Source organism: Haemaphysalis longicornis, unplaced genomic scaffold (assembly GCF_048455015.1).
Source record: "Haemaphysalis longicornis isolate Haplotype H1 unplaced genomic scaffold, Haemaphysalis longicornis Haplotype H1 scaffold_32, whole genome shotgun sequence".
NCBI classification, from domain to species: domain Eukaryota; kingdom Metazoa; phylum Arthropoda; class Arachnida; order Ixodida; family Ixodidae; genus Haemaphysalis; species Haemaphysalis longicornis.
In genome coordinates, this window is record NW_027526343.1 from 383528 (window position 1) to 513961 (window position 130434).

Sequence of the window (130434 nt, forward strand, 5' to 3'; positions counted from 1 at the left end):
ATTTTTAATTCATTTCAAGTAGAAATTCAATTATCCGCGTTCTCGCTCTGTGTGCGCGCTCGGTGTTCTGTACATGCATGTATTTTTTTTTTCTCCGTGCAGGTCACACTGCTACGCCAACGAGGCATTGGTTGCCTTCTCCTTGTCCTCAACATGACTATATTGTAAGCTAAGTGGAATTAGTTATTCATCATCCAGGTCATATTTGCTACTTGTTTTATTAATTACCTATGTCGGGCCTGTCATTTTGTGGTAAAGTCCAGCGTCCCCTACAGTGAAATCTCGATATAACGAACTTCAGGGGACCGAGGAAAATTGTTCGTTATTCCGAAAGGTCGTTGTAGAAAATCGCAAAATTTAAGACAAATAATATTTCAACGTCTAAAACCACTTACCTGTACAGCCGTACATCCTTGAAGTCATTTTTCATGGAAAATGCGCAAGTGATCATGAAACAATGCACATTTATTTAACGTAATTGGCAATTTTCTTCTGGTGAGTGCAGCACAAGCTTCCTAGCATAAAAGACTCCAACTCTTCCACATTTCTGTGGACTGACTCATTGGCCATGCAGTTTTTCCCCGGCAATGTGCGGAGTTTTTGTACGCTGTCCAGCACATCCGCAGTCCTCACGTTCTCGTCGCAGTCTTCGAGTACGGCCACGACACCCTCGGAAGCATCGTCGTTCATGCCGTCCTCGCTGCCTCCTTCATCCTGAACGCTCACGGTCTGGAGAATGTCCTCTGTTGTAAGCTCCGCTGATGTCCTGAAGATTCAGCAAGCCACCCGAACAGCGGCGGGACGTAGAAAAACTCGAGGTGGGGCGCGAATAGCGCACCCGCAGCTTTCTGGACGGAGGAGGCCACCCATGCTTCATTTTTTTTTTCTTCTCCTCACCTTTTTTCTATCTCTCGCATCGGTTCGCGCGTTCGCGGAGCAAGTTGCAAGACGTATCCTTCTGCACTGCGCTTTGCCGTGTCGCCTGCTAGCATACGGCTCCGTTTGCCGCGATTGTTTAGCGGAAATCTAAGAATCTCCGGCCTTGGAAATAGTATGAGTTCGTAGTACTGAGGCGTTCTTAACATGGCATGGAACTAAATAAAATGATCGTTATTTTGAAAAGTTCGCTATTCTGAAGTACGTAGTAGGGAAATAATTTTACACTGAAACTATAAGCAGTCGGCATGGGATTTCTTAAACGCTCGTTATTCTGAAAAGTTTGTTAATGTGGTGTTCGTTGTACCGAGATTTGACTGTATTACTATGCAGATTTTTTTTAAAAAGTGAGGCTTACATTGCGCCCGAGATCGCAACACCACAATGCACTGCAGGAAAGCCAACTTTACGCAATAGGTTTCACAAAACGACGATGATGATATAAGCGAAGGCACATACAGTGCCTCAATAAAAAAATGTTTCCCGCGGTCGAAATCAAATTTGGTTCCTTCGCGTTATGAAGCCGAGGTCTATCCGGTTGCGCCGCTCCGCCACGATCGAAGCAATTGGGATTTTAGACGTTGACTTTGACTCGGGTTGCTTGAGAGAAAGTTTCACGTTTTAACCGTCCTTCTCGTTAGACGAAAGGTGCTTCGGTTTTTTTTTTTTCCTTTAGTGTTGCCGCGACTGCAGCCCGTCAATATAACTGCACCGCTTGCGCAGGAGTCTTCTTTACTGAGCGTGTGCAGTCATCTCACGTAACAGTAACCTCGACAACGCGGCACCGTCAAGCTATAATAAAGGCCACGCCCCTGAACGAACGAAAAAAAAAAAAAATCCCGGGCCATCTCCACTAACGTGAAGCCTGGGGAGGGGCGAAGCATGCAGTGTATAAGTGACGCCTTGGCGTTTTTGTCAACGGAAATGAAACAGTTGGGAGGTAGAGGTATACAGTTTTGCTGTAAAAGTCTCTTTGAAGCACGAAGCTCTCTAGCGCGAGGCGTAAGCGAGTGCTTCGGTGTTTTTTTTTAGTACGCGTTACGTTCTAGCGCGAGGCGTAAACGAGTTTCCCGATGTTTTAGTACCGTGACTACATGAGACGACGATTACGACGACGGCAGAAGACGCAGAGAGCCCCAGCCCCTGAGGGGCTTCGCCTCTAAAACAAAATCAGTTGATGATACATAGCTGGATCGTCACCATGGCAACGTCAGCATCGTTGCGAAGGCCCATCTGGCAGCTGTCTGCATTCTGTCGTTACTGGTTCTTCTGTAGCGCTTTGTGTTGACGAATCGACGCGCGGCTCTGCGGAGCGAATTTCTTTTTGCATATTTCATGAATGAAATGAAGCAACTCTCTTAGAGCAAAGCAGAGTCAAATCGGTGTACTAGTCTCCCATGCTACACACGGGCTACGAGAATTAGTAGGCTGTAGGTTTGGGCGAGTTGGTAATCCATGCTGAACTCCAATTGCGCAAAAAAGTAACGAAGACTGGAGAGAGACGACACGGCGCTCTGTCTCGTGTCGTCTCTCTCCAGTCTTCGTTACTTTTTTGCGCAACTGATGTTCAGCAAGGGCTACGAGGTGCGACGTTTTGGAGCGCTACGAATTGGTTTAAGATGTATGCTCTTTAGCACCCGCCAAAATCTCGACTCGTGCGTGCTTTCCTCTAGCGTCACTAAATAAGCTATGCTTAAGAATACCGCGACTTCGAGCACCCGGAAGCGTCTAGGGGCCATTTTGTTTCTGGCTTGCAGTGTTGCCATCTTTCCCAATGAAACCGCGGCCGGTTGTGACGGGCAGAGTGCGACCGGCCGCTCAAGCGTCCGTGCAGCAGAGAGAGGGAAAGAGAAGAGGAGCCAAAAAACAAAATGGCTGCGCCCATATGTAAACAGATATCACGTGGTGCAGACCGACCAATGAAAATCCTGGCGGCACATAACAATGAGAGAAAAGAGTGCTGATACTCTAAAAGCTTTCATTTAGTGATGCTACTTTCCTCTCACGTCTGCTTAGGAACAACTACACGCCGGGATGGAACCAGTATGTTTGCGCTCAGCATCTAACTAATCCACAGTGACAACTAGGGTTACTAGACCTTATCTAGTGACACTAAATTTAACCACAACGGTTTATCCCCAGGACTTAGTGATGTGCACCAGACATTGTGCTCATCGCGCAAACTGAGAAGTTTTTTGTAACACCAGAGCTGTTTGGGCCGACGCAAATGCGTCTGGCGTAGACAGAACCGCCGAGAGCATATGAGCGCGTGTCTCGCAGCGACCGCCCGGCGTCGTTGTTGTTGTTGTTCCTCTTCTAGTAGCACATACCCATGTGGGGGATTGGCCAAGAAACGGGGTGGCTTTTTTGGGCTAAAGCGCCCACTTCATGGCCCTATATAATCAGCCTGTAGGAATTGGGGAAACGGTTACCGAATTATATAATAGATCTAAAGAAGAATCAGTGAATGATGTCATTTTTGGGAGAAAAACTCCCACCTCCCCTCGTGGGAACCCCTGTGTAGATGCGACGCCTAGGGGGTCCACGTTGCAGCGTTGGACAGCGGAGGAACGGCGCTGGAACGATGGAGCGGAGCGGCGCAGGCACCGCGTTCTATAGCGCGCATAACGTTGAGGGGACTGCGTAAGCCGGTCCCAGTCGATGACGACGTTGGCGTACTTGTAAAGCGGTGTGGACTCTAGGTGTTTGAGCCAAGCGTGGATGTTGCTTCGCCGGAGAACGGCACACCGGTTATATGCGCAGCGCGCCCGGAGGAGAGGAAACCGCGGAAGAGAGAGTACTGCCCATGCGCCGGCCCCAGCGCGTCTGCCGCGGCTATGACGCAACACAATCCACTTTAATCCAATCTAAGCCAAGCCAATCTAAGCCAATCGAATCCAATCCAATGCCCTTCGCGAGAGAGTGTTCGCTATCGGAGAGGAGAGGGGGTGAGCGGCGGAGAGCGCAGCTGGCGCGGCGAGGAGAATGGGGGAGGGGCGGACAACGCCGACAACGAATGGACAACGACGACGACGACGACGCCGGAGGGACAAGGCGAGGGAATGAGATGCTCTGCATCTAAAAGGCGAAAAAAATTTCCAGGCTTGCGCGTGGCCATACGCCACAGGAAGAGCTCCCGCCTTCGTCGTCGTGTAGCGACCGGCGCGCCACGGAACCGCCACGCCGAAAATGACGACGATGAATCTGTCAAGCCATCCCTTCACAACCCATACGTGGAGACGGCCACCGCGACCAGTTGACGGAGAAGCGGAGGTCCGCCGAGGCGAGGACGCGCTACAAGAGGATTTTCTCTACGTACGCGGTTGCGCCGTCCGAAGACGGCGACGAAAGGGCTGACGACGATTGCTACCGAAGAAACCGCTGTACATACTTTAATGGTCTTTGCTTTACAGTGCCGTTCAAAATGGCTTTGCACTGCTGGGGTCCAGCTGCTAAACCTACACCGCCAACACCACGTTGAATACCACTTATCCACTGTCCGTCTATGGATTGGATTCGATTGGATTGGATCGGGGTTTTATTTCAAAACAATTTTGCTACTCGTGTCGAAAAGTTTTCATTAGTGTTTGTTTGGTATGTTTTTTTAAAGGAGTACTGACACGAAATTTCAAAGCTGAGATAACTATGTAAAACGCTTCCTTTTTATCAGGAGATATCTCCCAGCAAGTTTCAACAGCAACCGTTCAGCGAAACATATTTAAAATCCATTTTAATCTTCGCCCGCACGAGAAAGCCCAGAGCGGGCCGACGTGACATCATCTGCTACGTGCCCCAAACTGCCGACGTCGGGGCTCCCGTGACGAAGCCGACGCGCTGGCTGTGGTTGGCGCGCGCTGCTCGGGCGTGTGTACACGTCATGGTTTTGGGACTGACGTCATGCTGCCCGGGCCTGTGGGGACGGCGAAAACCTCGGCCGGTCTGGGCGCGCGCGTGCGCTCGCTCGCGCGCGCTTCCAGAGAGGCAGCGATACGGCAAGAATGGTGACGCCATGTGATACATGCTGTCATGGTGGCCGCTCGGCGTTTTTCAGTCGAAACCGAAACTGGCACGAATAAACGATGCCGTAAATGAATGTTTACGCTGCGCTCGACCGTCCAATCTGTCATTCTATGATTAGTGGGCTGGTAGGCACGCATAGCAGCGAAAAAAACGTAACATAAAAATTTCGTGTCAGTACTCCTTTAAGAACTTTATCTTGAATTGCTGATTGTAATATCAAAATTAATTGCCTCATAAATATACATTTGTAAAGGTTGAAGTTCTGAACATTTCTGAAGGTTTCAAATTAAGGGTGAGAGAGAGAATTAAATTTCAGCCAATTGTTGTCGTAATTGAACACTATCCAAATACTATCCAAAATGGCTACCCGATTGGGTCATCATGTTGGAGCAGTATAGTATTAACTTTATAGCTGGAGCCAATGGGTCCAATTGGGCCAACTGGCCATCCTAATCGCTCCAATAGGTCCAATTGGGCCATTGGGTTTCCATTTGGACCCATTGGGATTCCATTTGGACCCATTGGGTGGCAAATTGGACCAATTGGTCGGCCAATGGTTTTTTTCGGCTGGGTTACCTCTTTCCTGGGATTTAGTCGACTCCCAGCTCCGCTGTTTCTCCAGCCTTGCGCAACTAGTGCAAGCTGCGCCATTTTTGTTTCTCAGGTGTCACAACTCGCACCAAGCAACGCATGCAACTGCCAACTAAACCTTAACCACCATTCGTGAAAAGCACAGAAAGTTTGCAGCCTATTACAAGCAACAACCGAGAACCCATGCCATTGGAAATTTCAACGGCGAACAAAATAAAACAAATAACAGAAGCAACTACTTGAGAGAGAGAGAGAGAGGGGGAGAGAGAGAGAGAGAGAGAGGGGGAGAGAGAGAGACTGCTACCACTTGCAGTTTAACTTTCAGTTGGTAGCCTTGAAGACCACGTGGCCCTGTCGTCATGTTGATGCCTGTAATTGAGTAGCAGAGGAGGTTTCATTATCAACGTATGCTATCACTCAGACCATACCGTACCCACCGAGATATCCACGGAGCGCGGCCGTCAGGGGTTTATCCAGAATTTAATTTTTTTTTTTTGGGGGGGGGGGGGGGGGGCTCCCGAATTTCTCCTGGGGGGGGGGGGGGGTGTTGGGGGTTGGTTGGGGAGGTGGGTATAAATCCCTGGGTAGGGTGCTCGTACGCTGTGGAAGCTCGATTCTTTTCCGCTGAGGCTAGACTCAGCAGGCATTTCTAGCCCCTCAAAGTTGTCTGTACTGCGCCCTCACCTAGTGTGGGAATTTTAATCGCTTTTTTTCTTCTTGAGATTTCCGATTTCGCGACTCTCGCTGGTGGCAGGAATCCCTCACAAAAAGTCATTATTTTTTTATATAAAATGCGCTCTGGTTTCAATCTACAAATGTCCGTCCCTTTTGCAACAAACCAGAAACATTTCAACACTTTCTTTTGACCACGCCGCAGCTTTTTTTCAAGGTGACGCGAGTATCTAGTACATGGCTTCACTTCTTAATCTTCCGTTATCCTCTCCCTTATTTGTTTTTCAACGGGTTTTGGTCCGCGCCAATTTTTGTATTGCAGCGAATGGCCGGTTGATAATTACAATGAAGATAGTGCCCTCATCAGCAAGTGTGCTAGAAAGAGGGGGGGGGGGGTGGCCAGCGATAAAACGTTAACTGTGGTCTAGTTGGAGGTGATAAAGTAAGTTTAACGAAAATAAAAGAGAAAATTGATATTAAAGAGGTTACGGCCTAGTTATTGGTGACCAGTATTACCTTCTAAATACGAGCTCCCTCACTTTCAAGTAACCCGTTGCTTATGATAATTACAAATAAATGTAACACAATAACACCCAGCATGTAAACATTTACTATGGGACTGCGAAAGGATACAGTGGGAATTAATAACCCACAGTAGGCGACAGCGCGACAAGGAGCTACACCGCACTTCAAGAATATCAGGCAAACACAAGGCGAGCGCGGCTTCGTCGGTTAAAAAAAAAAAGTTCCGTGAAAAAATGCGTTATTGCATTGTCATTTGTGTAGTTGACCAGCGTAACCTTCGCTGTACATTTTGTAAAACATAGATACAACAGTTTGAGACACAACAAACCTCGCATAGCGCAAGGCAGCTCATCCCGAACTTTTCGAGAGCGCAACCACAGACTCTACGCGCGCAACATTCGAAACCGAAACTGAAAACACGAACTTTTTTCTGACGCGGATGTCGTGCGATGCGCGCCGTGCGCGGTTTGTTTTCTTTTCATTCCAGCCTCCAGCTTCCGTAGCTTCCGACCTCGTGTAAAAGGAGTCCGGAGTCGTCATGGTGCCTCCGGATCAACGCATGTACGACCCTCAAATTGCGCTGGCGCACCACATTCGGGCTTAATTGACCGCCATGATCGCTACTTTAATCGCCGGTGCTCGTCGAGCGGCGTGTCGGCGCCGTAGTAACCCGACGTTGGCAACTACTTGTCGCAGGTCGACGGGTACTGTCTCTAATGGGTCCATGTCGAGCAGCTTCTTCTGCCTGGCCGACTACGACGCCGTGGGCTTCGACCTGGACAACACGCTGGCCCGCTACCGCCTGCCCGAGCTGTTCGACCTCATCCACGCCAGCGTGGCCGACCATCCGGCCGTGCGAAGGCACCGGCCTGAAGGAAGCGCCTTGCCGGGCGCCCGGGGCTTCTCGCAGAAGGGTCTTCTCCTCGACAAAAAGCGCGGCTTGCTCGTCAAGTTCGACGCCGAGGGGAAGGTGGACCGCGCATTCCGGGGTTTCACCCGCTTGTCTGAGGCCGAGGTGAGGTTCTGTACCTGTACTTGTGTTGCCAATGAAAACGGCACGATCGTTCTTTGCAGTTGACTTACTAGTACAGTCGGGCACGAATTACTTCTCCCAGTCGAACGTGCACGTGTGTGAAAACCGGGCGTACTCGAGTCAGAGTTTTGACCGGTTAGGTTGGGAAAAACGCATGACGAGCTGCTCTCACCGCGACTTGCGAAGCGGACATTGTGGCTCGAAAAGTTGCGAGGGTGGGCGCAGATTTTTTTACACCTACAGGATCCTCAGAGTTTTGGCCGGTTAGGTTGGGAGAAACGCATGACGAGCTGCTCTAACCGCGACTTGCGAAGCGGACATTGTGGCTCGTGAAGTTGCGAGGGTGGGCGCAGATTTTTGACACCTACAGGATCCTCAGAGCTTTGGCCGGTTAGGTTGGGAGAAACGCATGACGAGCTGCTCTCACCGCGACTTGCGAAGCGGACATTGTGGCTCGAAAAGTTGCCATGGTGGGCGCAGATTTTTGACGCCTACAGGATCCCTACCGTAAAAATACTTCAACGTACTATTGCCTAAATGTTTTCAAGTACTAAAATCATGATACAATCAGTGGAGTTGCAGCTGTTTCAATTTTTGTAGGACTCGCATTTCTTGCAAACTTCCCAAATTAACGCAACGCTGTTGACCGACTTCGATGTTGTGAGTGCGTGTCCGCAGCATCCGCAAAAGTTAAAGCACGTACTACTTGGTTGGTGCCACGTACCTCTTTGAACGCATTTTTCAGCACTTATACGGGCATGCGTATTGTTATACCCCTGCTACACTGGGGTCTAAATGTCATTTGAACCAAATGTCATTTGGCTCAAATGCCAAGTTGTGCTGCTACACTAGGCTTTTAAACACCATTTGGCTCAAATGACATTTGAGCCAAATGAGCACCGAGAGAGACATTTCAGATTTCAAATGCCATTTCCAGCACTCTCGGACGCAGCGTCTTCGATCGGCAATAAAAAATATAATACTTCCGTACGTAAAACAAACAAAATATTGTTGTTTGTGAAACTTTGTTCACAGTTTATTTACTTAAAATACGAAATCAACATATTTAATTTTCATACTCTCAAAACCAGTGGGTCAGTTGCAAAAAACACAAACAAAAACAACGCAAGACAGCCATATTTAGAGTCAAAATTGGTGTCTCTTCTGATTTGATATCATTTTACTGCCTCGGACTGCTCCTAAGTTTGATTGTTGTATTTGCGTACGAAAACGGAACGGGGCAACAACAGCGCCACTACAGCACAGCGAACAGTTATGAAAGCTTTCAAATGCCATCTAAATTATAGTGTAGCACGGTGGATTCTGAATGGCATTTGAAGCAACCCATTTGAGTCAAATGACATTTGGTTCAAATGACATTTGGACCCCAGTGTAGCAGGGGTATTAATTAGGAGGGAATCGTGCCCTGCCGGCTTTGAAAATGGAGTGACTGCATATTCACCTGTTTAACGCACTGCTTGAATGCAGTTGGCATGATGATGGCTGTAGGTTTGGTGTCTCCTCGCGGCAATAGACCTTATCCACTACCTCTATTACTACTCTATTACTACCATTACTTTTGGTTGGTCATTCTTATTGTAGATACCGCTTCTGACGTATGCAGTAGGGATGCCAGGCTTAATGCCAACTAGATACTGGTTGTCATTCGGGGATCGCTGAAGAAGCGCCAAGTCATAGCTCGGTCGGTCGTAGGTATATGTAACTCTGTGAACGTTGCCGCACACGTATTTGGGTCAAGGTATTTGATACAGTTTCTGGCGTTAGCTGAAGTTGTCAACTTCTGTGCCATTAGTCAGCAGAGACGAGTATTGCTGCTTCCATCCGATCGCGCTTAGAAACCTCAATCACGCTTGGGAAAGCGGGATTGAGTTTGAGCAGGATCGGGCTCGATCGTAATTAAAAGTGGCGTGTAGCACCGCTCGATCCGGATCAGCTCAATTGCAATTGAATTATCGCAATTGAATTATTTCAACCTTGCAGTATTACGGATTTTGTACTTTTCACTCGTCCATTGTCATTTATCCTACTGCATAGATTCGTGGGGTTGGACTTGCACTACACACCTTGAACCTTTACGAAAATTACAGAAGCGCTCATTAAGAATAATAATGCACTCAAGCCATGATCACCCCAGTGCACCCCTGTTTAGCAAACTACAAATCTTACCAATGGACAGTTTACGTCAACAGAAAACAGCCATTGCCATTAATCATGTAAGGTGTAACCACCCTGTTCATTCGTCCATTCTGTGCTCCTCATCCCACCCTACCAGGAATTCTGTTTCTCGTAACTTCAACCTACTTTCCACCAATAATGTATATGGAGAACGACGACTAGAGTTCGTCAGTACCGAAATCTGGAGCAGTTTGCTCCAGGATATAAAAACAGCTGTTAACTTTCCCCTTAAAATCCGGAAACGTTTCCTTGCCCTCTTTAACGAGTCTCCGTGACCAGCAGTGGCTCCCCAAAAAGTAACAGAATCGTTAAACTCTTGACTACCCCGCACGGGGCACCTTGAGCAATCTTGGTGACGGTACTGGCGATACCGCGGACCCCGAGCCCCCAAACATAAGCTGGATCCAACCGTGGTGATGTGTTTTTAAGGTGAAGGGTAGAAACCTCTAACGGTGGCCGTCGGAGCCCAGGTCAAGCTCCGGCGGATGGGCTCCCTGTCTGTTTACCAGGCAGGGAGCTCCGGGACCTCCTCAGCTATCAGGGTAAGGTTGTGGAAGAAAGTACCCCCGTCTCCCTGCTTTTATACTATGCTTTATGGTATTGTCTAAAACCCCCCCCAACCGTGATCGGTCCCTGAAAAGGGGCCGCACCGAAGTATCCTTTCCTCCGTTGCCGTCGTTAACCTTTCCTGAACCGGACCATTTTTCTCGATTTCTTGTGATGGAATCCCTCAATCCAACCCACCCTCTTGCATCTCAGTCAGTCTTCTTGATTGCCAAGTATCTTGAAGCCATAGTAGGAAAATCGTATAAATGCAAAAAACAAAGGTCTGGTGAACTCTTAATTGAAATAAATGACAAGCAGCAGTCTGCAAAGCTTCTAGCTCAGACTAGACTGGCTGATCTTGACATCCGGGTCACACCCCATCGGAGCCTCAACAGCTCGCAGGGTGTGATATCCGAGACAGACCTCCTGAACGAAACCGATGCGGATCTCCTTGCCGGCTTGAAGGATCAGGGCGTCACTGCCGTGAGACGCATCACCATCCGCAGAGACGACAAGGAGATTCCCACCAAACACATTATCTTGACTTTCGACCGCGCAATTCTTCCACAATACATCAATGCAGGTTTCATCCGTTGCTCCATCCGTCCGTACATCCCGAATCCGCGGCGCTGTTTTAAGTGCCAGCGGTTCGGGCACGGTACAACCTCTTGCCGTGGCCGAACGACGTGTGCGAAATGCGCGGCGCACGATCATCCGACTGACAACTGTCCATCCGAAACCCTCACTTGTGTGAACTGCGGCGGTCCGCATGCAGCGTACTCCCGCAAGTGTGAAAAATTCCAAATGGAAAAAAAGATAATTAACATCAAGGTCACGGAGAACATCACCTTCCCAGAGGCGCGAAAGAGGTTCGCCTCCTTTCCTCTGGGGAGGTACGCAGACGCGGCTCGCCGGGGGGCGGAGCGGCGTCTGGTTTCCACAGGGACCCAGTTCAGCGAGTCTGACCTGGTCCCGCCCCCCGCTGGGTTGCCTCACGCAGCCCAACCCGGCGCCACGCCGCTTGCTGAGGCAGCAGCGGTTGTGGTGCAAACCACTTCTGTCGGGACCGGTGCCGCTCCCGCCTCTGTCTCCCCGTCCTCCAGTCCGTTGGAGGGTACCGAGGTGATGGACACCACAGGCCCCGCACCGGCTCCCACCGTCACCGCACCGCCCGTGCCACCTCTGGTGCCCCGGACGCCCTCGGCGGTGGCGGCTCAAACGAAGGGCTCCCGAGGGGGGGCCAAGTCCGGGGGGCCCGGTCCGTCGGGCACCCCTCGGACATCCGACGACGAGATGGATGTCGGGCCGTTCCTGCCTGCAACGCAGCGCAAGGAGCGGCCACCGACTTCCAAGCCTACAGACAGGCCTAAAAAGCCTAACCCCAGAGTAACAGCCCCGAAAGACGACACATGAACACATACACACACTCCATTCATTCTTAAACCTAAATAATGGGAACAGAAAACATCATTCAATGGAACTGCAGAGGCCTCCTTAAAAATCTTGATGATGTGTATGATATCCTGCATGCCAATCAGCTAAGTCTCATGTGTCTCCAAGAGACTCACCTCAATTCCAAACAGACAAATTTCTTAAATAGATACATGGTATTCAGAAAGGACAGGGTTGGCTGCACACACTCTTCAGGAGGTGTGGCAATTGTCGCCCGGAAATCCTTAGCCTGCCACCCTGTCACTCTGAACACTGTCCTCGAGGCTGTAGCAATTCGAACAATAATATTTAATAGGTTGGTAACGGTGTGCTCCATTTACATTCCTCCTGATCATGCACTTTCGAGCTCTGATTTCGAGGCGCTGGTCGACCAGCTGCCCGAACCATACATACTAACAGGCGACCTTAATGCGCACAACTCTCTTTGGGGCTCCTCCAGAACGGATGCCCGAGGTCGCCTGATAGAGAAATTTCTTACATCTTCAGGAGCATGCCTTTTCAACAAAAAACAGCCTACCTACCATAACTTAGGACATAATACGTACTCACATCTCGACTTGGCTATTGGTTCTGCAATTCTCTTTCCATGTCTTGAGTGGGGCGTGGGCACGGACCCATATGGTAGTGACCACTTCCCCACATCCCTAACATACAGAGGTAAAGGCCCATGCAGTCCATCTGCCCATAAAAGGTTTAAGGAATCAAAAGCAAACTGGAGTACATTTACAGAAACATCTAAACTACACCACACAACCATAAAACACCTACACGTGGAGGAAGCAGCCCAACTCGTCACGGCGCACATAGTCGACGCCGCCGAAAAGTCCATGCCCCAGGCCTCCAGTGCGTCCCGCAACCCAAGGAGGCCCTGGTGGAACGAGGACTGCAGGCGGGCGCGAGAGGCCCAGAACAAGGCGTGGGGTGTCCTTCGCCGGTACCCCACGTCAGATAACCTCATTTCGTTTAAACGGGCAAAGGCTTTGGGGAAGCGAGTGCGTCGTGAGGCAAAAAGGGAGAGTTGGCGCGCCTTCCTCACTTCCATAAACTCATACACCGACACTCACAAAGTCTGGACACGAATACGAAAACTAAAAGGACAACAGACACACAGCCGGCCCCTGGTTAGTACAACAGGGGACACACTGGAAGACCAGGCTAACACACTCGCACAACACTTCCAACACGTGTCCAGCTCAGCACACTACACTAATACTTTCATGCAACACAAAACTAATGCAGAAAAGAAGCCCTTACGAGACAAGAACAAGTCGAATTCTGCTTACAACTCTGAATTCACACTTCATGAGCTGAAGGTTGCTCTTTCCACCTGTAAGCCCTCAGCTCCAGGGGCAGACAGCATTACATACACCATGATACAACACCTACACACAGACACTCTTGAGACACTCCTACACCTCTACAACAGAATATGGCTTTCGGGGCAGCTTCCAAGGTCTTGGAAGGAGGCTATAGTTGTGGCCTTTCTGAAGGAGGGGAAGGACCCTTCCTCTCCCGCAAGTTATCGTCCCATCGCCCTCACAAGCTGCCTGTGTAAGCTCCTCGAGAAGATGATAAACCGTAGGCTAGTGTACTTTCTGGAGTACAATGGTCTTCTCGAGGGCTGCCAGGCAGGCTTCAGGGTGGGGCGATCTACCAATGATCAACTTCTTGCACTGGAATCCTACATAAAAGATGCATTTGTCCATAACCAGTTCTGCCTTACTGTATTTTTCGATATTGAAAAAGCTTATGATACAGCCTGGCGCTACGGCATCCTCAGGGACCTTAAGTCATTTGGTGTCTCTGGCAACATGATGAACACTCTTTGTAGTTATTTGGCCGAACGAACCTTTCGAGTGAGGGTTGGTGGTGCACTCTCCACTGTATATTTGCAGGAAAATGGTGTGCCGCAAGGTGGAGTTCTAAGCTGCACCTTGTTTATAGTTAAGATGAACTCCCTCCGAAAGTCATTGCCGCCGACCATTTCCTGTTCCATCTATGTAGACGATGTGCAAATATCTTTTAAATCCTGTAACCTGTCAATATGCGAACGTCAAGTACAACTCGGTGTTAAGAAACTAGCTGGCTGGGCGGACCTTAACGGGTTTAAACTGAACCCGGCCAAGAGTACTTGTGTTGTATTTTCCCGCAAGCGCGGGATTAACGCCGACCCTGAGATTACGCTTAACCGTGCACCTATTCCTGTTAAACGGGAGCACAAGTTTTTAGGTGTCATATTTGATAACAAGCTCACGTTCATACCTCACGTCAAAACACTTAAACATAAATGCCTCAAAACACTAAACATTCTCAAGGTCCTCTCCCACCAATCCTATGGTGCAGACAAAGAACTGCTTCTCCGGGTCTTCACCGCGTTAGTCGGGTCTCGATTAGACTACGGCAGTGTCGTGTATGGGTCGGCATCGAAAACAACGCTAAAAAGTCTTGATCCAGTACTGCACTTGGGTCTGCGCCTTGCGTCGGGTGCGTTCCGCACTAGCCCGGCCCAGAGTCTATATGTTGAATGTAATAAGTGGTGCCTTGAGTACCAACGGACGTATGTGGACTTTCTCTACGCTTTTAAAATTTCGTCTTTGAAGGACCATCCTTTTAAACGTGTTTTTAATGATACATCCACATCGCCACTGTTTGTAAATCGCCCGTCTGTTCCTTTGCCGTTCTCACTTAGAGTGAGACAGGAAGCTTCAAATTTCGACATCTCCTTTTTAGACATTCACACATCTTCTTTTACTGACGTCTTACCACCCTGGGAGCTTCAACCTGTGTGTTGTGACTTGTCCTTCGTGAAAATTGATAAAACCAGGGTACCACAAACTGCTATTTTGCAGCACTTCTTGTCCCTGCAGTTCAAGTATGAATGTGCAGAGTTTTACAGTGACGCATCAAAAACTGCCCTTACTGTGTCCTGTTCGGCGCACGGACCCGATTTTAGAGTCTCTAAGACCTTGAACTCGAAGACCAGCATTTTTACGGCAGAAGCCCATGGCGTTTTGCTTGTTTTAAATCACATAGTGCAACATGAAATACCCAAGTCTATCATTTTCACAGATTCACTGAGTGTTGTACATGCATTGTCATCCAACAAGTCTTCTAAAAACCATGTTCTTAATGTAGTCTATAAAACCATTATGTCCGCGTATGCATGAAATCTCGAGGTGATCATGTGTTGGGTTCCAGGCCACTCTGGGATTGCGGGAAATGAGACCGCTGATCAGATGGCCGCTGCTGCTGCACATACAAATACACCGGACATAGCAACAGTACCCTACACAGACCTCAAGCCACACATAAGACAACACCTGCGAAGAACATGGCAAACACACTGGGACGAACAGACAGACAACAAACTACATGTAATAAAGCCACACTTGGGACGGTACATATCTGACTCACACAACAGACACTCGGAAGTCGCCTTGGGTAGGCTACGGATAGGGCACACGCATGCAACTCACTCGTATCTGCTGACGGGATCTCCTAGACCCCAGTGCAGCAGGTGCGGAGAGGCCCTATCCGTAGTGCACATACTAATAACATGCAAGGCACTTCACACAACACGACACAAACACTTCAGAGAACTCTACAGACAACATATTCCCCTACATCCATTGTTTTTTCTAGGTGACGATGCCATTGTTTCAGTGAAACGTGTGTTTGAGTATTTGTCAGAAGTCAAGTTTTTAAACCTCATTTCCTATCATGCATAATGAAATCTGGCCCTATACACCAGCCATGCCCATTGCCGTTTTCTGATTTTACTTTTGTTTTTGCTGACTTTACATAGTGGTTAAGGTCTCACCCTCATATGACTATTGTTTTGGCGCTCTTTGCCCTAGTTGGCCTTGCGCCATAAACATCCAACCATCATCATCATAAACTCTTGACTACAAATCACTACGTCCAGCGAAAGTTGACTGCGTAGTCGTTATTAGTCATTGCCTTTCTTTTGTTTGTGTATAAAAATTACATGTTTCTGTTATCCTACCAAAGTTTGAGTGTGTGAATATATATGTTTGTAGAATTCCCTATTCTTCTTGTCTGTATTCGCAACGTTTTCGCATCTTGTATTCTGTACCCTGTTACAATGCCTTGTATCACAACATTGGACCCCGTACTAGCCTTTGACTATAGGTCCAAGCAGTTTTTGTGAGCTATCATGTTGGAATTCGAAATAAAGTGAAATTCGAAATAGAATGAAATGAAACGAAATTAAAGTGCCCGTGTGACAGGGTTATAATAGCTGAGCTAGAGTGAGAATGAAAGACATGATGCACACAAGAGTTGAAGTGACAGTTTAATTAGCCAGAATACTAGACACATGCAAGAAGAGCAGCATGCACAGAACAAAATCTACGAGTCAAGTTTTAGTGCCATATCATCTGCATCAAAGCAGCCATGAAGACGAAATAATATGTTGTTCAGTTTGAAAGGACTAGCCTTCGGTAAGTGTTTCACCCCAAGCACGAAAGATGTTTGTGTTAACTAAAAAATGCAAGGAATATTGGTAAACTTCCAGATCTTCCGCCCCAGTCACGTAGTATGGGCCACCAGTACAAACACAGCCATGAGTGTGTTAACTGCTCGCTAGCATTCCAGTGAGACAATGAAATGAAACTAGAGGCCTCCTCCCTACAATTGCCCAGTGATGTGTTTTGCTGGTGACTTGGGTTGGCAGCTTCAGTTACCTCTCATGTGACATGGTCAGCACATTTCCTGACAACAGCTATTCTTTTTCAAAGAAGACTTGCGCATTTACACGTGAAGCCATAGACAGTTGACAGGCCATTCCAGATGTTCCGTTGCATTTGGTACATTGCGAGATCGTCGGGTTGAAAGTATTTCTTTCACGGAATTGTTGATCAGATGAAAACAAAAAGTGGGAAAGCAATTCGAATGTGGACAGATGTCTCGCTTTCAGTGAGTGCGGCTTTCCTGGACTGTTTTTAAAAGGCCCATGAAGCCAAAATAAAGGTTTGGTTCGCTCGAAACACCATGTTGGCCCAGTAACATTGACGTCAACTACATAATATATGATTGTCCTACAACTAAGCTAGATATGAAGGTATACAAATGTGGCAACTCCCCCAGCCACTTTGCGGTAATTTTTTTTTTTGAAGACACAGAATCTTTTTCTGCTATTGGCAAGAAATATAACTGTGCAATTGTAGTGGTCCGTCTCACTCCATTCGATTGTATCACTTGAATGGTAGCGCTAAGTTATGTTTTAAAGGAGTTTCCTGTATTGCATCACTGTTGACATGCAGCGCTACATTTGAAAGTCTGAGTTTCTCAGTGTGTGTTGCATTTTCGCGGGTTACGAAAACGTTTTTTTAGATTAAACGAGGTTGTAGGTCACTTCATAGCCCTCTTTAAAATGAAAAAACAAAATGTAGAAACAAAGTTAGTATTTGAGCAAGTTCTTGAATAGGTTATGAACATCTCACTTTAATGAGTAAACAGTGGTTTTGCTTCATCGTTTTTAAGCTTAGGTACAAAGAGAGATACGAAGAAAGGTGCACGGCTGGAGCAACATCCACAGGAAAAATTGTGGACTGGGCTGAGTAGAAATGCGACACGTTGTCTGCCTTATAACGTACAGTTGAAGGGGAACGGACAGCTGTGCCTGCGAGCCTGTGCGTTGAGGATTGTTCTCTGAAGCCATGCCACATGCACAGCCCCTGTTTTTTAGCGACAGTGACAGAAGTTGTTTTTCAGTTCTGCTGTCGTGAGGTCAAGGGAACCGTTTGCATGCTTTGGATTGTGACACGGGATGAAATAGGCACACGGGACAAAGGCTAGGTGTCCGGTGTTTCTTTGCTGCACACGAAATCGAACATAGCGAGAGCCTAACAGTGGGACGTAAAAGAGAGAGAGAAAGAGAGAGAGAGAGCATAATAAATTTCCTTGTTACACTCTAAATTCGAAGAACTAAAAAAAAGAACACTGCATGTTCTTCTTGTGACCTTATGCAAGCTAACAATACCCCACCTCTTCAGCTACAAAGAAAGAGATTCCGCCATGATTTTCTCATGGATCTCGTTAATAACCAGCTAGCCATTGACATCACCCGGTATTGTAACCCTTTAATGACTTGGCGAACGCACCATTGGCACACTTAGTCCCTAACAGCCTGTTTCACTAGAACTGATTCATTTAAGTTCTCTTTTTTCACTAGCACGATAGCTGATTGCGATTCCCTAACAGGACCCATATGTCATCTGCAATGATGTTTGCCGTTTGGATTTCAGTGTGTTTGCGTTCTCATTGTATTCCTTGCTTTGATCGCTATGTAAATACCGACCCTGCATGGACAGTCAGTGGTCTGCAGTTTGTAATAAATAAAACAAAATAAATAAATTCTTTCTAATAATGTCTCGTGGAAAGTGATGAATAAAAATGGAAGCTGAAAGACTGCAGGGGTATTGCCCTGAATGGCGATGGCATAAACGTATCTAATATGATCGCTTCAGGCAGGAATGGCCATGGAGACGGGTGCTATGTCACCACGCCCTTTGAAACATGGCCGCCCACTGAATTTTTAATCACATCGTCAGCTGTAATCATTTATTCAACCCTTAAGGGCCCCAATAGGGTATTACATAAGGTGGAGGGGAGGTGAAGGCCTAGATTCATCGTATTACATAGTGGCACAAAAAGAAATACAGTTTGATAGCTATACAGTTCATCAGGTAATTTACACAACAGAATTGATAAGAAAAGAGAAAAAAAACTGTTTCCGGCCAACATGCAAATATGTGACAACAAACAGAAAGCAGGTTGATGAAATAGTGTGAAAAAAAGCAACCAGATGAGGAGGGACTAGAACTGTGTGGGGTAATTTTTTCACGGTAACTTTACTTGTGTATGAACAGACCAGCGCTACAGCAGGTCTTGCTTGATTAAGATACCTGTAAAAAAAAAAAGGAACCAAGATCTTACTTTAAAGGGACCCTGCAACACTTCTCAAAATTTATTTTGGGGTAAAGGCTATTGTCCCAGCAATCTGCTCCTGCAAGAATTATGAAAATCCGTTCACTATCACTGAAACTACACGCGATGAGAAATCGCGCATAAATGTTTTCTCTCAACTCAACCGCAAACAACGCGACGAAAGCTGTGCGCTCTCTCCCGGAGGGGGGGGCGGCGTGCGGCGTTCTGTTCGGTGGCCTTCGATATGTCACAGGCCGGGGAGTTTCGTCCTTTTCCTCACAACGTGGACGGGTCTATTTCCAGTCTGGTGCCACAAAAAAGCAGGCATGGCGGCCTGCTCGCAACAAGCGCTCACGCTGGTAGGGCGTTTTTGAAGCAATAAGCGTTTGTTGTCAAGTGGGCTTGTTGAAAGTGGAATATTTAGTCACTCAAACTCCGCGCGCACTCAAAACAAAACAAAAAAACACCAAAAGCATGCGGACAAGTTCAGACATAGAAGAGGTTCATACACAGCGCCGACGACAGCTGACCGTCACAGGAAATGCCAGAATTTAGCCGCGAAGTTGACCAGCGACAGCCAATAGGACAGCCATGGCCCGGTTGACGTCGCGGAGGCCATGCCAGGGGTGCATAATGAGGAGAATTGAAGAGAGTTGGTTTTTCCGAGTCTTTCACGGCGATTTGCGCGCTTACCGCTTCACGTGCACGTGTAATATTTGGCTCGGGTGTTCCTGGCAGTGTAATCTAAACGTCGCGCAGGTTTACTTGCACTGCACGAAGAGTGTTGCAGGGTCCCTTTAAGGTGTAACGGGGAAATAACGCATGCCCAGTGTTGTATACTTGAGGTGTACGCACACACGAAATAAGAACTTGGTGAGTGAAACACAAGTGTTAAGAGTTGCTACACATCATCAGTGGTGATGGTTAATGTCCGCCTTTGCTGAGCCTAAAGAACACGGGTAGCATTCCTGGCAGCAGCTTTTCAGATTTCTGATGGAGGTGAAAAGCGAAAACGCCCGCGTGTTCGAGATTTTCGCTCACGTTAAGGGTCTCCCGGTGGTCTGAGTTAATCTGGAGCCCTCCACTACGGTGGGCCTAGGGGCAGCCTTGGCATGTTGAGCCCCATAACTGCAGAGCTCGTTTCAACTGGTGGTGTCATATGTACACATAGCATATACCAAACCAAATGAATTTTGTTTGTTCTATGGCACGTGGCCGCATTGGCGTGGAGGGTCAATAGACTAGCTATAAACAATATATTTATACTGTATTATATAATTATAACAGATAGAAACAAATAAGGAAAGAAGAAATGTAAGCCTCGGTGTAGCGAACTTTGTGAGATGCCTGTTTGAGTGAAGTTTTTACCTGTCGCTAGAATGCCGCATGCACATCTTTTTAACATGAAAGTGTTTTATTCCGGGGTACACAAACATTTGAGTGATGTCATATCCGCAAGGTTCGCACAGGTCCTTGAAAACCTTGAAAACCCTTGAATTTAGACGTGTCAATTTCAAGGCCTGGAAAGTCCTGGAATTTTTAAAGGGTCCTTGAAAACCCTTGATTTTTCTGGGGAGAACCAATGGCCCTATCTTTTCAGAAGAATTTAAAGTGTTTGTCATGAATTTTAGGTGTTAATAATGTAAATAAACATTGTAACAATCAAGTTTCAGTGTATTGCGTGAAATTGCGAGTTGTGGATTCTCATTACGAGGCAACATTGGGAGCAGCACTCAATAGAATTCATGTCACGATACAATCCCGTGAAAGCCGGCTTCTGTTCTCTATCTTGCATGTTCCATCTAGTCTGTAGACGGCCTTTCATTGCATGTTTGCTGTGCCTCATACGCTCCATCTGCGTTTGCTTTTACGTGCAAATGGTGGACGTGTACATAGTTCATCGTGCCTTGAAGCAGCTCTTGCTCGATTTAATTTCAGCTGATACTCTTGCTGACAAAGCAGGAGATGCAGGCAATATTAACGAAGTTTTGAAATCAAACAGCCTCAGCAAAACACCAAGAAAAAAGAAAAACCTCTAATTAGAAACTATAAAAAAAAATAAAGCTGGGGGAGCATTCATGAACCCATAGTGCCTACCTAAATGTGCATTAATGTTCTTAGGTATTGGGCAATATCAAAATTTTGCATTGTGTGGAAAAAGTTATCAATAATCCCAGATAAAACTTAAGATGGGAACCTTGAAAATGTGTTTTCTGGTCCTTGAAAGTCCTTGAAAACCCTTGAATTTTTGCTTTTGAAGCCCGTACGAACCCTGTATGTCACGGAAGTGACGCCAGTACAACGAAGCAAGCGGCCTGTAAAGGGTGCACCCCTGCACAGATTGTCTTTTTGCGGGCAAGCAACCTTTAGAACCAATGGGTGTATACGGTATACTTAGCGTTGTTTGTTTTCTGGTTTTATATTTTAACACGAACGTGTTTTATGCCAGGATTTCACTGTCGTCATATCCGTCGCTGAAATTACGCCAGTACACCTTTGCCGAAGCGCCCCGCCAGCAGGACATCGCTCACCAAGCACACCCATAAGACAGCCGCCGACCTGCAAATCATGCTTAGCTGCAGATTTCGCTGCACATTTCACTTTCCGTGTTTTACCGATTCCTATGACAGAGGAATCAACCACATCTTTTTTTACAACTACTACTATGCGCACACAACCTGCCGTCTGTTGCCCCCAGGTGAAGGCGTTGGACGGGGAGTATGGCAGGCTGACCTTCCAGAGCGACCTACGACCCTCCAAGGAGTGGTTCAACTTTGCCGACTACTTCACCGCCCCCACGCAGGTCATCTACGCTGACATGGTGGCAAGGGCAGACCCCAAGGTGAGCATCCGAGAATCGGTTGATTGATTTGATTGGCTGATTCGCGAGATCACTATCGATGCTTGATACTGCCAGCTTCGACACATTGTAGTTGTTCCTTGCACACCTAATGCACCCCAGTGGTTTGTGTAGGCACTGAACTTTAGGGGAATTGCCCAAGGTGGAGTAAGATTACTCGAAGGAAAGTTTGATATCCACCTAAATGCAGCCACAAAGAAAGCTGTAGAGCTTTCCTTTGTAGCCGTATGGCTGCATTTAGGTGGGTGTCAAACTTTCCTTCGGAACATGGATTTCAACGGGATGGAAACACCCCACCCCATGTTTTTCCGGTAAACTGAATCCTAGACCTCTGAGGTTTCATTGAAATAAACTTGAAAATCGGCCTAAACTTTCCCGCTCCGGCGACACTGAGATTTTCGGCGGGGTTTTTTTGCGAGCTGAGGTGGTGTGTTATTGGAAAAGGGGGCATCGTGGCTGCTGTGTTTGACAAAAACGCGTGCCACTCGTGGCCATGCTGCATTAGCAGCAATTCCTTTTTCTTTTTTAGAGGCTCCTAGAAAATCAAATAACAAATTATGTTGTCATTTGTGTAATTCGACAGCTTTGAGACATGATAATTACCTGAAAATGACACCAGCTATTCTTTTTGGTTTGGAGAAAGGGTAGCTTTATTTCGCCAAAGCTTTTTTCTGAGGGTTCCTTAGCATGTGTAACAAGTGGACCTGTCATTTTAAGCAAGTTTCCAGCAATTTCGGTTTCATTTTTGCATTGCAAAATTTATATTTGGCGCTGCTACGCAGTTACCCAACTGCAAGCCGACTTTGCATGGCTACTGTTCCTTGAAAAAAAAAGCATGCCACTCGTGATTTCACTTCACTCACGCCTTACTGCTGCGATAACAGCTTCAGCTGAAAGCGAAACATCACACCAAGTCACCGAATATCAGTTCAAGCCGGGAGAGCGCTTCCGATTGGCCTTGAACACTGCTAGCTGTTCACCGGCCAGGTTCTCTTCTGTACGAAGGTATTTCCGGAAGTCTGGTGTCGATTCTTACTAGAACACTCCGTCCTGACAGTCTCCAACAGGCTTGATATTGTTCCTTTTCGGAAATTTTAGGTGTCGCTGCAGTGTAGGAGGCTCGTAGTGCTGAAATCTCTTCATTGCGCGGCAGATGCTTGGTGAAAGCTCGCTGGGCACGATTTCAGCACATTTCAGCACGATTTCAGCGCATGCAAGCAAGGCTACGATAGCAGAAATGATAACAAACTGCAAGTGAAAGTTCGAGCAGATAAGTGATAATCAGAATGTCAACAAGCATCTATGTTTGTGCCAAAAACATCCAACAATCATCAACAAGCATCTACCACCAAGTTTGGTTTTCAACTCCGAGCAGATTTTTTCGCATCACTTGCTTACCCTGAATTTTGGGCTGACCGTAATCATTGACGAGGTGTTTTTATGTTACATGGGGACTAATTGGTGCCTCTAGTGATGCAAACCACGCGCTTTATTCCATTGAACCATCCATAATTTGCACATTTTGAAATGGAGGTTGGGCTTCACCACAAGGCACGGGAACCACGCGTGCTAACGTTTTCTTTTATATCTGACAAATTGTTCCGCGCAACTCAGTTTTTTTCCTAGGGCTGATTTTTGAAATGCTTGCCTACAAAACGTATATTTTAAATTTTTTTTCTACTAGTACTGGTGGTTTGTTATACGCAACTTTCTTGTTTTCGTTTTCTCTGACGCGTGGACAAAAATTTTGAATTTGATCATTTTTTTTTGCAATTATTGTTTGTGAAAACGTTATTAAAACTGGTGTTGTTGGAAAGGGTGTTGAATGCTTCCATTTTATGTCACTGCAATATGTGCCTAACCAATGTGTATTGCACACAAAAAATGTTTCCTTAGGGCCCTAAAGTCGGTCAATTTACTGTGGTAATGAAAGAGTTAACATGCAGTTGGGTCATTGCTAAAGGTTGAAATTTCGGACGTTGGTGAATTGGGTGCAGATAAGGTACTCGTTTTTGGGCTTTATAACTTTACTAAAACCTAGTGCTGCATTGTAGGGAACAAATAGAGTTTAATGCTGTTTTTGAGACATTCTGGTTTTATTTCTGTTGTTTGGTTGATTGAAGGGTTTAACGTGCCGAAGCAACGCAGGCGATGAGGCGCGCCGTAGTGAAGGGCTCCGGATTAATTTTGACCAGCTGAGGGGGATCTTTAACGTGCGCCGAAATCTCGTACACGCGGGCGTTTTATTCTTTTCGCCTCCATCAGAAGAGTGGCCGCCACGGCCGGGAATCGAACCCGCGACCTCGTGCTCAGCAGCGCAACGCCTTAGCCACTGAGCCACTTTATTTCTGTTGTTGAGAAAGTAATACTTTACCTGTCAACACACGGGGGAGCTGAACACATTTCACGGTGGCAAAAACAACAACAAAAAAAAGCTTTGAAATTGAGAGTTGCATTTGTGACAACCCTGGCAAGCATCACTGAGACCACTTGTTGGCTGAGTCATGACTGAGAGCTGCTCTAGATTATAAGTAAGAGTGACGTTAGTGGGTTATTTTCTCCTGCCTGGTGTGAAGGTGCTTTCTCATCAGATTTGAAACATGCAGTTGTGTTTCGAAAATTCCCCACAAGCACATACACAGTCAAAACTCGTTTCGAAAAAACTTTTCATGGCCATTCAGTGGCACGAAAAGAAGTTTTAAAATTGCAAAACAATTTCCGGCGATGTTTTTATTGCTGTGCGTTCAGGATCGCTTCCGCGATTTGTGCATTCAGGACACTTTTGTTCTTCCTACTGATAGTGCTGTCGTATTTCAACAGCACGGTTCTGTGGCAAAAAAATGTTGCTGTTTGGGGCAATCTTTTATGGAGGGTTGCCACCTGCCCGGTTTTTGACCGGCCCGACCGGTTTTTGACCGGCCCGACCGGTTTTTTTTTAGACAGTGGACCGGTTGCCGGTCCGTACCTGAAGCCGGCCATCATTGGCCGGTTTCTTAGCCATTGTGCCGCGATTATTATTGTTTTGGCGTTTTGTAAGCGTCAATTCAGCTACTACGAGGGTAAGGACATGTTGACAAGCTGCGTAAAGACACGTGAGCGAAGAAAATACTTCTTTTAGTACGTATTTCCAGAAAATCGCGTTAAGATTTCCTTTTCAGAAAATCTCAGTCATTTTCTGCACAAACTTGGTTGATTTCTCTCTAGGAAAGTGCTACAATAACCGAAATTGCACGTAAAAAAAAAAAAAAAAAAAAGACATGTCGTCTGTGTGTTTCTCAACACAAATACAACCTTCCATATACAACCACCCCCCCTCCCCCCCCAAACCAGAGGACAGTTTTTTTTCCTTTTCTTTCCTTTTTTCTGTTTTTTTTTTCCGGTAAAGGTGGGAGCCTTAATTTTCATGGCTTAAGCTGGATTGTATAGACGTCACTGAAAGTGTAAACATGAGTTGCTATCGGGATTTAAAATGGAAACAGAAAATTCTAGTTGTAAGATGTATTGATATTTCCTTGATTAAAGCTACAGTGCTGTCTATAAAATCCAGTTGCTCTCTGTTCAAAGAAGCTGAGAGACACACTTTGAACGGCTAGCTCAGAGCGAGCCAATTTTTTGTCTTTGATTTAAAAAAATTTTTACTAGCAGTTAGCGCAGGTTTCAAGATGGGTGAAAATTTTTACTAGCAGTTAGCAGAGGTTTCAAGATGGGTAAAAATTTTTACTAGCAGTTAGCGCAGGTTTCAAGATGGGTGAAAATTTTTACTAGCAGTTAGCGGAGGTTTCAAGATGGGTAAAAATTTTTACTAGCAGTTAGCGCAGGTTTCAAGATTGGTGAATTTTTTGTCTTTTATCAGTCGAAAGTGAGGCAAAAGCTAAAGGCTATGGCCTCCCATAGGCTCTTGCTTGTTGTTAAAATGCCAAGTGAAGCCCCCCTAAAATAGTATCGGTGTAACGGGGTAATTAAGTGGTGAACGGCAATTCTTTGGGCAGTACTTTTGCATCCCTGGCGGGGGGGTCTTGAGTTTTTTTTTTTTTTTACTTATTAGAATACAAGGGCTGTGACGACGCAGATTCCACCAATTGCAGGCGTTGTTCAAAGGAGCGCCTTTTGGACAAGTTTGAATAATAGTACAAATTCTTTTTTGGGGTCATTTTTGCACCAGTTGCAGCGTCAGTTTGTTGAACAGCCAAAATTTCGAAATTTTGTGTTGTTTTCAACCAGCTGTGGGCTGGAGGGGTGTTTTCACTGAGATGTGGCTTGGCTGAATTTCCACTTCAAGCCAGTGATCCCCTTTGTCAGTTTCGTAGAGGAGCCTACTTTTTTAGCGTGGGTGCGAGTGGTTTTTGAATGTGCACTAGTGCGAGGCAGGGACAAAAACAGTGAAGACGGGAGAGAGACCAGTGTGGCAGCGTTGTGTGTGCTGTCTGTGTTTCTCCTGTGTTCTTTTCTTGGCTTGTGGTGCGTGTAATACCACTTTTACCTGCACGTGGGGCATGCACTCTGTGAGAGTAAGTTGTGTGTTAGCTGTGCTTTGTTTCTGTAGGTGGCTGTATAACGACGAGTAGTGAAACAGATGAGGAGGTTATTTTCCAATCAATTCTCGTCCCGTTTTTTTTACGGGCGAGTTTCACGTGTGGTGGAGGATGTGTTCTATGGAATAGACTGTGGTGGTGCACTGCTCATGCGTTGGCCTCCTGCTGGTGGCTGGAGGGTGCGGACTGTCACACGTACACACGCATTGCCGGGAAGAAGTTGAGGAGGATAAGGGGGGAGGGAGGGAAGGAGAGAGAGAGAGAGAGAGAGAGAGAGAGAGAGAGAGATTAACGCTTAAAGGAGCCATGAAGACAAAATACAAGTTGGGTTTATTAGAAAGACTGCTTAGTCCCGATAACAATGATACCAATATCGTCGCAATCTTCGAACATATAATGGAGATGTTGAAGAAAACGTGTGAAGCAGTCGCGACCCCCTAGCCAATTTCCCGCAACTTTTCTATGACGTCGCGGAACCTTGTTTGTGCGATTGGCGCCGCCTAACTGAGCTGTCGCGACGACACATGACTGGACGTCTGTAATGGGGCCTCTAGTTCCATTTGACCCCATCACTCGAATGCTAACGTGCAGTTAACGCACTGAAAATTATGTTTTATTCTTGGCCCGTATATGTCATTCTTGCTCACAACACGTCACTGTGGTGCAAAATTTGAAGGTTTTTAAATACTTCTTGCTTTTCCTTCGTTAAAAAAACATCTTTTGTGGCTGTAATGGAGCTGAGTGAGATACTGAATCCTAGTTCTTTCGAATTAAACGAAGTTGTATTTTCTCTTCATGGCTCCTTTCACGTCCAAGTAGGGCAACTTGGGCATATGGCGATGAAGGTGCCATCTGCCCAACACAAAAGTTGTCCACTTTAAGAGTTTGGATTATAACGTCGCACAGAGGTTCACAGAGACTCTCCCAGGAGGGAGTACGGCATGGATAGTGTGGCAAGACACATTCCTGGCTGTAGACATCACACAGACTAGTGGCCTGTGTTGGCATCGGCACACAGTGTCATGGAGGGTTGGGAGATGCGCATAGTTTTGATAGGCTTCTCGCGAGTTGGATATATCGTTGAACGCAAACACTAATATAGCAAATTATTGGCTGTGGTGAACTAAATACAAACTTTGGTTGTTTGTGCACCATTTCAGTGACACGTGTTCTTTTTATAATCAAACTAAAAACTGTGAGAGCTGTGTAATATTGGCTGCAACAAAGAAATATTTTGCTGATGCGAGACTCAAAACGCAAAAGTTGGCCTTAAAGAAAGCAATATGAAAAATAATGAAATGTCACTAATGGGTTGGTTTCAATCATGTGAAAAAATTACAGAAAGTCTCGTCGTTCAGCCACATTTGGTTGGTTTCATTTCATGTTCATGTGTTCCGGTCCATTTGGTTCGAAATGTCCCACTGAGGTAGGTACGGATTACCGTGTTTATAGTGCATTCAAAGGCTAAAATAATGTGCTTTTTAATCTACGATTTTTGCTCAAGCAAGATTGCAGATTTCTAAGAGCTGGTTTTTACCTTACTGTTACAACGAATATTGCATATAAGAAACTAATATACTGCAGTGATACTGCTTTGGTATAACGAGGTCAACTGTAGTATCTATTCTGTTGTCGAAGGCTGAGTGCTGATGACACCAGTTATACTAGCACAATTTTCCACTTTTGCCGGTGTCTACTCATGTGGGGCAAATTCTGATGTCTGGTACTACCCTCATGGCCTGTCAAAGTGCATTTGAGTCGTTACATTTGGGGGACTTTTTTCATCTTTGATTAATTCAGACATAAAGATGCTTTGTATCGTAGGGACTTCCTGATTAATTTGTTTTTCGAGTAGCACCAAAGTGACGGGACCTTTGCATTTGTTTGTGCGTGGAAACTCAGCAATGGTAGCCCGTTTACCATGTAGACAAAATACAGCTTTTTTCAGTTTGAATGAACTAGCGTTTCTAAGCTCACACAGCTCCATTGCAGCTACAAAAACACGTTTTCAGCCGAAAAAGTACACGAAATATTGAAAAACTTCGAAATTTCGCGGCACAGTGACGCAGTGTGGGCAGGTGTGGTGTAATTTGGCAGCACTACAAAACGTTGTTATAACATTGTTATAACCGAACTGCATGTTTTTTGTTTGCGTGGTATGATCAAATGTCATGTTTCTTTGTGGTGGCCTGGGTTGGCAGCTGCCAATCACGGAAACAAGATTCCGTGACATCATACAGAAATCGGTGAAAAACAGGCTAAGGAGTTGCCACTGCTTCATCTTTTTTCCCTTATATATCCGTAGTTCGCGATAAAACTGAGGTCATTGTTGTTGGGACAGAGCAGTACTTTCAGTGAATGAAACCCGTGTTTTATCTTTCATCATCATCATCATCAGCTTATCTACGCCCACTGCAGGGCAAAGGCCTCTCCCATTATTCTCCAATTACCTCGGTCCTGTGCCAACTGTGACCAATTTATCCCCGCAAACTTGTTGATCTCATCTGCCCATCTAACTTTCTGCCGCCCCTGCCACGCTTGCCTTCTCTAGGGATCCACTCTGTTACCATTAATGACCAGCGGTTATCTTGCCTTCGCATTACATGCCCTGGCCACGTCCATTTCTTCTTAATTTCTACTAATATGTCCTTAACACGTGTTTGTTCTCTGACCCGCTCCGCTCTCTTCTTGTCCCTCAATGTTACACCTATCATCTTCCGCTCCATTGCCCACTGAGTCGTTCTCAATTTAACATGAACCCTCTTAGTGAGCCCCCAAGTTTCTGCCCCGTAGGTGAGTACCGGTAAGATGCGGCTGTCACACACTTTCTTCTTAAGGGACAATGGTAGGCTGCCATTCATTATCTGAGAATGTCTGCCGTATGCACTGCACCCCATTCTTATCCTTCTAATTATCTCAGCCTCATGGTTGGGATCCGGGGTCACTACTTCTACCTTTATCATTATCTGTATGGCCCCTTTAATGGGCTGGCCCAACAGTGACCTTGATGTGTGGTGGCAGGTTGGTTTTTCGTTGGCATTTTGCGGCCGCAATGGGCAGTTCTGATTTTTGTACAGTGCACGTCACTCTCTGTGCCCTTGCGTATTGTTGAGGGACAGGCAGAGCTGCTTGCAGCACATCTTGTATTCATAAGTCTCGCTCTCAATCTCAATTCTTTGCTCAGTCCCCTGAACATTCACTGGAGGGTCGACCTACATTCTGGTTTATGGCCGCTTGTTGCTAATTCGTGCCCATCATGCCTGGTTGGTTTTGTGCGGGTGGAGCTTTGTGACCTGGACCTGTCTCCTCTGTTTGGAAGTCGTCGGAGTGGTGGACCCCATTCTGCCTTGGTTGGTGTGGTGGCCAGCAGTGCCATTGGCTTCTGAGGTTGCGGGTTGTTTGTGGTGGTTCCACTGGCATTGGTGCGGCTTGCATTTCAACAGCAGAACTGTTCAACCTAGAGCTTGGTCCAGTGGCGTTCGCAAAAGAAATACTAAAGCCCCAACCACATGGAGTGATTTTGCAAGCGACTTGGGGAGCGACACGACTAGCGACGAACTACTTTTCGCCGCGGACCAAGTTGCTCATCGAATCGCTCGGTTCTGGGTCGCCAGAAACAGTCGCTCGCCTCCCGGAAGTGGCCTCAGCGACCAGCCAATAGGAGAGCCCCTACGTAAGCACGCAACCTCCGGTTTTGGAAGAGAACGAGGGGGAAGATTTTGCAAATCCACGCGGATGGCGTTTGCGGTGCAGCGGCAAAGAAAGCCTTGCGTGGCAAAGCTTGTGTACTCGCTGAAGCAGAAGCAAGAAGGCTCCCGCACACACTGGGTGAGACCCGTGTGTGCGGTTGTTTCAGTTGTTGCTCCCAATAAAAAATATTGTTTCAGTTGTTGCTCCTAAACAATACCGGGCCTCAAAGGGTTAGACGGGGAAGCCCTGAGTGGTTCAGAGGCAGGCGACGTAAGCGGGCTTGGCCATTAAGTGGGCAGACTGGTCTGAGAGCTTTTTTTTTATTTACTAACCAATTTCAATGAAACTGCACAGCATTACGCAGTTTTCTGTGCTGATTTCAAACTTGCAATTAGATTTTTTGCAAGTTGATTATTTTTTGAGATAATGTACAATAAATTGTCATTATTCTGGGTCATAATTAGAAAAGAACCAGTCCATACACAATGGCTATTACCCCATGGCGAGGCAGACAAATGACTAGAAAAATGCAACGTTGGAAGAACTTTTTTGATTGAGATATTTTAGCACGAAAGTGTTTTATTCCCGGATACACGAAGATTTCTTGTGTCCGTGACATCATATCCGTCACGGAAGTGACGCCAGTGCAACGTAGCAAGCGGCCTGTAAAGGGTGCACCCCTGAACACCCAACGAGTCTTCTTGCGGGGAAGCGACCTTTAGTACTAAAGAATACGTTATACGTAAGGTTGTTCGTTTTGGGGTTTTATATTTTAACACGAAAGTGTTTTATGCCGGGATACACCCAGATTTCACTGACGTCATATCCGTCATGGAAATGACGCCAGTACACCTTTGCCGAAGCAACCTGCCAGTAGGACGTTGCTCGCCAAGCACACCCACACCCACAGCCGCTGACCCGCAAATCATGCTGAGCTGCAGATTTCGCTGCACATTTCACTTTCGTGTTTTACTGACTCCTATGACAGAGGAATCAGCCACAGTTTTTTTTTTTTTTTTTTTGTCATTTTACAACACACTGAACTTCACTTCTCTCGCGCTCTACCAGAAATGGCTCACAGGCGGTGTCAATTCAACAGAATAATAATTTTCCAAATCCTCCACTTGAAAAATTTGTTTCCAACATTGTATTCTCCGCACATTTAAGTATCCGAAGCAAAAAAAAATTACGGTTGTACCTGCTCTCGGTGCCGAGATATCCGAGGGCAAAATGCTAGCTTCGCATTGCAAGAAAAGTGTCGTTTCACCATCGAATTCTGCGCGAAGTGAGCTGTAAAGTGCACTTTAAAATGCTATTTACAATAAAATATGGTGCCTTTTGATGAGGAAATTTGCAGACTGATAGAAAAATGGCCGTGGTTGTCGCAAATGCCATTTCCCAGAAAACGATTTTTTTAGCGTTTTTTGGCCCCAAAGACCCATCTGCTCCCTTAAAAGGGCCCAAAATAGGCTTCTAAAGGTCGCCATTTCAATCGCGCAGTCGCTAGAGTACCTCTTCACGACAACGTATATCAAATATTACACCTCTGCGTAAAGCAGGGGCCGCACAAACACGAAAAAAAAGATTTCACTTTCTCTCCTGGCTCACCAACCATACCTTGACGCCACACTGCCGTGCTCTGACGCAGTTCTTTCTGGCTCTGACACGCCTCTATGACGCACGAGACACTGCCCGGTGCGGTGCCGCGAACACGAACCACAGCGACAGCGCTCACCGTGCAACCGGAATCTGGTGGGCGGAGCATGCGCGAAGAGTGCTAGAAAAAAAAGCGCGCGCAGGGCTTAGCGCAGCCAATGACTGCACGTACATCCAGGAGGGTGATGGATTGCCCTGTTTCTCTCGGTGGTCTCGCGCCGGGTCGATGACGTCGTGGCTTCCACAGTGCTTCGGAGGAGCTACTAGAGGAGGAGAGCCCCAGGCCTTACGGGTGGCCCCTTTTAATGAGCGATAACTCGGCTAATACTTAACGCATTTAAACAATTTTTGCGGGATGACGTTCCTTGGATAGTACTCCAGTGACTGCACGCAAAATCGCAACATTCGGCAGCCTATTTAGGGCCCCTTTAATGTTGCCCTAGGGTGACAGTCTTGGGTTGCCGCTCGCTGTACGAGGAACGTGCATAGCCTTGCTGTTTCTGCTCCCTCTCTCCTCTGACCTGCTGTCAGCGTGGGGAGAGGCTAGGTCGACCCCAGCTCTGCTGTTTCTCCAGCCTTGCACCAGTAGCGCAAGCTGCACCGATTTTTTTCGGAGGAGGTGGGATGCGGCTTTTGTCCTGTGGCCAGACAGTTTGAGTTGATGGCCTCGTCCGTTGGCGAGAGTGTCCCTACTGTATGATTTTATAACCACGATTCGGGTGTTCCTTTTGGCTAGGCTAGAGCTGTCTTTTCTGTGTCCCATCTTGAGACGTAAACTGCATTTCTAGCATGGCCATAAGGCTGACACCAGAGTTGTCCAAAATAGTAAATTGTTCTCGGAGCTTGTAAACTGTTGGAGGGGGCAGATGATCATAACTTGCGGGGTTGTAGGTCAGCTACTACCTCGTACAGTTCAGTTTCACTGTCGATGGTGGCGATGACTGCCATGTGCACAGAAACTCAGTACTGCTCGAGTTTAAGAAGGTTGGCCTGTCAGATGCAGGCTGCCAGCTCTTCTTGGTGTCTTCTGGCTATGCCTTGGTCGTCATTGATTTTTGGTGCCTGAAATTTCGTTCCAATGAAACTGGCCTACCTGTCGGCCGACGTGGTGGTTCCGGCACTTTCCAAAGTGGGGATTTGCTGTGGGGCTAGTTGGTGCCCAGCTGCTCACAGAATGCAGCGCTAAAACTGAACGCAGACACACGCTGCACGTTTGTCGGTCTCCCTAACTGCGTGTCTGTTCTGTTTTAGCACTATATTTTGCGAGGAACGGAGAGGTTTTCGTACGGGTGCCTAGATGCCAGCGTTGCGAAGTGGCTCCTCTTGTCGTGATTATTTCAGTTTGAACGTCGTTCTGTTGTTCTAGAGAAAATACTGGGACAATGCTATGGAGAACAGGGAAGATTAATACATAAAACAAAGTGCTCTTGGAAGTGACGGGACTTTGTGAGGTGAAAACTACCCTTTTTTCTGTGGGCCCCGCTCCTGCAGCACTAATGAAATGCAAAAATAAAGTGCCGGTGATTTTGTGTTCGTTCTCGTAGATTGGTTGACGAGTAGAAGAAAAATCTTTTGTGTTAGTCGACTAAATGGCACTGTTACACCGTGCACTAAATAACTTCACTTAAAGGAGCCATGACGAGAAAATAAAACTTTGTTTAATTTGAAAGAACTAGGATTCAGTATCTCACTCAGCTCCATTACAGCCCCAAAAGATGTTTTTTTAACGAAAAAAAAAAGCAAGAAGTATATAAGAACTTTCAAATTTTGCGCCACAGTCACGTGTTATGAGTGAGAATGACGTCATACGGGCCAACGATAAAACATAATTTTCAGTGCGTTAACTGCACGTTGGCATTCAAGTGATGCGGTCAAATGGAACTATAGTTCAATTTCAGACGTCCAGTCATGTGCCGTCGCGACAGGTCAGTTAGGCGGCCGCCAATCGCACAAACAAGGTTCCGTGACGTCATAGAAAAGTTGCGGGAAATTGGCTAGGTTGGTCACGTTTTCTTCAATATCTCCATTATTTGTTCGAAGATTGCGATGATATTGGTATCATTTTTATTGGGACTAAGCAGTCTTTCTAATGAACCCAACTCGTATTTTGTCTTCATGGCTCCTTTAATATTTTAAAAGTAAAATTTCTGCAAGTAGCCTAGCCTTTCTTCTTTTTATCCGTGATGGAGGGGAAATACGAGATTGGCTGGATGTATGGAAATTTCGGCATGCATTATTAGTGTTCCCCTAATGGTGTCACGTAATCTTTAGCTGTTCGCTTTGGCAGGTAAAGTAATTACCTTCGAGTTTGTACAGGAATCGAACTCGTGGCTCTGGAGTAGCAGTCGAGGCTGTTACCAGGACACTGCATTGATTCCTCAGTATTCGGCCTTTAACTGTGAACTATGTAATTACAAAAAGTAGCTGGAGTTAGGTGTTGTAATGTTACAGTCGGAACAGCTAATTTTTGTGTAGTTTGTTTCTGGATAGTTTTGCTAAACTTTGAGTTACAGCCGCTTGGCTGGTGGCCATGAATTGACAAGCGACGGGTTTTCTGTAATGTTTGCAGCTTCTCTGCGAACAAACTAATAATGACAAGTAAATGAAACTTGGCGTAATGATAGAGCTGTCCCAGCAGCCAATTCCAAGTTGGTTTCTTCCAGGACGCTATCATATTTATTCGAATATAAGGCAAGGTTTTTTTTTCCGAAATCTGTAGTCTCAAAGTCATGCGCCGCCTTATATTCGACGCTGCCGATTTTTTTTACTCTCCAAACTGCACCGTCGCCTTATAATCGTGAGAGCCTTACAATCGAATAAATGCGGTACATTAGATTGAGAACTACATAGCATTTGCAAGAAGCTGGCAATGATGATTTCTTCATGCGAACGCAACGTCTAGATGGACGAACATTAACCACTGCTGGAGCTGTATGTAGCTTTGCTGTACAAGCAGGAAGAAAATATTTGTGGCACTGTACCGAGTTACTTATTTTATTTTTATTTATTCACAATATGCCTAAAGGCCCCCCATGAGGAGGTATTGCATAGGAGGGTTACATAGCACATATGTTGTAGTAGCGCAATTAAAGGAAGGGTAAAAAAAAGAAAACGAAAAAGCATATGCAAAAACTGTGGTTGTTGCCTCTGTCACAGGAATCGGTAAAACACGAAAGTAAAATGGGCAGCGAAATCTGCAGCTGAGCATGATTTGCGGGTCGGCGGCTGTCTTGTGGGTGTGCTTGGCGAGCGACGTCCTGCTGGCGGGTCGCTTCGGCAAAGCTGTACTAGCATCACTTCCGTGACGGATATGGCGTCAGTGAAATCTTGGTGTATCCTGGCATAAAGCACTTTTGTGTTAAAATATAAAACCCGAGAACGAACAACTCCAACGTACGTACTCTTTGGTTCTAAAGGTTGCTTCCCTGCAAGAAGACCCTGCGTGCAGGGGTGCACCCTTTACAGGCCGCTTGCTTCGTTGTACTGGCGTCACTTCCGCGATGGACATGACGTCACTCAAATGTTTGTGTATCCCGGAATGAAACACTTTTGTGTTAACGAAAAGAAGTGGTCCGTGTGAAAAGGTCCGTTCCATGCTTGTCTGCAGGCCCCGTTGGATCATCTATGGGCGGACCTGATCGAGGGCATCATGGGCTTCTACCGGCTTGATGGACCCCGCGCCCGAACCCTTCTCAACTCGCCCGGTGAGCTGATCCATCGGTGCCCGGACTCGGTGGTCTCCTGGATCCGGAAGCTGAAGGAGTCCGGCACGCGGACTTTCCTGCTCACGGGCTGCGACCACCACCTGGCCGCGCCCCTGGCCGCTTACGTCCTCGGCACGAACTGGCGGGAGCTCTTTGACCTGGTGCTGGTGGACGCCCGCAAGCCGGCCTTCTTCACAAACTCCTCCATACCCTTCAAGGTGGGTCCCTCTGTGCACCCGCGACGCTAATTGCGGCCAGGAACGCCAAGTGAAGTCGTCAACTTCACCGTTCCTTTTGTGTTTACTGCAGGACGAAGGCCTCTGCTATGTCCCTACGGGCATTCCCCTTTTGCAATGCCCTAGAGTGCTTGAAAACAGGTGAAGGGGGGGACACTGGTCTTCTTTTAATTTTCAAGTAAATCCTGTGAAACTCACCAATCTTGCACCGTTTCCCCCACTGATTTCAAACATGCGATTATTTTTTCAGCTGGTCAATTATTTTCCAAGATAATTAGAGATAAGTAGCCATTTTTGGAGGAACAATGGACGAAACAGTGTTGGTCGCAAAACTGTAATCTTTCTATTTTTCTGATACATGAACCCCTATGAGTGCAATAATCGAAGCAGTTTTTTGATGCATCGTTTGGAACTGATTTTACTGCTCTTTAAGCTGCGGTGTTTGAAATGGGCACTTAAAATGGTTCCTTTCCACTGGTGCCAAAAAGGTTTTATGAGCTGTAACATTAGTTCCAAGCGGTGCATCAAAAAACCGCTTCTCTTATTGCACTCATAGGGGTTCATAGTATTGGAAAATATAAAGATTACAGTTTTATGCCCAACACTGTTTTGTCTATTGTTTGACCAAAAATGGCTAATTATCTCAAATTATCTTGCGAAATAATTGGCCAGCTGAAAAAATAGCCATATTTGAAATCAGTGGGGAAAAAGCTGCAAGACTGGTGAGTTTCACAGAGCTTACTTGAAAATGAAAAGAAGTTTGTTTAAGACCATTTGTTTTACCCCATTAAGGGGGACTCGCGTGATCACATTCTTACGGTGGTTACTAATTCATGACCGGCGGGCTTAAAAACTATCATGCACCAATACGAAAACCTTCACAAATGCATAAAAATGTTCCTAACAGCCTAGTTTTCTTCATTTAGAAAGATATGACTTCTCAGTAATAAACATGCAGCGAGTTTTAGTTTATCTAGTTATCACTAGATGGCGCTACCTGTCTAGCAAGCAACAGTTATATTTCTTTGTTTCAGTACAGAAGTGACCTACAGTTAAACCTCGATGTAACAAAGTTGGTAAAATTCTAATTTACTTCGTTGCATTGAAATTTTGCTACATTGAAATCCGCACTTATAATGAAGTGTTCACCCGTTTCCTGCGAAAGAAAACGTGGCGCGCATACACGGCCGGCTCACTGTTTCTGTTTCTGTGGGAGCTTAATCGTCTACGCGGGCATGAGTGTGAACCGCACGGAGCGTTTTTGTCCTGCAAAAACGCGCCCCGCAAGCCACAGGCACACTGACGCAGCCGCGGAGACCACCCTATCGATGTGGGCAGCTCCAGCGACCGCTTCTAACCACTCACTGAAACGCAACTCCAGGGAACAAACGAAGGGGACATACGAGAAAAAAAAGCGGATATTGTTGGCGAAATTTTCACTGCAAAACATCATACGTGCCGCTTACGAAAGCGCCCATCAAATATCCTCCACGGCGGTAAGCCTAATCGTCTAGCCAGCCGGCATCTCCGAGCTCTTCGAAGCTCCTGCCATATGGTGCGCGCCTCCCCATTGATGAAACTGGTCAGGCTCCTCCTTGATTGATTGATTGTAGGGTTTAACGCGCCGACGCAACGCAGGCAATGAGGTGCGCCGTAGTGGAGGGCTCCCGATTAATTTTGACCACCTGGGGTTCTTTATCGTGCGCCGAAATCTCGTACACACGGGCATTTTTGCTTTTCGCCTCCATCGGAAAAGCGACCGCCGCGGCCGGGACTCAAACCCGTGACCTCGTGCTCAGCAGCGCAACGCCTTAGCCACTGAGCCACTGTGGCGGGTCAGGCTCCTCCTACTGCTGCGCGCAGCGCGAGTCACTTCCCGCCGCCGACGCGCAATCGCAGACACCGATGTGAAAAAAAAAAAAAAAAAAAAACGCGCGTGCAAGGCTCATAAAGATTCACAAATGCATGCTGGAACGATGAAACCCAACAAGCATGAGCGAACTCGAATGAAGGGCAAAGCAGCAGCACGCGGCGATGGTAACACCAGAGGCGATTAGGCTCACTGCCGTGGAGGATATTTGATAGGCGCTAACATAAGCGGCGCGTATGACGTTTTACAGTGAAAATTTCACCCACGTTATCCGCTTTTTTTTCTCGCATGTCCCCTTCGTTTGCCCCCACGAGTTGCGTTTCAGCGAGCGGTTAGAAGCGGTCGCTAGAGCTGCCCACATCGCGAGAGTGGTCTCTGCGGCTGCGTCAGCGTGCCTGTGGCTTGCGGGGCGCGTTTTGCATTTCTGCAGGGAGAAAACGCTCCGTGCGGTTCACGCTGATGCCAATTAAGCCATAGACAATTAAGCTCTGACAGAAGCAGTGCACCAGCCGTGTATGCACGCCACGCAGTTTGTAGGCAAGGGGCTTGCTCACAGACTCCGTGGCTGGCTCCATCCGCGGCATTGGGCGGCCCGTGTTGCCGTTTGCGTTTCATTGGGACCCCATTTCGGCGCTTGCGTCTCCCAAAACCTACTTCTACAACTTAAATTTCGTGCCTAGTTCTCCATGAAACTTCGTTACATTGAAATTCCGGCGAACGGGACTTCGTTACACAGAGGGTGAAAATACATGGTGTGCATACACCTGAAGTTACAAAAAATTGCGTGGTTCGTTACGTCGAGGGTTTTGTTACATTGAAGTTCGTTACATCGAGGTTTAACTGTATCTTTAAAATAAGCAAACTAGGCTGCTAGGAACATATCTACCTATTTGTGAAACTTCTCGTATCGGTGCGCGATGCTTTTTTAAGCCCGTTGGTCGTCAATTAATAACTCTCCTAAGAATGTGATCACGCGAGTCCCCGTTAAGAACAGCAATAGCTCATGCACTGCATGACACTGCTGAAGCAACGGACACGCGACGTCAATGAATGCGCACGTTTTGAAAGGAGATTGTGCCCGATTTTGTTCTCACCTGGTTTGTCTGTCGCTGCTACAATCGTTTGTAATAAGCAGGTTAAGGGGGGACATGGCTCCTAAAACTATTTCTTTTAATTTTCAAGTAAACTCTCTCAAACTTGTCAGTCGTGCTGCTTTTCCCCCACTGATTTCAAACATGGCATTATTTTTTTAGTTTATCAATTAGTTCGAAGATAATTAGAAGTAATTAGCCATTTTTGGAGGAACAATAGACAAAACTGCATTGGTCATAAAACTGTAATCTTTACATTTTCCAACACTATGAACCCTGGTGAGTGCAATAAGAGAATCAATGTTTTGGCGCATCGCTTGGAACTAATTTTGCATCTCATTAAACCTTGGGGGCACCAGTGGCAAAGAACCATTTTGAGTGCCCATTTCAAACACCATGGTTTAATGAGCCATAGAATTAGTTCCAAGCAATGCATCAAAACACTGATTCTCTTATTGCACTCACCAGGGTTCATAGTGTTGGAAAATGTAAAGATTACAGTTTTATGACCAATGCAGTTTTGTCTATTGTTCCTCCAAAAATGGCTAATTACTTCTAATTATCTTCGAACTAATTGATAAACTAAAAAAATAATGCCATGTTTGAAATCAGTGGGGGAAAAGCAGCACGACTGACAAGTTTGAGAGAGTTTACTTGAAAATTAAAAAAGTTCTTTTCAAAGAAAGTTCAAAGAAATCATGGAAACCACTGATGTAGTCGCATCCAAAATACGTGCAGTGAAACACACTCCTTGCACCAGCTGCAGTGATGAAGCGCAGGGGCAACTTGTCAAGTTGTAGCCAAGCTGTTCCTGTTGTCCAATTTTGTGATTTCGTCCTTTGGCCAAATTAAAAGTGTTGTCCCTGTAGTAGTACAGTCGGCACAACGCTTGTCTACAACGCCCGAGCGGCGTGCTCCGGACTGTGTGGGAGACATGTAGTGATAACGCCTGGTTTGAGACCGCTGGAACGGGAGCATGCGCGACACGCATCAGTGCGATGGCTGTGTCACTCCTTGCTGTGCCTGTCGCCTTGGCTTCCGTACCTTCTTTCGCCGTAAGAAGCACTGCCTGCGCTGCCGGATCGGGAAACGATAGTGGAGATTAGTGATTGTTAGTACAGAGTCGACTACAGTGTTTAATTATGTGCAACGCTTAATTTTCGCAGCGCCCTATGCAATTTAAATTGACTGGAGTTTTTTTTTTTTTTTTTTTTTTTCCTGTAGGGAAAAAAAAAGGGAGGTAGTCCCCTACCTCCGTATATTGGGACTAACCATTCCAAAGGATGGCTCAGGTTCCCAAACGATCCTCCCCCTACAGCGGACCCTCGCACAGCTCATGCACCTCATACATCGCGTCTCCCATCGTCGCTTCGGCCTCAAAGAAACCGACACGCTTCGCCTAATACAAGCCATCCTCATCAGCCGGATAGCATATGGTGCTCCATATCTAACCCTTAAACCAGCCGAGATCCTTAAACTTAACTCAGCGATCCGCCAAGCATACAAGACAGCCCTGGGTCTCCCTCCCAAGACAGCGACTACTAAACTCCTGCAGCTTGGCGTCCACAACACATGGGAAGAAATCGAAGAGGCACACCACACTTCTCAAATACAGCGGCTTAAACTAACTCCAACGGGTAGGGCAACGCTCTTGAAACTTCAATACTCTATACCGCCCAACCACGACCCGAAAATTCGCATCCCTCTGGCTATACGACAAAACATTCGCGTTGCTCCAATCCCAAGAAATATGCACCCCACCTACAACAAAGCACGCCGAGCAGCAAGATCCCGCACCATTTATAATCAATACCACCACCTCCCCTGCACCCGATATACAGATGCATCGCCATACCCCCACAAATCTGCACAAGCCGCCAGCGTGGTTAATGCCAGAGGAACTGAGCTCGCTGCAATGTCTGTTTTTACCAACTCCACCGAAACAGCTGAAGAGGTTGCCATCGCCCTTGCCGCCACAACAGGCCAAGACTTTTTAACCATCGTTACTGACTGCCAAGCCGCTTGCAGGAACTACCTAAAAAAAGGCATATCACAACCCGCCTTGAAAATTCTGCAACAAGCGAAACTACTCCCGGAACTGCAAATAATTTGGACTCCAGGTCACGAATCCCTCGGGGGTAACGAAGCGGCACACGCCGCTGCCCGCGCTCACTCACACCGGGCCGTTTCCCACGAGGGCCACGAACCCCCATCGGAAGCAACAGTTAAGCCCACCCCGCTGCAAACATACGCCGAAATACTCGCCCACTACAGGAACGAGCGTCGCAAATACCCATTCCCCCACCCGAACCTCTCTCGCGATGAAGCTACTACCTTCCGGCGCCTACAGACAAACTCCTACCCACATAACACCCTGCTACATGCCATGTATCCCACCCAATACCCTGCCACATGCAACTCCTGCCCCCACCCAGGCACCCTGTACCACATTGTATGGGAGTACCAGCAATCCCCTTCCCTCACCCCTAACCCCAACCCTACCTGTGAGCAGTGGGTGGAGCTGCTGACCAGCTCCGACCTTCCACACCAGCGACGATTGGTGGAGAGGGCACGGATGGCCAGCATAGCCCAAGGCATCCCGGACTAAGGAAGCCTCCCACCGGGCGGGTGCCCTAACATCAGCACCTGGTCTCCAATAAAGTTTATTCATCATCATCCCTGTAGGCTAGAAAGCGAACAACAATTGCGAAAATGCGTTACTCCCGCCGTTCTACAGTGACTAGACATTGGGCCGTGATGGCTTGCACGGTGCATTAAGTATTGTGGCGTTACCGCGTCGGCCGTGACGTGCAAAGCCGAGCGCAGAAACCAGATAGCAGTGCACGCGGTACTCGTGAAGCATGTTCCCAGAAGGATGATGCAATGAACAGCTGTGCGCCAAGGCTAGTGCAGACAAAAGACCCGCACAACGCGCGCAAAGGCGGGTAATCTCCGCTTTCGTTTCCAGGCCCGGCAGCGCAGGCATGCAGCGCTTGTTACAGTTAAAGAAGGTACGGAAGCCAAGGCGATGGGTGCAGCGAGAAGGGACACAGCCATTGTGCTGATACAGGCCGCACGTGCTCGCATTCCACACACAGGGTTCGTACGGGCTTCAAAAGCAAAAATTCAAGGGTTTTCAAGGACTTTCAAGGACCAGAAAACACATTTTCAAGGCCCCCATCTAATGTTTTATCTGGGATCATTTATAACTTTTTCAGTGCAATGCAAAATTTTCTTATTGCCCAATACCTAAGCACATTAGTGCACATTTAGATAGGCGCTAACGGGTTCGTGAATGCTCCCCCAGCATTATTTTTTATTTCACAGTTGGTATTTAGGTTTTTCTTTTTTCTTGGTGCTGTGCTGAGGCTGTGTGATTTCAAAACTCCATTAATGTTGCCTGCATCTCCTGCTTTGTCAACAAGAGTATCAGTTGAAATTAAATCAGAAAGTGTTGCTGCAAGGCAGGATGAACTATGTACATGTCCACCATTTGCACGTAAAAGCAAACGCAGATGGAGCGTATGAGGCACAGCAAACATGCAATGAGTGGCCGTCCACAGAGTAGATGGAACATGCAAGGCAAAGAAGAGAAGCCGGCTTTCACTGGATTGTATCGTGTCATGGAGCCTATTGAGTGCTTCTCCCAATTTTGCCTTGTAGTAATGACAATCCACTAAACTCATAGTTTCACGCAATACGCTGAAACTTGATTGTTACAATGTATCTTTAGAATTGTTAGCACCTAAAATCCACGACAAACATTTTAAATTCTTGTGAAAAGACAGGGCCGTTGGTTCTCTCCAGAACAATCAAGGGTTTTCAAGGACCATTTAAAAATTCCAGGACTTGAAATTGACACTCTAAATTCAAGCGTTTTCAAGGTTTTCAAGGACCGGTGCGAACCCTGTACATATCTCAAACCAGGCGTTATCACTAGTGTCTCCGACAGAGTCCCTAGCATGCCGCTCGGGCGTTATACACACGCGTTTTCCTGACTGTACAGTAAAACAGCTCATAACGAGAGACACTGTTGCGAGAGACACTTGGTTATAAGAAGCATTTGAATGAAGACGGTTTCGTTGGTTTTTCTACGTTCGCCGTGTTATCAACTTCGAATACAAGAGACTGCGAAGGAAAATTCGGCATTCACCTCAATGCAGCCGTACAGCTACACAGGAAAGCTGCACAGCTTTCTCGGTAACTTTGCAGTTGAAGAAAAAATTGCACCATCTTCCCGTGGGGAACCATGAGGAGGATGCGAAGCATCATGGGGGTTCCGTGTAGGTTTCATTGTGTTGCCGTATGTTGTTTCATTTATCGGAGCACAAATGGGAACGTAGTGTGAACCCCCATGTAGGTACAGAGAAATGTAGAGACAGCGAAGCGTCCGACACCAGCGTTACCTGATCGAACATCTCCTGGTTCTCGTCTTTATTGCGTGTTCACGCTCCTACCCTGCTGCCCGCCCTCTTCGTCCTCTTCTCTGGTTGAGCTGCAAGGCACGTGGCGCTTCCCGCCACAGCTTTCCCATGGGAAATTTAACAGCCTCCTCTAAAGTTTTCAGTTCGTCGTTTCCGTTGACGTTCAGCTTCCCGTGCCTTCGTTGTATCAGTAGCTTCTTGACGTAGTTTGAATTAGTCAAGGACATAAGGCGCGTTCCTAGCACTTGCTCCTGTCTCGGTTTTGTAGCGCAGTGGGAAGAGCGCCGCGTACCTCCCGTTGCGGCCAGAGAGGCGTGGGATCGAAACCGGGCGCCGCTATTTCTTTTTTTTAGTGTAGGGGGAGAGGTGCGGACGGACGGACAACAGAGCCGAGAGCAAGAGATGCTTCGCATCTAAAATTTGTCCTGGTCTAGGATTTGAACCCGGGACCACCGTTTCAGTGGTGGTTCTTGTCACAGCTGACCAAGTGTGTACCATAGACTACGTGTGTCTGCTACTAGTAGTCGCTTCGGTGGAACTTCAGGAGTGTTGACGTCATGATGCGTCAAGAGTAGCTTCTCTTAATTAGAGAATCCTCGTTCTTAGGTATTCGTGGTGGAATCTCGATGATGCGAATCTGCAGGGTAGGGAAAAGGGCTCACGTTGTCTGGCATTCATATCATTAAAAAAACTAACCAAACAAGCACAAAAGAGAAACGTGTTTTTATTGTTCCTATTTTCTATCCTAACAGGCACCAATTTAATCACATCTTTGCTAACCACGAAAAAAGTCGGCTTTAGCTAAGTTCTGGTCGCAGCACCTGAGCTTAGTCTCATTCAGTTTGCTCAGCTGTTGCATTTTTACTAAGCTTTCGTGTAGCTTTACAAGCTGAACGTAAGCTTAGAACTCAGTCCGACTAGTATGTGAAAAAAGGCTTAGGAGATTTGTCAGAGAAGAAAAACGAATTGTGGTTTTTAACCAAATGGTGAACCAAATGAACGAAACGAATGAACCAAACAAACATAACTTTGGTTCATTGAAACGGCTGCTCTGTGTGGATAACGAGCATACTAATTCTGTTACGAATTTTGAACAAGTAGTGAAGATATTAAAGTAAACCGTATTTTCCCACATATAATCCGCCCGTGCATATCACCCGCACCCCCACTTTCTGTCGACGAATAAAAAAAATAACGCACCGCATATTGCACGCATATTTTCTACATAAGAGGATGACTCAAGCAACATTACACATTTGTTTATGGCAAAGAACTTGCCTAGCTGACTACGTAACTAGACGACTTGCCACGTAAGTTTTTTCTGGTTGGTATGTTGTTCAGCTGCGTGTGCAGAATAAGCACTGTCAATGGGATAGCAGTGGCTTAGTCGCTATCACTGCTGTAGCGGCATCACAGCTGAACGCGCATTGCGGTGGAGCTGCACCGAAGGAAATACCTCGCACATAATCCGCACCTCTACTTCGTCCCTGAAATTCTTGCATTTTTGGTGCGGGTTATAAGCATGAAAATACAGCATGTGCAGCAGTGGCCACTTTCTGGCAATTTTTCTACGACGTCAGAGAATCTGGGTTGTGTGGCTGACAGCCACTGACCAAAGCCACTGCCAAGGTACACAGGATTTGGTGATGGCAATGGGGCCTCTAGTCTTGATTGATTGTATCATCTGAATGCAAATGTACAGATAATTAACGCACTCATAACTGTGTTTTTATTAGCTTACGTTCCGTCACTGCCGCCCATATTACGTCGTGGTAACATGAAAGTTTCAGGTGCGGGGTACCTTACGACTGCACAATGTCCATCCGCGTCCGTGCGCATAGCATTTACAATCGCAAAAAATCACACAGGCACCGGCAGGATTCGAGCCTGTAGACCAGACAGAGTTAATGTCAGTCGTTCTACCCATTGGGCTGCAACTGTGAGTTAGTACACGAGAGTCAAACGGCTTACTCCCTTGCCTGTAACGGTGAGGAGTGCCTTAGGACCTCCCAAAGTCCGTCCGCGTCCATCCACCATCAAGTGAAAATCGATTTGAGCCGTGAGTTGCAGTTTCATTTAGGGAATAATCAAGGTGCAACTCACGGCTCAAATCGAATGACAGTCGGGGCGCAAATGGGATGTTGCTTGGGGTGCAACATGGACGTCGTTTCAAGTCCCCGTAATCCACACCCTCGCCATCATCCACAGAGTGGAGATGCTGCCATTTTTTCAATATTTCTTTGCTTGTTTTTTGCTTAAAAAACCATCTCGGTGGCTAAAACATCTCTGAGTGAGCTACTAAGGGCTAGTTCTCTTCAGTTGAACGAAGTTGTATTCCGTCTTTATGGCCTGAAATAATGTGTCGATGTGAGCTAGATGGTATTCCATCAATGAATTAGGTTGAAGCACGAAGAACAACTTCAGGAACAACTATCGTGTCAAAATTTTGTTTTTTTTCCCTTTGAAGTTGTGCTTGGCGCTTGAACCGAATTCATTTGATGTCTTTATAACCCCTTTAACTGTCTTGCGTAAGGAATGCAGCACAAACAGTAAATCGTCAACATCAGCGCGTGTTACAGCCCAACATTTTGAAAATTTTGAAGGGAATAGCAGATGAATTGCATATTCAGAGGAAACTGAATGTTCATGCATGCATAGTCGGAGCATGTATCATGCGACTTCGAGTTGCTTTTGTAATCTGGTTTTTGTCCGTAACTGGATTGATTGAATTGTTGTCATCATTTTCTGAAGGCTCTTAAAAAGTTGTGGATCGTTACTTTGCCCGCACACAGACTGTTAATTTACTTGGGTGATTGAAAGCGACGAGGCAACTCTGCCTATGGGACGACGCAAGTAACATCTGGACACTTTTTGAAAGCCCAGTTTCTGCAACAAGTTGCACTATTCATGCTGATAGCAGTCATTGGAGTCAAAGCTTGCCTATCTTTTGGCGGCATGGGCCCTTGTGTGGTCTGACACCAGCAAGTAGAGGCAGTGTGTTTGGTTTGCAGCAATGCCATTGATGCTGTTAATCACAATTTATTGCTTCTTGCTTGAGAAGTTGCATGTGGTGTGGTATACTTAAGGGGCAGAAATTAAGTGTCGCACGAATTCACGTCACATGCTGCGCTCAATGCATTTCATTATTGTCTCTAGCTCGTGGTGCGGTGAATGCGTGTTAATTTAAGCAGGTTCAATGAAATTGTTCACACGTTTAATTAGGTCAGACAAAGAAAAACCCACGCCCATTTGTTGGAGCCATTTTATAATAGCGTACCATTGCAGATGGTGTCCCAGATCCTAGAATAACAACTCTTACTAAAGAGTCGAATTTGACATTCTTTCTGGCTTCACCACTCTACGCGGTTTTCTCTCAAGGCTGAATTTGCACTGGCAAATCAAAAACAAAATATCTCTACTGACTAAAATGGAATTAAATTGGCTCCATAGATAATTTTATTTCCCTTCAGGCAGGTAACTTGAGATTTTTTTTTTTTTCGCCTCTGAATAAACATGTAAACTAATACGTACAATGCAGTAATGCCTTCGATTTCTTTCTTGGTTTACGAGTGCATCAAAGTGAACCACAGTAGTAATGGCAAAGCAACCAGGGCTGTGCAATTGAACTGCTTAGCTGCCATTTTCCTGTGAAGGCATGTGTATATTTCTCAATGCATCAGCTTTGTCGGGTGTGTTCAGTGTTGTGTACATATTTCTAACCCTGGTTGGGGAGCTCTGGGAAAAGACAGGCTCAAGAAAATAGACCTCACACATTACGCGTGCTTGAAGTGGAGCTTTAGTTGTTGCAGAAAGGCACTTGTTCTGCAAGCGTTTTGAGAAAGCATCCTCTCGTATTGTTTTTTGGCTGTGGCTAAATGAATGGCACCATGCAATTCTACCCGTGTGGCTATATGCATAGCTTCGTTATTTTCTAAAGTGTTTTTATGCATGCCGTGTGTGACAGCACCCCAGCCTCTCAAAGTACTGCGCGTAAGTGCAATTAATTGAGTGATTGTGTTGAAAGAGTGAGTTTGCAAAGTGCCGAAAGCAACCCTAAAATGCACCATTCCGTTTGAGCTCAGAAATATAACGTTCAGAAAATAGGTAATTGAGGGATCACTTTAGAAGAAGCTGGTCATTGTAAAAAAAAAAAAAAAAAACGATCTGGTGGTGCGCGATGCGAGCCTCGACACTACAAGGAACCGATGACAAAGGATGTGTCATAGGCTACACGATGTCGTCCTCGATATTTCAGTTGTGTTACAACTACTCTTTTTTTCTACCACCTGCAGGCTATCCAAGAGGACGGCTCACTGCGTACTCTCAGCCCAGACGAACGCCTCGACGCCCACACCATCTACTGTGGCGGCAACTGGGCGGCCGTGAAAGACCGCTGGCTCGGTCCCGACCGCCGTGTACTCTACGTCGGCGACTCTCTAATCGACGACATAGCTGCCTCGCAAGGACTGTGCGACACCATCGCCGTCGTCGAAGAGCTGGCCTTCGAGTCGTCCTCCTCTCCGGTGGAGGATGCGAAATCCGAGCCAAGCACGACGGCGGAGTACTTAACCTGCGACAAGTGGGGTTCCGTGTTTGCGTCGCCGCTAAGGCCCAGCTACTTCACCAAGGTGCTTTGTGCGGGAGCCAAGCTGGTGCTTTCGGACGTGGCGCAGTTAGTGGAGATCTCACGTGATGCGCGGATACCGGCGTTTGACAAAAGTGGCAATGTCAGCCTCCGGGGATTTTACCCGTCGCCACCACAGTCTTTGGCAACGCTGCTTAAACGCTCTGCTCCAAGCAATGGCGGACGCTGACCTTGGGTCGAAGTCAAGTGATCTGACGATGTTGTTCTTTTTAATTTTATTTTTACAAGTGAATTCTAGATGCAAGTATGGTTATTTTAATGTTGCTCGAAGATTCTGAGCACAGCACACGCTCAAAAGGTACAGAGTACAAAATAGTGACAGTGCAATAGGCTGTTAATGGTACTTGTTGGCTATTTCTTTTTCAATTATTTTGAACTGCTTGCTTATCAAGCCTGCTGCAAGAACAGCTGTTGTGAAAAGTCAAGTGCAAAACTTTTCAATTGAACCCAAAGCAGGAGTTGTGCTTCCCACAGTCGGGTGATATATTGCTGGCAGCTGTACAGTTGTCACGCCTGTTGTTGAAAAACATTGATGTTATTTTGTTGGCACGTATAAACATGTTACGTACACCTGTTTTTGAAAAACAATGATGTTTTGTACCTAGTCGTCGCCACTATGCGCAGGGGTGGAACAGCTGCGCCATTGAGCACCAAGTATGTTTACCTCTGTCATCCTGTGCCGAATCGTCCCTGTTATGCTGAACCCATTTTTCAGCGCCGTCCTTTGCCGCAGAGCCCGAATTGAGCCGCGAGGTACGACCACCATGATGCCCCGTGCCTGAAAACTTGTTTCAAACATTGTGTTTTTGGTCTTGCAAGGCTATGAGCGGCAATGAAAGTTGGTTTTGGCTTAGCCGTAAGGCCGCAGGCTCTGAGTGCCTTCTCCCACCTTCTCCGCCTTGCCTTTGCATTTCTTTGTTTCGCATTTGCACAATTTTGTGTGCTGATTTCGGCCGCTGCTCCACAATCGATGAAAAATGACCAAAAGTAAACGATTTTTGTGGCTTGTTGCTAACAGAATAATAGTCACGTGAAAGGTTGTACGTTATTTGAGGTAAATTTAGTCGGACGTTTTTGGTGATCCTGGCTTTGCTGCCCACAACTTTTCGTGGGGGAATTTGTTGAACAAACAGGTTCTTGGATGCTTTGCCCTCTCTTGTTAATTCGATTTGCCTTTGTTGTGGGGTAATTACTCATTTTCTCCTGTGAACTCTGGGGTTAGCTTTCCTTAGTGGGGGATAGTCCAACGTTAATCTGTAGGAAGTGGACTTGGTTTGCGTGGATGCAGCTTCCTATACTTTATTTGAAGAGCATAGGCCCAGCCAGAAGAGTGGCGAAGACGAACCACTCAGCTGCTTAATCACATTCAATCTCATGCGTTCCCAAACTCGCACGCTATTCCATTCCGCTGATGATAATTGTGGCGCTGATGATGGCGATGGTATCGCTACAAATCATGCCTTCTAACACGCTTAGGGTTGCCACCTGCCCGGTTTTGGACCGGCCCGACCGGTTTTTTAATCAGCGGGCCGGTTGCCGGTCCATACTTGAAACTGACCGTCATTGGCCGGTTTTTTGGCCCTCGTGCCATGATTGTCTGTTCTGGCGTTTTATAAGTGTCAATTCAACAACTAAGATGACAAACGTGTCGACAAGCTGCGCAAATACACTCGAGCAGAGAAAATACACGAGCGCACGCGCTGCCTGAGATGGAGGGGGACCTAAGGGAGGAACAAAACAACGAAATGCTGCCGCCGCGGTCAGCAATTGCGATTACTTTGCAGTGAAGCACATACAGAGCAATAACCAAGCTCTCAATCACTTTCATTAGAAACGTTATGTTGATTTCTCTCTAAGAAAATGCTGCAATATGTCAAAAACATGGAGTCTTTTTTTCAACACAAATTAAACATTCTATATACCACAACCGCCCCTTCCCCCCCCCCCCCCCTGAAGGGCTGTTTTTTGGGGAAAGGCGGCAACCCTAAACCCGCTGTAGTTCCGTAGTCTACGCGGTAAGTTCATCGGCTCTCACAACCTTGTGACGGGTGAAGACAAAACTATGTTCAGCATTGCACGCACTAAAACTGCTGTTTGATAGAAAAATGCAAGCAAACGCCCAGTTTTAAGGAATGCCACCGCGAACTCGCTAGATTTAATTTAATCGCTCGGAAGTTGGAACAGCTTGTTCTCGTAGTGTAGTAGGTAGTTCCGCTCCTGGGAAGCAAACATGCTAACCTGGGTTCAAATATCGCATATAATCTATTTATGACATCTTTATGCATTTATAAATGCGAGTTCAGGCGTTTTCGTTCCCTTTTGGTCAGTTTCAACCACTGCTTCTTGCACGTTTTTGCGGGTTTTCCCATTTTAGGTCGGTTTCAGCTATTTCTGTTGAATATTTTTCTACACCGTGGTTTTCAACCATTGTGGGTCCATTTTGACAGTTATTTATTTCAGTTCGGGTGGTGTTGTATGCTTTAGGTACGTTTATGCTGCGACAAAACCCCCAAAAGCAAGCTTAGGTGACGAAGTTAATGAAGGCATGTTTAAAGGGTAGTTGGTATAGTCTTCAATTCGATAATAACGTGCGCTGCATATTTGGACGAGGCACACGGACAGTGAAAAAGACAAAACCATCGTATGGTTTTGTCTTCTTCACTGTCCCTGTCCCTTGGATAGCCGGGGTTTGCTTGGGCGAGTGCTTGTCTGGATTTGCCTCAGTGTTTTTAAGCTTTCGCGCCAGGAGGGTTCTTGTCCGGGTTGGGGAAAAGGGCTCCTTTACCTCCTTGGACAATGAGGCATTCTCCAAATTTGCTTGGGAGGGGCTGCAAAAGGCACGGACTGTTAGCCACACGGTTTGAGAGATCTTGCACAGCCTAGTCAGCCCTCTCGTGCGGCGGAAACTGATTCGGCTTTTTTGACTGTCTAGTTTTTTAAGGTGTTTGTGTGAGTTCATCCATTTATGTTATTCTGCATAGCCTTTTTGAATCTGTGACTATTTGGAGGCTTACGTTCTTGCGCTGCCCATACCTTACTGCCGGGAGGAGAGCATCAGTTTCGGCTTCGGCAGTGGTGTGTATTAGCGTGAGGCAATCTTTGATGGCTCCTATGTGATCGAGTATAACAAGGGAGGCATTGTTCCCGTTGCAGAAAGCAGCGTCGCTGTAGATGACAGTTTTCTTGTTTTTAAGTTGTTTCCCTATGAAGGCTACTCGTGCTCTTCTGTTTTTGTGCAGGTAGGGGCCCACGTTTCTAGGAGGGGGGAGCACTTTCAGTATTGTTTGTACGTCCACGGGGGACTTGAAGGATAGCCCTGTCAGCTTTTTTTATTTGCAGGTGTTGTTTTTGCGAGACGAGGAGCGCATCTCTGATTTCTCAAAAAAACAAAAAAAACACACACAAAAAAAAACGAAAGCTGGCAGGGCTATCCTGCAGGTTCGGTTCCTTTTGGAACACTGCTGCACAGGCTTTCATGGCATCTTTGGCCTGTAGTCTTGCCTCTTCGAGGGTAAGCTTTTGTGTTCGCCAGTTTGTCCACAAGGTTCGAGCACCCCTGGAGACCCACAACTAACCTGTCTCGAACGTGTTGTTCTTCCACTTCCACTGAGGCGTAGTTGCACTTTTTAGCAAGTGTACGCCTTGCAGTGTAGAACTTGTCCACGGTCTCGCCTTCGCCCTGTGTTCGACGGTGGAAGCAGACGCTCTCGTAGATCTCGTTGACCGGGTGGATGAGGTGGTCGGTGAACTTCTTGACCGCTTCTAGTGAGCCCCAGTCTTTTCCGTACAATGCTAGAGTGTCGAGAACGTGGCAGGTGTCTCGGGAGTCCATGGCGTAAAGAAGCGTTCCGATCTGAACTTCACCCAACACAGTTGCATAGCAACAGTCGCCGAATAGGAAGACCCATTATTTCGAAATAGCTGGGGTTCCAGAAATTGAACTTTGGGGGCGGTTGAAGGCCTGTGGTGCTGAACTGGATAGAAGGCTTGATCTCTTCTTTGCCGTAGTGTGTTTTGCAGGCTACGCACTTTACCAATCACAAGCGAGAACTGATCAGTGTGTCACTCACTTGATCTGACACTGTGTCTCGTCGGTTTATGAGCGACGATGAAAGCGTCCACGCCGATCGGTTGCTGGGACTCCACTCTTTATTACCGCGTTTACTTGTGTAATGAACCCTCCCCCCCACTTTTCTTCTTGAGAATTTACTTTTTTTGTCACTTTGAATAGAAGATGCAGCCAGAATATGCTTTTATCTCAGCATTGTTGCTGATGCTGCAGACGATCGCACCAACTTGATATCACGCTACAGAATCACGCTAAAGAATCATGACCTTGATATCATGCTACGCGCAGAAATGCTAAAAACACATTCAAACAAAAAGAAATCTTAACAGTAGCCCGTGAGCGCGAATGCCGTAGCTCACAATTTAAAAATTGCACGCTAGCGGAGCGCTACCTGCTGCACACAAAACGGACCTTGTTGCGCCATGAAAACGTTGCGCCGTGCAAACAAAGCATAAAACGTACTTTGCACTCTTTCCCTGCTCTTTGCTCTACCGGCTGGTTCTTGGGGTGTGTGAAGAAATCACTAAATGTACTCCGCACTCCTCTGCTCTTCCTGTTTCGAGACGTCGCCATTACGCTTCGTGGTTTTGTTGTTCAGCTGTGCTCTGACCTTTTTTTTGTGCTCCTCGAGCGTGCCGTACGATGGGCTAGTACGCGAGCTACACAGTCTGTTTCAAACTGAAGGTGGTGGAGCATGCTTTGATGCACATGGAAACCGCGTGGCTGGGCGGCACTTAAGGGCTGACACAGTGTGTGCGAGACGTTTTTGGGCGATGGACAGGGATCCCCGTGTGTTTCGTGGCCCCAAAGAAGAGAAGTTTCCCAGTGAGGGAAAAAAAAAGTTTTAGAGTGCGTTGACGGCGCGGAAGATGGTGCGCTGCGAGCAGACAACGAATGTGAAGCCACAAGCGACTTGAGTGAGGACAGCTCCACGGCGAGGAGGGGGCCACTAGCATGTCGAAAATAAAAAATAAATTTGATTACATAATTACCTACATGTTTTTGCAAAAATGGTAAGGCTCTGATAGCGCTTGTCTTAGCGGCTTTATTGTATGAAATGTCAACTTTTAAAAAATCTGTTGAAATTTTTTTCCCACATAATGAACCCTCCCCCCAAATTCATGCTGAGTTTTCTGGAAAAAAAAGTGGGTTCATTACGCGAGTAAATACGGTATACGCAGCGAAAGCCCCCTACCTGATAGCGCAGCAGAGTCCCAGAACACATCAAGTCATACGTGTCGTACATCCAGCAGATCGGGTAACTATAACTGCCCGAGTACAGTGCCTTCAGCATGTAGTATGAAGTGCGCGTCCACTACCGGAGCCACCCGCACCCCCCCCAAGTCTGAAATCAAGGTAATCGAGAAGGAAGGTCAAGTCCTTTGCTCCGTGTCGCAGCACAGGACGGGTGACAGGGATGCTTCTTTCTTTGACATCCAAAGAGTTCGTACAGGATTCAGGGACAAGAATTCAAGGACATTCAAGGACTTTCAAGGCCCTGCGAAGGCATTCTCAAGAGTGCAGGGGAGCACGTGTACTAACGTTTCACTACTGTTTCCACACGCCAAACGTTTGCTTCTTTACATCTAAAAAATGACCCCAAGAAAAAGCTCTTTGGAACAGCTCCACCCTTTGGAAGTGGACAAGTTTACCCCACCCCCCCTCCACATTAATACTAAGGGAGCTTTACAAAAGCCATGCCACCTGAAACTTTTTCGAGCTCTGCAAATGCTCTGAATACACAGCCTCGGATTGCAAGGAACATAGCCTAATACCTCCTCATTTCTGTGTTCATTAAGGGGAGGGGGGGAATCAACGACTCTACTAGCTCTGCCAGCCATCGCACCTGTCAAAATAAAATATTCGAGTAAAGCTTAGGAGATAGGTGCATGGTGTTCTCACATTCAGAGTTTTGCTTATCTGTCTGTGCTCATTATTATTTCACCCTGGAGTGTCAGCACCATTCGTTTTCGAAACGTAGTGGGGCATAGCTATGGTGGGGCACAGCAATGGGAAGATATGTAAAATGAATAACAGAACGAGGCAATGCAGAAAGCAGCATGGAAAATTGGAAGGGGACTTTTGCTAGTTTCTGCCTCGTCCGATGCAGGGATTTTGTTCCGTACGAGCCAATGTGCAAAGCAGCATGCCTGTGCTCCCAAGCTCAAAACCTGTATAGAGCAGCACCACTGAACCCCCCAAGCTGGCTTTAAATTGTAAAAAGCATGTTTTGTGTTTTGAGTCTGCAGAGCCACACTGATACTAGCCACGAAAACCCGGTGACGTAATCGGGTCTCCTCTTTATTGCCCAAAGAAATCAAGGGTTTTCAAGGTTTTCAAGGACCTGTATGAGCCCCGCATCCAGAAACGTGTACAGGGCATCGTCCTACCTCGTTGAATGTTGCCTCACGTTAACGCTTGCGTTTCTTCTCCTCATCATTGAAAGCCGCCAATTCTGTGATCTTCTTTTCGTTTGTCATGATGATAGTTGAAACTGCAGACGTCGACAATCCGTACTTCTTAAAAGACTTGGGTGTTTGCCTCCCCTGAGTGTATCTCGCGACTGATGTCCACCTTAGTGCCCGACATCGACGGCCGTTCATTTCCTTGGCACATGGTCGTCATTTGCAGCCATTATTCTCCACAGTTAGTTTGCAAGCCGACTAATTCAACGTTGAAGAATGATAGAACGCCGCGCACGTCTGAGAAAGCACACACAAACGTCGCAGCGCTGCCGCCACAGGCCGGAAGCAAAATGTAGCCTCGTGCATTGTCGAAGGGAAAATTTTCGCCAAGTGGATTTTCATCCAGAGAGAAAGGGCACTGAGGCTGCTTCGTGACCTTAATTTAGATCCCGTGAAGACCCCGCGGGGTGTTGTGTAGGTTTTCTACACGAGAAAGGCACACAAGCCAGAATGCCCATTTCGGGTTACTGTTGTTGGTGCAGTTTCAAGTGTTGCCTTGTCTGTCATGTTCGCTTTATCCCTTGTGTCCGCGTTTTTGAACACCTCTAAACCTTTGCAGTCACGTCAGACCAAGCGGCCCACATCGAGCTGTTGTTAGTCCAAATATTAAACTCGGCACACAAAACCGACCGCCGATTTGGTATTTTCCTGACGTAAGCTCTGAAATTGGATATGGTTCATCTGTTGTGATGCTGCTGTGTTGAAGTGAGCTCCAAGTCTTTGGATGAGGTGGTCATATTCGTTGACAGCGTCTCCGCGTGACAGTCTGGTCGATTCGGTCATATGGGTTCCGTCTGCTTTTAAAAATGTCCGTTTCCATCTGCTTTTAAAAATGTCCTCGGGACTGCTGGTTTCCATTTCGGTGAAAAATCTGTATCCTGCAACTGTGAGGCATGTTTGGAATGAGCGATGCAGTTTGTTCTGCGTAATTCCTGGCCTCTCCGGGTCCTACATAAATGGCGGTGGCTTTGCCGCGATGTCAGCCATGTTGCTCATAGCCGAGAAAGTTGCAATGGCGGACAACTGAATGGTGTGAGCTGACCTTTGCTCGATTAACACGAATACCTGGTGCGACTTGTGGCTGCCTTGGACTTTGGTTTTCTCCTAGTGTTTTCTGAATCTGTTTGATGCTCGTTGCATGATGAACTAGAGCACTGCACGGGCCCGGGCCGACCCGAAAGCCCGGGCCGCCTGAAGTCGATTATTGGCGGGCCCAGGCCGGGCTCCGGCTTGAATTCATAGGAACGGCCGTTAATATGTAGGTCCGACGTGAAGTGTAGAAACGAGCATCAAAATGAATATTCTTGGTTTATTTTTGCGCGCGTGTTGCTGTTAGTTGTACGCATTGTTTTAAAAACGTGTTTTGCTAGGTCTGATGGTCACTATACTGCAATTTTAATGACATTTCTTGTACTGCATCAAGATTTTATATTTTGGTGTATAACATACCAAAGATACGATTACAAGGAATGCCCAAGAGGGGAATGAAATAATTCAGATATCCTGGAGCTGTGCACCTAAGTCTATGTATGTACACGTGTGTTTTAGATGTCGCACCAATCAAAATGCGGCTGCCGTGGCTGGGAATCAAACTCGTGTGCCAGAGAAACACCACCGCTTAACAACCACTGCAGGTGAAGTATTTCAACGCGCGTATATACTCGCTGATTCAAATTCGGATCAAAAAATTTCGGCAATACCAACTTGTGGCCGAGACAACCACGTGTAGTTGCCAAGAGTCTGGTCATCAGAGGTGATCGTGTCTCTTGTGTAAGAATACGAGCTATTATTACGCCGATGTGGCGTGAACTGCAGACAGTGAAAGCTAAACTACGTGCATTTTAAACCCTTATTTTTTGCGTTTCAGTTCATGACGTGCTTGTACAGACTAGATGCTCCGTCTGATCGCCCGGAATTTAATAAACAAACTTTCTTCAGCATCAAACACCAGGCCTGGTCACACACGCGCGGACTCTCCGTAGACCAAAAAAATAAATTACCGGCCCGGGCCGGGCCTGGGCTTGAGATGGCAGGCCCGGGCCGGGCTCACTTATGAATGCTTGGGCCCGGGTCGGGCTCGGGCTTCGCGAAGTGGGCTCGGACCGGGCTCGGGCCTAAAAATCAGGCCCGTGCAGTGCTCTACGATGAACAATTTTGCGATCGCGAGGCCTTGTCGTAGGCCTATGCACCTGCCGAGTTCATCATGGCCTTCCACTGCTGACTGCATTGAAAGAAAACTTGCTTTCTGTTTGACTGCTTACACATTACTTGAGAGATGAGCAGTGCTTACTTTGTCGGCGGTTCTAGAGTTGACTGCTCCACTGTAGCGTGCGGAGAGGCGAACGCTCGCATTGAAGGTGGAATTCACCAGAGAGCTTATTCTCAAGATGGCATCCCTTTTATAGCTGGGTCACAGTCCCTGGGGGTAGGCCACCGAAATGCTGGGATCTAGAAACCATTGACATTACAGTCAGCTGTGCAACCTTTGAATACATGAACTTAAACTGTACTTTTGTTCTGCGCAGTGCAGTAACAAACAGGAGGAACGGGATATTTCCTTTGGAAACAGTCATCCACCTCTGCCTCTTGGGGCGTCTGCAAAGTTACATTTTCAATTTCCTGGAGTCTTTTTGTGGTTTCCCTCAAGTGCGTTTGCTTGCTAAGTTCCCTGGGTGACCTAAAACTTTTAGTTTAGGTGACGATGGGCCAACACCACGCTGCCGGTTGCTGTCGCTCTCAATTAAGCATGTTGAAATCTAAATGAAAGTGACATAATACACTTAGTGGTAAGGAGTAAGGCTTACATCATTTAAAAAAAAAATAATAATAAAACAGGCAGCAAATAAAATACCCCCAAAAAGAATATTGCAAGGTATTTTACCTGAGCAGCCGGTAGGGCTACCTACAGACGCTTAGACTTACCATTGCGACGGATATTTGACGGCTGTTTTCCCCAGGTTATCAGCTCATGAGAGGCCAGCAGAGGACACGTTTCATACCAGCCATTTGAAGCACGTCGCACTTGTCCCCATAATTAACTACAGTCATTTTCCTGATAGAAGCACAAATTCTCTGAGTTTCTGCAGACTCTTCAAAATTCCTAAGAATCCCTTTGCAGTTCTCCAGGTCAGTAGACACCCTGCCATTTCCATCGCAGTTTTCTTTTTTTTGTTTTCTAATCAGACTTGCCTTGTCAGCTCTGGTTGTCAACAACATGCTACTGTTAAGACGCAGTCACCAATTTGTAAAATAACAGGAACTGGCAGGGCAACAATAGAAGATACTTGCGAATCACTACTGAGATAAGGTTGTCTTGAACGTAGTAACCCACAATGAAGTACCGTATTTATTTGAATCTAACCCGATAGTTTTTTCGAAATACTGATATATCAAACTCCAGGGTCGGCTTGGATTCGAGGATTTGGAAACGCGTGCCAATTTCCCAGGGAAATTGAGGGAAGTGGGGCGCAGCTAGCGCCACCCAGAAAAGCAAGTATTGTAGCCATTGCTAGACGAGCCAGCAGCCACTTAAGGGCCCATAGCTGGGGGCGATGCCGCCATTTTGAACTGTGTGGATAGTCAGTGGCCTGCGTGTGGTGTGTCATTTGGTTTTTTTTGTGTGGTGTTTAACGCGCCGACGCAACGCAGGCGATGAGGCACGCCGTAGTGGAGGGCTCCGGATTAATTTTGACCACCTGGGGATCTTTAACGTGCGCCGAAATCTCGAACACACGGGCGTTTTCGCTTTTCGCCTCCATCAGAAAAGCAGCCGCCGCGGCCGGGAATCGAACCCGCGACCTCGTGCTCAGCAGCGCAACGCCTTAGCCACTGAGCCACCGCGGCGGGTTCATTTGGTTTTGACAGTGCAATGGCACCAAACAAGCGGTGCCATTATAGTGCTGCTTTTAAAAGAAAAGTTGCTTTAGCCGCGGAGTTGTCATCGAACGTTCAAGCCAGGCGGGACTTCGGCGTGGATGAAAAAAATGTCCGTCGTTGGAAGACGCAACGGGAGAGGATATTTGCGTGCGCGCAACGAGAGGCAACGCCGCATTCAGAGGCTAGCAGCGATGATGACAGAATGAGCACCGCATCTTTATGTTCAATAAACGTGTTTTCTCTTTGTGAACATTGACCTTGCCTTTTTGTTCGGCCTACATTCGAGGTAAGTTTTTTTTTTTTTTTCGTGGCTTCGGACTTTCGGGGGTCGGCTTAGAATCAGGGCCGGGCGTTGAAATGAATGTCACATTAACTACGCCATAACTTTTCACCACAGACAGCAAATCTTTTGTTTGGGCTGCAACCACATGGTACAGCCAAACGCGGAAATAAAACCAGGAACAAGGTGCCTTTGAAAAAAACCGTTTAGTCAGCATCACTGTAGCACAGTTTTCAAATACACAAGTACACCGCTTCACCCTAACAAAAAGTGGACTTATCTAGTGTGCCTTGATGACATAAAAAAAAAAAAAATCAGAAAGGTGTCGATGGCTACGTTGACAGGTTTATGCGTATTATTTGTGACATACCCGAACTTTTTTCCTCTCCGCTAAAATGCGGAACCCCCTGAAGAACTTTTGTTCCGATGACAGTGTAAAAAACTGCACATACACTACACCACACAAAAAAGCCTTGCTTAGGCTATTGTATATATATAAAAAAAAAACCAAAGGGACCGCTGCACACAACACCACCAGACGAACACGCACACTTCACCATACATTCGACAAAGAGATATTCTGCTCACACTGGAATGCTGTACCAAGCTGCCTCAATGCCTAAACGCTGCCATTCGACCGTTTGCGACTAAAATTCTCTCAAAGCAGAGAAAGTTGCAAGCAGCAGTGCTGGTTGAATACTGTGTGCGTCTAATTTGTTCCGTAAAAAGATGGGCAGCGTTTGTCGGCTGCATACTTTGATTTGCCTCTGCTGAACCCTCAAGTTTGTGGAGGAAAAAGAAAAAAAAAATGTGCGTACGAAGCTAAAAACTTTCCCATTTTAAACTCGGTACAGTGTATAAAGTAACTTGCACAAGCACAGCATTAAGTCTAATGTCACGAGAATTCGCAGCAAGCATCATTGGGTTGGTGCATCAAAGTTTCACTGGATGTGATCCGTCATTTGTTCAAAGCTTTGAGAAGCTAGACTGCGGTCAACATAACCCGAAAGTTGCACAATTGCACTTGGAAACACAAAAGACAATGGAATCCAGTTGTGCGTTAGTGTTGGTTAGTGAATAACGAGATTTAAATGCACGGCGTTAAAGCTTTCAAAGGTCACCTGTAAATCAGGTTTTTAACAACCGCAGTTTTGGCTTTGAAACTAATCCAGTGAAGTGGTTCGGATCAGAGCTACATAAATTTTTGAAAAAAAAAAAAAAAAAAAAAAAAAAAAAAAAAAAAAAGGCGGCCACTTAAGTGCATAACTTTAAGTTGTAGCAGCTACTTGCCCATTAGCGAAAATATCCGAAAACTGTCTAGTTCCCAACGTTTTGGGAAAACGAAACTGCGCCTGTATATTTTTAAGGCAGGCAAAATTTGAGAAAACATTGCCTTTTTAAAAGCAATATCAAAACAACACAACATGGAATGCTGCAAAAATGGGAAATACAAGTGCACTAACACTAGTTACGGCTTTGGGCAAACAAATCGCATAGGCTGTTTTCTTCCACACCACACCACACACAGATATATGTGCCCGAAACTCTCTAAGCCTTACATCGTAAATCAATAAAATACACAAAAACTGCCACCACCAATTGTGGGGATTAAAAAAAAAAAAGGGGGGGTAAATGTGGTCTGCCCGCGGCTTCTGGACAAAGTTCACTCTGGCTTTGGAGCAACCAACTACGTCAAACTTCGAGTTCATCACGTTAGGCCTAATTAGGCCTAACTGAGACTACCGGTGATGACAATCTTGCCCAGCAAACACCTCTCACACACAAAACCCAAGTGCCCAGTTAAACAGTCTTGGCACTTCTATTTGAGCTGAACATAGGACCAGTCATCTATGGCCACTCCTCTAAAGACAGGCACCCCAGCCAAACTTCCACACAACACCATGTAAGCAGGAAGGTAGAGCTATTTCCTATCGAAGGAGGGGATAACTGCGTTGATCAGTAAGCAGTTATTTGGAAAAATACCAATTGACCATTTATGTGAAAAAAAAAAAAAAACGCTTTGCAGAAAAGTGGGTTACCTGCCCTTTGTCCACATTAATGTGCAACGATAAGTAAATAAGAAGCTTGCCATTGTTGGTAGCGTGATTAACTTTGCACGAATTCAACTATTGATGTGATAAGAGCCCAAAATTAAACGTAGTAACGCGAGTTCATGTTTAAAACAGGTGTTGGCTTTCCACAAACACCTTTTTTGCTCTTTCACTAACCACTGTCTAAGGACCGGTGAAACGCTAAAAAAAAAGGAGCACAGGCAAGCAAGTTCAAACAAGGCAAAGGCTGCTCTATGCGGAACGTTTGATAAACAAACAAGGAATGCACTACTGTGAAAAAGCACACCTTACACGGAATGTTTGGACAGTGCAGCAAACGAATTTCAGACAGAAATTGCGCTTTCGTCGCAGCGAGGAACAGGCAGTACATATCGCGTATCGTTCTGTATGGTTTGGGCTTCGGGGAATGTTTCCAACTTTCTAATTTCTGCGATGTTTCGATGAGATTCCGTCTTTCAGTTCTACTCACCCGTATTCTTGTATCCACTACACACTTCTGCTTAAGATCCAACCTGGTTGCAGGCTCATTAATTAGCACTTGATGCAATTTCATAAAATACGGCCTGCTTTCTAGACTAACTCGGGGTGTAGTTAAGCAATAAACAACATACCAATAATAATTGACTTCCTGTCACTGGGTACGGTATCTGCCGCCCCTTTCTATCATTTTTCGTCACTAATAATCCCTTTCGTTTCGTCAAAGAGGACCTTTCGGTTTTCAGTCAATCCTCCTTGACAAGAAGAGAAGCTAGTCGTCCTTGCAACATATTGATGCAGCAGCACAAGGTATCCAAGAAGCTTCAGTCAGTCTTAAGAATCCGCACGCTATCTTCACGATGCCACAAAATGGCCTGTCAAATTAAGCTGGACGCGAAACGAGCTAACATTCCTCGCTACAATGTGTATTAAAGCTGCCACTCAAAAAATAGAAAAGCCTTTGAAACACAGAAGCCAGCACCAACTTAATGAAGCAGAATTTCCCCCCCATTTAAAGACACGTAAAAATGAAATCACCACGACACAACTAGCATGGAATGGCTTACTGACCCGAATTAGGAGCACAAAATAAAGTCCCAAGAAACTGTGGGAAAACGTGTCGAAAATTAACAAATCGTACTCCTAGGCACTCACACAAAGATAACCTACTAAAATGCTGTTTAGACAAGATGTGATACATAAAAGTTCTGCCTCCCTTGAAGGGGAAAAAAAAAAAAAAAGAAAGCCACACATAAGTGTAACAAGCTGGTTCAGGCCACCGCGACAAAAAACCAACAGCTACCAGACTCCGCAAGAGACCGAAGCTCAGCGAGCAGTCACAAATCGCACTAAGGAGTGCGACTAACAGCTAAGCCTTTTCTCGCTAACACTTCTCCCTGGGGGAAACAAAACAAAAAAATCACACATAAGTGTACCAAATAAGCAAACAGCTACCATCCATATGCGCTGCCCAATTCCACGAAAAAACGAAGTTCAGCGAGCAGTCGCAAACTGCACTACGTAGTGCGACTACTCCCCCCCGCCCTTTTTGCAAACACACTTCACAGGCACGAGCCACCCAGCCAAACATACACCCCTGCCGAAAGAAGCAGCAAAGAACAGACACTCCGAGCGTTCGAACAAGCTGCTAGACGGACTTCAGCGAGCACGAAACAGAGCGAAAAGCACGATGGCTGAAGAGCCGACGGAGTATGTCGCCGCGTTTTTCGCTCCGTTTCGTGCTCACTTACGTACTAACTGGCCCGCCGACAATCCGCGTTGCAGTTCGGGACTTAATTAAGCGTCGCTCACAGCACCAGCTCTGCGCCGTCCTCCTCAAACTCAATTTTCTCCCCGAGGGGCGATGCCCTCTGCTCTTCCTCAGCGAAATTCACTCCTGGGGACGGAACCAAGACGGTCCGCGGAGCGACCTGCGGTTCTTCCGTCGGAGAGACCACCTCCCGGTTCCCGACCTCGTCCTCCACCTCTTCTTCCTCGACTTCATCCTCGACCTCGTCGTCAACGCTGAGGCCGTCCCCGTTGACCGTCACGCTGGTGCAGTGGTTGACCAGCACTGTCGTCGCCGCGGCCGGTGGCGCTTCCGCCGACGGGCTGTAGTCCTCCGCCCGGCCGTTAGGCACGGAGGAGATGCGGTCCACAAACTCGGCGTCCACGGACCGTAGCCGGTCGAGGAAGCCCGCCTTGTCCTCGTCACTCCAGCCCTGGGAAAGGAAGTCACGCGGAGATTTCAATGACGACAGTCTTTCTGCCGGGGCTACTTAAAGGCCAACTGCACTCAAAATTTCGACCTCTTGAAAACCCTATTTCCGTATAGTCTGTTTAAAAAGAAAGCAACATGCAAAATACAACAGCTGAAATACGCATGTGGACGCCGCAAGCGGTCAGTAAAAAACGGCGATTTTGAAACCGAAACCGAGGAAAGTGCGGCCATTGCAGTGACATTGCAGCTGTCTAGCGAGCGGCCGGACGGTCAGCCGCTCGGGAGAAAGTCTGCGCGCAAGCTCTACGTGCGCACGGGGCAGCAAATGGGCGAAGCGTGCGCACCAGAGCTCGACCGGATCTCCAGCTGCGTGGCTGGCCAGAGGAAGAAGCCCCTCTGTCAGCTGGAGCGTCACAGGCGCGTCATGGCTGTTTACGCGATCCGCCGGCAGGTGCAGCGTGGCCTGCGGCGGAGCTTTTGTAAACGCTTCTGACTGATTAACGAGGCGTTTCACGAGGCTGCCGCTCGTGTCCCAGCTGATTTGGGGGTACTTACTACACATTAGGAATAAATTTGGTCAAAGTAAAATTTGAGTGCAGTTGGCCTTTAAAGGAGTACTGACACAAAATTTTGAAGGCGAGATACCTTCAGAGACAGATGAGAGTCACCACACATGTTCTGCAAAAGATCAGCGGCAAATACAGCCTAGAACATATTTAAGATCAATTTCAAAGTGTGTGACACACAGCCGAGCAGCCAGTGGAGGACCTCGCATAATCGACACTCCCTGGATGCGGAGTAAACAAACAACATCGAAACACACTAGCCCTGGTATTCTGAATCCGTCCTCCACTCGAGTTTCCAGTGGAGGAGATCCTTGAAATCAGTTTCCCCATGCATAAGCATTGTGGAATCGTCCCCTCAGTTGAGTGGAGGGAGCAAATGGAGTGGAGGAGGAACTCAGAATACGGCCCTAAGAGTTTGTGTTGGCCACCGCAGTGCCGGCATTTCTCACCAGCTGACCGCTCCGATCCGAGGTTGGAACTTTTGCTCTCAAGCAACGAACACTCCCATCGTTGGCGGCGGAGGCGCCGGGATTTCGTTGGCTCATCGGACAGCTGGCCGCAACCCAAGTTCTGCAGCACAGGCACTCTAGTTTGATTGCTTTTTATTACACTGGACGCGAAACCGCGCCGGGGACTCGAAAAGCACACTGAGTGAACCACACGGTCGCTGCGCAGGCGGCAGCGATGGCCGCGAAGTGGTGCAGGCTGGCGCAGGTAGCTTGATCAATAGCTTGTTACCAGTGCACGAAATAGGACTCAAGTCCCAAACAAGGCAGCTCATACGAGAAAGCAGTTAATGATGTTAAGTAACAAAAGCTTGATCAGGGCTAGTTGGTTGAACATACTGAATAAATTTGAGGCACTAAACAACGGGGACCAGAAGAAACACGTAGACACAGACAAGGTGCCTTGTCGTGTCTACTTTGGTGCCTCATGTCTAATTTTGGCGCCTTGTCTGTGTCTACGTGTTTCTTCTGGTCCCTGTTGTTTAGCGCCTCAAATTTATTCAGTTAATGGTGCGATGGCGGAGTGCATTAATAATCGCAATCTGCACCGCTTAAAAGAGCGGCAATCGAATATCCGCCGCAGTGTCGAGCCGAACACATCTGTAGGCGGACCTGTAGACAGACCGGTTGGCTGCTCCCAGCGCGCGTCTCCCCACCCACTGTCTGGAGCGTCGCGTGTCGTTCTCTAGCCGCGGCAGCAATTTGCACTTGTGGCGCCTGCATCACACCCACGGTCGCTTTTTAATTAAGCAGCTCGCGAGATCAGTACTTAGGGGCATTCGCAGAAACTGCCGGCGACGCGGATTCGACACTGCTACGGCAGCTCTGCTCTGTTAAATCCGTCCGACAGTCCTGTTGGCCGCTTTGTTTACACCAAATACAGCCTTTCCTGGCACCCGCTGAAACCGAAACTGCGACTGGCCGCATTAAAAACATCTTTAAACAAGCATTGTGCGCTGAAGCAAATGAGGTTTCTACACGTGATAAAAAGGTCCTTAGCTACTTATCGGGGAAAAAAAAAAAAAAGATGCAAAATTTTTGTGTCCGTGTTCTTTTAATCCTAAACATTGTTCTGTTTTGATTCAGCCATCTGGACAAAAGTTAGAGTAACTCTTGAACAAGAGGTTTATACGGGCAAACCATTTTCAAACTGCTAGGGCTGGTTGTTCAGCAAAAAAGAAAACTTGCATGTTTGACACAAAGGATCAATCTGAACTGGTAATGTAAGCAGCGATCCTTTGATTGAAAATAGATGTGCGTGTTTGCAATACCAAATAAAAATTAGTCCAGTTTCACTGACCTAATGCCGTGAATGCTGATGTTAAAGGAGTAGTACTGACACGAAATTTTCGTGTTACGTTTCCTTCGCTCCTACGTGTGCCCACCAGCCCACTAATCATAGAATGACACATTAGACAGTCGAGAGCAGCATGAACATTCATTTACGACGTCGTTTATTCGTGTCAGTTTCGGTTTCGACAAAACGAACGCCGAGTGGCGGCCATGACAGGAGGTAACACGTGACGTCACTATTCTTGCCGTACCGTTGCTGCTCTGGACGTGCACGCGCCCAGACCAGCCGAGGTCTTTGCCGTCCCCACAGGCCCGGGCAGCATGACGTCAGTCCCAAAACCATGACATGTACACACGCCAGAGCAGCGCACCCCAGCCACAGCCAGCGCGTCGGCTTTGTCACGGAAGCCCCGACGTTGGCAGTTTGGGGCAAGTAGCAGATGATGTCATGTCGGCCCCGCTCTGGGCTTTCTCGTGCGGATTAAAATTAAAATTGACTTAAAATATGTTACGCCGAATGGTTACTATTGAAACTTGCTGGGAGATATCTCCTGATAATAAGGAAGCAGTTTACATGCCGTATTTATTCGAATCTAAGCCGATAGTTTTTTTCAGGGTCGGCTTGGATTCGAGGATTTTGAAACACGCGCCAATTTCCAAGTGAAATTCAGGGAAGTGGCGCGCAGCTAGCGCCACCCAGAAAAGAAAGTATTGTAGCCATTACTAGATGAGCCATTAGCCACTTAAGGGGCCATAGCTGCTGGGGGCAATGCCGCCATTTTGAACTGTGCGGATAGTGGCCTGCGTGCAGTGTGGCGTTTGGTTTTGACAGCGCAATGACACCAAACAAGCGGTGCCATTATAGTGCCGCTTTTAAAAGAAAAGTTGTTTTAGCCGCGGAGTTGTCATCGAACGTTCAAGCCGGGCGGGACTTTGGCGTGGATGAAAAAAATGTCCGTCGTTGGAGGACGCAACGGGAGAGGATATTTGCGTGCGCCGCAACAAGGATGCCATTTACCGGACCACGAGAAGGCCGTCACCACGAAATGGAGATGGCATTGGCTGACTTCGTTCGGATGCAGCGAGCAGCGGCCCTTCCAGTAACGACGGAAGTGCTCCACGCAAAAGCAAGGGAGCTTTCACGGGAACGAGGCTTATCGTGGGCACACTTCAAAGTTGGGGCTGGCTACAGAAATTCATGAAGCGCTTCGGCTTTAGCCTCCGTCGTCGAACCTCAATCGCCCAGAAGTTGCCCGGTGATTTTGAAGAGAAACTGAGTTCCAGCACTGCATCTTCATGATCAATAAACATGTTTCCGTTTCGTGAACGCTGACCTCACCTTTTTGTTCGGCCTACATTCGAGGTAAGTTTCTTTTTTTTTTTTCGTGGCTTCGGACTTTCGGGGGTTGGCTTTGAATTGCGGCTGGCCTAGATTCGAATAAATACAGTAGGCACGGCGTCCTGCACTCCCGGATGGCGCTGTTCAGGAGGATGCCTTCATTTTACCGGCCATCTGGTGATCACAGCCATATCATATTATCTTCTCTCGCATGGTGCAAACTTTACAGATTATCAATGGCAACTCGAGACCAATGGGAAAGCTCAAGGCCAGATCGGTCAGCTGACCGCTCGTTGTAAGTTCATTTCACGGGCGATTACCGTAATTACCCGATTCTAACGCGCCCCCGATTCTAACGCGCACCCTATTTTTCAGGCAAAAAACCGAAAAAACTTCCACCTCCGATTGTAACGCGCAAGGAACTTTGTGAGCAAGAAAAACGAATGCGAGAGAAACGGGCGATTTATTTCCCGAAGTAATCTCATCTCACTCCTCGTCGCTCTCCGAGAGCTCCTTGTCGCCTTCCGCTGACCGCAACATCTCGTCATCGGTGTCGTCAAGCGCGTTCGCGATGCCACACTTCTGAACGAACGTTCAACCATGTTCGATGGGATCGTGGCCCACGCCTCGCATGCCCATCCCGCGAGCTTCTCCAGAGGCGTACGCTTCAGCCAACCGCTCGTTGTGAACGCGTGGGAGCAGCTCGTAAGCCGCGGAAGCGGCGCAACTTCGTTGCCACAGCTGCCATTGCTGTTATCAAGGGCGCAAGTGGAATAATTTGACGATTTGTGTTACCGCCGATAGAAAAGCCTAGGCACCTAGATCCGAAAAATTTTTGCTAAACGCTTTGGCGCCATCTTGAGATGGAGATGGCGATGGGTGGAACGAAATTTCAGCTGTTTCGGCAGTTTCGGTTTTGTATCCGATTCTAACGCTCATGCGATTTTTCGGCCTATTTTTGCGGAAAAAAGGTGCGCGTTAGAATCGGGTAAGTACGGTATGTTTGAACCGGGTGCCCTTTACCGACAGCAACACTTGAAATGAAGTGTTACTTTTCATCCTACTTCTCCTTCAGCGCATGAGGAATGGGAGAGTAGAAGGTCAGGAGGGTCGCTTAAACCACCTGCAGTGCATCTTGTTCCTTTTGCCACTTGTAATGAAGGTTCTTTAGCTTGTTCCTGCTGGGTATGCTGCTTGCAGAAGCTCAAGCACTCATCGTCGTAGGTTACTGGCTTTGCTCGTTCCACACCAATGCTTTACGAAAACAAAACTGAAACCACAATGGCTGTGTGAATAGTGATGGAGGCAGCTGGCCTCGCAGTGTACAAAAACTGTACTCTGTTTTTTTTAGATACTATGAGCTCACGGAAAGCTCTGCTTTATGTTTATGTCACGCACTCAACCACTTAGGAACTGCCCATTTCGGGAAATCATCTATACAAGCTTTTCCAACGAACTCTTGCCATTCAACACTTTTGTGACGTCACAAACCACAGTACCAAAATGCGTACAGGGCGCCATCCAGTGTTCTCCCGTTTCCAATGTTAACTGCTAGTTGCGAGAATGGAGTATTCAGATTCTCGGCACCGTAATCCATCGATACAGGCTAGCTTGTTCCCACCCTTTAGTGTCCCGTTAACCATTTGCAGTTTGTTGTCGGACCTTGCCCGGAAATGCAACACAGCCGTAGCGGTTTGCTGTCGGGTTACGGCCTTAAAGCGACGAAAATCTTTTTAGAAGGTTTAAAAATGCTTTTGTGAAGGAAAACGAGTGTTTTTTTTAAACAAATGGTGAGAGCAGTTTCTAAAAGTGGCTTCAGCAGCTGCCGTCACCTGCCGGAGGTAGCCATATCCGAAATATTCAAAACAACAAGTAACGTGACAATCGGCCTTTTGCCGCTGTTTTAGTGAACTTCATCTTCTCCAGAAGTTCGCCACCAAGAGGCCACAAAAAACCGTCTTATTTCAAACTTCAGCTACATTTCCACGTCAATACTCTGGTGCTGACAGTTTCGTTGGTTTCATTTGGTGCCCATCGCGTTCGAGAGTAGCCAGATTCAACGCGTTCATGAAGGAGTTTCATGAAGTTTCGTGAAACTCCTTCAACCGAAAATGACATTCGAACGGATGCATTGTGTTTTATGGCACATAAGCAACTTAGGCTATCATGCACCAAACAGAAGGTTTTGTGTATTTTGTGGATAATAACTGTTACAGCACGTTACAGCGTTACAGCTTGCTTAGAAGCCCTGCTTCTTTTATAAAACTAAATACGGAGGAAATTTTAAGAAGCGCGTTTTCTTCTAAAAGTAGACTGGGGTGGAATGGAATGTGTTCATCATAGAACAGCCTAAAATGCTTTTTCCTCAAGACCTCAAATTTCGTACAAGAGAGTAACACGTGGTTTACTGTTACCTCTTGGTCGCACTCCTCACATCTCGGTTTATCTTCTTTCATAAGAAGGAAGTTATGTGTCAGGTGTGTATGTCCAATGCGGAGACGACATAAAATGACTTCTGTGTAGCGCTCCTAATGTTTGTCGAACGAATGCCATTAGATTTTTGTGTGTAGGAGCGAATTAATGGCATTAAAACTTACGGAATTAAGCACTTAATGTCATTTTTCGTGGACGAGTGGCACGGTATCGCACACGTGAAAGTACGGTATCGCCGCATCGGCCACTCGGAAGGCCCTTCCCCGGCCCGCTCACCTGGAACCACTGGTCAAAGAGGCTCATGCGGCACTGGAAGAGCGAGGGCGGGGCCCCCGGGTGGATGGCCAGCGCCGAGAGCACCTCCTCCAGGCCCTCGGTGGAGGGGGAGGCAGTGGCGTACTTGCGGGCCAGCACGCGCAGGAAGTCGTCGCGCTGAAGGTCGCTGTACTCATGGAACCAGCTCACCAGGTAGGCGCTCTGCTCCGAGGCGCTGCACGCCGGACCCTTCTGGCTCAGCATCTCGCTCTCCCTTGACTACGCTCCTTTTTTGTTTTGGGGGTGCACTGCATCCACGGAGAGAGCAACGACAGCACTGTGAAGCAACTGTTTTGTTTTCAGCACAGCACAAACAGTCGGAAATTTTTAAGAGCAGATAATGCAACCCTTGATTCAGCTTCCGACAACAAGTAGCACCTTTCCAAAACTTCTGGTACTTTCGAATAACATCAATGTTTGAAAATGCAGAGGAGGCAGCTGCTTCAGTGGCCTCAGATACCGGGTTGAACAACGAGAAACACCCAGTTAGAAACACTTGTCTTGTGAACGCACCATGCGTGTCTTCTTCGTCTTATGGAAAGAGTCAGTGCAGATCACCATGAACATTACCCGGTAAAAACACACAAAGAAAACATTCACTGCGAAGAATTTGAAATAGGTGGGCACCGGATGTACGTAACACACTTCGAGCACCTGCAATCAAGCGCTACTAACATGCACCACTTCCTCCACTAACAATGACAGGCCTTCCCACAAAGGAACAGTGCTGTGGCAAGGGAGGGTGCTTGCGGAGCGCCTCTGGCATTGGGCCCAACACCAGCAGCCTTGGGCTTTCCTCTTTCGTGACATCCCGATGCTCGAGCTGCGCCCCGTCAACACTCTTTCGGTAAGAAGGCCCAGCTACACAGTGGGGTAGTTGTACTGGGGCAGTTGAGGTGTTCTGAAGTTGATTGTTTTACAAGCTTTCTTTTCTTATGATAAGCCGTGGGAAAGACGATGAACCTGTCCAGCTTCCAACTCCGAGACACCGAGATAAAGCTTTCTGAACACGAAGGCGTTGGCACTCACAAAGGAAGGCACTATTTTGCCAGCCAAGCATGCTCATTTTTAGCACACATTCCAAGCCATTTTGGTCTTGACTCTTTTTCTGCATTTATAGTGTTAGGCATGAAATGCCCGTCACAGGGACCATCGTGATGCAAGTGTATTGTAAAAAATAAAATCAATGCATTGTTAGTACTACTACTGTGAAATGGACCTGAGGGCAAGTGGAAAGCAAGAATGACATACCACCATGCTTTGATGAGATGCTGGCAAGCATTTAACATATCAGGCTAATTTTCATGCCTTGCCGACGCTCCTTCCTAGGAGTGACCTGAAACTGCCCCTTATACTTACCGCAGGTCATCAGAATATACCGGGTGCGCGAGGTATTTGAGGACGCTATTCCTTATCGCCATAGACACCAACAGGCTCGTCATATATATATATATAGGCGTACATTCGTCAGCCCCTTATGCTTCATACTGCGCAGTTTGTTCAGAGATGGAAGTGTACAAGTTGAAGCAGGAAATAAAACGCCATGCAGTCCTCGTCGCCCTGGGCCGCGCACCACAGCGACTTGGAAATTGTTACCTTTCTGAAAGGAGCAAAGTCTTTCGTTTACAAAGTGCGGACGGAGGTGGTGCGTTGTGGCGGTGACGTGGCAGGTGTAGTGAAAAGGAACAAGCACAGTCAGTGGTCAAACATCGTGAGAACCCGGTAATTTCTCCAGCGGTGGTGTTATCCATTGTCCGCAATGAGGGTGACGGCATGCTGGCACACTTTTTTGCAGGACTCCGCCGTAATGCTGCCAGTTATGTGGATGTGCTTGCTACTGTTGTAAAGCTATGAATAGAGAGTGTTTCGAAAGAAAGATGATATGTCTTTCAGCAACGTTCGGCTCCTGCCCACACCGCCTGCGTCACCCAATAGTGCCCGGCTGACAACGTCTGTGACCCCGTCACTCCCAACTTGTGGCCTCCTAGCTCTCCAGATTTAAATCCTCCTTACTAGTATGTCTGGGGTGTCGTTGAGAGAGAGAGAGAGAGGCCAACAAAGGACCGCATAATACAAAATACTGGCTGAGGGCCACCATTTCTAACTCAATGGCCAACATCTCTAAGGAGCACCAGATTCGTGCATGCAGCCGTTTGCCAAGCCGAATCGAATCACTTAGTACTGCCGATGGCAGATTCGTTGAGTAGTTACGGAATTAAACCACAACAGAAGTACTTCGCAAAGTTTTGTGAAAATATGTCTGATTTTGCTGGAGATATTCTGCTGTGCCTGACGCCAACGTTCTGTTCTCAAATACCTCGCGCACCTGGTACATCCTTATTACACTAATATTGAAACACCTGCAGTTCAGGTCACCCCAGGGATGAAAGCTGGTCCTGTACAAAATGCCATATCACCATTAAGGCTACCAGCCCCAGAATAGCTTCTTCCTGTTTGTTTCATACCACACAAAAATTTCGCTGGCCCTGTTAAACAAGCCTCTCACTGTTCTACAGCCTAGTTACTGAAGCATGCTTGAGAAACTGCACATCCCAGTTTTCTTATTGCGTATCTTTAGGAACATTTGCTTGATTCAATGCCACTCAAACAGTGCTGAGGAGTTTTACTGTCTGTATACTGGAACAGAAAAAACAAATACAGGCAGTTTTCTTATTGCGTATCTTTAGGAAGATTTGCTTGATTCATTGCCACTCAAACAGTGCTAAGGAGTTTTACTGTCTGTCTAATGGAACAGAAAAAACAAATACAGTATAGGCTGCAAAACATGTTTCCAAGCAAAGCAGCACTGTCACAAACTCGCGTGTACAGTGCCCTGAATAATTGCACGTTCCCCTTCCTATGTACGGGGAGAGCTCTAGGACATTCACAGCCAGTGCGCACTCAACCACTGCAAACATCTGATGCGTCACATGATTAGGCTCAAGTACTAAAGAGAGGAAGAGCGAGAGAGAGAAGACGTGTGTTCAGGCATGTCGAATAGCTGGCTCGTTATCTCTTTTTAAGGGGGCACGTGGGTCTTTCATCAAAAACTTTATTTTTACAGATATGGTGATGAAAATTGGAGGGCGTATGTAGTTTTTCACTCTGGTTGTAGGAATAAAACTTGTTTTTGTGTAAAACGACTACATTCAAATTTTATTTGGGTTTGTATGCTTGATTTTCTGACAGCCCCTGTAAGAAGGCTGCTGGAGTGATGCAGCTGAACGAGGTACGAGTGAACTGTTTCCGCAAACCAAGGAGTGCAATGAGACCAACCGTATCATTCTATCCGGTCTGTAGTTACGACCGTTTGAAGGTTGGGCTTGAGAGGTGGGAACCAGAAAAAAATGGTTTTGCCTCCCAAGCCCGAACTTTACATGGTCATAGCTTCTGCTAAAGACCGGATAGAATGATACGGTTGGTCTCATTGCACTCCTTGGTTTGTGCAAAGTTCACTGGCACCTTGTTCAGCTGCATCACTCCAGCAGTTTTCTTACAGAGGCTGTCAGAAAATCAAGCACACAACCGAATAAAATTTGAATGTAGTTGTTTTACACACAAAAACAAATTTTATATCGACAATCAGAGTGAAAAACTACGCATGTCCTCAAATTTTTATCCTCATAACTGTAAAACTAAAGTTTTTCAGTTCCAGAAGAGTGTTAACTGAGCTCTATGGCAAAGGAATAACAAAGGAGACCCGCCATCGCTTTTGTGGTATTGAGAGGATCTGAGCACGTTCCCAAGAACTGCCTCGCCCAGCTCACCTCCATTCCCGCCACCAAAGATGCTCTCTTTAACCAGGAAAAAAAAAGCAACAACTACCAAAAAAACTCAAATTTCACACTGCACTGATGCAATGCAGGCAGGAGCTACATCATTTGTGCTAGCACTAAAATCGGTTACCAGTGGGTTAACTGCACTGAGTTAACTGTACCACACGTTAGTATTCAAGTGATATGATCAGACAGAACCCACTACCATCGCCGGGGGGTGGCTTAGGTCGGTGGCTGTCAATCGCAAAAGCAACATTTCTGGTGTAATTTCGCTGCGACGTCTCAGAGAAATCGCCAGAAAGTGACTGGACAGCGCCACTGCTTCGTACATTTCCCGCCATATCTTCATTATTTTACGAAGTGTGCGGTAAAACCGGCATCATCCTTATCAGGACAAAGCAGTCTTTTTAATAAAACTACAGTCTATGCCCGTTACAACAGACCCTCTTAATCAGGAAAAAAATATCTGCTGTATCCAAACAGGCTCGGGGGGAAGGGGGGGGGGGGTGTATATGAGCTTGGAGTGGAAACTTTCCCCTGTATTGCATATACATGCTACAAACAATTCGTTCTTTCTACATCATGTCTGCACAGAATTCACGCAGGGAGAAAGAATCACCTGACGCTGTTTTCAAAGATTACCACCGGCACTTTTAAAAGGCCTAGCACATGCAGTCGAGTGTGTAGAGATGCACGCTAAGCTGAGCAAGTAAAGCGACAATGTAACTAGGAGCAATTACTAACCAGCTATAAAAACTACTCACGGCCAGCAGAATTAGCCAGGCCCTTTTCAAACCCTTCAGTAAGCGGGCTTACCCAAAACCGTTCGTCAAACAAATCGGATCGCTGCCTGACGGTCCCCCAAGGCAGCTTCCAAATGTTTAACAATCTCCTCAGTCCGTTTAGTAAAATGGCTGACACAAAATAACCTGATGAAGGACAGCTGTGAAATCGAAAGTTAGATCAGTTGGACTCCACACAGCCACCGGCAGATTGGATGGGAACCAACCACCCTACTTGAGGCATTTGCTACCTTTTCATCGAACAAAACGGGAATGATGCATGCTTGGCAATGATAAATGCGGGAATTCACTGAACCCGAGTTAAAAAATAACTGTGACGAGGGCAGACTCCACCTCCGGGTCCGCCACATAGCGTATTCGAAAACGCTGTTCTTCAATTTCACAAGAGTCGTGATTTTTTTCGGCAGCGTCCTTGTTCTTGACTGCCAAGCGTACTGTCTGCCTAGACAGGCCCATATTTCTGGCAATGACGGCCTATTTTTAGCCATATTCGACCGCATTAATTATGCTTAGTTTATCAGCCAGTGAAACCAGCTACCCTGCCACTGGTTTCAAAAAAGCAGGGAAAAAAGAAAAAAGGCTACTGGCACTGGCTTGGCTTGGCTGTGCCAATGACCACTTCTACGCCGACAATTCTGCCAGACATAGCACTTTTGTCCCCAAAATAAACAAGGACAAAGCATATCAGGTGCCGGCTCCGCGCAAGTCCGCAATAAACATTCAGGCAAAACAATTTCCACCTGAAATTTAGTCTGTTCCGGCCGATGGTCTTCTACAGCCGAGTCTGTTATGAGTGGAGTGGATTCCACTTAAAGTGCACGGGGACCAAGCAAACCGACAGAAATGGTCTGTTGTAACCGGACGTCAATTCTTGCCGGATCCGTTGTAACGAACGTGGACGGCAGTAGTTTGTTTCCATGGCCCCTTCTAAGGACTGCTTGAAGTTTTACACTCAAACTTGGATATATTGAACCCAGATATATCGAATTATTGTCTATGTCAAACTGTATTAACATCCCCTTGGAAATCCCATGCAGCAGTATAGCGCTTTTGCACGTGTGTATCCAACTCTTGTTCACGGGCACATTCGATATGTCAAACACCCCGCCGCAAGTGCCCCTACAAAAGCGCTTCTCCTGACGGGGTGGAGGCGATGATGATGATTTCTCACGGTGATGCTGATGCAATGATGATGACTTTGATGGCGCTCAACACCTATTCACACGTTAACATGGGGGGCAGCCGCAAGGCAGCGACAATGCTGGGAGTGATTGGGTGCTGAAAGCAATAAAAAAGGAGGGGAAACCGACCGGAAGCGCTCCGTTTCTGGCATTCTTTTCTTTCCGAGCTTTGAGTGGTTACCAGTGGTGGTTCGCACAGGAGGACCGATGCGGCGTGGTGCATGTTTGTTTTGTCTGCTGCACACGTTTTGGAGTCGTCCCCAAAAAAAAGGAAGAATTTGGATTTAGCAACGAAAGTGGACATTCTTCAACAGGTACAGGACAGCGAAAAGATGTCAGCTGCAGAGGTATTCGAAATTTCTCACAGAATTTTTGGAGCGCGATACCGAGCATCAAACCTGGCGTAAAGGCGAAGGCCACATGGTTCGGCCTGGCCGTTCTAGAGCGCGTCGTGTACGAAGTGGGTACCGAAGATGACGGCACTGAGTGCCTCGAGAGAATTTAGGGAGCTGTCAGCATCCCCATGCAACATTCCGAATGACACAACGGCACACAAGTTCATGAGTGCTGACGACGATGTGCATGTTGAGGCGGACATCACCAATGCCCAATAAGCGACCCTACTAGCAGCCCTGACAACTTTCCCAACCACCTACTGCAGCCAAGCTTGCATCATTGTTCAGGTTTGAAACTGTTTTTCACTGTTGTGGCACGGTGGACAACGCCGGGTTTTCTCATTTGGACGGCATTTGTAAACTTGGAGAAAGTCTGGCGAACTTTATATGATGCAGAAGAAGAGGCAAGCGAATCTCGCAGAGTTTTTCATGTTAAATAAAGTGCGGTGGTCGTCGCGCTGTGGTTCAAATTTTTTTTGCTTCGAATTCACCACTTGTCACAATCTTGGAAAGCTCTCAAGGTTGTGCGGAGTTCTCAAATAACCTTGAGACAGGCACATTTTATATTTTGAATGACTGATGCTATATCGAAACACTTAGCGATCACCATGGGGTTGGATATATCTGGGTATGACTGTATCGATGTTGGATAATCAAGTGGGCAGTGGCTCATAGCCGTTGGCAACCCTCCTCTAAGAAAGAGGTGTGTGGCACGTAGCGAGGCTTTAAGTCTCTCAAGGCAGACATCTTGTACACACAACACTCAGTCCCTCTCATGATTCATGCCATGTGTCCTGCCACCACGTAACAATATGACCGGACAGCTCATACAGGACTTCGCCATCACGCACATTTCAAAAACTTTATGCAAGATGACCAAGAGAAAAACTATTTCTCCGTTTTCTCGACTTTCCACAAGAAGTCATCTTGCAAGCCAGGTCACTGTCAACTGCAATGGCATCCCTACATCAGCACACCATTCGAGAGTGGCACTTGTCCCTCTAGTGCTGAAATTAGCACAAAACTCTTCCCTTCATCTGCATTACTGGTGCAATCTGTGCAACTTCACTCCCCAACGCACCCATTCAGTGCCAGCTTGATGCACGAGCCAACAACTGTGGCTGTGCTTCAGCGGAAGCGACTGTGTTACCAGCTGGAATCTGCCTAAAAGCGGAACATGGTGGGCGAATCCTGGAAACCCGCAATTCCAATTCAATGTCCACTATCGCGGGGAGGAGACGATAGGCCTAGAGCAGGACGGGGGGACATCATGCGGTGCCCCTACGTGGTTCAACGACTACGTGCAGACATGCTGGTGGCAGGCTCTCCCTACGACAACGCAACAGTCGTGAGTACACAAATGTGCACAATAAACCTGTAACTACAGCGCTTTGAGTTTGAGGCACAGCAGTGGCTGAAGCGATGTTGTACAAACAACGAGAAGGACAAGAAAATTCTTGCCTCTATGCAACTTAGCATGGAAAGGTGGAAAAGTTTTACTTGAGATCATGTTCAGGAACTAAGAGCTTCGTGCATGCGCGCGTGTGTGCTTGTAAGCCACTCGTGTAATAGGTGGCCCTGGCTCTAGTACAGGTGATGTTGCTGCAAGTAAGTTGTAAGAGCACTGCTTGCTTGATGCTGACGGAGCTTTGAAGATTATTGTAAACTGGCACAGGGGTGACATTTATTGGCGGCAGACTTGGCAGTAATGAAATTACAGTAACTAAATTACTTTCGGCTGTAAAGAGTAATGTAATGTCCTTACTTTTTGAGCCACCTGTAATTTCTAATGTAATTTAATTACATTTTAAAAAATTCAAGGAACGTAATGAGTAATGTAATTTAATTACTTTGTAGAAGTAATTTCACTACCTCTGATTGGCGTTTTTTTTCTAAACTTGATGAATAAGTACTTGTGCGGCGAGTTTCATTTGAAATCAAGTGGCGGACTCCAGTCTTTGGGGAGGAAGATTATGAAAATCAAGGAAACCCGTGATTGTGATTCAGAGTTCACGGTGCATCGCTAGCAGATGACAAGCCCAGAGTGGGATGCCTTTTGGCGCTCCCACACACTTTGACGACGTGCCAAGTACGTGATGTCAGGCAGAGCGTCAGGCAAGGCTTTTCCCACAGTGAGGGCTTAGCTGGGGTCATGAAAATAGCCACACCGCTTCGGCATGCATCAGCGGAGAGCACAGGGCAGTTGGAAAGCGATACGGAGACTAGATCTGGAACAACAGGGGGTGCAGCAGTGGAGCGACCCATCTCTTCCCTTTCCACCTGGGCCGACGTTCGTTCACTGTTACAGCGGAGAGTTGGGCGAGTTGGTTACTGACTAATGAACTCATACTTCTATCGAACTTCAACACAAGATGAAGAAGGAAAAGACGAAACACACGCTAGACTTTCAACTTGGTTTATGCAGTAGGAAACAAGAAAACACGCAAATAGTATGTACATGATTCGAAAACAAAAAACGTTTAATTTCCCATTTCATTTCCACGGAATCATGTGCTTTTTTTGTTTTGTTTTTTGTTTTCGAATCATGCACATACTATTTGCGTGTTTTCTTGTTTCCTACTGCATAAACCAAGTTGAAAGTCTAGCGTGTGTTTCGTCTTTTCCTTCTTCGTCCTGTGTTAAAGTTCGCTATAAGTATGAGTTCATTAGTTAACTCGCTGGTGGCACCAGGGACCAAACCGCCCCAGGTAGCACCACGCAACCCATTGAAGACATAGAAGGCAGGAGGGCCAGGGTGACTTTGGGGGCCCGCCATGTCGTCGTAGCTCATTCGCTGTCACGCTGACTAGCCATCACCACAGTTAGGCGGTGTAACGACGTAACAGACCCAAAGAGAGCCCCACGGCGTAGCGGCGTAACGGACCCAAGCAGAGGCTTCGAAAAAAAGGCGTTTATATAGTCACGACCGTTCCAAACTCCTGAACTGCTGGCACTGGTCATACATCTTCCCATTGTTTAGTGTAAAGAAAACTGCAGGTACATTTGAGGCAAAATCTGTATATACAAGCGGCAGCCCCCGTGTTCATTTAGGTAGGGATGCCTGTTTGGTTCATTTCTACCATACTAAGTGAAAAAAGTGCCCATGGAAGAGACGTGTTCAAAACTGCGCAATAAGGCTGCAGCATGTGCGAGATGAAAAGCAAGCACAAAAACAACAGAGTTCCTACTGGCGCTGTTCCAGGTGGGGGCATGCAAGCACTGTGAAGGCGGGAAATTTGAATTGCATTGGACAAAACCCTCCGTTCCATTCATCAAGAGAAGAGTGAGACAGGGCGGTGAAGAGCGTGATGCAGGTAGCAGTGAGCAGATAACGGCGCCACAGACCGTTATGGTGAATAACTGCTGTGCACTTCCAACAGCTTTCACGTTTCACGTTACCCGCCACGGTACCTCAGTGGCTAAGGCGTTCTGCTGCTGAGCATAGGTCACGGGTTCAATTCCCTGCCGCGGCGGACGCTTTTCTGATGAAGGCAAAAAGCAAGAACGCCTGTGTGTACGAGATTTCGGCGCACGTTAAAGATCCCCAGGTGGCCAAAATTAATCCGGAGCCCTCCACTACGGCGCGCCTCATCGCCTGCGTTGCGTCGGCGTGTTAACTCTTTCACGACGGCGCCATAGGCGATCGGAAGCCGGCGTCCGATGATTTTAAATCTCCCGCAAAATCTGAAACCCGCGCTCCACAGACAACTATCGCCATCTGGTGTGTTCATTGCCAACTTCTCTTTCAATTTTGGTTTCGTTTGTTTATGTTTCTCGTGTGGTGATGGCGTAGCAAGAGAAATTTGAACCGAAGGGGGAGGGGAGGAGGAGGAAAAATGGCGTCGGATTCGCGCCGCGCTCCGCACAGTCGGACTGCTGTAGCAAGCACTTCGGGAGCTCCTGCTGTCGATTTTTCTGATTCCAGCAGCAGTGAGGGGTCAAGCAATGATGTGGGATCTTCAGATTTTAGTTAGGACGACGAAGCTCCGGTTCAGGTGCCTCGCACTTCAACAAGCGCTGGCAGGTAATTTCGTTGTAACTCCGCGCTGTATTTATAAACAAAACGTGCTTCTTATCTGACGACTGCGGTTTTGATTTTGTGTTTAGGGTCTCGACAACGTACGGCCAGGATATTTTGCCAAATGCACCGCGCCATATCGCGCTATCACCTTCAAGATAACCTGGCGCTCGTGTCAGATTAGCGCTGCAGCGTTCAGGTGCGACGCTTGTCGAGAGCGCTGGATTTTTTTTTCTTGTTTTTTACCACCGAACTGATAAAGACTTTGTGCGAGGACACAAAAGAGTATACCGTAATTAGCCGATTCTAACGCGCACCAGATTTTCCTGACAAAAAGCCGAAAAAACTTGCACCTCCGATTGTAACGCGCACGCAACTGTGTGAGCAAGAAAAACGAATGCGAGAGAAACGGGTGATTTATACCCCGAATTAATCTCATTCATCTCTCTCCTCGTCGCTCTGCGCTGACCGGAACATCTCGCCCTCGGTGCCGCCAAGCACGTTCGCGATGCCACACTTCTGAACTAACGTTCAACCATGGTCGATGGGATCGTGGCCCACGCCTCACACGCCCATCCCGCGAGCTTCTCCAGAGGCGCACGCTTCAGCCGACCGCTCGTTTTGAACGCCTGAGAGCCGCTGCTGCCATTGCTGTTATCAAGCGCGCAAGTGGAACGATTTGACGATTTGCGTGAACGCCGATAGAAAAGCCTAGGCGCCTATGATTCCTGCGTCCGAAAAATCGTTGCTAAAAGCTTGAGCGCCATCTTGACATGGTGATGGCGATGGGTGGGACGAAATTTCCGCTGTTTCGGTTTCGGTTTCGTATCCGATTTTAACGCGCATGCAATTTTTCGACCTATTTTTCCCGTAAAAAAATTGCGCGTTAGAATCGGGTAAGTACGGTACTTGGATGCGCATTTTACAGAGACTCACTCACCCTTGAGTGCCCTCGCAGCGTGGTACAGCCGTCAGTTGTGCTAGGTTGACGGGCCCTCAAAACTCCAAACCTTGGTGTACACTGTTGATTTATATATTGAATCATAGCCAAGGAACGTAGGAACAATTTGTATATCTTAAAATACCTGAAATAATTTTTATTCTGGGTAAAAGTGCCGATTTGTGTTTTTCGTATACTTTTCTGGGGGGCTTTTTTCTGATTACTTGACGAATAAACGGTAAGTAATTGTACCTTTAACAAAACTGCTGCTTTGTGTTTGGAAGAGCAATCTATAAGCTACAATTTAATGCATAGCAAGGCTACGTGTGTCCAGTAGCTCAAGAGAAAAAAAACATTTTTGTGGAAGCACCTAAAATCGGCCGTTTTTCCGCCGTAACGAAAGAGTTAAACCGTACAATCCATCAAATCAAAGCTTTCACGCTGAGTGGAACGGCTTTCACCCTTTGAGGGTCACGGCCTTACATGTACGGCATCGGCAAACACTTTCAAAATGGTCAATGACGTACATGTACGGCATTGCTTGTATCTTTAAAAAGCGTGCCTTTTTTGCCAACTTCTCTTTCTTGGCATGTGCTGCCGCACTTCGGAAATGCGTCAAATTTTTTTCTTGCGCCAATGGCTCTTCTTTTTATTTTTTTATGATTTACTTCAGCGGCGCGCCGCCAATCACTTGCGCATCCGCTAACGAGTGGGCGCGCAGGGTATCTCGCCCACCGTGCGCCCGGGCGCCTCTCGCTTCTTGCGCCTGCCACAGACCAAGGTCGCCTGCGAAACTGATGAGGCTCTTTCCTCCTCTATTTTTTTGTATTTTATGGTTGGTGCGCCGTCTATCGCTCCCGCATCTGGCCGCGCGTGTCCGCGCATGCCCGCGCACGCGCAGCGGCTGGTTTTAGTATCGTCCTCCAGGCGCTTCCCACTTTTTGCGCCGGCGAAATGGACGTCTATCTGATTTCGATTCACTCAAAAGGTGCCGGCTTGTTACTCTCTCGTTTTTATTTAGAATTGTTCTCGTGTTACTCACGAATAAGCCACACATATGTAACAACACAAACGAATTTTTGGTCACTTTATGGACACCCTAAAAAAATTACGAAATTTTTTTTTTTCTCGAAATAGATTCATCGAAAGAATTTACTAAATCAGCAATAAAAAAAATCGACCCTGAGGGGTCGCATTTGGCGAAAAAATTCGATCCTCAAAAGGTTAATTTCCTTGGTCTCTCGCTGCCTGGGGAGGATTGCCCAAGTGTCATTCCACCCACCGGAGCGACAAGCGGGCGAGGAGACACACCCACCCTGTTCTCGTCGTTCCCTCACTGCTCCAGCGCCTCCTCCTCTAGTGGAGTGGCGGCAGTGGCAGCGGCAGGGTCGGGGTAGAGTGGCGGCTGTGCCAGGAAAGGGTCCTCAGCGGCCGAGCGCTGCGCCAGCGAGGCCAGCAGGCGGCCCACAAAGTCCCCGTCCCGGTGGGCGAGCAGGTCCACCAGCTCCCACACGCCGCGGGGCCCCCACGAGCTGAAGTAGGCCTCGCACAGGGACAGCTGGCACCGCAGCACGGGCGGGTGGCACGACAGCGACAGGCCGCCCAGCTGGCCGCACAGCTCGCCTGCGCCGCGTGGTCACCCAATAATCACAATAGCTCAGAAACTCCCCGCAGGCCCCTTTCTGCATCAGAAACCGGTCTGTGGTTTGGGAAAACAGGGGTCGACTGGGCTCGACAGAAGGTAGCAGAACGGACAACTGGGCTAGTTGATAAACCTTCATCTTGGTGTAGAAAGCGCTTCCAAACCGGGATGAAGACAGAAGGAACAGACGACAAACAGCTGTGAGTTAGCACCGCGTGGTCTCTTCCTTCTGTCTTCATCTCTGCTTGAGAGCGCTTTCCACACCAAGACGACAGAAAACAGCACTCGAATGCTTGTGGCTGCTGCCGTGAGTCATGAAGGGAAATACCACGGAAACATCAGCAAACACTGCCTTATTCAGTGCTTCCTGATTTAGAAGACAAGATTTATTTCATAAGAGTGGGTTATTAAAGGGACCCTGTTACACTCTTTGAGTAGTGCGAGTAAACCTGCGCAACGTTTACATTACACTGCCAGGAATACCTGAGCCAAATATTTACACGCGCACGTAATGCGGTGAGCGCTCAAATCGCTGTGAAAGACGCGGACAAACCAACCACGCTCTCTTCAATTTCCCCTATTATGCACCCCTGGCATGGCCTTAACGACGTCATTTAGGCCATGGCTGTCCGATAGGCTGTCACTGGTCAACTTTGTGGCTAATTTCTATCATTTCCTGTGACGATCCACCATCGTCAGCTCTGTGTACGAACCTCTTCTATGCCTGAACCTTTAGGCACAGTTATGGCATTTCTTTTGTGTTTTGAGTGCCTGCCCCACCAGCCTGAGCGCGTGCCTGTGAGCAGGACGCCATGCCTGCTTTTTTGTGGCATCATACCGGAAATAGACCCCTCCACGTTGCAGAGAAAATGAGAAAACTCCCCGGCCAGTCATATATCAAAGGCCGCCGAACAGTCTGCAGTCGAGTTGAGAGGGGACAATTATGTGCGATTTCTCATCGCGCGCAGTTTCGGTGATAGTGAACGGATTTTCATAATTCTTGCGGGAGGAGATAGCTGGGACAACAGACTTTACCCCAAAATACATTCCGACTGCGTGATTTCTAGGCTCACCGCGAGTCATTCAGACATGATTTTCACTAAGTTCTCGTTCCTATTTCGTTTTAATTTTTTACCCATGAAAGAAGGATAGTCAAAGATGATAATGCAAGTGAAAACAAAAAAAAATGGCATATTTCGAAAAAATGGCGATTTTTCGACCCGCGTGTCCCCTTAATGCATTAAATTCTTTAATTCACCGGACAAATAATTTAATGCACATTTAATGCATTTAATGCACATTAATAATAATAAAAATAATAGTGCATTAATAATGAATTTAACGCACAAAGAATTTAATGACAAAAGAATTTAATGCACCTGACAAAGAATTTAATGCTGGGGGTCATCTTGCTGTCAGTTGAGCGCTCGCGAACATTCATTGTCTGCTACATATATCTGCCGCGACCAGTGCAGTGACGGGCATATAGAGTAAGCCGCGTCCGCGACTAAACACTTCTTCGAAACATCGTCACACGACGCAGGGAGAGACCTGCAGAGACTAGCACAAACTGATATCAGATGGCCTTATCAGATACCACACTCTTCCAACCACACCGTTTATTGTTTGTAAACTGCCCACCCTGCCCTTCAAAAGATGCGTCCGCCGGGTGATCAACTGTTTCTTGAAGTCCAACACGCAGCTTGTGTGCGTGATTACGAAAACGTTCATTCCCCCTCCCCAATGCTTGCTGCAATAGCAGTGCATTTCCCATCTAGTTGGATCTGTTGATTTCTACCGGGCCTAAGTTTAGACGAATGATTTTAGCATTTCCTAAGCTACGCTGTTTTTATTATTTTTTTTTTTCCATTCCCGAACGAGGTATTCTGTTTCGTCCCGACTTCCAGACCATTTATTATTCCGTGGTTTCATTAACTTTCCTTGTTTCTTGTCGGCGTGAATGAACACATATTTAACGATGCATAGCCTTGCACTGTGCGCAACATTTTTGCGTTACTTATATTCCCTTAAAAGGCATAAGTGGTTGTCAGGTATTGAGATAATCACATCCCCAAGGCAGATGTTTGTGCGACATGTGTACATTCGAAACGAAGCCGCATTCGTTGCACGCGCTGCAAGACGAAACCAAGCTCTCACTGTGCCAGTAGCGACAATAGAATTCAATTGTGCCTGACATGTTCGGAGGTGACAGTGGTGATATTGATTGATTGACGATTGATTGTGGGGTTTAACACGCCGACGCAGCGCAAGCAATGAGGCGTGCCGTAGTGGAGGGCTCCAGATTAATTGTGACCACCTGGGGATCTTTAAAGTGCGACGAAATCTTGTACACACGGGCGTTTTTGCTTTTCGCCTCCATCAGAAAAATGGCCGTCGCGGCCAGAAATCAAACTCGCGTCCTTGTGCTCAGCAGCACAACGCTTTAGCCCACTCGTGATATGCTGCTCCCGTTGCTGACGCCGTAAGAGCGGTCAGGAAGCACACAGAACCACATTCCCGGATAGCTTTTGTTGGCATTCGAGCACTCTACCAAGATGCAGCTCTTCATTGAAGTGCCCTAAACGTACTATTTTCTTACAGAGATGGCCATAACAAGTTGTTTAGGGTGCAGAAAGGCAAAAAGAAGCGAAAGTGAAACCAAACATTGCATGAGCTCCTATCAGCCACCCAACGCTCACCCCATAGAAGCCGCGAAGAAGCAGCGGCAGGCAATGCAGCCATCGCAAAGCTCGAGCCGTATACACTGACACGATACAATTATAGGCCACATATTGGATACAATAGTGTTCTCACCACCTAAGAAGGTGTCCACCACGAAAATTTGTCCACCATGAAGATTGATAGGAAATCAAACACTTTAAAAAGAATGACATGAAAACTCGCCACAAGTGCCGCCAACAGTCCAGCATGAAGAAATCCGTGAGGGGCATTGAGTGCGGCCTTATAAAGCAAGCACTATCATCATCGGAATCGCAAGAAGAAAGCATGGGAAGAACAGCTGGCAACGCTTCCGCACCCAAACTTCCACCCATTTGAGAAAGAAAAAAGTGACGACAATGGCAGCGATACCACCACCCCGGCTCCAGTGTCTTCACAAAGTGCTTTGCAGTCCATCATCCAGTGGCTGGTATGGTTTCGTACGTGCTTGTACTCATTGAGAAACGGAACGCCGGTATCAGAAGCAGAACGGTTACTCATTAAAAGCAGAACACCGCATCCCCTGAGCTATTTTACTACACAACGCTGGATCCATTACGTGGAAACTTTGCAAGGGAGGACTGACCAATTCTAGTAAGTTTCAGCGCCCAAAGCAAGAACAAAGCCTGTGTCCATGACGTTATCCAGCGACGCTTTGCCATACAGAGAACAGAACACTTTGTGGCGTTGAGGTGAGAATACAATCATAATCCTTCCTGCACACTGGAAAGATAAACATAAACAGATGAACACACTAAGTCTTTTGCACATACTCTTTAATGTTTCCAACGTTAAAGGGACCTCAAAGACAGCCCACAACATGGCTCCATTCGAGAGATTACGTTATTAGAATGACACGCTCGCAACTTTCAATGGAAACATCAATCACATAAGTATGACAAGGGAAACGGAACCAAGCCCGGCAACTCACCAGGTACTTTCCCACACTCAACTTGTGATGCGTGAAGACCTAATTTGTGGGAGTGGCGGATACCAATAAAAGCAACGGAAATTTCAATACTTTTGTGCGCTTGCACTTGGGCCTCATCACGGTTGAAAGTAAAAATAATGCTACTTAATGAGAATGAGGCAACGAAGAAGTGGCCGCAGTGCAAAAACGTTAAGGAAGTCAACAGGAACCAAACAATTTAAAATGTTATTGAAAAAATTCAAGGAACTCGGTGGCAGAATCAAAATTTCTGCCCCCCCCTTTCACTCGGAAGGTCTCACAGACCAGAACAGGTCTCCCCCCTTCATCACGCATCTGGTGCTCTGGCACTAAAAACTGTTACCGCTCACGGTTCCCAAACAAGCGGAAAAGCATATCCTTATTTACGGCGGCGCGATTTTTGACGGTCCTCTTGCAGAAACGCAACGTTTTTCAGCTACTGGAGGCGGCAAATGTTTCCCACGCGACGTAAACAGCTTCTCACCAACCAGCACATGATTCCTGGACAAGCACGCAAAGCAAGAACCGTTCTCAGAATTGAAAGTGAAATTTGGCAGTGAATGCCTGCTCACGTTTGCCGTCAGTTCGCGAGTCAGCCGTCAAAACTTCCACGGGCAACCCAATCTATTTTTCTGACCCCTAAATGGAGTGGTTGCAAAACAAAAAAAAGGAGCGACGTGCTATAACCGAGTTTTAGAAGCTTTCCACGAGCAGTTCAAAAACTACTTGTTTGGACAGATCCATGCACAGAAACAAGCTTTGCCGGCACACGGTCCATGGTGTTTACAACCAGCCTGAAGTGCTGCCCTTGTCCAAACTGATATCAGAACACTCGGTGCTACTATTCGACTAGCGGATCAAGAGAGCTGTTATCACACGCTATCAGGTGTGGATAAGGAAACGCCACAAGCGGCAGGCTTATTTCTTTTTCTTTTTTTAGGAAGGAATGCGTGCAACAAGGATGTCAAACAATCCGATTCACGCTTGGGTAGCTTCGTAGTACCAGAACGGTATATGAATTCCACAGGCCAGAGATGGACCTGGAACAGTTGTAAATGGTTTGCAAAATGCCACAATGGCATTTAGGACTATGATAAGTCCTCCAACAACACTTGCAATGGCAGCTGGAACCAAAATGAAACTCCTAATAACAAACACCTGGTCCATATTTCCTGGCAGTTTTGCTGAATACTGCGATCATAGCATTTATCCGACTGGTAACAACAATTGAATCACATTTTCTGTTATAGTGACTAATGTATTTCCCCTGACTTATAAGAAAACCATGTACACTACATGGAGGTTATACCTTACACTCGGCTATTCTTTGCTGTTGACACCGTTTGTCTTTTGTTCATTACATGTCTATGTCATTACATTACATGTCTATGGACCACTATTATTAAGCCCACACATTATTCTGTACTAAGGTTGCCATTGATTGCTAGCAGCACAAATTGTCCCACCCCAACCTTTTGACCTCCTGTTGTACAATTACGCTGTGGCACACATATTGCCGGAATTTATTCCATAAACTTCGGAACTGAAATTTTGAATCATGGCTATTTTAACAGCACACACAGACAAACGACAAACAAACAAACAACAGGACGTCTATCGCCTGCGCGCACTGTTGAATAGCCATGAACCAATACCAACTCGCCTCGTTGTCCATTCCGAAATCTGAAATTTTCAAACCGGTATTGAAACCAACATCTGACAGTACAAAACGTAATACAATCACAATCGAATCTTAATATCTTGGTCGCGCCCACGACGATCCCGCTACATTAGAGTTGATAACCAAGCATACCCTGAAAAACGATCCCTGCAACTTGGTGATCTGAGCCGACGTTCCGCCTACCATCGATGCCTACAACGTGAATTGTGCACAGCTAACGACTCGAAGTGACCAAACCGTGTGCATCTCTGCGAATAGGACAGAGGGATGGGAAACGTGCAAACGGTGCAATTTGGCCCTTTCCCTCCACCCTCCAGCTTTAAAGAAATACACAGCCGATTATTGTGAAGTACATGCTCTCCGCCCCACTGAAAGGGCGTCACCCGAGACACCTTGGACCGAAACTGCTTGCCTGGTAAGGCCCTGGAACGTTTCAGAGCGGAATTTTCAGACCCACCAGCCACAAGCACAGTGATAAAACGAATGCTGGCAACCAAGGCAGTGAAACGCACAGACGTACACACTTTTAAGTGTACGTGACGCGAAAAGATGTATTCAACAACTGGTTCCCAGCTAAAACAAAAACAAAGTGCAGTCCTCATGTTTTAACACAGTCTTTGAATCGCGCATGAAACGCAAACGGTGTTGTTTGCATATTATCATGAAGCCAAAGACGACGCAGGTTCCTTCAAGGAACAAAAGTTGTTCATTGGAACAAGCTTGTGTTTTGCTAAGAACTCAAAGAACACACGAGCAGCAAAGAGGCAGTCATTAAAGGAGCCATGAAGAGAAAACACAAGTTTGGTTCATTCAAAAGATTGTCTCGTTAGAATCATACTGACACCACTTTTAACGTAAACTTCGCTCAAATAAGCTACATAATTAGGAAAAACGGGAATGGTCATGCGACCCACCAGCTCATTTCCCGCAACAGAACCTGTGATGTCACATGAGCTAAGCTCTGCGATTGGCGGAGGCTGGCAGAAGCAGACGCAAATTAGGTAGAGCCTACAAACTAGACGAACGAGCGATTTGCGCTTAAATTTAGGGCACATTCTTTACAAAGCAATAAGAATGATGGGACAAACAGTGGAAGTTACGAAAGCACATGTAAACATAGAAGTACTGATGCGTTCTGCTGTTCGTACTGCGCACAGCATGCTTTGGTTTAGCTGCACAGCACTACGGGGCTTGGGGTTGTCTCAGATGACACTGGCCGATTGACGCAAGCAACGGTGTCTTACGTGACCCCATTTGTCGAGCGAGCACTGTTTCAGGGAACGAATATTTTTTCCCAGAACAAAAACAAGCCAGGTTTAAATGCGGGCAAAAACAAACCAAACGCTCGCCACGGTATGGTGGCGCCATCTAGGTTACGGAACGTAAAGAAACGCGGGAACAAACCAACACCGCTGTACAGGGTGGAGACAACCTTTGAACGGTCCCGTGCCGCCACAATTGGGCCAACGGGCTCAACGCGTTATTCTTTTCGTTTCCCACGAGACCTAGCAACGCGAAACAGACAATATGATTCAAACTTCTTCAGTAAACCGCGTTGCGGCGATAATTTTAGCGCGGTTTTGACACAATGACTTGCTTCGGCGGCGAGCGAGCAACCGAACATGGCGGCGCCAGCGTTGCGTGTCTCTACCCTGTACGGCGGATGCGTGAATGAAGGTACTCTAGGCTGCAGAGCGGTCGGTTCCTGTGATGTCACTTGGGACCACGAAAACGCACGATTGAGCGAGAAAATCAAAATTTTAACCTAAATTGTTTAATTTCTCAGTGAATAAAGCACAGTTTGTATCCGGACAAGCGCTGGGGGCACTATAAAACTCGAAATCTTTCGAATAAAACCAACTTGCATTTTCTCTTCATGGCTCCTTTAAACTGACATGCACAGACTAGCGGCAGCGAATCGAATGCTGCAGTGCGTCCTGGCGGGCATTTATCTTTCCGTGTAATTATTTCTGGAAATGAAAAAACAGATTCCAAATAGCGGCGATCGAGGAAGAACATTCTACTCTGGTCCCCACAGAGCAAAACACTTTCCTTATCAGCTTATCTTAAGATAGCCTGGGTGGCATATAAAAAAGGAGAAGGGAACAGGAAATTCGCTTCAAGAACAGATAAGGCAGCCGGGTGCGTCCAGATCCCGGCAACAAAACACAGAGGTCATTGACTGTGAAGACTTTACGTCATCAATTGAGATGTGAGTTCCCTGTAAGTCTTTCCACGAATTTCTTTTATTTCGAATAAGTTCTACTCGTTCTCCTATGCAAAGATTGTTTAGACTGTACAATGAAAAGGCAAGTCACCTTGATATTTTTAACAACAATTTGCGTTTGCTTAAGCTTGCTTTGACTCAAGTGTACTGATCACATTTTTCTTTCTTTCTCTATTTATTTTTCGTTTCAGGCTACATATTGAAATTTTGCGTTTGCTTTAAATCTTGTGTTCCACCCTGTGCACCACTGTTTAAGGACATTGGCTGTTGGTGGGCACGTAGAAATACAGATGATGATGATGATAGGTAAACAAAACAGAAGGCATGCTTCGCGGCAATATGAGCAGTAATGCCACATTTAAACACCAGATGGCGCCACCTTCCAGACTTCAGAAAGTCTAGCGCCAAGTCCTGCTGATTTATTCAGACATTCCTTGTGGCTGCCCCACTATATGAAACGCTGGCCTTCACACGAGCTATACTCGCTGACAACTTAAGAACGGCACCGGAAGTTCCCGCTGTGCCTTATCACCGTAGCCGGATGTTTCTCCGCGCGGCGCAAGTAGGGCGTTACTGGGAATATTTTGAACACGGCGTGAGCCGTTCCCGTGATTTTTTGGACTTAATATGCTTATAGACGACTCCAGTGACGACAAACAAACTGCGCGAGACAAGGCAGACGATATCACGCATTCATAGCAAACCCCTTTCAAAACGCACGCGCACTGACGTCATGGGTCCGCTGCTTTGGTGGAGTGATACACTACATGAGGTGGTGCCGTTCTTGAGTTGTAACCGAGTATAGAGAACAGCTTTTTTTCCCAGGACTGTGCCAGAGTGGAATTGTTTACCCCTAGATGTTTTTATAGCAAAAGCTTTTGCAGATGCTTAAGCGTGTCACGTTCTTACTCGATTACGGGTTATGTCGTTTCGATCTTATTTATTTGTTAAAATTGTATAAAAAAGTGTACCACGAGATGTTTCATGCATATTTATCCCCTGCACTCCTCTTTATTCCTTGTGGTATTATATTATGTTACAATGTCATATGTACCCCATCTTGCTCTGGGGAAATGTCGGCCCCTTCAATAAAGGAAGTGTTCCTTCCACCCGACCTCACCGTCAAAGTCGTCCTCGGCGGCGGGGTCGGGTGGCGCGAGGTGGGCCAGCAGGGTGTGCGAGAAGGCCTCCTTCTGCTGGGCGTCCCACAGGGAGAACCAGTGCAGCACGCACCTCAGCTCCACCCGGCTGCCACCAACACCGCCACCAGCCACACTCATCAATCGGGGAGGCCCTCCTCTCAAAGCGGGGAGGGTGGGGGAAGCACACGTAAGCCTGCGCACACGGGCGGGAGGGGGGGACACAAGCGGCAACACTGCTTGCTGCGGGGCTCCCAACACAAGGTGCTACGAGAACACCGACTGCGCATTTAAGAAGCACTCACCTGGGGCGACATTCTCGTAACTGTTTCTTTTGCGTCCCTTTCATCGTGACGTACTTCCGGTTAAGCAGTGGACGTTGGCAGTAGGTTTGCCGCGCTTGCGTTACGTCGCTTCCGGTTGTTTGCTTTTAGCCAATCAGGGCTTGCCAAAAGGGACACTTTTGAAAGGGCTGCAAAAGGGACAAAACTCGAGAATACCGCCCCTGATCACTTCTAGCAAGTTTTACTAATCCACAACCCACGGGCTTCGAAAGCATCGTCATCGTCATCATCAGCCTATCTACAGGGCAAAGGCCTCTCCCATGGATCTCCGATTACCCCAGTCCTGTGCTAAAGCATCGCGCTTTAAATACAAAAGCATCATGTACACAATTTTTTTTTTATAGACACAGTTGAACCTCGTTAGAATGAAGTAGTGTCGGGACAGTAATTCAGTTCATTACATCGGACATTCGTCGCAACAGTAGATCTAAAAATCGGTTCAAACCAATCGGTAATCTGGCTCCTGGAAAAATCCTTGATACAGAAACGCATTGTTTTAATTTTCGAACCTACCATAAACAAGGTAATCCTTATCTTTCTCCTTGCGGCATTTCAAGCTCAATGAACCAGAACGTGAAACGGGAAATTACGACAGAACAAAGTTCACTTGACAAAACAGGCCTGTGTCATTTGTTTGATGAAGGATGTGATCTCTGTCTGGTGGCTATTCACAACACTGAGCAGGATGAAGCTTTTCCATAGTGTCCACGAACAAAGGGGCCTTTTTCAACTTTAGCCGTTTCGGACGTTGGGAGTTTATTTCCAAGTACCTTCTCAGCCTACTGGTCAAATATGTCTTCGTTATTGCGCACGGCGCTCACAGTTCCACTTTCGTTATAAAAGAACAAGTGTCACTGGAATGAAGTGTGACAAACCAAAGTTCGTATTCAGTTTGCTATAGCCGATAATTCGCTAAATCAGTGTTCATTATAACGAGGTGCAACTGTTCATGAAAATGTTCCCAACGGCCTAGTTTGCTTTTTTCAGTCAGAAATATATCATTTCTTTACTGAACAAAAAAAAATAAATAAACAAGAAACACTTTGGTTTATCCAGCTTTCACTAGATGGCGCTAGCTGTCTAGCAAGCGAGAGTTTTGTTTATTTACTTCAGTGCAGAAGTGACGTATCACCAAATTAAGTGAACTAGGCCGTTTTGAGCATTTTCAAGGATCTGAAAAACTTTTCCTACTGGTGCACGATGGTTTTTAAGCCCATGGGTCATATAAGTAGTAAGTTACATAGGAATGTGATCAGTTGAGTCCCCCTTAAAGGCACAGGGTAAGGCAAACTTAAAAAAAAAAAATGACTCTTTTCTTTCACAATTACTGAAGTTCATTTCCATATGCACCTTTTCCAAACATTCACACTTTTCTTAAAAAGTCGTATTTCTGGCTTGAAAACAGTTTTCCCGTAAGCAAGTACTAAGTGACCACGTCCCCTTTAGAATGTGCTCCATGTTTACTCTCATTTTTTTTTCCGTGAAGAAACTTCCAGTTCCAGATAAAAACACTTTTCTGGAACTTGCTGTGTTAAGAAACTGCTGAGCAACTACTGCATAGTGATTTTTTCAGCCAGGGCGATCGAAAGACGCTGTTGCACGCTTTTTTTCCACGTTAGGCCTTCGGATCCGCGCACCAAAAAGCATCTTTTTTGGCCTTCACTCTCTCAAGATTTCAAGGAGCACTGAGACCAATTTTCGGCGTTAATATTATTGCACAGTTCGCTTCCTTCACCCAACAGAATACCCTGGCTGAAATATGAGCGGCCTGCGACGCAAAGAACATAGTTCAATTGGATCTCATTTATTGCACCGACGAAGCAGCGTGCGGAGCGACACTCAGCAAATGGACACAGCGTGATATCACTCCAGGAGAGGAAAAAGAAGTGACGCGGCAGCGCTCGTCAAAAACTCGTGACGTCACTTCATGCGCGCGGCCCCACGAGCGGCGAGCGGGCGCAACACCCTCTCAAGCGGGCGTTGGTGACATCCGCACAAAGCAGTGAGGTCAGGCAGGGAGTCTCTCATATGCGCCGTTGGGGATGAAAGCGCGGGAATTTGAAACAAACCATTTTCAGGCCGTTCAATGTAATTAACTATCGCGCGCTGAAGTATTTGAAGTGCTGTTTCAGGTTCGCCAGGCCATTAAGCATCGATAAAAGCAATAAAAGTGTAATATAAAATTTTCGTGTCAGTGCTCCTTTCAACATTGGATGCTGTTCTTTCATTCAATGATGATAGCAACGCACGAGCCACCACTTTGAAATTATTCAGATCAAACCCTGGGCAGAACACCACCATAAAGTGGCTAAAAGGTTGACCACAAGCGAAGATGCTTTGCGAACAGAGCTGCCCGACTGCTCACAAAATAGACAAAGCTGGTCAGACGACTGGCTGAAAAGCAACAAAATGACTTTGACGGTCATTGCAAAGCTGGTCATTTATAAATAAATGACTCGAGTGGTGTTTGTGGCAAAAAAGTATTGTTTTTCATCTCTTTTCTTACTTTCAGCTCAATTATCTCAAAACATTGTCTTTATTACATAGTTACCATCATTTCCTATCTCTTCCCGTATAACCGGCTGATTCTTTTTTCCTGTCCACTACATAATTTTCACAACCTCTGTACCAGAACTGAAAGTATGCACATAGCGGTTTTCTTTGTTAAAGAATTTTCAATACGTAAATTAAGACAAAATTTAGGTACCGGCGAAAAATAATAACAAAAATTTTAATTTTGGTCTGTTTTTAATAATTTTAATAATAAAAATGCAGGGTGAGTATAAGGCTTACCCTGTGCCCTTAAGGCGGCCATGAAGACGTAAAGATACAACTTTGGCTTACTCCAAATACTGCTGCATCCCACTAGCAGGTTTTTCAGGAAACTTCAAAACTAGACATTAAAGGGACCCTGCAACACTTACCATCGACTACTAGTAATGTATTTTGGGATAAAGTCTATTGTCCCAGAAATCTCCTCCCGCAAGAATTATGAAAATCCGTTCACAATTAACGAAACTACGTGCGGTGAGAAATCGCGCATAATCGTTCCCTCTCAACTCGACCGCGGGCAACGCGACGAAAGCTGCGCGCTCTCTCCCGGAGAGGGGGGCGGCTCGCGGCGTTCTCTTCGGCGGCCTTCGATATATCACATGCCGGGTAGTTTTCTCCTTTTCTCCGCAACGCGGAGGGGCCTATTTCCGGTCTGGTGCCACAAAAAAGCAGGCATGGGTGCCTGCTCGCAAGTGCGCGCTCGGGCTGGTAGGGCGTTTTTGAAGCAATAAACGTGTGTAGTCGAGTGGTCCCGTTGAAAGGGAAGTATTGAGCTCATCACTCAAACTCCGCGCGCACTCGAAACACAAAAGAAACGGCAAAACTGTGCCTACAGGTTCAGGCATAGAAGAGGTTCGTACACAGCGATGACGACGACGGAAATGGGAGAATCTACCCGCGAAGTTGACCAGTGACAGCCGATCGGGCAGCCATGGCCTATGTGACGTCCCTCAGGCCATGCATAATGAGGACAACTGAAGAGAGAGCGGTTTGTTTTTCCGCGTCTTTCACATCGATTTGCGCGCTCACCGCTTCACGTGCACGTGTAATATTTGGCTCAGGTATTCCTGGCAGTGTAATCTAAACGTTGCGCAGGTTTACTTGCACTGTTCAAAGAGTGTTGCAGGGTCCCTTTAAAGGGGCAGACAATTCATTTTTGTGGAGTGCACGCAGTCTAGCCCATTAAAAGCCGGCGTTTTATATATTGAGGTAACCGCAAGGAAATCTGAACAAACAGGTGCAAATAATTTTAATTGTGCACTAAAAATTTCTGAAGTCCGAAAGGTGGCGACACTGCCGTAAAGTTCTGAAAGAACACCCGCCCAAAGTACAGAGATATCAAGTGAGAAATACGGGATGGATGATCTGTCAAGCCATGTGCAAAAAACAAAACAAAACAAAAAAAATGACCCCACCTTTTCGCAAGGGAACCCTGAGTTGATGCAAAGCATCTCGGGGGTTCCAAAACATTCACGAGATTGGGTATCCAAACAACGGAAAATGACGGAACTCCAGACGGCGCAGCGTGACTCAACCGAAGCAGCAACCGAGGAAGCGGCACGCGGACCGGGTTTATTATATAGAGCAGATGGAGTGGAGAGGAGGAAATGAGAGAGGAGACGCGCATGCACGCTTATCGCGCAGCTGCGGTGATGAGTAGCGCGCGCGCTTATCGCACAGCTGGCGTGGAGAGAGGGAGAGGAGAAGCACGCGCTATCGCACAGCTGGTGGGGAGAGGTGCAGACGGACGACGGACGGACAACAGAGCCGAGAGCAAGAGATGCTTTGCATCTAAAAAAAGTGGCCATACTGCCAACCAAAACCACGTAGATACCAAGAAAAATACCAGATGGGCAAACTCTCGGCTCAAGTGCGGAAAGGACACCACATCAACACATGAATAGATGATTCGCGTTTATTTTTTGTTGACTCATCGGTGCTAAAGCCATCCATTTTAGGTGATGGGTGACCTTTGGGGGTCTTTTAGTAAATTCAACATTTCGCCCCTGCCTAGGGGTGGGCGATGTTTTGGGGTTGGGTGTTTGCTCGGGACTTTACGGTAGTGTCTAACCGTGACACTACGTTACGTGTCCAAATACTAACTCTGTCGATTTCAACGCGTGATTGAAAAACCGCACGAAGGAATAGGAAACGTTGCACATTGTTGTTGTTTTATCCAAGTTGGGTTTATTACAAAGACTGCTTAGTCCCGATAACAATGATACCGATATCATCGCAATCTCCGAACAAATAACGGAGATATTAAAGAAAACGCGTGAACCAGTCGCGACCCCCTAGCCAATTTCCCGCAACTTTTCTATGATGTCATGGAACCTTGTTTGTGCTATTGGCGGCCGCCTATCTGACAGCTGTCATAACGACACATGACTGGACGTCTATAATGGGGCCTCTAGTTCCATTTGACCGCATCACTTGAATGCTAACGTGCAGTTAACGCACTGAAAACTGTTTTATTGTTGGCCCGTATGACGTCATTCTTCCTCATAACACGTCACTGTGGCACAAAATTTGAAATTTTTTAAATACTTCTTGCTTTTTTTTCGTTAAAAAAGCATTTTTTGTGGCTGTAATGGAGCAGAGTGAGATACTGAATCTTAGTTCTTTCAAATTAAACGAAGTTGTATTTTCTCTCCATGGCTCCTTAAACCCCTCTTTGAATGTCATGTGCAGTTAAAAGCGTGCTTACGCACGGTTCACTGTCACGACTGCCAGCCCACATGACAAAACAATCGGAACAGCATCGGGAGAGCAACTAGCGGTTCCACGAAAAGGAATGGAGCGTGAACGGCGCGTTATTTCCCAATCTGTTGCGAGTCCATGCCAAGTTCAGCACGTTATCGTCATCGCCAGCCTACTTTATATCCATTGTAGGATGAATGCCTCTCTCCTGTTGACTTAAAGCTAATCCCTATTCCCCGCTTTCCTAGGGCATTCTCTGACACCAGATTTCCTCATCCAATCCCCACTGAGTTGTTTGTAATCCAGTCTACCAGTAGCCACTGCCGTCACCCTGCTGGCCTGCGTTACAAGTACAGTGACCTGCATTACAGGTCCAGCCCAACTTTGGGCTAGGAACTGATTTAGTGGGTGATATACCTGCCGGTCGCTACATTTACCAATGCACAGCGTATAAGCAGAAGCTTCTCCACCTCTCTTTGTTAGTGGCAACGATATGTATAGGGGAATAGGTGAGCTCTCCTGGAAAATAGTGAGAGCAAGAGGCCAGGTTCCACTCACTGCTTAGCTCCAGCCTTCAACACTGACTCAGCAAGGCTGCTGCGCTCCTTCTCAACAAAGTTATTTGCTAGAGTAACAAACACAACAAAAACGAAACCGAGAAACAAAAACACGACTATTTCAGTCCAGACGCGAAATCCATATTACATAACGCATCTCTTTTAAGAGATTCCTGGACTTGCTGCACGCAAGCAATGTTCTCAGCTGCACAATGAGTACAGCACAGCCAAAGACACTGAGCACCTTTTTTTTATTTTTTTGTGACGTACCGCTGATCCTTTTACACCACACTACAGCTGTGGAAGACAGCACTACAGAGGCAGTGAGAGGTACAGCCCAGATTCCGTGGTTCAGACAAATTTTCAAAATACACTAACGCGAAGCTAACTGTACAGATTACATTATAAAATGCAGGAGACATACAGGAGTTTAGACTGCGCTAACAAAAAAAGGACTTTTTAACTTGCCCGCGGCACGAAATCTCTATGCCAAACGTGGCTCTAGTTGTACGCAAAATGTGTGCACCGCTTCTGGCACGCAACTTGGTGTAATTTTATCAATCACTAAACAAGATCAGAAAATTCCAAACAAGCAAAAAAAAAAAAAAACAGGGATTGAAAAAAAAAAAAAAGAAACTTAACGGGCCCTGAAACACGTCTAGCATCGCACATAAAAGAACGTCATCCAAGAAGTCCTCAATGCGTCTCACACAGGAGGCTCAGCTCACACATCTTGGGCGAATTTACCACAAAATATGAACCATCTCCCCGTTTCTTGTCGTAGTAACATCTATCAGTAAGACACCAGAAGATAAAAAATTATCCGCAAAACTAAAAAGGCTAAAACACAAAGCATGCAAAACATCTCCTTGACGTTCAATGTTTTGCAATTCTGTGGCCACATTTTCAACACTACAAAAAGAGAAGTTTTCAAACATTGTCTGCAAATTTATTTGAAGTCTTGGCCTTTAAGGAAAACACCTAAATGGTTGATTATACGTAGTAAATAACCAATTTGATTTAATGAAAACCATTATGGCTGCACTCGCAAAAGCAGACAGTCGATGTTCATTCTGTCTCTCATTGATAATCAGGCACATGACAATTTTTTGATTGATTTATTGATTGATTGTAGGGTTTAATGCGCCGACCCAAACGGAGGCGATGAGACGCAACGCAGTGGAGGGCTCGGATTAATTTCGACCCCCTCGGTATCTTTAACGTGCGCCAAAATCTCGCACAAGCGGGCGTTTTTGCTCACCGCCTCCACGGTACTCAGCAACACATGGAAATTATTTACTTCTGAGCGCATGCTAGCTGGTACATTCTTTTCATATGCCTCTTGCCATGCATGCTTGTTCAGTAAATGCTCAGCAATTTCTACTGGCACAGGTAAAAAAACAAACAAACAAACAAAAAAAAAGACATAACAGCACAACTAAAACACAAACGTGAATTTCGTTATGGCAGAGTACTTGGCTAGCTGCAAGATGCTCTTGGCAAAAAAAAAATAGCACGGTAAATAACTTTTGTCTTCGCCTTAACAGGTACTATTCAGTAGCCTGCAAACTGTCAGCAACTTCTTAAGAAATAAACGGTCATCCAAATTAACCTACAAACCTCCCAGCATCTTGCGCAGTACAGCAGACCAACAGCTGCTTCTCCCACGGGGCCATCTTCAAGACCTTGTGAAAGAAGCCTGTCAGCTATGCACATGTCCCGAATGATTTACTCGTCTCTAAGCTCGCATGCTGTCCGAATTGACCGGCACTCGCCCACCTGCTTCTGAATATGTCACCTTGCACGTTATGCCAGGACTATGCAAGTGGTTAGAACTGTCTGCGTTCACGGCCTCCCAATCTAAATGCACGGACATATGCGTGAAGAAATAGAAATTTTCGAAACAGGAGCAACTCAATCAAAACAAAAGAAAAAGCACTCGTCTTCTTCAGAGCCCCGCTTTACCCATGTTGATTATACGCACAGCTTCATGTACATAATTAGGAATTATGTGTTTTATCAATGAATGCAGAAAGGAAAGCCAGCAGTAGAAAGCATTAAGAGAAGCAAAGGTGAAGCAGCTTCACAGTATTTCAAACGAACATAACTAGTTTTTTTTTTCTTTAAAGTTAGGAAAGAAGTGGGAAAATGTGTGACCTCTTTGGATTTAAAAAGAAAACGGTCCTCTCCTCACCAGCTAGGTTCCCTGCCGCTCTATCTATCTCTAACTCAGCGCATGGAAGTATGTGCGCATATGACACACATCCCCGCACACATATATGCATAAATGAGGACGTTGTCACGTAAACGTGGCCGTGAAAGCCAGAAAGGGAACACAAAGGGGAAGTTTTGCCTTTTGCATAAAAAAAATAGCAAATTTGAACTGTCGGCAAAGAACGAAAATCAACGAAAAATAAGCCTTTCCCGGTAGAATCTGAACCCACACACTTGATACTGCATCTGGTACTCTTACCGACTCACATACCAAGGCGACCTTATTTCGCTCCAGTTTCCAATATTCCACACCACAACTTGTGGCGGATGGACTCCCCTTTCTTTCACAACCCACCGCCATCACCTGAGCATTTACAACCAGAGTTCACCAGAACTGCAAGAATGCCTTAATAGAGGCCCTCGCTATACATTTGGCTCTTCAATTGCAGTCACCAAAGTCCTAAAGGAGTCGCATTTATTGTGCAGCAAGCACTTCTACAGTCAAACCTCATTAAAACAAAGTGACATTGGGACAGCAAATTGGTTCGTTCTATTCACCATTCATTGTAACAGTAGCTGTAAAAAATCAGCTCCAACTAACCGACAATCTGGTTCGCGCAAAAATACTCGATACAAAAATGCATTTTTAAAGGCTTCGTATCCACTGAAAACAAGATAACCGCTACCTTTCTCCTTGCTGCATTTCAACCTCAATGAACCGGAACAATGAGTACAGCAGAACAAAGTTCACTGGACGAAACAGGCCTGCGTCCTTATTTATTTGACGAAGGATGTGAACTTCATCTGGTGGCTACTACCCACAGCACTCACCACGACGAAGTTTTCCACAGTGTCCACTAGCGAAGGACCTTTATACTTTTGCAGTTTTGAACTACCGGAGTTTTTTTTCAAGTAGCTTATCAGACTCCTGGTCAAATATTTGTGTTATATCCGATATCGCTTGCAGCTCTCACAGTTTTAAGTTTCATTATAAAAGAAAAAGTCACTGAAATAAACCGTGACCAACCAAAATTTGTGTTTAGTTCGGTATAGCCGATAATTCGCTATATCACTGTTCGTTATAACAAGGTTCAACTGTACTCCAGAAATAAATTGATGCCGCGCTATCGCAAGCCTCTGCCCTCTGGTGCGCATCAACTTTTAGCGGAGGGGATGTAACAGAGCTGCCACCAAGCTTCGCAGGGAAGCGTTTTAGTTTTGCTCCACTTCACCGACGACCATTTATCATCATAAGAGATAGTTGGCTTTCCTGCAGGGCGCATTCACGTTAAAAATGGACGACACCCAATTACAGCAAGTTCGAAAATGACATTAAATCATAAGACTCCAGTTCAGACAGCCGTGAAAGCTCGACTCGGCCTGAAAAGTTAATCCACAGCGTTTTTTTTTTTTTTTACAGGTTACTACAGGATGTGACTTCATGTGGTTTTGTTGGCCCCAAGCATTCGCAAAGCTCCTGTGCTTGCATTTAATGTCGTGCTCGGAATTCCCCAAAAAATTCTACAAGGGTTAAAACTTTCTTAGCAAGAAATCGAGACTTAATTTGGTAAGAACACACCTTGCAATGATATTCATAAACATGTGAACATCAATACACCTTTTCCCGCTGAATGCAGACATCACAGGAGTCAAGGCTGGTTGACTTATTAATAAGCACACAGTAGAGGTGCACAGACCATTTTCTCAGCTCCCTGAGCTACACAGCCAATAACAGGACCCCGCACTATCACAATCGCAACGTATATGCTGTTCAACAGTGATTCCTTTTACACATCCGGAAAATTTTTGCACCATTACCAGAAACGACCCAAATTTTAGGAGAGACTAATGCTGCACAACGCCTGGCATCACAGGAATGTTTTTGCCTCTTCACGGCTCCCCACATTCCCTGTCGACGGGAAATACCTGTTAGTGGCGCTGAAAGAGGAAGCTCACTACACGCCACTGCTTGTGATGAAAGAGGAAATTAGTGCCTGATCAACACGCCCGCTCTGTCCTGGAATTTACCAACCCCTATAGAATGAGTCGTTGATGTACGGGGTGCCTAACACGCGACAAAATTAGCGGTTGCTCCCTTGTGTAGAAAACATCTCCATACTCCACATAATTAAAGGGGCACACCCATGAAGACAAAACAGTTTCAAAGGTATTGCCTTTCACTTAGATCCATTCCAGCCATGAAAACCGTCTTTTTAACAAAAGAAAATGCAAGGAATATGGAAAAACTTCCAAATGTTGCGTTACACTGACATAATATAAGCAGGAGTGGCGAATTATGGGCCAGCTTTAGCAACACAGCCATCAGGGCGTTCACGTGATAGAACCAAATGGAAGTAGAGGCGCCACTCCAATTGCCTAGCCATGTTTCTTGGGGCTGGCTTAGAATGGCGGTCACCAGTCGAACAAACAAGATACCGTGACATCATACAGAAATCGGTGGGAACATATTACCTCCATTGTTCGTTTAAAGTCTGCGATAAAAGTGGCACCATGGTTATCGGGACAATGCAGTTCTTTTAATGAACCAAACTTGCATTTTGTCTTCCTGGACCCTTTAAGCTCGACAAAAGTGCACACTATCCTATCAACGAGTTTTCAAGATCGAACAGGCCACTTGCGTTGATGGTTGGAACTGAACCCCAGTAGTTGACAAGCTGGTAGCGGCTATCGGCAGAAACAAATGACTGCAGACTTCACGTGCAGCAGCGTGAAAACTTCCACTTCATATGCGCAGCACGCTTGCGCATGCCTTCCAGGCAGTATTTATGAAAAACTTGCGTGCCCTTGCGCTGTTAAATGCCCATCTTTGCGAATGTCTGTAAAAAAATTAATATTTATGCAAGAAAAGGGAGGCTGTTGTAGCCGTAGCAGTGCCCTTACACGTATCCCCTGCCAGTGCTGCGCAACTTGTAGTTGCACCGACATTTATACACACAGCACATGTATGTATATAGATGTGTGTCTGCACGTTTATGGACATATAAATACATATATATACACACACATCAGCATTAGGTCCACTGCGAGACTTATGACATATGTGTGTGTGTGTGTGTGTGTGTGTGTGTGTGTGTGTGTGTGTGTGTACACACACATACATACGTACATACATACATACACACACACATAGCTGCCAGCTTCACTCAGATGGCATTAAGGAGATCTGTCCCGGGGGAGGGGAAGGGGGGGGGGAGGCAGAGGAGGAAGGATACAAAAATTAGTAGCAACAGAATGGAATGATTTACATTTGCATGCATTTCTAATTTAGTTAGAACAGAGTAGGAGCTGAGCTGTTTCGTCCAAACTACTAACAAGCTACACGACTGGTCACCTGCTAAATCTTCGATGCGGCGTCCTTTTTCAAGAACCCCTGGGAATACTGCCCAGCATAAGAAGGTTTGTTCGTTCCTGCTACACTTCGCCAAAAGAACGCGACTGAGCTCGGATTGTGCAAGAACTTGATGCTCGGAACTGGGGACAACTTTGTTTTACCCTGCTGAACTGCCTCTCGCATTCAGCATTTCTGTGGTACTGACCAGTTCAACTTGCGCGCATTGCCAACTATGCTTTACAAGTTATTACGATGGCCAGTGGTGTAGGATGCGATTGGGTTGTCAGGTAGCTCAAGCGCAATGTGGCTAGACTGGGAGAAAGGTTTAGCCAAACACGGGTGTGTATTCGGGAGATTTTTGTTTCGACCGTACAATCGTACAAAACCATCAAAATCTGGGAGTCTCCCGCATAATTCGGGAAACCCGGCAGGTATGCACACACACACAGCAACAAAGGCCAGAAGTCAGACATCAAGGGGAAGGATTACATAGTTTTTTTGTGTTGAAGTTGCATTTTTGTTATAAAAGAAAGAAATTGAAAAAGACGTCCTCAGGTGGTACCCATCTATAGACATATTGTCACGTATCCATAAACATGTGAACGAACTTTTAATTTGTGACATCATAGCCAAGGTGACGACGAAGACGAACGAGTGCTATTCGAAACGCATCTTCACCAGTGTTTTGCTCTGGCAGCTCGAGTGCTTCTCAGTCAAGAGCGTTCTTCTCCGCCACTTCTATTAGCTTCTTGTAGTAAAGCTCACAAACACCCCCAAACACGCATTTGCTGTACGCGACAATATATATAGTGCATATTCAGATTTAAATACTCCAATCACCTCCCAACATATCCTACATTGTCACCAACTTCTTAAAAATAGGTATACACTATGAACTTCTTTAACACTGTTAGCAAATATCTTTACATTCACAGAGGGGAGCAGTTCAGGATGCATTTGGGGGCTTCACACACCAGAGCTATTGCTGGGCGATGAGGCGCGCCGTAGTGTAGGGCTCCGGATTAATTTTGACCACCTGGGGATCTTGAACGTGCGCCAAAATCTCGTACACACGGGCGTTTTTGCTCTTCGCCTCCATCAGAAAAGCGGTCACCATGGCCGGGAATCGAACCCGCATCCTCGTGCTCACCAGCACACAATGCCTCAGCCACCAAGCAACCACAGCGGGTAAGGATGCAATTTAAAGAGCATACACTGTATCTTTTTTTGCAGAGCCACAGCAGTTGGCACTAAAACGCGACTGAGAAGAGGGCTTCATGACACCGCACCCACCCAAGAGAAAGGCGACGATGACGATATTCCACTCTGCCGTTTCTCAAACGGAGAAGGAAAACACCTTGGTATTTTACAAGGAACACATCATGGCAATACTGACAATGCACTATAGCAGAGGCTTACGCGCAAGACGAACTGTGCTTTGAGCGAAGCAAATGTCCCTGTGATGCGAACGGGAATGAGTTTCAGGAGGTGATGGAACTTGGTAAACGGTAACTGTCACCAAATTCGCACCCACCGTAAATTTATCATTCTGCAAAATTGTGCCATCTTCAGCCGATGGTCAAGTTCCGAGCTGGAGTGTTTTTGCCTCCACTTTGGCCGACCAGTGCAGTTTGGTCACCCAATAAAGAAGCAGCCTACCCCAACCCTCACATTCTATAACTTTCTAACATCACCACAGGAATCGTAATGGAGATGAAAGCAGTAACAGAGCATTGAACGGGACGTCTAGGCGGGTGCCAACAGTTCAATGCAGCAAACTCTGCACTGTATTCTCAACCGCCTAATTTTTCCTGCAAGTCGACTGGTAGTGGCAAGTCGAAGCTGCTGCAGCAAGGAAATACTTCAAAAAGAGAAAGTATCGCGGTCAGTGTCACCTCATCGACACCAAATTACTCCAACAGCCATGACCAACACTAGCAGAGCAGCACTTGCAAAAGACCCGGTACGACACGCTTCGCTTCGTGCACTCGTCGGTGCCGGTCCCTTCTCCAATGCCATTTTCAACCGGCGCCGGCGCATTAACGCCCCCGGGTCGACGTCCGCGCGGACCATTTAGTGCAATTTCCGCACTGCGTGGGGCAGAGGACGCCAACGCTTCTCAACTCCGCCGCTACGCTGGGCCCTATCTGCGCCGCGAAAAAAAAATTCGTCCCTCTCAAACGAGGCGTTCGATGCAGGCGCTCCAGTTTCGTCGCCTAGGCTCGCGGAATCGAGTCCTTGTCGATCAAGCGAAAACGGAAACCGCACAATCCGACCTCGACGCGGGCCCGTGTGGTACAGGAAACGCGCACGGTGCTTTTAGCGTGCCACGAAGCTCTGATGCCACGCTCAGTTTGTGGATCGCCGGCTACTGCGAGCAAGGTCGCGGCGCGAACAGGTGTCGGGCGCTTGCGCGTCCTAGAAACGCGACGACCAATTTTTGCGTAGAAAGCTGCCTTCCGCGTAGTCCGGGCGATATAAATGTGCGACCGGTTTTGTCGCAACTGGTTGGTTGCGGGTTTTTTTTTCTTTGAAATTGTTCGATACGGCGTTGCGATATCAAAAACGTACGCCTGTTGGTCGGGAGGAGTGACAGGTAAAAAAGTGTAGCTCAATAAACGAACGGAAACCATCCACACGAAGCCAGGATAGTGGTATTTATACCGGTGCAACCGTGAATCGGGCAACAGAGATGGGTTTGAGAAAGAAAACGAACTAAACCGAAACGAAACAAAACACAGTGTTTAAGAAGCATTGCACGAGACACCGAGAAGTTAAAAAATACCTGCAAGGAGACGCGAGCAAGACAAGCGGTGGACGTTGTTTGACGCAGCTTTATTTTTGTTAAATGGCACACATGTTCGCGGTTTAATCTTTCTTTTCCGCTGTTTATGTATCGCACATGATGTGAAGCCACACAAAACGACGCCAAGCGCACATGTTTACGAAGGCAAGCGGCCGCGCTTGCGAAGTACGCCGGCCACGTCCTTTCAAATGCCGACGCCGCTCGTCCAAGTGAAATAATTCACGCACTTATTAAGCGCATCAGGAGTCGACGACGTGGCTGCTCTGCACGCCGCCGGCGATCATTTGAGAGCGGCCTCCGCTCAGTGAGCTTTGCCGGTAGACCCAATAAAGCGGAAACAACGAACTTTGCTTAAAGCTCCGACAGGCGATCCTTCGGAACCCAGCCAAGAGTCAAAACAACTATCCAAAACTAAGCCTAAAAAGCGCAGCAAATGCCCTAAAAACCGGCACGAGCCCAGCTCGAAGTAGCGCGAGCACTCCTTGCAATGGGGGAACGCTTTGTGACGCGATGCGACTCACCTGAGCCCTTGGGTGGGATCGGTTCCACGAGGAAGTCGCGAAGCTCTTACGGCACGCGGAGAAGAGAACGTTTCTATCCCAAAGGTAACCGAACACCGAGTCACATATGTTTACAAATGCAAGCACGAGCACAACTTCTCTCCGACGCTCGTTCGCTCGCTCGTCGACTAGATTAGCGCGAAAGTGACGTCACCGGATGCAAGTTTGCTACGTTGCTAGGTGAATGCAATCACTTGACTCTGGGGAGGGCATTTTCTCGTGCGTGAGGTGCAGTAGCTAGCGCCACCACGTGAGTGGCGCGAATTTTTGAAGACGATAGTCTTTCTGATCTGTCTGTCGGTCCCTCGATTCAGTTTTCAGCTAAATTTGAAAAAGAAGCAGAAAACGTCCACAGTACTAAACCTGCCGGCGTAATACGTCTCCCCATTATTTGCGCGCAGAAGAAAACTCGGGCACATTTGGGGCAAAATGTGTAGTACCAAGGGAGCATCCCGGTTCTTTCAGTTCTTAATACGCACATTCTGTTCTTGTTACGACAGCAAGTAAAAAAAGTGTGAAAATGGCGCAGAAAGGCTCTGATAGCGAGAGAAAAGTAAGCACGAAAAGAACAGAGCTCCCGCTCGTCCTGTTCCACGCAGAACAAGACACAGAAAATAAACGGTCTCTTCATTTGCCTGCTTATAGCAGGTCTGAGCTTTTCCAAGCGGCCCGTATTTTATGCCCACATATAATTTTTATGGCGGGAGCAGTTTTGGGATGCTCCGGAACTGCTCAAAGCTGCTATGGGCAAGCAAATAAAAGAGATCAAAAGAAAAGGATTCGCGCTTTCCCAACAGATAACGCTCGAGCAATGCGAAGGCAAAAGTACAAAAAGAAACAAAGCAGATAGAAACAAATAAAATGAAGAAAAAGTCCCGGACCAAATAATTGGACACGAAAAAAAAAATCCCAGGCCATATCTCTACTAACGTGAAACCTGGTTAGGGGCGAAGCATGTGTGTGCAAGTGTATTCTTGGCGCCTTGGCGTTTTTGCCAAAGGATATGAAACCGCTTGGGGGGTAGAGGTATACAGCTTTGCTATAAAATTATTTTGTCTTTGAATCCCGAAGCTCTCGAGTGCGAGGCATAAAGGAGTGTCCCGGAGTTTTTTTTTTTTTTTTAGTACGCGTTACAAAGCGCTCAAGCGCGAGGCGTAAACGAGTGCCAGGGTGTTTTTTAAAGACGATTGTCTTTCTTGGGCTACTTGAACTGGAAAATTTTCGTCTGTCTGTCTGTCTGTCACTTGATTCAGCCAGACGGTTAAACCAAAACTGATGCTGCGCAGTAGTCTTATACACTCACAGCCAAATCTGAACGTCTAAGTCCGGTGTTATTGTTCATACTTGTCAACATTGTTGAACAAGAACAAAACATTGCGCAAATATAAGGCAGAAAACCGATACATGAATGATATTTGCAGTGTTCCTTTATTTTAAAAAAATTACGGATGCTCGTTTTTTGCGATAGCAAATAAAATACTACCTCAACTGCCGAAACCGTCGCCTTCTGTTGCCAGCGCTACCTGGCGGAATCGGACAAAATCAAACGGCGGCAGCAACGAAAGGTTGAGACCGGAGGTACAGCATGAAAATTGAGCGGGAAAGAGAAGGGATGCATTTACTTGCCAGGGGCGCCAGTCGACTATCGTCTTGCGTCTACATTTGCAACGAAAGGAGCAGATACGTGGACAATTTTTAAATACAGAGCATTACAGTAACTCACGATGTCACCCGCGTTGTCCCGTCGTAGTCCGCACCCCTCCCCCTACACTATATAAAAGAAAATACTATCCGGCGCCAGGTTTCGATCCCTCGACCCTGCGGGCGGAAGGCAATGTACATGGTGCTCTACCCACTGCGCCACAAAGCCGACACAGAATGGGACGCTACGAACGCTCCTTATATCGTTGACTCATTCAAATTACTGCTGACGAGCGCTCTCTCGTCAACAACATTAACGTAACGCAAACTACTTAACGTCGTGCGCCCCCGGAAATGCTCTGCATTTGATCGTGCCCCTCGGGAGGGGGATGTTTCACTGCGTCGTTTGAGTATAGTATCAGCGAAAGATTTTTAGTACCCGTTACGAAGCGCTCCAGCGAGTGACGTAAACGAGTGTCCCGGTGCTTTTTTTAGTGCGCGCTCCGTTCTAGCGCGAGGCATAAACGAGTTTCCCGATGTTTTACTACCGTCACTACATGAGACGACGATTACGACGACAACGACAGGAGACGCCAGCAGCCCCAGCCCCTATGGGGCTTCGCCTCTAAATTTCTACTGTACTTGAAGGGGCAGTGCTTTGCTTTTTGAGGCTAGAGCAGGATGCCTAACAACTAAGAGCTTTGTGGGGAAGTATGCACAAACCGATAGGTACGCGTGGTCTGCGGAAAAGAAACAGAAACTAGGCTGCACATAGTGTTAGAATGTGAGGGTATCCATCCAAATGTACATGAAGGGAATATTCGGCTTCCATAAGCTCTAGTTTCTAAGGGTAGCACAGAAGGAGTTGACTTCAAGGCAGTCGCAAAGACTAAAAGAACATTAGAATACTGGTGGACGAAAAGCGGGGAGGGGAATATGGCCTAGGAAAGCTACCACATCTGACAGAAAGAAGTGCTTTGGGCCTGCCCTAAGAGCAGCGCTAGAATTGAACGAACAAAATTAAACATAGATATATTAGTTTCTTTGATAAGATGACACGTCATTAGCTTGTTACATTTATAGGGGATACCATTATCAATCAAAGGAATAAAACAGTCAAGTCGGTTGCTGACAACCGACGTCCCGATTCAAAGGGAAGGCCACTACAGTCAAACCCGTTTATAGCGAACTGCAATATGCACCGTGATTAGTTCGATATATCCAATAGTTCGATATAGCCAAACCTGCCTATAACGAGCTTATTGTTACGAGTTCGCGATCCGCGGAAGCCCCCCCACTCCCCCCTCCTCAACTCCACCATCCCCGCATGCAGAAATGAACACAGTAAAGTAGCCATTACCATACCCAAAATAATCCATATATTGCAAGTAATAAGCTACTTTCGGCTCCAATTGCCTACTTTGCAAAAAAAAAAAAAAAGCGGTGATTTTTCTTCTCACTTTCGTTTTGGCGGCTTCAACTAGCATAGCATTCTCTACACGAAAAATTGTTTGCACCAGTTCGAGTCCGCGTCCTCCAAAGTCGGAGCACATCGACTGCGGAAAGCGCTTCATTATCAGCGTCGGACGGCTTTCACTCGGGACATCATCGGGAACATTTGCGAGCTCTTCCCACAGTTCACCAATGCTGCCGGTCTTCGACCGGACTCACTGCCTGGGCGGGTTCCATCGTGAGTCGCGCGCGTCGGAAACAGTTACGGAAAGTGTCGGACATCACGTCGCTCCCTTCGAGGCGCAATGTCTCAGTCGGGGCTCTTGCTCCGTGGTCGCGGCCAATTCACATCTCAATCGCCGCTCCGAGACCATGCATTTCGGCGGCCATTCTAGGCGTGCAGAGTTCGATATATCGGATGTGAACTTCGTTATAAGGAATATGTTTCCCATGTATTTCCGTAACTGAATTATTTTTGTTCGATATATAGCATAATTCGCTCTATCCGGGTTCGTTATAGCCGGGTTTGACTGTAATCTTCATCATCATCATCATCATCATCATCATCGACACCACGCGAAGGCACATCGCCGTGGGGCGATGGGAAAACAACGCTCGCGGAGGCTTTAGGGTTTGGGGTGAGGGGGCGCCTCAACTTTAGGGCCATACAGGTGACGAAGAGGCGACTGGAATGTTGGTGGAGGAAAAGTAGGGAAGGGATGGGTACGTAGGGGGAGTAGTCATACGGATGAGAGTTTTGATCAGAGGGGGAAGAAAAAGATTGAGGCGGGAGCGATGAGTTTAAAACGGGGGTTGGGGAGCTGTGGGGAGGCAAATATATTAGGTAAGCTAAGAGTACGGGAAGTAAGTGGAATAAAACAGTCAAGTCGGTTGCTGAGAACCGATGTCCCGATTCAAAGGGAAAGCCGCTAGTCATCATTATCATCAAGCGGGAAAATTGAATTACATTGAATATGGAATAGCGTGACGGGTGGGAGCGGAGTGACGTGCGGGGTCGTCTTCCCACGGCTTTTGCAATGAAGCAAGCAGTACGCGGCCAGTTTTGTTTGTAGCGGCATCATCATCATCACCATCCACCGCGTGGCTCGGACTGCTCCTGGGTTGTTGATGTTGATGATGATGGAGCGTAGACGACGTTGGTGATGGGTTCAAGCCACGCGCAGAGAAAATCAAGTTCCTGTTGCGGCAACACGTCTGGTGCCGTCTCTCTCGCCTGATCGGTGCTCTACACGTTAAATTATGGTTTTTAAATGCGAATGCATTTCTTAGCCGCAGGTTGTCTTGCGTCGTTGAGCGGCGTGCGCCTAGCAACAGCTGTGGCGCGCGCCTAGCAACCGGAGCAGGTGCGGAGTAGCGGAGGGCAAGGGGAGAGGAGGAGCGCGCTCGGCGTGTGAGGGCGCTCGCATCGCGGAGCTCGGGCGGAGTAGCGGAGAGTGAGTGGAGAGGAGGAGCGCGCTCGGCGTGTGAGGGCGCTCGCATCGCGGAGCTCGGGGCGGAGAGAGAGCTCGCGCGCGGGCTGGCGCGGGTCTCTCTCTCCTCTCCGCGTACCCCTCTCCGCTCGCTGCGCATATAAATGCAGGGAGCGCGCGCCTCTCTCCGTGACTGCTTGACGACTGGCGCCTTGATAGCGATGGAAGTCGGTGAAGTCGAATCCCTCGCGGCAACGATACCGCAAAGAAGAATTCGGTGCACCCAATGCATTCGCATTTCCGCACGATCCCCTTCGGGGAGGTGGGGGGATTTTTTTTTGCTTTTGCCTTACTTTATCACGGCCGGGCTAGAGCGGCGGCGCGCACGCGTTTGTGCGCAGACCTCCGTTTTAGCCCAGCCGTGACTTTGTGGCCGCCGAGTCTAAAGTAGGAATAACGCTTAAAAAATACGCTGCCCTTCCACTTATCTGCGAGGAAGGGTGGCTAGCGAAAAGTCCGCAAGCCATGAAGTGATCGAAGCGAAACACGTTTTTTTTTGTTATTTACGATTGAGCATACTTATTAGCTAATTAGCAGGACGAAACCTTGTCGGAACCCACACTGCCAGTTTACGCTTAGACACGTGCGTGTGTTTACATGCGAGTGTCGAAGCAGCGCACGCCAGGAAGGGGCCGCGCGATTACCCCTGCGCAGAAATATGCGCGGTGGCCCAGACAATTCTTTATAACTAGCGCCAGCCCGGGGACTGTTTTCTTCCGCTGCTGACGACTGCACCGGACGGGACGGGACCCTGCCACGCTTGGGCCTTCTGCAAGGATCCTCGGGTCTTAGGAGGTCGTCTGTGGCATCCGTCTCCAGACATGGTTCCTGACGAGAGCACCTGCGGGTACCCCAGTTGAGGGCGGCCGTCGTGAGCGTACCACCGCCTATACTCGGGAAGGAGCACCCGCTCTTCGTCCCTGGCGTCGGTTTTCTACAATCCGACATCAATTTTTGTCAGCGGCGCGAATAAACCGCTGTGTTGTTGAAACATTGCTGATCAGCGTACGCGCCTTGCCGGTAGCAGGAATTGTCCGAACTGCGCCAACCTGGAAGGACTTGTGTTTGCGCAAAACACAAGGTTAACCGTTTTCCTCTCGTAGAAGCCCATGCATAGGCAGCAGACGAGAATTCCACAATATTACTACAGCTACACGGTGAACTACGTAAACATGAAAAACATATTGAACTCGGTTTGCTTCGGGATATAGTTTTCGATTAAACAAGAGTGACAGCCTTTTTCTGTAAGCATTCTATCAAGCGCGTGCACTCGCCCCCCCCCCCCCCCCCCCCCCCTTCCGCTTAAGGAGCCATGAAGAGAAAATACAACTTCGTTTAATCTGAAAGAACTAGGATTCAGTATATCACTCAGCTCCATTAGAGCCACAAAAGATGTTTTTTAACGAAAAAAAGCAGGAAGTATTTAAGAACTTTCAAATTTTGCGCCACAGTGACGTGTTATGAGCAAGAATGACGTTATACGGGCCACCAATAAAACGCAATTTTCAGTGCATTAACTGCGCGTTAGCATTCAAGTGATGCGGTCAAATGGAACTAGAGGCCCCACAACAGACGTCCAGTCATGTGTCGTCGCGACGGGTCAGTTAGGTGGCCGCCAATCGCACAAACAAGGTTCCGTGACGTCATAGAAAAGTTGCGGGACATTGGCTAGGGGGTCGCGAGTGCTTCACACGTTTTCTTTAATATCTCCGTTATTTGTTTGAAGATTGCGACGATATTGGTATCATTGTTATCGGGACTACGCAGTCTTTCTAATAAACACAACTTTTATTTTGTCTTCATGGCTCCTTTAAAGGGGCGACCGGCAATGTGCGCGTGCTTTGAGAGGAGTGAACAACTAGCCCAGTCTACAGCTTTACTTAGAGAGGAAAGACGTCACCGGCCACTGACGTCGCTCCTGAAGCCCTGCAAGGTGCTCGTGTGTTTAGGCGGGGAACACACCGGCCAAAACGTCACTCCAGGAACCCTTCAGGGTCATTCCACGCCAAACGACCCGCAGAGTTCGCTCAACCGTCTCCGATTACACAATAAAAATTCATGGTTGATCACCTGCGTCCGCTGTTGATTGCCGAGTTTTGGCGGGAAATTTTTTTTCTGTCTCTTACAGACATTTGAAATTCGCCGCGGTGACAAAAACCTACGTTGCGAAAAAAAAATTCCCAAAAGTAAAATAATTTACCGAGCGCCGCGAAATAATTACAGGTGATAGAAAAAGAAGCGCGCTTCCTTGCTACACGGCATTGACCGTTACTAGTGCGTTTTAAAATAGGCTTAGCGGTGAACTAAGGTATAAGCTTGGGCGTGTTGGTACGACATTCTTTTGAACAGCGCAAGTAGACGAGGACGAGAAGTGGACAGAAGCGCTGTGTCCTGTCCACTTCTCGTCCTCGTCTACTTGCGCTGTTCAAAAGAATTAGCGGTGAAGCACAGTAGCGTTTCTCAGCAATTTTTACACATTTTTTACAGCTATTGAAACTTATGTAGAGACAATTAAGCTATACACATTGTTTATATTGTTAACGGTAAGTGCGGAAGAAATATATGAAACCCGGGAAGCTGCTAGTTTTAGTGCAATGAAGAAATTAACTGAAAATTTGCAAAATTGCTCATGTTCAGACGCTTACCGCGCTGTGTGGCGGTTCATGTAAAAATACGGGCTCAGGCCGGCTCATTTGAAAGGGCGTACAAAGGGGACTTATTTCAGGAAGTTTAATCGGAGTACTGTTTTACACGTGAAAATAATTTTATATTGAGCACCCACCGTGGCCCAAGACAGCGGGCGGTAAGTCCGCTTAACTGCAACGCACTTTCGGCGAGGCAGCGTAGAGGTGCGGCGGTAGCGCAGGTTGATCAACCGCATGTTTGTTTTGGTTTCTTACGACGATGCCGGCTTGGTAAATGTGACTCCACATGCATCATCAGGCCTTCCGCGGTGCTGGAGACGAAGGGTGTTGTTCATCTGTTGTAGTTCTTTGACTTAGTTCTTTGAAATACGAGCGTAAGGATAACTTTTCGTGGAATACTTTTTTTGCAAAGGGTATACGACTTTGCTGCACGCTTCGGAGCAACAGGCGCGCGAAGGTATGCGTATTAGAAGCAAGGACGGGGTATTTAGCGCACCTAAAATGAAAACAAGGTGCCCCATCGGCGAAGAAGCGAAATTTTCAACATGATTTTACGAGGACGATCCATTTCGTTCTGTCTGCCCGGTAGAAAAGTCGCATTACGCGGTCACCTAGAACGATTGCTCTTGCTAAATGCGAGAGAACTTTACGACGAGGGAAAAAAATCATGCTTTCTAAAGTGCGGATTTCTTCGCTCGCAGTTCCACTTCCGCCACACACCGTTGTCCGGCTGACGTGGCCCACACACAGTTTTCATGGCCATCATAGCTCGGCAAAACTGGATGCCACTCACTCACACTCACTCTAAAAATATATGTATCCTAACGCACTCACTTGCACTCACGCTCCCCACTCGTCTCCACCACTCGCACTCACTCGTGCTCACGCTCACCACTCGTCGTCACCACTCGCACTCACTCGCACTCACGCTCACCACTCGTCGTCACCACTCACACGCACTGATGCTCACCACTCGTCGTCACCACTCACACTCACTCACGCTCACCACTCGTCGTCACCACTTGCACTCACGCTCAGCACTCGCATTTGCCACTTACACTGCTTCGCACTCGCACTCACCACTTGATATGGCCACTCACACTCACTCGCAATCACCACTCGCTTCCTCCACTCACCCGCACTCGCCACTCCCATTCCCCTATCATGCTCACTCACAACCACCACTAATTCACAATCAAAATCACTTTGTTTCTTTGCAGCACGGGAGTTTTAACTTCGCTTTGTTTGTAAACCCCTTGAATCGTTCCATTTTGTGGAAACCTTCAATGCGGCCCTATAGACACCGACACCACAATGATGCCGTTACGTGAATCGAGGAAAATGTGGGTGTTTTAGGAGAGAACCTTCACACTGGCTATGAGGCATGCACCAAAACAATCATTAACTCCAAGCAACTTCATCCACTGAGAAAAAACCTCTATTCAAGAATTAAAACGCGAATCTTTCTCCCATGCAACTTGAGTCAAAGTCACAGTTTAAAGTCCAAACTGATTCAACGTGTCGGAATCGCGCAATCGGATAAACGTCAGCTTCATATCGTGGGATTGCCAGGTTCAATTCTCATCACGGGAAAGGTTTTTCTTGAGACGCTTGATGTGCCTTCGATTATCATTATCATCGTTCTCGGAAACCCACTGTGTAAAGTTGGCTTTCCTACAGTGTTTTTACACAGACGACGACGCCATTAGTGAGGAATAGAAAAATTTACATAAAAAATGGTGAAGCTTGCACTAAGTCGCGCAAGGCTTGAACCACAACGAACCTGGATGATTTCTTTTTATTTTAGCACTGTCTTTCTAAGTAAGAACCACCACGCATTGCATTAGGTTTGAAATTGTTTATTCATCTGTTGTATCGTCGCTTTTCACTGTTGTGGTAGTAGTAGTCATTGTCATATCCATTTATATCATTGTCATCTTCATGCATGACTGGCAGACCCGCATCGTTTTGTCCACAGGTGATAACCGAGTGAGTGCTTTATTGATACATCAAGTGGAAGAGAAGTGGACTGCGGATATTTTGAACTTATTGGGGAGTTCACCAGCATACAACCCACTCCAGGGGAAGGGGAGAAGGGGAATGAAAGGGGATCGGTGGGAACAAATGGGGACAGAGAAAGAGGAAAGAAAGAGATAAGGACCGCGTAAGGCTGGCCGACAGGCATTGGTCTACAGCCGTTGGGTGAGGTTGGTCTCCTGGAGGAAGGCCAGGACAAGCCGAACTGCTTCCCGCCGCATGGATTTGGGGCGCGCCGGGAAAAGAAGGTTCATCAGGGTGTGGCTGGGCAGCCCGAGACGCTGGAGTGCGGCCCGAAGCTCTGCTCGCGGGGCATCGTGCTGGCGGCAGGAGCAGAGCAGGTGCTCCAGCGTCTCGGCCTCTGGGAAGTCAGCACATGCGGGCGACGACCGGTGGCCTTGTCGGTGCTAGCGGGCTGCCACGTTGCAGAAATCGAGCAGCATGCGGAGTATAGAGCGGGCATCCCTGCTGATGCGGCCTGGCAGGACCTGTCGAGCTTGGCTGCTGATGGCTCTAGGGTGCGGTGCGTTGTCTCCACCTCCCGCGCCAGGAAGGGTTGTGCGGCGTCGAAGGGCCTCAGGTCGCTGGAGGCAGGGACCCCATTATGGCGAGCAGCACCTCTGGCCAGGTCGTCAGCCACCTCATTGCAGGTGATACCGACATGAGATGGCAACCAGTGTAACAGGTCACAACCGCGGGACTCCACCAGGTGAAGCTTCGCCGCCAGCGACCGCTCCACGTACCCGCTAGAGCTCGACTGCTGGTCCGCCGCTCGCAGTCGCAAGAGAGCGGGCCGGGAGTCGGTGAAGATGACGGCCCCCTGAATCTGGTTGCCGTTCTCCACGAGCAGGTCTGCAGCAAGATGCAGCCCGGCCAGCTCTACATGGGTGGAGGAGGTGGGGGAGGGCAGGCGGCACACACGACCGGTGCCGAGCTCCATTGCCGTGCAGGCGGCTCCAGCTCTGCCCATGGACGGTTGCAGGAAGCGGTCTGTGTAGAGCTGCAGGAGGGCGGCGGTCTCGTCCTGCAGCAGGGCAGCAACCTCCTGATGGATAGCCTGGCTTGGTGTTGACCGCTTGCTGCGAATACCCGGGAGCGTGGTGCTGATGCGAAGAGCTCGCCCGGTACTAGGTGGTGGTTTCTTGAGGGGGGACGCTGCGGCAGCTCAACGTGACCCTCGTTGATGGACGCGAGAATGCCCATCTGCGAGTAGGGGCAGCAGCGGTAGCGGTGCAGAAGGGCTGCCCCGTCCAGTGTGCTATGGAGCTAGTGAATGTGGTGCAGCCCCTTTTACAGGGCCGCATCTGGATGGTCCAGGTGCCGGCCTCTGTGTAGGTAGCCGCAACCAGGAACGTGCTCGGAAGGCCCAGGCAGAGGCTTATATGGCCGGGCACTGGTCCATCTCCAGCTTCTTCCACCACAGTGGCTGCAGGTGTACCAGTGGCAGGCATACAGGAAGGCCCAGGGCGCCATTCCATGAAGCACTCGCAGGACCACGGAGTGCGAGCAGCCCTGGCCTCATGCCAGCAGCCTCTGCACGCCCCGCCGGACTCCCACCGTGCGCTGCTGAGTGCCCTCACCGCTGGTATACAGGTCAGCCGGCAGTCAATGAGGAGTCCCAGGTACTTGACCCTGAGGCATTGGCCGATCAGGCTAAGGGGGGTGTTGTCCTGCGTGCCTGGTAGCCACGTGGGTGCTACATCATGGCCTTTGTCTTGGCCTCGCACACCTGCAGGCCACGGCTTCTCAGGAAGTCTGCGACCGCCCCCAGCACCTCCTGGAGGCACGCCTTCACCTTGGATAGCTGTCTTGTTGGCCCGTGCGTCCAGATGGCGACGTCGCCCGCTTAAACTGCAATTCCCACTGGTTTCCGGAGCACACAGGGAAGCAGTCTGGCAAGGGAGCCAGCACCAAGTTGAACAGGAACGAGCCCAGCACGCTCCCCTAGGGCACCCCAGAGCGGACGTCTCGTGGGCTACTGGGTCGCCCGGCCGACCTTTACCAGAAGGGTCCGGCCAGCCAGAAACGCATGTACATAGCTTCTAAAGGTGCGCCATGGCGCCCATGCTGTCCTAGAATTCCAGGATGGTGGTGTGCGTGACAGAGTCGAACGCCGAGCTGATGTCAGGGAAGACGAGGTCGGGCACCTCCTTGTCGTGGCGCGCCTGCTCCAGCATGGAGACGACGTCACCCAGTGAATCAGTACTGCGGTGTCGCCTGAAGTCACTCTGCTGCTCCAGGAAGACGCCACGCTGGTCAGCTATCCACTGCCGGTGGGCCAGGATGGTGCTTTCCATGGGCTTGCCGGCCGCCGACGTGAGAGACACTGGCTGGTAGGATGCTGGCTCAATGGGTGGCTTGCCCACCTTCAGGATGGGTGATACCAGTCCCACCAGCCAGGATGCTGGAAGGACACCCGCCCTCCACACTCGGTTAAAGAGGCGCAGGAGAGGCCTCCGCGGGGTGTCTTCCAGGTTTCGCAACATCTGGTACGTAACCCCGTCGATGCCGGGGGCGCTCCGACACTTGGGGCAGGGGTCCAGGGCGGCCTGGAGTTCCAAACTTCGTGAACTGGGCGTCTGTATCGCGAGCTGTCTTGTGCTACCCCTTGAGGGGCGGGCGCACATGAACTGTTTTCTTGGAATTTTTTTTGCCAGCGTCACGGCCAAGCGTGGACGACGCCGGGCGTTCCTTGTAAAGCGCTAGCTCACGTGTGCGGTAAATGGATGAAGTAACTATAACGCCGTATTTTGATGATTGAGGCAACGTTTTGATGATAACTATGACGCATTTTTTTTATGAAAAACAAAGTAACATGTAACCTACCAAAGCGGCAATGCGGCTGCTAAGCGCAACAGCTCACAAATATTTCTCTGTGGCGACAACCTTTTAGCTCTAACGGTAGAGTCCAGGCAGTGGCGTCTGCCACTTTGCTAGGCCAATTATTGCGCCCTCTATATATAAAATGAATTTCAGCTTCGTTTTGTTGAGTGCGCTTTAGGTTGCATGGTACAAAAAATTAAAACACACGAAGTGGACAGTGCGAGCGCAACTATAATTTGATTTATTAGAAGTACAATATTTACTTGGAGACCAAACACGTCCGAAATGATGCAAGATAGGGGGGGGGGGGGCAAGGGTGGGAAAACTTTTCGCTATAACTCACTGGTGATAGGCGGCAAAGCATTGTAAGCTGGTAAGAGGCACTTTTCTTTTGTTTAATTTTTGAGTAGCAGAGTATTCTATGCGTGACGCTTTTGATTTATGGGGTTTAACACGCCGAAACTACACAGGGTATTAGGCGCGCCATAGTGGGGGGCTCCGGATTAGTTTTGACCACTTCCAGATCCTTAACGTGCACCTAAATCTCGAAAAAAACAGGCGTTTTTGCTTTCCGCGTCCGCCAGAAAAGTGGATGTCGCGGCCGGGAATCGAACCCGCGTACTGGGTGCTTTTAAATTTACTTCCTTTTTTCGACTCTCTCTAAGCTGCTTTTTAGTAAGTCTAATTCAAGCGCGGTCAGCATGACCGAGCATGAGCTCACGCATGCGTTCTGCTCGCTTGATATGTGAAAGACTTCCGAAATTTCGCGTGTGGTTGACCTGTTATTTTGCCATCACTGAAGTAATTTCAAACACTGGGCTGCTCTCTCAATAATGCAGTGCAGCGACAGATTGCCTGAGGGGGGAGTTTGCTGGCATGTGTAGCGGTGTTCTTGAAGCTTGTTATTGAGGCATCTTGCTGTCCCTCGTGATGTCTATGCAAATATTGCACTTGTAATAAATAAGTTGATAGCTGCGTTTCTACTGTCCCCTTGGTTAGCGAGTTTTCTCTAATTTTGCGTACCGTATAACCTAAAACGCAGCCCACAATAATGCGAGCCCAATTTGTCCTCTACTCCTCGCCACTGCTGACACCGCTTTCACAACTGTTATTCCCCTCGCCACCACCGATTCCTCTTTGACAAGCTTCGAAATCGGCTGATAGCGGCGGTAGCGCCCTCTGCAGGCGTTACCAGAGCAACTCGCCGGCTTTGAACGCCAACGTGAGCCGATAATTTTTCGGCATGAAAGGCACCGAGTGGTGTCCAGGGCCGAATTCTCTAAAAAACGGGCGTCGCTTTGAAACGACGGGGTGGCGCCATGCGAATGCATGTGTTCTGGGGTTGTGGCCGTCGCTTTGAGGAAGGTGGGCACACAGTGAGAGCCGCAGAAAAGCACTGTGGCAAGGGCGCGAAGCGACGCCCACTGCCCCCCATCGTTTCACTTGTCGCTTCGCGCCCTTGCCGCAGTGCTTTTCTGCGGCTCTCACTGTGTGCCCACCTTCCTCAAAGCGACGGCCACAACCCCAGAACACATGCATTTGCATGGCGCCACCCCGTCGTTTCAAAGCGACGCCCCGTCGTTTTAGAGAACTCGGCCCCAGCAAAACACCGCCACGAAAGGATCGAAACGGCAGGCTTGGCCTTGAGGGCTTGACAGAGACAAGGCGGGGGAGAGAGGCGGCGCCGTGCGGTCGCGCTAGCACGTAACCGCTTTACTTTAGCGCCGACCCCCTCATGGAAACGAAATGGCTGGCACCCCCTCCCTCCCTCTTTCCCCCGTCCCCCTCCGTAATCGGCGCCAGCCTTGCACAGAGCAAAGCCGGAGCTTAATCCTAAACTGCACCGTCATGTGCCCGCACGCGCCATCGCGAGACGCGTTCGCGTCGAAAGTTGATAGGAAAAAACGGGGAGAATGGGGGTCATTGGACACACACATGCACACGTACGCACACGCATACTAACACACACACGTGTCATGTGTCAGGGCACCACCCCCCGAGATGGGATGCATGAAAACCCCGAAAAATAGAAGGGAAGAACAAAAGAACGAGAATTTTGAAGTGCGCGCCATGAACGCGCCAATCAGCAAGCGCCAGCGCCGACGCACCAAGGAATCCTGGGAAAAGGTGGCAGCACACTGTTCTGCCAATCAGGGGAGGCCACGCAGGGGACAAGTGGCGAGATGGCCATATAAGGACATAGCAGAGGCGAGAAGCCAATGGGAGTGCGCCACGGGAGATCCCGGAGGTATAAAAGCGGGGCGCACGAAGAGAGTGGGGAGGCAAGAAACAGAAGACAACCAGGAGGCGGCCGGAGCACGTGAGCTTCACGGAACGAGCCAGGGGGACGCGGCCAGGCCATCGACCACGCCATCTGAGCCTGGGCGGGAGCGGGCCGACTGCGCATCGGCACCGTCATCCTCGGTGCACCACGAACCTGTGTCTTCGTGGCCCCAGCGGCATCGGTCGGGCACCAGCGGCCAGCATCCATGAGACGACCCCGAAAGGCGGCGTTCGTGCCAAGCCTACCTGAGACCTCCAGCGGCAGCGGCTACCAGGGGGTAGCCACCGAGGAAGCGCGCCGCCGAAGGGATGACCGCGCGCGTCGAACGCCGCCATCGAGGACCTCCAGCGAGGGCGGCCACCAGTGGGTCGCCGCAGAGGAAAGAAGTCAGACGCGCGGAGTCCACGCCGTCCAACGAGTGACCGCGCGCATCGAACGCCGGCACCGACGAAGCGAGACGACGGCTACCACGGAGTCACGGCCACGCAAGGGTGCGACACGTCAGCGCCGACGACCGGGGTAGGCCAGTCCATTAGGGACATATTCGTAGGATACAACTAGGGAGTTTTAGTGAGAAAGAGATGAAGTAGGACTTGACGTAATGAGTGAATTTGGACTAAAGGTGTAGTATTGTAGAGTCTTTTGGGGTTTGATTGGAATTGTACATTGAGCTGTTGAGTTAGGGGCTTGTATGTGAGTTGTATTTTGGGATTGTAGAGGTTTGAGTGTTTATCGGTTGTGTGTAGTTTAATTATTGAGTGTTATGTTGTTAACCAAGTCAACGGCTTCCCTGTGTCCATTGCTCCGAGCTGGTAAAGACCACCCCACCATCCGTTCACGTGACAACACGCACGCACGCAACACACACAATCTGTCAAACATGTCAACGGCTTTTCTGCGTCCATCTCTCTGAGCTGGTCTAGACAACCCAACTATCCATTTACGTGACAATAAAAAACAATTGGCGAGCTTGCCAGGATTGATTTATCCCAATACAGGACATTTCCATCGGGTCCTGTCACGCGTATTACCAGCTGCGAGAATGGATTTGGGAAGCTTGTTGATGTTGGTTCAAACGCAAAGTTTGAACAAAGAGAAGATTTTCCAATTAATAGATGAAGAGAGCCGCAAAGTGCATCAGAGATTGGATTCAGAGATAGAAGAATTGCGAAAGAAGATAGAACTGGAAAAATCGAAGCGGCGCCTCGTGGAAAATAGTTACTACGAACAAGAAGGGAGCGTTGAACCTGCCGCACGTGACAGTAAAGGCACGCGCCTAGCGCACGGCGATGATTCCCAAAGCTAAATAATAGAAAAAGAAAAGGGGCACTCGAGACAGAGCGCCCAGGAGAAAAGACGCAAAGAGAGCGGTGAACGCGCCGCACGTGAGATAGAAAGAACGCAGGTCGTAGATCATGATGAGGCCGCGAGTAAAAAAAAGAACACAAAGAAAACTTTTGTTTCTCTAGACAGCCCACCGCGGAGAAAGGCGTGTTCGAAGCGTGAGGCGATGAATCGGCCGTATGTGGCACGGCGACAGGCCAGACGCTAGAGATGACAGGTTGCCGGGCGATGACAGGTTGCTGCCGCCTACACTCGGTTACAACATGGTTACAACTCAAGAACGGCACCACCTCATGTAGTGTATCACTCTGCCAAAGCGCCGGACCCGTGACGTCAGTGCGCGCGCGTTTTGAAAGGGGTTTGCTATGAATGCGTGATATCGTCTGCCTTGTCTCATGCAGTTTGTTTGTCGTCACTGGAGTCGTTTATAAGCATATTAGGTCCACAAAATCACGGGAGCGGCTCACGCCATGTTCGAAATACTCCCAGTAAGCAAAGGAATTTTTATTTTTTTTCCTGTAACAAAAGCAAGTACAAAACACTCGTGGTTACGCTTTTCCACGGTCACATACTCGGTCCGTCCGTTACATTCCAGGACGACATCTCTCCTTGCTATTAACAAAGCAAATACGAAATGAGTCAAAAACTAACACGGCATGAACACGAATGCAAATGGCGTACACTTCTTGGTACATGAATTGTGCACTGAGAGGACAGCCTGTGTCCTGGGAGGGGGGGACTACTCCCCCACCCCAAGCACCAGCTCCCTTTACACAAGACGTTTAATTTACTCGGGGTCTTCCTTGCTACATACGCAACTACAAAACATTCAAATGCAAAAACAAATACAAAAGAAACCGACCATTGGTTTGTTGACTGTACCGCATACACTTATTTGGCCCACCTTCCCATTTGGGGCCACAAAACTTATTGAATACTCAGAACATGACCTCTGTTTACAGAATGCAATTGGGACTACCTTTGGCAGTAGCAACACAATCACGCGGTTTACATCCGCACCACATGGCTTACACCTGTAAAAACGCACGTACGCGGATTACATTTGCGAGCCCGCTCACTTTGTAGTTGAGTGAGGCGCCATGTGCACAGGTGCGGGAGGAAAGTCTCCCCGCCCGAGGCGCTTGCGCCTTTTAAAAGCCTCCCCTTATGTTCCCGTAAACTTGACCCGTACGTTATTGGAGTGCAACTCAAGTGCACTCACTTTTATGAGCCTCCCGTTATTTCCCTGAAAAGTAGCCTATGTATTGGAGTGCTGCTCAGGCACACCCGTTTTTATAAGCCTCCCTTTATGTTCCCGTAAAGCGTAATCCGTGTATTGGAGTGCAACTCAGGTGCACTCGCCCGTTTTGAACCTCATTGAAAGGACAAGACCATTTTCTCAAGAATTCTTCTTCCCCTAAGAAGAAGAGCTCTGCTTCCAGGTTTTCGGTTAGTTTTGTGTGCATGTGGATCAGTAAATTCCACTGGTTACGTCGGGGGCGCGATTGCTTGACAGCAGTATACCTATTTATCCACAGTACATAAAGACCAATCGTTATGATAAGCACAACTAGAGGGTTTCTTGGGCACCGTCTGCCCTCCAGGAAGTCCCGAATGCGGAGTTGTCTATATGCCCTACTCACTATGAACCAAAATGTTTTGGCGACTGTACATTGGATCATTGCGTGTTCATTTGTCTCCCTCTGATTACAGTGCACACACTTGTCTGTTGTGGTTGTACCCCATCTCCTTAAGACAGTTCTCGTCTGCAAGACTGACCACCCATACTTCCATGTTACGTCCTGGGCTTCACCCGGTACATTTGCATTGATCAGCGTGCGCCAGGGAAAGTTCTTTTGTTTCTCTTCTAGGTTTTCAGGACTCGTCTCATCTAATTTCTGAGCCAGTTCTATGTTCCTCATATCTTCTATTTCTCTTTGTGAATTATGTGTGGTTAGTTTGTTATATGCCGCTATTACTTTGTCGTAAAAGGGGGGTGGCTGAGTTGCCTTGGGCCCATCCGGAGTATGCTGGGGAAATAACCTAGCTTGCGCTCCCAAGAAGTATACACAGAGCTGCCTTGCTGGATGCCCCGTCTGCAGATCAAGGACCCTAAGAACACTTTTCAAAGCATAGGTCACGGCATAATTGGTTACGGAGGGGATGTTCCACCCCCCGAATTGTCTGGGCAGGCCCAGTTTCCCGGTTTTGACCAGGGCTGTTTTATCTGACCAGAACAGGCGCAATACTTCAGATGTAATTTTAACCGCTATGTATCGAGGAAGGGCAGCTGTCCCGGCTATATACCATACTTTCCCTGTAAAAACATTTAGTGCCAGATACCTTCTAACCGCGTATGGAAAGTCGTAAGCTAAGGCTTCGTTTACATCCTCCCTGAGTTGTTTAAGTGTCTGGTGCCATGTCTTAAGTGATACCCCGCTTAACGTGTAAGTAACTCCGAGGATTTCTACATGTGTGACTACTGGGATGCCATATATGTGTTGTTTTTCTAATGGACTTAGGCTTAAGGCTTTACTTTTTGTGCAATTTAGTCTTGCACCAGCTAACTCGGAATACTCCTCAAAGCAATTAAGTGCATGCACTAAACTATCTTCGTCCCTTAGATACAAAGTAACATCATCGGAATACCCCGTTACTTTAACTGTCTGGCTCCCTGGAAGCTGTTAGCCTAGGATATGCGAGTTATTTTCGACATTTTTTAAGAACGGTTCTATTGCTAAAACAAAAAGTAATGGGGAAAGTGGGCACCCTTGTCGTACCCCTCTTGTTACGCTCAGACTAGTTGCTACCTGCTTGTTTACTACTAGATCACTCTGCATGTTTTCATAAAGGATTACTAATATATTAATAAACTGTTGTGGATATCCGAAGGCTGTTAAAGTTGCGAAGATGTAGTTGTGTTCTACTCTGTCAAATGCCTGTGCTTGATCTAAAGAAATGAGCCAGCCTCTAGCCTGTCTTGTTTTGGTGTACTCTATTATGTCTCTGTTTAACATGTTTAAGGTTTGACAGTTCCTGTCTGTAACTGAGCAGGCTTGCCACGATGTTATCACTTCCGGCAAAGTAAGTTGTAGTCGTCTTGTTAGTACTGATGCGAGTAATTTGTAATCCGTCCCCAGTAGCGTAATGGGGCGCCAGCTTGTAGGTTCGTTCCAAGCACCGGCATTTTTTGGTATTAGGATAATCCTACCTCGTTTAAAACTGCGGGGTACTGTGTGCGTTGTGAGAACGTCATTTAGTACTGCGCATAGGAAGGGTCGAAGAAGGTCTCAAAATGTGCTGTAAAACTCGACTGGCAATCCATCTACTCCTGGCGCCTTGCCTTTGTGGAGTTGCTTCATTGACTCTGTTAGTTCTTTTAATGTAATCGGAGCGACTAAGTGTACAAAGTCCTCATCTGGTAATTGTGGAAGACCTGCTAAGTAGAGGCTAGAGGTAATGCTACCGATGTCTCTGGTTGTCTCACTAGAGGTCATTTCCTTAAAGTAGGAAATGAACCTGTCGATGTCCCCTGGTGTGAGATTTGCTTGGTTTGACCTGTTTGCTTCTGCTTTCAGCTGTCTGTTTCGTTCGTACCTCAAGACTTCCGGGTTGGCACTGGGATATTGTCTGGCTCTATGAACATTGGCAGAGGTGGAGTAAAGCCTGCTTAATCTGGAGTGTCTCAGTTTTAAATCTTTAAGGTAGGTTTGCATTAGTAGTGTTGCAGGGTTGCCTCGCTCTATTATTCTTATTCGTTTTAAGATGTTTGTTAACTCATCTGACTGCCCGTGTCTGAGCTTTTTTCCCTTGTCAATGCAGAGGGTCTTCCATTCCACTTTTAACGAGTCCCAGTCGTTAACTTGCCTCTCTTCGATTGACGCTGCTATTCTGTTTCTTAGGCTGGCTTTGCATGTCCTGTCATATAGTATGCGAGTGTCCAGCTGCCAGGCTTGATTATTGCTTGGGTTTACTTTGCTAGCTATTTTAATTCCTACAGGGCTGTGGTCCGAGATTTGTGGAAGCGATGCTGCAGCTTCCACTATTTCGCACTCTGTGACAATGTCTGCCAGAACCGAGCTAACGTAGACTCTGTCTAGTCTCCTTTTCGTCCTTCCTTGTTGCCATGTGTACTGCACCGTTGTTCCGTGAAGGAGTACGTGTGCGTCAATTAAATTAAAATGAAGTATTAACTTGTTTAAATCACGTCCTTGGTAATCTACTCTATATATATATGTGAGGGCCCTATCCTGTCATCCTGGTTTAATACACAATTAAAATCTCCAAGGCATATGACATGCTGGTTTTCGAGAAACTGAACAGGTTTTTCCCAGTGGAAAGGTATGGGGGAGCATAAATATTCTACTTGCGCCGCGCGGAGAAACATCCGGCTATGGTGATAAGGCACAGCCGCGACTTTTGGTGCCGTTCTTAAGTTGTCACCGAGTATAGTAGTGCCGGTGACTCAGATAGTTTGACGGTCTGTGAAAGTTTAGTTATTGAGAATGAGATGCTTCAAGCTGCATGCACGGGTAGGAATCGCATCCGGACAGAAGGCTGGAATTCTGGTTTGTTGGAAAGGCCTATGTCTAGTGAGAGTAGCCTCATCCCCGAAAATCCTAGTGCAAAGTGTTTAGACAGCGAAGCGGGGAGCTTAGCGTCTGAGGTTCTGAAAGGGGTTACCAGTGCGCAGCCGAGTGCCGGGATTTCAGACAGATCTAGCACAGTGCCCTCAGTCCAAGCTCTGTGCTGTTGATGACGAGATACAACTAGAGCAGTGGAACAGTGAGGCAGTGCAGGGGCGAGTGGTCTCAGGCAAAAAGACGTTGAAAGCTTCGAACAGGGTAGCGGAGGCACACTGCTGTAAGAAAAAGCCAGCACATAATCAAAACAGAAACCGGCGCAGGAAACCAGAGTCGTCCAGCAGTAGCCCGCACAGAGATAATATATCGGGTGCAAAATACGAGAGGAATACCAGATCGAAAGGCCGTCTGTCTCAAAAAATTGCTCAGATGTACCGGGGGAGCAATCTCTTTTATCACCCCCTTTCTTCTCTCTAATCTTTCACCCCCCTCCTCCCCTCCCCCCCGCACTGGGTTGTATGCAGGTGAGCCCCCAGCCCACTTCCTTTAATTTTCACCCGAATCACCATCTCTCTCTCTCTCTCTCTCTCTCTCTCTCTCTCTCTCTCTCTCTCTCTCTCTCTCTCCACTTGTCCTTGGCATAGCTCATGAACAGGCAGGAAAGTTGGCTCTGGCTGCAAAAGTGCAACAATATTACTGTAGAAGGTTCATCAAATTTGTTTTGCTATTACAAAATTGAACCGCCAAAAAGATTAATTTGGCTGATTATGCAGAAGCTTCATGCACGATGAGCAAGAAAAAAAATGTTACGCTTTTTTGTTAATTTTGGCTTCGAGACAAAAAAAGAAGCCAAATGGCTATTTAAGACATAGAGTTTCATACTAATATATTATGAAACTCTATGATTTAAGCCAAGTAAGCGAGGAACGTCGCTAGCGGCAATGGCGCCCTCCACGGCGGCCCGCGACTGCAGCGACAGATTTCCCTCTATGCCAACAGATTGCATTGAACTTTCGTCGAGTTCATTGCACATTGAGTGGTACGGTGTCGTCGTGAGCTGTCATCTGGAGACCAATCGGCTTATTTTTGGCACGAGCTCAGATGTTAAACTTCGTTCTTGGTCACTCAAAAAATTCTTGAGGCCACTTAACTCTTTAAAGCATGTGGAGCAGAGCCTCTGCCAGTTGTACGGTTTCCTAGTTTGGCATGGCCTTTGCGTCAGCGTACCTCGTTGCAAATTCCACGATAGTTAGTATGTACTTGTTCCCTATATATTGAGCAGGGCTTCATCGGTCTAATGATATCAATCGCCGCTAGCTAAAATGGTACGACAATTACGAGCATCCGGCCAAGTGGTGCACGGCGAACCATATGTTTGGGAATAGTCCTCTAGCACAAGTCACGCGACTTCACGTATTGTTTAACGTCCATGTGCACGCCTGGCCAGTAGAAGTCGGTCATCATTCGATTTTCCGTCTTTTTAGCGCTTTGATGTCCAGACAACAACGTTACGTGTCCCCGCAGACGCACATTATCTGGATATCGCTTCGGCATGAATAACGTTTTAGCTCTTTCCCGTGTGGTTGCTTGCGTCTTCCGTAAAGCATTTTCTTTTCTACAAAGAATCCTGTCTCGTGGCCAGACTGCGAGATGAACTTCCGTCCTATGGCACTTAAACAATATTTATGCTCTCACCAGTTGCTTGTTCTTGGATTAACATCGTGCGATCTGGTGGAATAAGAACTGGATCCGGGAGAGCGAGCAGCTTGTTGCTGTTGGTTTGAAGTCTTGCTGTGGATGCCTGCTCATCTAGTATTATTATTTCTTTATTACTGCAAAGCAGTATATATCTCTTCCCCCCCCCCCCCCCCCCCCCAGTTTTCATTCCGGTGTCATCGATTTATTCGGCGCCGCTCCGGGGTTCCTCCTCGCCCCCGCTCGCTGACACCTCTTCAACAACTACTTTTCCCTCGCCTCCACCGATGCCACTTTGGCGAGTTGTTCAGACGGCGGCTAACGGCGGTAGTGCGGTTATCAGGCGATTGCGAAAAATAAACACAAGCACGGATGGGCGTAAAAAATGCACTGGCAATCGATTACAATACACCCTGATACGAAATATGCGCGCAGCGTGAGTGGCAGTCTTTTCGTTCACGGCGCATTTGTGGTGCGTCTCAGGAAGTGTTCACCTGATCAGCGAACGTCCGGCGGCATGTGCTAATCTGCTGCACCTCGCAACGCGCTGCCGCCGCTGGCCAGCATGCTGAAAATTGTGTTTGAAGCTCCCGCGCACGTGGTTCGGATTAGCCCCACACAGCGGGGCAGCGAGGACGTTGTTGCACATCGGGTTTGCACCTTCCGCGGCAATGTCACGCGGTTTGGATTAGCGGAGAATGGAACATCGACTGGGGAACGTGTCAGAGGGATTGCGCTTCTTGGTGGCGACGCAAGATACGTGTGAGGGAAAGGCAGTGAGAGAGATGACGCCGTAGTCGCACGTATCGTATTCCACCTCACCCTTCGCTAGACGCTCATCTCCCTTGTATTTCTTTCGTCGCTGCTGCGTTCGCTCACTCGGTTACGCGGACATAAACAGACGCCGCTCCCGCGAAGCTCAGGTAAGAGCTGCCAAAGGGCTGCCCCCTGAAACGACCGAAACCGGCCGTTGCCGTTCGCGCTAAAATTCAACTTCGCCAAATAGCTGCGAATACCTCCAGGTTGAAGAGAAACTTGCCCAGTCGGAACAGCGGCGTGAACCCATATTTCTTTTTCAGCTTGGAAGGCCTTCCGAGCGACATTTTTACCGGCGTCGTTTACGCTTAAGTATTTTCCATCACCGGTTGCCCGTTTATGCGTGCACGGTTTGCGGTTGGGAAAAAGGGGGCGTGCACGCACAGCAAGGCTTCATGCCGCTGCCGATGAAATGCCGGTTGTGCTGGTGGGAGATTTAGATGTCGAAATTACACGACTCAGTGCCCTCAGTCGGCTGTCCTGCTTAATCGAATGGTTCGGGTTTGGGTTGATGTGTTACACAGATATCTTACAGAGAGAGAGTACGATGCCTACGAGGGGGAAGCGAAATGGACAGCCGCATGTTTGTATGCGAGAATAGAGCTCAAAGGCTTCCAGGTTTTATATCGTCATGGAACGGATGCATGCCGTTTGTTTGGAGGAAGAAGAGCATCAATTGAAGCCTTGGCCTGAACACAAGCGCTAACCCGCGCAAAAACAGCAGAAAGCTGCTGGCGCAGCCGGTAACGCCTCAAGTTCAGCTCGCCGAGTAGCGGCGAATCCCTTCCGTATGAACAGCAACTTGCCCGCATGGAACGCCGACGTGTGCCAATATCACGTCTTCAGAGGGCTTTCAGGGAATACTTTCGACTGCGTCTGTTTCTGCTAAGCACGCGCACATGACCGGTTGCCAGTTTATGCATGCGCAGGTTTGTAGTTGGGAATAGTGGGAGGGGGAAGGAGGGGCGTGCACAAGCAGCTGTAGGTTTCATGCCCATAATTATGGATGGAACGTCTGTTGTGCTGGTGCGAGGTTTAAACGTTGACGTTAAATGGCTTGATGAGACCTGTCTAGAGTCCTCTGTGGTGGAGTGGATTGGGTTTGTGTGTTACACAAACAGTAAGATGGTATGGCGTGGGGGGGGGGGGGACACAGGCAGCCCCATGTTTGCCTGCAAGAACATAGCTTGGATCCTTCAGAGGTTCATTCAGCTAATTGGCTAGGAAATAAGCTCCATCACAAATTACACAAACACGTTTTGTTACGTGCACTCCATGGACTGCGTCCAGCTTTGCAGGTCCTCCTTCTTCAGAGTGGAAGGGCAACAATTTTTATATCAGGTTTTAATTTGTCATTTTCTGTATATTCTCGACTTTTTCTCCCTGAAGCACCTTCCTCAGGTGTGGCGTTGGGGTCACGTTTCAAGCAAGGGCTAAATGAAGACAGGCCGTACACGTTTGCTTAGACGATGTCATAAAGTGGATCTTCCATGCATTTTGCGGTGACCTTCCCAAATAATAACGGAGTATTCACTTCAATTTATGCTTCCGGGAGGTACACAGAGCTCTATGTAGACGGAAGAGAGGACTAGTTAAGGTTGTAAAATTCCGGGCAGGAACTTAGTACTTCCGCACGATCAGCGTGTCGCGTCCGGTGTTCTGCAGAACACTAATTGTCTTGCCCCCAGGCGTCCTCTAAACACAGGCAGGTTGGGAAGGCTGCCGGTAAATGCTGTGCCGTCCGCTTTCACCGCATTGACAACTGGAATTTCTCGCCAGCCTACAGGGACGGACTTCTGCCTTTCTTCTCAAGGTGGTGCTACGCACGATGCCTGTAGTTTTGTTTCTGCGGACGGCACTTATCAGCCCTATGCCCAATCTGAAAACGCCTGAAACATGATTTCATGCGTTTCCAGCAATCGGATGCAGTGTACCTCTGCTTTTCAGAAAAGAAACATTCCTTTCCTGTAGGGTTTTTTTTTCTTTTGAGAGTTTTCTCAAGGTAATCAGGGTTGGCTTTGTCCTCAG

The 130434-nt window shown here is 47.4% G+C and overlaps 2 protein-coding genes across 4 annotated transcripts; one reads left to right on the top strand and one right to left on the bottom strand.

Moving 5' to 3' along the window:
- Window positions 1-7171: 7171 nt before the first annotated feature.
- LOC144177836 (5'-nucleotidase domain-containing protein 1-like) lies at window positions 7172-48218 on the top strand. 2 transcript variants are annotated; one of them, XM_077705418.1, is made up of 5 exons: window positions 7172-7305; window positions 7441-7759; window positions 21621-21764; window positions 35268-35582; window positions 47278-48218. In XM_077705418.1, exons 1-5 carry the CDS (start codon window positions 7283-7285, stop codon window positions 47797-47799), a joined length of 1323 nt encoding a protein of 440 aa, XP_077561544.1. In that variant the 5' UTR covers window positions 7172-7282; the 3' UTR covers window positions 47800-48218. The 2 variants fall into 2 exon arrangements, with proteins under 2 accessions (XP_077561544.1, XP_077561543.1); XM_077705417.1 differs by having other exon boundaries at window positions 7244-7759.
- Window positions 48219-58507: 10289 nt separating this feature from the next.
- Window positions 58508-105719, bottom strand: LOC144177837 (uncharacterized protein C14orf119-like). Of its 2 annotated transcripts, XM_077705420.1 has the most exons (5): window positions 105558-105719; window positions 90816-90982; window positions 90492-90706; window positions 81470-81777; window positions 69150-69289 (listed from the first exon to the last, which is right to left on the bottom strand). In XM_077705420.1, the coding sequence occupies exons 2-4, from the start codon at window positions 90857-90859 to the stop codon at window positions 81488-81490; spliced, it is 549 nt and encodes a 182-aa protein (XP_077561546.1). In that variant the 5' UTR covers window positions 90860-90982; window positions 105558-105719; the 3' UTR covers window positions 69150-69289; window positions 81470-81487. The 2 variants fall into 2 exon arrangements, with proteins under 2 accessions (XP_077561545.1, XP_077561546.1); XM_077705419.1 differs by lacking the exons at window positions 90492-90706; window positions 90816-90982; window positions 105558-105719 and adding an exon at window positions 58508-62590 and having other exon boundaries at window positions 69003-69289; window positions 81470-81610.
- Between the last annotated feature and the right edge of the window lie 24715 nt (window positions 105720-130434).

Bases quoted from the DNA above. Each gene is read 5' to 3' on its own strand.
- LOC144177836 (XM_077705417.1), top strand. From the start codon at position 7,358: ATGATCGCTACTTTAATCGCCGGTGCTCGTCGAGCGGCGTGTCGGCGC. The intron at 7,760-21,620 runs GTGAGGTTCTGT...TGTTGCCCCCAG, and splicing joins CCCGCTTGTCTGAGGCCGAG to GTGAAGGCGTTGGACGGGGA. The intron at 35,583-47,277 runs GTGGGTCCCTCT...TACCACCTGCAG, and splicing joins ACTCCTCCATACCCTTCAAG to GCTATCCAAGAGGACGGCTC.
- LOC144177837 (XM_077705419.1), bottom strand. From the start codon at position 69,245: ATGCTGAGCCAGAAGGGTCCGGCGTGCAGCGCCTCGGAGCAGAGCGCC. The intron at 62,591-69,002 runs GTGAGCGGGCCG...TTCCTTTCCCAG, and splicing joins TCTTTGACCAGTGGTTCCAG to GGCTGGAGTGACGAGGACAA.